This window comes from Malus domestica, chromosome 05 (genome assembly GCF_042453785.1).
Source record: "Malus domestica chromosome 05, GDT2T_hap1".
In the NCBI taxonomy this organism is placed as follows: domain Eukaryota; kingdom Viridiplantae; phylum Streptophyta; class Magnoliopsida; order Rosales; family Rosaceae; genus Malus; species Malus domestica.
The window spans coordinates 8,125,036-8,269,214 of NC_091665.1; the positions used below are offsets into that span (position 1 = coordinate 8,125,036).

At 38.4% G+C, this 144,179-nt stretch overlaps 6 protein-coding genes, 1 long non-coding RNA gene, 1 other non-coding gene and 1 pseudogene across 22 annotated transcripts; 7 read left to right on the forward strand and 2 right to left on the reverse strand.

The window, feature by feature from the left end:
- Positions 1 to 22,155: 22,155 nt before the first annotated feature.
- LOC103436583 (CCA tRNA nucleotidyltransferase, mitochondrial-like) lies at positions 22,156 to 27,674 on the forward strand. 14 transcript variants are annotated; one of them, XM_070822201.1, is made up of 14 exons: positions 22,156 to 22,353; positions 22,642 to 22,691; positions 22,780 to 22,878; positions 23,499 to 23,608; positions 23,767 to 23,894; positions 24,023 to 24,089; positions 24,239 to 24,322; positions 25,109 to 25,170; positions 25,296 to 25,440; positions 26,069 to 26,222; positions 26,560 to 26,620; positions 26,806 to 26,902; positions 26,983 to 27,029; positions 27,217 to 27,674. In XM_070822201.1, exons 3-8 carry the CDS (start codon positions 22,839 to 22,841, stop codon positions 25,118 to 25,120), a joined length of 441 nt encoding a protein of 146 aa, XP_070678302.1. In that variant the 5' UTR covers positions 22,156 to 22,353; positions 22,642 to 22,691; positions 22,780 to 22,838; the 3' UTR covers positions 25,121 to 25,170; positions 25,296 to 25,440; positions 26,069 to 26,222; positions 26,560 to 26,620; positions 26,806 to 26,902; positions 26,983 to 27,029; positions 27,217 to 27,674. The 14 variants fall into 14 exon arrangements, with proteins under 14 accessions (XP_070678302.1, XP_070678301.1, XP_070678298.1 ...); XM_070822200.1 differs by having other exon boundaries at positions 25,109 to 25,440; XM_070822205.1 differs by having other exon boundaries at positions 22,213 to 22,353; positions 23,444 to 23,608; positions 25,109 to 25,226; positions 26,069 to 26,620.
- Positions 27,675 to 38,690: 11,016 nt separating this feature from the next.
- On the reverse strand, positions 38,691 to 38,923 carry MIR11008 (microRNA MIR11008). The gene has a single exon (NR_161631.1). It is a non-coding gene; the product is annotated as a microRNA MIR11008 (primary transcript).
- Positions 38,924 to 50,702: 11,779 nt separating this feature from the next.
- Positions 50,703 to 52,445, forward strand: LOC103436547 (2-oxoglutarate-dependent dioxygenase 19-like). The gene is made up of 2 exons (XM_008374981.4): positions 50,703 to 51,075; positions 51,307 to 52,445. Exons 1-2 carry the CDS (start codon positions 50,827 to 50,829, stop codon positions 52,123 to 52,125), a joined length of 1,068 nt encoding a protein of 355 aa, XP_008373203.1. The 5' UTR covers positions 50,703 to 50,826; the 3' UTR covers positions 52,126 to 52,445.
- A 472-nt stretch (positions 52,446 to 52,917) lies between these two features.
- On the forward strand, positions 52,918 to 72,092 carry LOC139196365 (uncharacterized). Of its 2 annotated transcripts, none has more exons than XR_011581195.1 (5): positions 52,918 to 53,045; positions 53,207 to 53,477; positions 53,581 to 53,642; positions 68,491 to 68,697; positions 70,552 to 72,092. It is a non-coding gene; the product is annotated as an uncharacterized lncRNA (long non-coding RNA). The 2 variants fall into 2 exon arrangements; XR_011581194.1 differs by having other exon boundaries at positions 52,919 to 53,045; positions 70,701 to 72,092.
- On the reverse strand, positions 70,473 to 71,937 carry LOC103436548 (2-oxoglutarate-dependent dioxygenase 19-like). Its single transcript, XM_008374982.4, has 2 exons — positions 71,668 to 71,937; positions 70,473 to 71,498 (listed from the first exon to the last, which is right to left on the reverse strand). The coding sequence occupies exons 1-2, from the start codon at positions 71,935 to 71,937 to the stop codon at positions 70,680 to 70,682; spliced, it is 1,089 nt and encodes a 362-aa protein (XP_008373204.1). The 3' UTR covers positions 70,473 to 70,679.
- Positions 72,093 to 75,692: 3,600 nt separating the features above from the next.
- Positions 75,693 to 78,418, forward strand: LOC103436549 (pentatricopeptide repeat-containing protein At5g09450, mitochondrial-like; annotated as a pseudogene).
- A 4,156-nt stretch (positions 78,419 to 82,574) lies between these two features.
- Positions 82,575 to 87,061, forward strand: LOC139196036 (uncharacterized). Its single transcript, XM_070821697.1, has 5 exons — positions 82,575 to 82,713; positions 82,860 to 83,237; positions 83,687 to 83,824; positions 83,936 to 84,066; positions 86,867 to 87,061. Exons 1-5 carry the CDS (start codon positions 82,575 to 82,577, stop codon positions 87,059 to 87,061), a joined length of 981 nt encoding a protein of 326 aa, XP_070677798.1.
- A 693-nt stretch (positions 87,062 to 87,754) lies between these two features.
- LOC103436584 (ras-related protein RABA2c-like) lies at positions 87,755 to 90,545 on the forward strand. Its single transcript, XM_008375026.2, has 2 exons — positions 87,755 to 87,987; positions 90,305 to 90,545. Exons 1-2 carry the CDS (start codon positions 87,755 to 87,757, stop codon positions 90,543 to 90,545), a joined length of 474 nt encoding a protein of 157 aa, XP_008373248.2.
- A 37,137-nt stretch (positions 90,546 to 127,682) lies between these two features.
- LOC103436585 (uncharacterized) lies at positions 127,683 to 131,814 on the forward strand. Its single transcript, XM_008375027.4, has 2 exons — positions 127,683 to 128,897; positions 131,358 to 131,814. The coding sequence occupies exons 1-2, from the start codon at positions 127,761 to 127,763 to the stop codon at positions 131,742 to 131,744; spliced, it is 1,524 nt and encodes a 507-aa protein (XP_008373249.2). The 5' UTR covers positions 127,683 to 127,760; the 3' UTR covers positions 131,745 to 131,814.
- The last annotated feature ends 12,365 nt before the right edge of the window (positions 131,815 to 144,179 follow it).

Sequence of the window (144,179 nt, forward strand, 5' to 3'; positions counted from 1 at the left end):
GGCGCAAAACAAAATTGAGTGGGTCAGTAAAACAAAGCTTTTTGAAAACATTTCATTTAATAACATTTCTAACCCCTCGCTGTAAAACCTGTATACTTTCCTAGAAAATAACATAATATGCATATAAATCTTCAAATATCTCAATTCACAAATCTTTATAAAAAACCATAAAGTATGTCATGCCATAAACGTCAACACCATAATAAGAATGCAACACTATAACATGTGAAATAAGGAATCAACCGGAGACCCTGCAGTTGGTCATGTACGGTTAATTCTAAAGCTCAATATCCAATCCAACCAGAGTCACCAAAGTGACCTGTACGGCGCTACTCTGCACATAAATCAGAACTACCTGAAGTAGTCTGTACGATAAGAAAGGTGTAAGAATACGCTCTAGTGCTTCTCTCATCAACAACTGTATAATAATCTAAAATCACCTACAAGTCGGAACCACCTCTCATGGTCTGTACGACATGTCGGAACCCTCTAATGGTCTGTATGACATGCACCTACTTGGATCCAAGGTGAGCGTGTGGTGCGGGGTGAATAATATAAGCACTAACACCAAGGGTGCAGGTTTGAGCTTTCAATACAATTCACATCACAATAAATCACATGATTACATAAAACTCACCTGATACTCACTTATGCGTCCACGGCACCAATTCACACATATATATATGCATCAAATACTAATTCACATATTTCATAATATGCATGCATAGCATTTTTTAAAACACACTATCATTTAAATTCAATTTCTGGGAAAAATCAATAGTATATAGGTAAATACAGAAAATACTGCCCACTCACTGGTAAGTCGAAGGGTCGTAACCCCCGTGACGTCCTTGAATGCGCTGGTCCTCGGGATAGGTATCACCTATATGCGAAACAACTATAAAAACATTATTTAAAGCGCATAACCAACAATACGTAATAACTTCTCATACGATGCTCAAATTGAGTATATGAATATACCACAGTGACCTACTCGACGTCACGAACGTCGAGGTATTTTTAAAATAATTTTTGGACTTGCCACGCGCCGGGATAGGCACGGGTCCACGTGCCCCCTCACGCGTCATCCCCTACCTCCAGTCGCCGGAAAAACTCGTCGGCGTCGGAAACTGGGTAAACCAGCAATCGCCCTTTTCTCGCTCAATTCTCAACCATTTTCCATGAAATTTTCACCAAAACTTCACAAATTACAAGAGGAAGAAGGCTATACCTTTAAAAACTTCTAAAACCTTCGAAATCACGTCGGGAAATTTCACCCAAAACCGGCCACCTTTGAACCTTGTGATCCCGACGTCCAAAACCTTCAAACGAACGTCCCCGACCTCCTAAAGTGCATAGTAACCATTACAAAGTTCGTGAACAGTACTTAAATCGGACCTCGGGTTTTCAACGTGAAATCGAAATATTTCTTACCTAAAATGGGTATGGGTGAGTTCGTAGGGTCCCCACGAGTACAATGGTGCCCTTGAAACCTTCGATCCGTGCTTGGATGATCGTGGGTGAATGTGTCCGCACGGTTTGACAGGGAAAAAGAGAGTTCTGAGAGAAGGGAGAGATAGAGCATGTGGAGTACTTGTCCCGTGTGTGTGTGTGGTCCATACAAAACAAACCCAAATCCAAAATCCTTTAATCCCTAACCACACAAAATGCTTACAAAATAAATCCACTTAATTTATTTTCCAAGAAATTAGGAGAGTATGCATTATTCCAAACAATATGTCACACGTACCTTAGTACCCGTCAAGGGCAATTTCGTCTTTTCACATCAACGATAATGTAATTCCGAGATGGGTTGTGACAATCTACCCTCCTTATAGAATTTCGTCCCCGAAATTCATACAACTAAACAATCCATTAATATTCATAAAACAACCTCGGATACATCTATCTCATTCGATCTTTCGTCTCCCAAGTAGCTTATTCCATTGAGTGGTTCCTCTATAATACTTTTACTAAGCTCACTGTCTTATTCCTTATAACCTTGTCTTTCCAATCCAAGATAGTCACTGGTTCCTCATCATACGTCAAATCCGGATTAATCTCCAAAGGTTGAGGAGGAATCACATGTGAATTATCTGAAACATAATGTTGAAGCATCGAGACATGAAACACATTATGTACCTTAGATAACTCCAGAGGCAACTCCAATCTGTAAGCAACTTCACCAATCATTTCAGTGATCTCATAAGGTCCTATGTACCTAGGACTTAGATTTCCTTTCTTTCCAAACCGCACTACACCTCTCCAAGGTGACAATTTCAAGAATACCAAATTACCCACATCATATACTCGATCAGTAACATGTCTATCTGCTAAACTCTTTTGTCGATCCTGGGCTGCTTTCAGGTTAGACTTAATCACCTGAACATTTTGAGTAGTCTCATCCACAATCTCTGGACCCTCTAGCACTCTTTCACAAACTTCTGACCAACACAATGGCATACGACAAGCTCTACCATAAAGTGCCTCAAATGGTGACATACCAATGCTTGAATGAAAACTATTATTGTAGGAAAATTCCATCAAGTCTAGGCGATCATGCCAAGAATCACCAAACTGTAACACTGAAGATCTCAACATATCCTCCAACGTCTTAATAGTCCTCTCTGATTGTCCATTGGTTTGAGGATGATAAGCAGTGCTGTAAAACAATTTCGTACCAAGAGCTTCCTGAAAAGCTACTAAAAACTTAGAAGTAAATCTTGGATCTCGATCATAAATAATATTCACTGGAACTCCATGATACTTCACAATCTTCGTGATGAACAACTTAGCCAATTTATTCAGGGGATACTTTTCCCTCACTGTAATGAAGTGTGCTGACTTGGTAAGCCGATCTACAATTACCCAAACGCCATCAAATCCATTATGTGTACAAGGAAGCTTATACACAAAATCCATAGTTATATTTTCCCATTTCCACTGAGGAACGGGCAGTGGTTGCATCCGTCCAAAAGGCTTCTTTCTTTTTGCTTTGACTTGCTGACAAACAATACACCTACTTACATATTCTGCAATTTCCCTTTTCATACCCGGCCAATAATAAAATGGTCGAATGGTATGGTACATCTTAGTCCCTCCTGGATGCATCGCATAAGCTGAACAATGTGCTTCATCCAAAATTTCCTTCTTTAATTCCTCATTATTCGGCACATACATTCTGTTCTCCTGCATAAGCATGCCATCTGATTCTCGAATCCTGAGGTCTTTCTTTTTCCCTTCATTTCTCAATTGAATCATTTCTTGAATCTCTTCATCAACCATCTGAGCTTCAAATACACGATTGACCAAAACTGGCCTGACTTGGAAACTAGCAAGAAAAGCTTCTCTTCATTCTTCTAACTCCAACTTTACTCCAGTAGCTCTCAAATCTGCAAGAAGAGGAACACGGCAAGCATACAAAGCATTAAGTCGACCTTGAGGTTTCCTACTCAGTGCATCAGCTACCACATTTGCACGACCCGGATGATACTCAATAGTGCAGTCATAATCGCTTAGTAATTCCATTCACCTTAGTTGACGAAGATTAAGATCATGCTGAGTAAAAAGATACTGAAGACTCTTATGATCTGTGAAGATCTTACACTTCTCACCATAGAGATAATGCCTTCAAATCTTTAAAGCAAAGACAATGGCTGCCAACTCAAGATCGTGAGTAGGATAATTTCTTTCATGAATTTTCAATTGTCGAGAAGTATAGGCAATCACTCTATTATGATGCATCAAGACACATCCCAAACCATTCAAGGAAGCATCACTGTAAATCTCAAAGTTATCGCTATCATCAAGAAGTACCAATACTAGAGCATGAGTGAGGCAATATTTCAGCTGTTGGAAACTTTGCTCACAATTCTCGTCCCACTCGAACTTAACATCCTTCCTGGTTAACTTCGTTAGTGGTAACACAATCATAGAAAAATCTTGAACAAACCGTCGATAATAACCTGCTAGACCAAGAAAACTCCGCACCTCAGTGACGGTTCGTGGCTGTTCCTAATTCTCCACTGCTGCAATCTTTTGAGGATCTACTTGAATTCCTTGTGCCGATACTACATGTCCCAAAAATGCCACTTGATTCAACCAAAATTGACATTTGCTAAACTTGGCATACAACTGATGCTCCCTAAATTTCTTTAATACTAAGTTAAGATGTCGAATATGATCTGCTTTCGACTTAGAGTATACCAGAATATCATCGATAAAAACAATGACAAATCTATCAAGATACTGCTGGAATACTTCATTCATTAGCCTCATGAAAGCTGCAGGTACATTAATCAATCCAAATGGCATCACCAAAAACTCATAATGTCCATAACGGGTCCTGAAAGCTGTTTTAGGTACATCTTCATCTTTAATCTTCAACTGATAATAGCTAGATCTCAAATCAATCTTAGAGAACACACATGCACCTTTAAGCTGATCAAACAAATCATCAATACGAGGCAATGGATAACGGTTTTTAATCATTACCCAATTCAATTGCCTGTAATCAATACATAATCTCAAAGTTCCATCTTTCTTCCTTAAAAATAACACCAGAGCTCCCCAAGGTGAAGTACTAGGTTGAATGAAACCTTTATCAGTTAATTCCTGTAATTGAATTTTCAACTCTCTCAGTTCAGCTGGGGCTATTCTATATAGAGTCAAAGATATAAGATCCGTACCTGGAAGCAAATCAATCGAAAACTCCACATCTCTGTCTGGCGGCAATCCAAGCAAATCATCTAGGAATACATCAAGATAGTGCCTGACTACTCCAACTTCCTCCACACTGTTAGGAACAACATCATTTAACACCACATGTGCTAAGTATCCTTGACAACCTTTCGATAACAACTTCTTCGCTCTCATGGCAGAAATAACACCATGTCTCACCCCACTTCTTTCACCCACAAAAGTAACCTCTGGTAGTCCAGGACGATGAAAAGTAACTGATTTCCCGTAACAATCTATATGGGTACGATTATAATGCAACTAATCCGCCCCTAAAATCACATCAAAATTCACAATAGCTAACGGGATAAGATTAGGTGGCATAACTACACCATTTACCATCACTGGACACCCTGGATAAACACTATCAACATAACATTTGTCCCTTCTAGGCATAGCAAACTCTAAATCAAATTCTAGAGGTGTAGGGTGAGGTTGAGTCATTTGAGCAAACGTATGAGAAATCACAGAATGAGTAGCACCATAATCAATCAAAACTCTAGCAAAGTGACCAAGGATATTTAACGTACCCATAATCAAACCCGGATGGTTCTGAGCATCTTGCAGTGAGATGTGATTAACACGTCCTTGGGCTTGCTGTCGTCCACCACGACCTCTGTTACCTTGGTTACCTCGCCCCTGAGAAGTACGTCCTTGTCTTGACTGGCTAGACTGCCTAGACGGTCCTGCACTGTTAGCATCAACCTTTCCCTGTCAGGGCTGACCTCCCTGATACCACTGAGATCCGCTAACTGGTATGGAAGGATATGAAGTATAACCTCCAAGATCTTGGGAATACCCAGTCTGAAAATAAGGATCCTGGGAATACTGATTCTGTTTGGAAGCATAGGGAGCAGCATCACCCTGATAGTGGTAAACACCACCACGACCCGTCTGACCATAACTGCTTGATCCAAAGTTCTGCTGAATCGGCGCTGGAGGTGGCATAGTAGACTGCTGAGATCTCTGCTGACTCTGGGGACACTGAACAGCCCTATGTCTCATCTGTCCACAAGTGTAGCAAGCACCACAACTTCTCCTACACTCTCCATGATGTTTGAAGTTACAACGGCGGCACAACGGAGCACTAGAACCACCAGCACCACCAAAGTCTCTCTGCCTCTAAAACCTGGGTCCACCAGCAAATCTTCCACCTCTCCTCGGGCATGTGACACTAAATCCTCCGCTGGAAGAACTCGAGCTCGCTCCACTTTTCTTGAAATTCTGTGTCTTATGGGGTTCCTGAGTGGAGATACCTTTACCCCTATCATCTTTCTTCTGATTATCATTCTTATCTTCATCTTCCTCACTATTACTAGAAAGGTTGTCGGAATCCTCCATCCGAACCAAATCTCAGAAAACTCATGATAAGTGGTGCAAGGAAGCGTACTAGCAAAAGTCCGCCATTTCCTCTTAGTTTCTAGCTTAAAACGGCGAAGCATCTCTGCCTGATTACCAGCTGTATCAGGATCATAACGAGATAAGTCTGTAAACTTCCTGTAATACTCATGCGTCGACATATTCTTTTGCTTCAATTGAGTGAACTCCTGCTTCTTACGATCAATGTACTCCGGAGGAACAAATCTTTTCTTATTCTCTTTGAATATTTCCCAATCCGATGCCATCTCAGGTGACATAAACTGAGTTTGATTTACCCACCAAGCTGCTGGCTCTCGCCCTAAAAACCAAGTAGTGGTCTCAACCCATCTATTAGCAGGAAGATTCCCTTGACTCTGCATCACCTGAAAAGTCTTCTCAATATGTTCTAACCATTTTTCTGCCCCTTCATGACCCTCGTTACCCATGAAATGGTCTATTTTCATATTATACATAGTTTCCAAGGGTGTCCTCTGAGGAGGAGGATGACATATTGCATTCTGAAAGGCATGGGCCATCGCTTCCCCTAATTGAGTTATGTCAGGGAAATTAGGCTCAGAAGCACGATGTGATTCCCTATGAGGCGGCATAGTTCTGACAGAAGACATCAAAAGATCATTAGACTATTAACAATTTATACAGGACTGCAACCTAGGCTCTGATACCAAACTACCACACCCCGATCCTAAAATCAAGGCTTTCTGGCCGTCACGTGGGAGTGACATAACCAAAAGTGCAACGCGGAAGCAATAGATAAGAGCAATACGAAGAAATAAAAACCAAATACTAACAATAATAAACAAGTAACGTGCTAGAATGAGTTTAGGTGTGAAACACACATATTCAGAGCATAAATACTAGGTGCAGTCAAGTAGGAACATAACTAAATTACAACACCCGAAGGTGAGTCCTACATTTATGTAGTCTGTCAGAGCACCGTGGGAATCCTCGTGACCCACCACACCGCAAACTAGAACCTGGAGGGGCGCAAAACAAAATTGAATGGGTCAGTAAAACAAAGCTTTTTGAAAACATTTCTGTGAACACGGAAAATTCCTAAAGCGAAAGAGACAAGAATAACGTGGACAAACAAATATTTGTATTTGATGATTTTGGGTTACAATCTCTCTCTATTTTGATACTCTGATTCGATCTCCGTAAGGTGTTGATTTGTGGATGTTTCGTTGATCCAAGGGCCGTCGAGGCTTGATTTTGGATGAACTGTTGGAAGTTTCTTCAAGGGGCCGTGGGCTTGATCTTTGAAGATGGATTTGAGCGGATCTTCAAGGAGCCGTTGGGGCTTAATCTTGAAGATGAGTGTTTCTTCAAGGGCCGTTAAGGCTTGATCTTGAATAACGGTGATGAACGGATCTTCAAGGGCTTTTGGGCTTGATCTTGAAGAACGGTGATGAACGGATCTTCAAGGGCTTTTAGGCTTGATCTTGAAGAATGGTTGGATGTGTGCATTTGTCGACGTTGTTAATCCAAAGGGCCGTTGGGGCTTGATCTTGGATGAACGGATGATGAACGATGGTGCTTTCTTCAAGGGCCGTCGGGGCTTGATCTTGAATTGGTGGAAGTTCTTCAAGGGCCTTTGGGGCTTGATCTTGAATTGGTGGATGGTTGATCCAAGGGCCGTCGGGGCTTGATCTTGGAAGAACGATGAACGAGGAACGAAGAACATTTTCTTCAAGGGCCATCGGGGCTTGATCTTGAATTGGTGGATGACTGTTGATCCAAAGGGCCGTTAGGGCTTGATCTTGGAAGAACGATGAACGAATAACGAAGAACACTTTCTTCAAGGGTCGTCGGGGCTTGATCTTGAATTGGTGATTGTTAATCCAAGGGCCGTCGGGGCTTGATCTTGGAAGAACGATGAACGAAGAACAAAGAACGCTTTCTTGATTCTTCGGGAACCTGGATGCTTGAGAGCTTTGGAGTTTCAGAGTTTCAGAGCTTCAAGAATTTTGCCTAATGATTTTGGTTCCCTTAAATGAATGAATTAGCCTTCTATTTATAGAAATTTCCAAGGCCTAATTTTTTGAATATAATATTCCAGATGAAATAAGTCGTTTCTGCCAGGTGTTGACACGTGTCCTGTTTGATGACTTTTCCAACTTATTTTGATTTTTTGTTTAGACACACGCTACGTGTAAAATTTATGTAATACATGAGCGTTGAAACTTTGATTTATCGGTCAACATTTATTTACCGAAATTTCGATGTCTACAAATGCCCTACTTCAAGACGCATTGTATACATGTGCTTGTCGCGTGTAGGAGATGCGTTTTGAAGTCCCTTAATGTAGATGTCGATCCAAGGGCCATCGATGCTTAATCTTGAATTAGGCTGGAGATTTCTTCAAGGGCCGTCAAGGCTTGATCTTGAATTTGTTTGGAATTTCTTCAAGGGCCGTCGAGGCTTGATCTTGAAGGTTGAAATTGGACCACAAGGAGCTTCATGTGGTAGATGATCTTTGGCTTGGGTAGTGAATGAATCGGCACGTATTTGTTTTTTGCGCTTTGTTGACTTTCCACAGCTTTGATCTTGAACTGGGTTGGAGGATTTTCTGGATTCCTCCAATTGTTGATTTTCCACAGCTTATTCTTGAACTAGGTTTTGATTCAAGAGTGGTAGACACTTGATCTTGAATCGGACTTATGATTTCTTCAAGGGTCGTCGAGGCTTGATCTTGAATTTGGCCGGAAACTTCTTCAAGGGCCGTTGAGGCTTGATTCTTAAAGGTTAACTCGAACACATGGCAAGCAGGCACGAGGTGAAGGTGACGGCTTGTTGCTTTGTTCAATCTTTCTAATTCACACCTGAGCAGTTTGGTCAACGGTATGATCTTCAAGATTGATGGGCTCTTCTTCCAATTGGTGACTTGATCTTTAAGGATTTGATTCAAGGGTGGTGAAACGGCACATGCAGCCCACAACGCCTAGTAAGTCGACCCAAGAATTTGAGGGTCAAAACGAGTCCTCCACCAGAGTGATTGCAAACCTGATGATATGAGATACTTTTGATTTTGAAGAAGTAGCGGATGAATCGGCACGTGCTTTGTTGTGCTTGTCTCCACATGCTTCAATGTATCATTTTCCCTTGTCTGATCTATTCTTCTGGCAGAATGTAGCATCTTCTCGAGTTCTTCAGCTCAGACTCCTTCTGCTGAGCTGACCGTGCAGGCTGCATTATTCTCTGCTTGTTTTTTTAGGCAGATGTGGCAGCTTCTTGAGTTCCTCAGCTCGGACTCCTTCTGCTGAGCTGACTGTGAAGACTGCATTCTTCTCTGCTTGTTTCTTCTGCACGTTGTCTCCACATGCTGCAAGGTATCATTTTCACTTGCCTTATCTGTTCTCTAGGCAAATGTGGCATCCGAGTTTGAGTGGAGGTTCCGGCATATTGTTTTCTTTATCCTTGTCTTTGTAGGTAAGAACAAGGACAAATGAAAGGACAGGGATAACGCATGATATGAGATACTCTTGCTTTCTACCCTGGTGATATGAGATACTTTTACTTTGGTGTCATTTGTTTGCAGAGGTACCCCAATGAATAAGAAACACTGAGTGACTCGAGAGGCATCGTTGGGAAGGCATTCTCGGAGATGAAGAAATGTTCTCGGAGATGAAGAAAGTTATGTATGTCTGCCTTGCTATGGAGGGTGAAGGTGGACAGTTATAGGAAATTCTTTAGTACCTGTAGAGGTACTATTCTTTTACTCGTATCGGCAACCAATGCGTGATTGATCAGTATGGCTTCACGTGCTTTCTTCTTTATCAGAAATCTTCGACAAATTGTCCGTAATTTTCGTCAAGCTGAGTGTGCATGTGACAGGTGTTGACGAGGCTGAAAAAGACTGGCGCCTCTTCGATATCTGGGATCGGCGCTTCGACAAATTGCCCGTGATTTCCGCAAAGCTGAGTTTGCGCGTGACGGGTGCTGACGAGGCTGAAAAAGACTGGCGCCTCTTCGATATCTGGGATTGACGCTTTAACAAATTGCCCGTGATTTCCGCAAAGCTGAGTTTGCGCGTGACGGGTGCTAACGCGTCTGGAAAAGCGAGATGCTTCTCCGATTTCTGAGCTTGCCTCCTCGATTTTTTGAATTGGCCTCTTCGAATTCTGAGCTCGCTTCTTCAATCTCTGAAATCCCGTCGAGTGTTGATTTTTATAGAGGCACGCAGTTCGTCTCAAAGCACATTTGAATTTTTTTTTTGCTTGTAGAAAACTCCCTCCGTGCACTTCTAAGATCTTGATTTTGTCCGACTTCTTATTTCTTCAACACTTTTGAAAATGTCTAGACCCTCCGACCGTCGTTTTGATTTGAACCTTGTTGAAGAGGCAGCCCCGCCTTCTCCAGACAACATATGGCGCCCATCCTTCATATCCCCTACTGGTCATCTTACCGTTGGGGATTCGATGGTGAAGAATGATATGACCGCTGCGGTGGTGGCCCGAAACCTTGTCACTCCCAGAGATAACAGACTACTTTCCAAACAGTCTGATGAGTTGGCTGTTAAGGATTCTCTGGCTCTCAGTGTGCAGTGTGCAGGTTCTGTGTCTAATATGGCCCAACGCCTATTTGCTCGAACCCGTCAAGTTGAATCATTGGCGGCTGAGGTGATGAGTCTCAAACAAGAGATTAGAGGGCTCAAGTAGGAGAATAAACAGTTGCATAAGCTTGCACATAGCTATGCGACAAACATGAAGAGGAAGATTAACCAGATGCAGGAATCTGATGGTCATATTTTACTTGATCATCAGAGGTTTGTGGGTTTGTTCCAGCAGCATTTGCCTTCATCTTCTGGGGCTGTACCGCGTAATGAAGCTCCAAATGATCAACCTTTGTCTCCTCTTCTTCCTGGAGTTCCGCCGAGTAGTGTGGCTTTAAACAGTCAACCTCCGGCGCCTCTCATTTCTGGAGCTCTGCCGAGTGGTGAGGCGGCACCTGATCAACCTTCGTGAAGGCTCCCTCCTGTTTTTTTTTTTTTTTTTTTTTTTATTGATGTAAAATGTATATTTCTGTAAATTTTCAAAGAAATTAATAAATGAGCTTTATTTTATTCTTTGTGTGTGTGTGTATATATATAGTGCCAAAAGCATAAAGAATTTATTTATTTATTTATTTTTTAATTTTTTTTTTCTTAATCATGAGGCACCCATTTTTTTCCACATGGTGCCAGACGCACCAAAGATCAAACTTCTTTTTTTATTTTTTATTTTTATATTTATTTTTTATTTTATCATTATATATATATATATATATTGCCTTTAATCATGGTGCCAGATGCACCAAAGATCAAAACATTTTTTTTTTATTATCATATATATTTTTTTGGCCTTTAATCATGGTGTCAGATGCACCAAAGATCAAAACAATTTTTTTATTATTATATATATATATATATATTTAGGGTGGTGGCTGACACCATCATTTTTTTATATATATTTTTTTATTATTACTATGTGCTGGGTGCACAAAATTATTATTTTTTTTTTCATGCACACATGCATATATGCGTACATACACATACATATATGCGTACATACACATACATACATACATACATACATATATATATATATATATAGGGTGCGGGATAGAAGCTTGGAGGAGGAAGAAGGAGGAGAGTGTGCACGGCGAGCATGGCAGGGTCTTGATGAAGCGTCACCGTGCAAGGCAGGCAACAAAGTCCACACTGTTGCAGTTGAAGAAAGAAGCGATGTGTTGCGACCCTATCGGGAAGTTCCTCCCTCCGGCCAGAGATTCCTTTTTTTTTTTTGCACCAGACTTAGCAACCTTGAGGCTTCTGTTCAGACACCTCTTGAATCAACATTGCAGGATGCCCATCCAATGACGCCGTAGCTGGGTCACTTGCCGAGTCGAGATTCAGCGAGTTGTTAAGTGACGAGATGGCCTCAGACACGTTCCGGCTCAGCCTTTGCAATTTTTTTTTACACCGCGGACGACTTCTTAACTTCGGCGTTGGGCGAGGCCGTTACGGCGAAGACAGCAATGATGGTTGCTACTGCAATCGGTGGAGGCGTTAACGGGTAACGCATAAGCTGCTGTAGGAGCTTGGTCTCTATTTGCTCATCCACCACTGAGCCTCTCTGCGTTCTCTGCTCCTTCACCCCAATGGCAGCCATCACCGCAATATGCATCCATCTCCTAATTTTCAAGCACATCCGTTGCAGCAGAAACGGCAAGGACAAACTCGAGGGGAATTTCTAAAGACACCATACTCCCCCTGCACAGGAAAGCCATGGCGAACAAAGACGATGGTCAGGTCGAAGTAGAGAGCAGAGATGATCCTCGTTCAATTTTGATAATGGTCTGGACTGGTGGTGCAGGCAGAAGTTGACGATGAGCAGGAGAGACTGACGGAGATGAAGGCTTGGAGCCGAATGAGGATGGGCTTTGAGATAAGCTTGGGATTAAACTTGTCGTTACTTTTACCGTAACCCTTGCTCCTAAAATCTGAAGACCAGAAATTTCTATCCCCCAATGATTTTACAGGAAACCTACTACCACCATCACTTCCTCGACTACCATATCGATAAAAAACAGCTGAAACTCCTGAATTCGGACCTCGAACAAGAATTTTTTTTTTGACCCGAAACCCACCTCCGAATCCGGAACCTTTTGAGGTTATCTCATATGGGCCACTCAAATTTGGATCAGAATCAGCTAAATACCTGAAACTTTCATCATTTCTGACCCGAAACCCACCTCTATATTCAACAGCGATGCGGTTTTCCGGATCTGGGTTGGACCTGGACGAGTGGAAGCGCGCTCTTTCTCAGTCCGAAAGCACCTCCGGAGCTTCTCCATCTTGTGACGGCACTGTATGGCGGTCTTGGGGGGAGAGACGAGGGGGCATTGGTCGTTGACGGAGGACGCAACGGAGTCTCAGTCGGCAGATTTGAGGTTGGATCGGCCGCGAGCTAACCATCGGTCCTTGTAGAGGGAGATGAGGGCGTGGGACTCGTCATGGGTCCAGCAGGGTGGTGGGAACTTGCGGGGTTTGATGAGGGCTGACGAGAGAAGACGAGAGCAGATCTACCATTTCCTCTGAAGCTTTGCAAATCTATTTAATCCCAGCACCTTTGAACCCCAATCCTGAACCATTGCATCTGAAGGCTTTGTGGAGCTCCGACCGAGAGAAGACGAGAGTAGGCGGCGGAACGGTGGAGAAGGAAGGACGATCGTCGAGACCATCGATTCGCTCGGTTTCACATTCCCCGCAGCTATTTCAGCAGAGAGAGTGAGACTTGTGAAGATGGGCTTTGAGAGCTGGGCCCGGATTTGTAATTGGTGGACAAGGAAGGAGATGGGCCTGGATTTGGTCTATGGTTTTGAAGGGCCTATTGCTGCTAGATAGAGGACATACATACATATATATATATATATATATATATATGTATAAGGAATATGTTCCTTTCTCTCTTTTATTTATTTATTTATTTTTTTTTATGTAAATACATAAAGCATGTATCTCTCTCTCTCTCTTTTTTTCTTTTTTTTTTGTACAAAGAAATTGTAATAGCATCAAAACTTTTAATTAAATCTTTATTCCTTATTTTGGGTGTGACTGGACTCAAATTTTGAATATTCGAGTTGCCTACATACCCTTCCAAAGAAAGAGATCAAGTCAAAACGTAGTTTAAATACATACATATTTTTTTGATATTTTCTTTTTGTGTCGTTTGCAGTTTTAACTCATGCAGGCAATGAGTGTTGGTTTCGTTTGCCGTTTCAGCTCGTGCAGACAATGAGCATTTGGTGCCGTGTTGCAGTTTCAGCTCATGCAGGCAAGGAGTGTTGGTTTCGTTTGCAGTTTCAGCTCGTGCAGACAAGGAGCCTCTTGTCCTACAGTTTAGGCTCGTGCGGATAAGGAGCTTTGGTTCGTGCAGTTTAGGCTCGTGCGAACAATGAGCATTGGTTCGTGCAGTTTAGGCTCGTGCGAACAAGGAGCATTGGTTAATTTGTCAAGCAATTTTGGAAAGGCGTTCCTCACAATCTTCATAGCAAGGAGCCTTGACCGAGTGATTGAAGAAGTCTTCGGGCAAGAAATCGCGCATTGTGATGGGGACGGACGATCTTCGTGTCGAAGTTTCATCATGTTCAACACGTTCACGTTGCTTTGAAGGTTGACAAGAGCTGCTTTGCCCCCTTTCCGATTGGCGGACTTGTGGAGGAGACGTATGCTTCTTGTGCAATTTCTTAGGAGTGACTTGAGTCCATCTTTCAACTTTGCTCGTCTTAGAGGATGCCCCCGGAGGTTGAGGTAAAAACTTTGAGTAGGAAGAGCCAGAAGTGATGGTGGTATAGTTTGACTTCACCACATCGTCAAGATCTAGCTCGATGATTCCTTTCTGGGCCAGCTTCATGATGAGATCTTTCAGCACGAAGCACTTTTCTGTCGGATGACTGATGAAGCGATGGAATTTACAGTACCTAGGACTGTCGGTGCGATTCATCTCTTCTGGCCGTCTGCACTCAGGCAAGCCGATCACCTTCTTTTCCAGCAAGTCTTCTAACATGGCAACCACATCAGAGTCGGGGAATGGATAAGTTTTCTCTTCAAGCTCCTTCAAAGTTTGTCTACGCATCTCTTGATCATGAAAAGCCTCGGTTTGAATCGCCTTGCCTCGTGTAGGGATTTTGACGGGAGCTGTGTTGACTGTCATCGCTTCCTTGGTGGGTTTCCATGCAGCCTTTTCCACCTTTGTCCCAAGAACTTTGTCGTCCTTGTAGTCGGCGATCGGTTCTTTCTTCCCATGATGGGCGATGCTCAACTCCATGTCATGGGCGAGAGTGGCCAATTCCTCGAATGTCCGTGGTTTAATGCCTTGAAGGATGTATTGCAAACCCCATTGCATGCCTTGGATGCACATCTCGATTGAAGAGGTTTCCGAGAGCCTGTCTTTACAGTCGAGGCTTAGAGTGCGCCATCTGTTGATGTAGTCAATGACTGGCTCGTCCTTCCATTGCTTTGTGCTTGTTAGCTCTAGCATGCTCACAGTGCGGCGGGTGCTATAGAAGCGGTTGAGGAATTCCCCCTCTAATTGCTCCCAGCTGTTGATGGACTCAGGCTCTAGGTCCGTGTACCACTCAAAGGCGTTTCCTTTCAGCGAGCGCACAAACTGCTTGGCAAGGTAGTCCCCTTCGGTTCCTGCGTTGTTGCAAGTTTCAACAAAGTGGGCAACGTGCTGTTTCGGGTTTCCTTTTCCATCAAATTGCATGAACTTTGGTGGTTGATAACTCTTTGGCATCTTCAGGGCATCAATCTTCTTGGAGTAGGGCTTCGAGTAGAACAAGGAGGTATGTGAGCTCCATTCGTACTGTGCCTTGATGGTGTTGGTGATCATCTCCTGCAGCTGCTGGATAGAAAGAGATCCCATGAGTGCCGCTGCTTGGTCTGGCTCCGGCTTCACATAGTTTTTCTCCACCTGAGGCTTCTCTTCTTCGTCATCTCTTCTCTTTAGTGGATCATTCTCTGGGTCGGCGTTTTCGTCGTCCTGTGGCTCCAGTCGGCTGACGAGTGCAGCGATTTGCAAGTCTTTTTCTTCAACAATCCGTGTTAGCCTTGCGATCGCTTCATTCATTTGAGCCAGTTGTTCTTCAATGGAGGTAACGCCGATGGTCATGACTTGTGCAACCAATAGACGTGACTTTCCTTTAGACATCCAAGATGCTGACGAAGAACGTCTTTGGCTGTTTTGGGATGTCATCTTGTGTGCCTTAGCAGCATGCTTCGGTGCCCCCAGCGAGGTCAGGTTGATGACAGACTCACACATTTGATGCTCCCCTTGCTCTTTTAGCGGCACCAACTTTGAAGTGGCATGTTGAGAAGCGGTTGTGGTGCCAATGGATTGTCCGTTTGCGGCAAAAGTGCTCAGGCTTCTTCCCTTTATGAGAACGGCTTGTCCTTTGCTTGATGCCATTGATTTTGGAAGTGTGCTTGAATTTCTTGAACGGAGAAATAGATGAGAGGTAGAGATTGTCCCACTGGGCGTGCCAATTTGTGAACACGGAAAATTCCTGAAACGAAAGAGACAAGAACAACGTGCACAGATAAATATTTGTATTTGATGATTTTGGGTTACAATCTCTCTCTATTTTGATCCTCTGATTCGATCTCCGTAAGGTGTTGATTTGTGGATGTTTCGTTGATCCAAGGGCCGTCGAGGCTTGATTTTGGATGAACTGTTGGAAGTTTCTTCAAGGGGCCGTGGGCTTGATCTTTGAAGATGGATTTGAGCGGATCTTCAAGGAGCCGTTGGGGCTTAATCTTGAAGATGAGTGTTTCTTCAAGGGCCGTTAAGGCTTGATCTTGAATAATGGTGATGAACGGATCTTCAAGGGCTTTTGGGCTTGATCTTGAAGAACGGTGATGAACGGATCTTCAAGGGCTTTTGGGCTTGATCTTGAAGAACGGTTGGATGTGTGGATTTGTCGACGTTGTTGATCCAAAGGGCCGTTGGGGCTTGATCTTGGATGAACGGATGATGAACGATGGTGCTTTCTTCAAGGGCCGTCGGGGCTTGATCTTGAATTGGTGGAAGTTCTTCAAGGGCCTTTGGGGCTTGATCTTGAATTGGTGGATGGCTGTTGATCCAAAGGGTCGTTGGGGCTTGATCTTGGAAGAACGATGAACGAAGAACGAAGAACACTTTCTTCAAGGGCCGTCGGGGCTTGATCTTGGAAGAACGATGAACGAAGAACGAAGAACGCTTTCTTGATTCTTCGGGAACCTGGATGCTTGAGAGCTTCGGAGTTTCAGAGTTTCAGAGCTTCAAGAATTTTGCCTAATGATTTTGGTTCCCTTAAATGAATGAATTAGCCTTCTATTTATAGAAATTTCCAAGGCCTAATTTTTTGAATATAATATTCCAGATGAAATAAGTCGTTTCTGCCAGGTGTTGACACGTGTCCTGTTTGATGACTTTTCCAACTTATTTTGATTTTTTGTTTAGACACACGCTACGTGTAAAATTTATGTAATACATGAGCGTTGAAACTTTGATTTATCGATCAACATTTATTTACCGAAATTTCGATGTCTACAATTTCATTTAATAACATTTCTAACCCCTCGCTGTAAAACCTGTATACTTTCCCAGAAAATAACATAATATGCATATAAATCTTCAAATATCTCAATTCACAAATCTTTATCAAAAACCAGAAAGTATGCCATGCCATAAACGTCAACAACAGAATAAGAATGCAACACTATAACAGGTGAAATAAGGAATCAACCGGAGACCCTGTAGTTGGTCATGTACGGTTAATTCTAAAGCTCAATATCCAATCCAACCGGAGTCACCACAGTGACCTGTACGGCGCTACTCTGCACATAAATCGGAACTACCTGAAGTAGTATGTACGATAAGAAAGGTGTAAGAATACGCTCTAGTGCTTCTCTCATCAACAACTGTATAATAATCTAAAATCACCTACAAGTCGGAACCACCTCTCATGGTCTGTACGACATGTCGGAACCCTCTAATGATTTGTACGACATGCACCTACTTGGATCCAAGGTGAGCGTGTGGTGCGGGGTGAATAATATAAGCACTAACACCAAGGGTGCAGGTTTGAGCTTTCAATACAATTCACATCACAATAAATCACATGATTACATAAAACTCACCTGATACTCACCTGTGCGTCAACGGCCCCAATTCACACATATATATATGCATCAAATACTAATTCACATATTTCATAATATGCATGCATGGCATTTTTTAAAACACACTGTCATTTAAATTCAATTTCTGGGAAAAATCAATAGTATATAGGTACATACAGAAAATACTCCCCACTCACTGGTAAGTCGAAGGGTCGTAACCCCCGTGACGTCCTTGAATGCGCTTGTCCTTGGGATATGTATCACCTATATGCGAAACAACTATAAAAACATTATTTAAAGCGCATAACCAACAATACGTAATAACTTCTTATACGATGCTCAAATTGGGTATATGAATATACCACAGTGACCTACTCGACGTCACGAATGTCGAGGTATTTTTCAAATAATTTTTGGACTTGCCACGCGCCCCCACGCGACAGGATAGGCACGGGTCCACGCGCCCCCACGCGTGTCATCCCCTACCTCCAGTCGCCGGAAAAACTCGCCGGCGCCGGAAACTGGGTAAACCTGCAATCGCCCTTTTCTCACTCGATTCTCAACCATTTTCCATGAAATTTTCACCAAAACTTCACAAATTATGAGAGGAAGAAGGCTATACCTTTACAAACTTCCAAAACCTTCAAAATCACGTCGGGAAATTTCACCAAAAACCGGCCACCTTCGAACCTTGTGATCCCGACGTCCAAAACCTTCAAACGAACGTCCCCGAGCTTCGTGAGAACCTCCTAAAGCTCACTATGAGCTTGGATTGTCCTAAAAACCAACCATTATAACGTTCGTGAACAGTACTCAAATCGGACCTCGGGTTTTCAACGTGAAATCGAAATATTTCTTACCTAAAATGAGTATGGGTGAGTTCGTAGGGTCCCCACGAGTACAATGGTGCCCTTGAAACCTTCAATTCGTGCTTGGATGATCGTGGGTGAATGTGTCCGTTTGGTTCGACAGGGAAAGAGAGAGTTCCGAGAGAAGGGAGAGATAGTGCACGGGGAGTACTTGTCCCGTGTGTGTGTGTGGTCCATACAAAACAAACCCAAATCCAAAATCCTTTAATCCCTAACCACATAAAATGCATACAAAATAAATCCCCTTAATTTAGTTTCCAAGAAATTAGGAGAGTATGCATTATTCCAAATAATATGTCACACGTACCTTAGTACCCGTCAAGGGCAATTTCATCTTTTCACATAAATGATAATGTAATTCCGGGACGGGTTGTGACAATTTGGGAGCGAAGTGTGGAACGATTCACTTCGGAACAAGGGTGTTTTACACACCCCCTTTGCCCCCCCTTCTCCTGCTTCCACGATTTTTATACCCACCCCTATCCCTATGCGAGATTGTAAACTCTGAGCTCCAAACTAATTCCTTCATCCCATTGATACCCCAACCAAAGTAAACCACTAGATGTCAACTAATTATACTAGTAAACAAGGTACCTGCAACGAGTTAAGGTCCTCATTTTGAAGATTTTTGAAGACCAAATGCATATGAACTACAAAGTAATATTAATTTAGATTTAAAGACTTAAAATATTTGACAACTTATATTGACCGTTTCAGCCTACAAAATCAGCTTTGCGTTGCCGGTGGATGGGTCCGTGATAAGGTGCGTGCATACCTATTTATGAAATCCCGTTAGTATATATATATATCCACACACACTAGCCTTCATGTGCAGAAGCCTTTTTTGAATATGTGCGACTTACACGTATTAAGGGGGTGTAGTCAACTTAGGATTTGAAAAGATTTTAATAGATTTTGTTAAGTGATAGATTTCATAGAATTATGAGGCTTCTACAAAATCCATATGGATTTTGGAAGACTTGAAAAAATTCATATAACAGATTTCTGTTCATTTTGATAGATTTTAGAAAGTTGAATCTTGACCGTCAAATAAATCAAATGGTGATAAATGTATCTAAGTCATGAATTCACCAAAATGGAGCTAAAATAAAAATTCAAGATTATCATATAAACCCAACTACGTAAAAGTCTCTAGCTGCAACCCTTTCCAATCCTATTTCCTTCCCACTTTGTTAGTTTGCTGGGTTTGAGAGTGCGGCGGTGGTGGAAATGCCGGTTGTGGTGGTGGTGGAATGCCGGTTGTGGTGGTGAAGCTTGAAATTTGAACTTAGGTTTGTGGGAATTGCTGGATTTTTGTGAGAGGGAGGGTTAGGTGAGTTGGGGATTACTGGGGAGCAAAGAAGTCCAAAGAGTTTCCATTTCCAAAACGAAAGAAATGGATAATGAAAGGATAACCCCGCCAAGTAAGAAGAAGAGCGAATGGATCAGGAGGACGAGGACTCAGCAATCGAGCTCTGCGGTGCTCGCAGAGACATAAAGAAGAGGTGGAGTAATGTAAAAAATATTTGGATTTGAAATATAGGATTCTATTTGATCTTATTATATATACTTCTGGCTCTCAAATTTCACAAAATCCATAACTTAATGAAATCCTACAAAATCTTAAATTTTTCAATACACTTAGATTTGGATAGACTTTAAAAATGACTATTAAAATCTTGATTGACTACACTTAGATTTGCATGGGATTCTAAAAATCCTTTTAAAATCCTTTGGTTGACTACACTAGTATTTTAAAATCTTTTAAAATTCTTCCAAATATGAGTTTGACTACACCCCTATAAATATATTTATATGTGTAAATTGATAAAAAGAAAGTCAAATATTTGAAGTAAATAAATAATCTAGATCATGCTAGAAGAAATTCCATATAAATCAATTAAAACAGTTGAATCTATGTAATAAAATCGGTCTCCATAGAATTTACATTAAGAATAGAGAAAATAATATTTAGGGGGTGTATTCAATTGAGATTTTGAGGGATTTTAATTCTTTTAATGAATCTAGGGGTATTCAATCAGGATTTTAAGTGATTATCTGAAATTCAAGGTGTATTCAATTAGAATTTTAAGATAGTTCATTAAAATCTTTAGACATTCGGGTGTATTCAATTAGGATTTTAAAAAAGTTTATAATATTTTAGGTGTATTCAATTAGAAATTGATTTTAAAGAATTTGAGAAAGTTGAGGAATTAGAAGGAATTGAAGAGATTTCGTAGTGTATTTTAAGCATCAACAAATCTCACATCTTCCCATGAGATTTCGAGGGAATTGAATAAAAAATTTATATAGAATCTCTACAAATCAATTAAACTCCTTAAAATTCATGGATTTATAAATCCATTAAAGTCTCTCAAATTCTCAATTGAATACACCCCCTTAATAAACAACTTATTGAATTACATTATTGTTAGTCCATTGTGAGACTAAGTCTACCGCTTTCTTTATAGTGTAGATAATATCATTTGTTAAAAAAAAATCATTTAACAACTAATTTAATCATATTATTATCCGTGTGCTAAATATTTTTTTATAATCGACATTACATGCCTATTAAAATGTTTTGAACATGTTTAAAAATAAAGAAAATAATATTTAATAAATAGATAATTGAATAACATTATTGCTAATGTACTAATTAAAAAAAGCTGTAAAAAAAATTTAATTATTAAAAAAACACTCTTAAAATGACGAAATACTCCTGTTATATTTGACACATTATTTTGGGTTGTTTTTGAAGTTTTTTGTTTGATGGGCATTTTTGTCCAATTACTTTTTGCAAAGCTTGTGACATAGAAAACACTATTCATTGGGCTTGTTGGCTTTATATATAAGATACTAGTAGAGAGCACACATTTTGTGTGTATGAACAATTTCTCTTAATAAGTGCATATTTTTTCTTAATATTGTATAATTACTGTTTTGTCATAGGAAAAATAGGTGTATGATTTCATTTTGTCAAAATGTACAAAATTAAAGCCTTTTCAACCGCCCACTTCCTCCCATGTTCTCCTTAAGCTCAACCGCTTTAGTTCATTCAAATTATCCAAAAAACATCATGATTTCATATAAGTGTATGAAAAAATGATGGTGGGATAATTTCTCTTAATGAGTGCATATTTTTTAGAGAGTTTTAACGAAAAGCCGACGGTACTGTTCACTTTAACGAAAAACCATATTTTTACACTAAAAGGTCAAACCTGGTACTATTTACTTTACCATTTATTTTGTCCTTAGAATTAAAACTCAAAGTTTTCTAACCATTTTCATTAGTTTTTTGATCTTATGTAAATATTTAGATTCAAATTACTATTTTGCCCTCCTTATGTAAATATTGTGTAGCAGCAAAAAAGAGGAAAAAGTTCAAAAGATACAAAATTATTATTTTGCCCTCCTCATGTCAACATTGTGTATTCAAAAGTAAGGGCAAAATTGAAAGAAAATAGGATAAAAAGTTGACAAGCCCTCTTCTCTTAATAAATAGATTAACAGAATAGATAGATATATGTGTATATATGTATGCTATAAATAGATTTTGCGTTTGAAAATCGTGTTTGGGAATTGGGGTTCCTGCAGCTTCTGGGAAAGGAGTGCTATGACACTGATATTTCCTTGGACAAGATGTCGAGGAGTGAATTTGTAGACAAGGTTCAAGACTACTTTGCACGTTGGGGAAGAGGCTCAGGGAATCGCTGTAATTCCATGGTATGTGGCTCTGGCCTTGCCATTTCTTATCTCAGTAGACTCCATTTCAGTGTTTTTTTTTTTCTCTCATAATTTGATGTAAAAATCGTTAATGTTTTAGGAATAACTTTATTATCTTGTTAGTTTTTCCCTTATTAGCTGGACAAACAGTTAGTGAAACTTGTTGAATCAAATTTGAAATCTAGTCTAGCAGCCTGAGGCGATGGCCTGGGCGAGGCTATCCATGGAACGCATTGGCTTTGCCTTTTAAAACATTGGTTCTTAATGGGATTTCCTTTTGTTGGACAGCTTATTCTACAATTCAAATACAAGCTCAATTGAAGATTATACCAAAAGAGGTTTGTTTTCTGCATATGGCGCGTTCTGTACCATTTTGTCCTATTACCTAGAATCGAAGTTATTTTGATGTTCATTTGTATTTTCCAGGAATTGAAGATCTTACATCTGGTGTAATAGTGACTCCTCTACCACCAAAGGCCACATTTATGGATGATCCGCTACTAGTTCTTGGAGCTATCCGTTTCGGTACTTGTTTCTTTATCTTTTTCTAAATTTTCTGCACACTCAGCTCTCCATGGGTGATTTTTCAGATTTGTCATAAATCATTAGTCTTTTGCGCTAACCTTGTTTGGTCTTTTGGTATTTGTTGGTGTTCACTAGTCATAATAGAGCCTGATATGCTACTTTTTCTCGTCTTATCATGCCTATATTAACATCATGGTATAAAACCGAGTTCTAAAAGCTCCTCTACTTTCATGGGGTGGTATTATTGCATTTTGCCTACTCTATTTGTAACATTAGAATGTTTTAGTAATAATAGTTGTTATATATCCTGAAACATTGAAGATCTTAAATTTCACTAGTCTCTCATTGAAGGTTTCTGTTAACTGCTGCATACTAGGCAGAGGATATCTTGTCATATATACTCGCACATTGAGATTCTTATGCATCTTCCAGTAGTCTTAAGTATGTATTTACCCTCTTCTGCCTTCTTGAAGTTCATATTGGCGTGGCTTCTTAACTTATCATGTTTGCTAGCAACAACATCCTGCATGAACTTTTCCGAGTAAACCAAGATTCTCTTTCACAGAACCGATCACTTGGAAACATCTCCAAAAAATTGAAATATCTGGTCTTGAGCTCAGGTGCAAGGTTTGGGTTCATGTTAGATGAAGAACTAAAGGAAGCAGCTGCCTGTGATGAAGTGAAAGCTGCTCTTTCAGTTAAAATTAGCAGAGAGCGCATTGGCACTGAAGTAAATTCCTGTTTTTGCATGCCTCAAGTGGTGATTGTTTGATTATAATTTGATTTATGATAACACTGTTCTAGCTCTTTTACTGGGAAAACTTATCCTGGGTCCCAAAGGTACAGGGGAATTATCTCCTCATTTTCCCCTTGTTTCTCCTTTTTCAGATTGACCTAATGATCTCTGGGAATCAACCTGTCCAAGCTATGGCCTATATTAGTGATTGGAAGTTATTTTGGGTAGTCTTCAGTCTTCATATGAAGCATGAGCCTGAAGTATTAGAAGGATGCGACAGGTATGGTTGCTCAAGGAAAAAGATAGTTTCCAAGCATGGTTATTTCTATAACATCATGCACGGGTGGGTAGGTTGAATAACAAATAAATCTTTCAATGGTAATTCATTATTTATTTCACCCATTGTAGGCTTTGTGTTTCTTACTTGGAGGCAACGTGGAACCTCATTCAATTAATTGGCCAGTCTACCTTTACTGTGAGTGATAAGGACCCAAAATTCAACAATATTCTTGCTTTTCTCCAATATAACTTGCAGTGGTCAGTGTGTTAATTTAAATTCTGCTTGTGTATTTTATTTTCTTGCGTATTGTTTTTAATACCGTCTCGTCTGACATGTGAATTTAGGATAAACAAAGAAGGCTTTCTTTGTATGCTGCTATGTTCCTTCCAGTTAGGAAGACCATGTATAAAGATAACAGAGGAAAAAAGGTATGGTTCCCTTGGTTTGGTATATCATGTGTTTGATGTTTCCTGAGATAATTGTCCATGTTTTGTGTATGAGATTGTAAACATACTAGCATTGAGCCTTTTGCATTGCAGTTGTGCAACTTTGTGTGATTTTTAATTTTTGCATTTTGGTGAAAAACTGATCAAACCGGACAGGATAGCTTGGCGTGATTTTTAATTTTTGCATTTTGGTGAAAAACTCTGCCTGTGTAAGTTTATCTTACATTGCCGGTCCCAAGCCCTGATAAAGGAGGAGGGGGAGGGCGTCAGGTAGTCGACAGCCGGCACTCCTCAGTTACGTTGAATCCTTATGAAAATGAATCCAGAATCAGAGCCGACCCCACTTAGTGGGAAAAGGCTTTGTTGTTGTTGTTGTTGGTGAAAAAATGGACCAAACTGGTGAACGGAATCGCTTCATTTTAAATTTGACTTCTCCATTTGGCGCATTTCTGTTGGCCTGTATATATGTATAATCTTACTGATGTCAAGTTTTAGGGTTAATGATTAGCTGTTTGTCACAAAAAGTTAAGGGTTAATTATAATTAGTGTTTGCAGTAGAAAAATTAAGTTTGAATCGTCACGGGATAAATATGTATGAAAGTTAGCATGACTAGTTTGTTTATTTAATTAGGACCGGAAGATGCTCAGAGTTGATTATTTAATGACCTATTCTTGGAACATGTATATACTTGTAATACCACAGCAAGTCCACATCACTTGTTCGTCAACCTTGAATTCTGATTCTAAATATCTGTTCTCAAATTTCAGATTCCATGGTGAACTACATTTTCCGGGACTCCCTTAAGCGAAAAGCCAATGATGCAGAAACAGTGTGTTTGAGTCCACTTCTCCCCTTTTTTACACATTATGTGGAAACACTAAGCTGGTAATTATATCAAGACTTCTTGAATCTGCACATTTATATAAATGTGTTTGCCGATTTTCATTGTTACAGGTTGTAAATGTACACTATGCGTTGGAAAAGTTTTTGTTTTTGATTCCTTATTTTGCATCAAATGAGGATGCACTCGTTTCTGATGTTAATTGGGCAAGAGAATCTGTTGATGTACCTCGTACTTCAAAACCCCGGGTATTAACAGGTATGAGGTTTCTGTGTCCTTGCTGTGTTTTCTTAGAAAAATAAACTGCACAGTTAAGGTCATTTTTGAATCCTTATTATGCATTGTGATATATCTTGGTGTGGGAGAAGTAATTTAGTGTGTGTGAATATAATCTCTCTAGGTTTATTGACAGTCATAACTGTCCTTTGTTTTGTACTATTTGTGGATTTTCAACTCACAGGGGATCTAACCCCTGAACCCGTTACCCTCCCTCACCGCTTGGGCTAACCCCAAGAGATTCAAAATTTGTTTGTTTTGTTGTACTTTCAGAATTTGTTTTTTAACTACAGATGTTGTTCTACTTTGTGCTTTTTTACAACAAGTTCTCTGAAAGGCTGGTGTGTGCTTAATAGAGGGATTGCATATGCGGCTGACACTGCAATTTCCATAGTTTGATTAATTCTTTGGGAAATCCTACAGGAGATAGACTTGTGTGTCTTGAACCTTATGAATATAAAAGTCAATTAGTTTTTTAATTATAGCTCGACCATCTGTGTATTTCTTTTACGTAGAACTTCTTGCTTTGATTATGGACTAACATGTACTCTGCTTGATTCTTTTGTCATTTAATGTTCTTATTGTTCATTTTGCATTGTCAACCATCCAGGATTTCTTCTACAAAAAATTAGAGATTTTTGGAGAGTTGCCTTGCTAATGTTTACATTGTTATATCCCCACCGAGGATCTTCTAAGTAAGAACTTTGAACTGGAAAGACGAAGAGACTTATTTAAAGCAGCTGAAGATGCCATACTTAAACTAGGTATCGAAAGGCTCTTTTAACCAAACATTTATTTTTGATATGATTATGTTTATTAGTTTTGAAATTAACTTGGACGCTGCCAACTTTCCAATCTATTTTAGTTTACTCAGGTTACCTGATTTTATTGGTCCAGACTTCTGCTGTCGCTAAGGGTTTCACTGTGAAAACAACGCTTTGTGAATAGAGATCTGTCGGTGTCATTAACTGTTAAACATTATCTCTATTCTTTCTATGCCAGAATGTGCTGTCATTGGGAGAGAGTAAATTCAACAGGATGAACTTTAATCATCTCTATTCTTCTCTTACATAGTATAATTCCACTCGTTCTATATTTCAGGTAAAAATGTCAAAAATCACTGGGGAAACTTAAATGGCAATCTCAGGTGGCCTCAAATATGGTATATAAATGTGCTTGACTATGCGTGTGTGTGTTTATGATATTTTGTAGGATATAGTGTAGATCTTTTCCTGGGATTCAATGCCTAACCAGTTTGTTTAGTACCAAGTAGACTGCCTTTAATATTTGCTTAAGCCTTGGGAAACAGCTCGGATGCCATTTCTGATGTTTGTTCTGGTGCAATAGGTCTTGCTGAAGTCTGGGATGTAAAACCACTACTGAACGGGAAGAGATCATGAATGTTTTGCAGCTCAAAACTGGAGGACCACTTGTGCGAGAATGGGTAAGCAATATAATTCTGATTCCAGCACTGAAAAAGGTTGATATGGAACTTCAAATGCTAATGTATCCTTTACTTGGCAGCAACAAAAGATACTTGCATGGCAGCTTGCTCGCCCTCCCATACTAAGGTGGTTTACCCAGTCATGCGCAGTCAGAATAGCAGATGATTTTAGACAAGTTGAACGATCGAGTTTGATCATAACTTTGTCAATGTCTATGATCATGAAATTGTACTGAAAGAAATAGCATGTTTATGGAGTTTTTCTTTTGGATTACTTTCTTTCTTTGGAATTATTCATTGCTTTTTTTTTGCAGTCTTATCGATAACAGGCTCTAGCTGCCGCTCTACTGCTACAAGAGTTTTGTTCGTGTCTCCCAGGTATTGCTTCAATTCTTCCATCTCTCTATATGTTTTTGCAGATGCACCGTCAGAACTTTGGAAGCGTGTTCTACGGTCAAAACAGTTTCTTTTAGTTTGCTATCGTGAGGGAGTTCATATGCCACTTCTTCCGAAAATTGCCACGCTTTCTACAACCTCTGGAAGATTTTCAACCCCTTCCATAACCATTTCTGCCTCTTTTGTTATGACATGAACACCCAATTAATAGTTTGTATCATATTTCATGACTTGGAATAAATTAGATTGCCAATGATCAAATGGTCTAGTAGCACTCTGCCTCTATTTTTGTTGGAAGAGCGCTTGAGTTTCAAATCCTATGTATAAACGTTATATAGAATTTGAATAATAAAGAAATGAATTGGACTTGGCATTACCTTTGATCCTTTGCTGTTTCCCCAAATATAGTTGGAAATTGGTAACAAGGGTGACAATATATATATCGTGCCCATAAACCATTTTATCCTGCACATTTTATATGCCAAGGTATTTTACTATAGATTATAATACCAAGAAAACAGTTTATTATCCTTCCTAAAACTTAAAGGTCTATCTAGAAATGTTTTTAAAATGTCCGAAGGTTTTTATTTTTTTTTGAACAAACGATATTATTTATACTAGGGGAAGGGGGTGGGTTTAACCTCACAATGAGCTAGTAATAATGTGATTCATACTCGCCTTTGGCGAGAATCGTACCTAAGATCTCTCATTTACAAATGAAGAAGAATACTACTAGACCGTAGAACTAAGTGGTAAGTGAATTTTGTTCATATTTTGTAGAAAAAGTTGAAATTATTTTTGGGTTAAAATAACACTTGAAGTGCTTAACGTGATGACACATTTATAGCAAATGCTTTTGCGGAGCATCACTATCAGGACCTAGCTTCTCTGCTCTCCCAGTTCCCATACACTCTCATCCCCTCTTATTTGTGCGGTCACGGTTAAGCTACGTCAACATTTTATATCATTATTGTCTTTTGTCTTATTATCTTTATAAAAAAAAATCAATATAAAATGTTGATGTGATTTAACTATGACCGCACAAAACAGGAGGGATGAGAATGTATGAGAACTGGGAAGGTAGAGAAGCTGGGTCCCACTATCAGGTGTAAACTAAAAAAGTTGTTTTCTTTCTTGTCAAAAGTAAGAGAACCCAGAAAGACAGGTTAGTCCACTAGGGCAGCTATGGTACTTGATTTTAGTCGGTATGAAGTGAGACTTCTGGCTGTTCTGACTTGTACTGATAGACTAATCTGATGAAATATTCTCCACTCCCTCCTAAACAACAACGTAAGAAAAGATAATCTTTCTTTGTTAATGAATGGTGGCGGGCGGTTTCAAAATCTATGCATCTTCCAATAGTAAAATGAAATAATTGTTTCATAAACCCAAGCCGTTGGGAAAGAAAAGTATAAAGTGTAATACAGTTAGAAATACAGTTAGTAATATAGTTAGTAAGATTGTTAGGATTTCTCTTATCAAAATAGTGTGTGTAATTTTCATTTAGTCAATTAATACAAAATCCTATTTCTCTCTCTAAACTCTCTCTCTCTCTGATATCTCTGTGTTCATCATTTCTTCTTGATTTTCCCTTCAATTCCCAAACATTGCAATGTAGTTAACATAGTATCAAAGCCACCAGGCCCACGCTTTTGATTCTGGTGGTTCCATTTCCCATTATTTTTCACTTGTTTATAGTTTAGTTTCTAAGGAGGTCGCACTTGGTGCGATGGCAAGTGCCTTCGTCCATGAGTGGCAGGTCTCGAGTTCGAGACTTGGGAGTAGCCTCTCCATAAATGGGGGTAAGGCTAGCCGACATTCACCTCTCCCAGACCCTGCGTAAAGCGGAAGCCTTGTGCACTGGGTACGACTTTTTAGAGGTCGCACTTGGTGCGATGGCAAGTGCCTTCGCCCATGAGCGGTAGGTCTCGGGTTCGAGACTTGGGAGCAGCCTCTCCATAAATGGGGGTAAGGCTAGCCGACATTCACCTCTCCCAGACCCTGCGTAAAGCGGGAGCCTTGTGCACTGGGTACGACCGTTTATAGTTTAGTTTCTTTTCAAATTTTCATTAGATTTTCGGTGCTTTTGCGATTGTTCTTGGGTTGATTTTTCTGCGATTGTTGGGATAGCAATTGTTGCGTTTGTTCTGGTTGATTGTTCTTGTTGGGTTGATCGCTCTTGGGGCAGTAGTGTTGTGGCCTTGTTGACGACAGCCTTGTCGTCGAGCCACTCGGTTTTGGCGGTGTAGATAAAGAACTGAGATTCGTTGGTTCCAGAACCAGCGTTGGCCATGGACAAGATTCCGGGTCCGGTGTGCTTCTTGATGAAGGTCTTGTAGCCAAAGCCAATTTCTTGGTGGTTTTCGTACGCGGCAGAGTCCAACAAGTACTGGGCAGTCGGTATCGATGTCTAAGCATAAGGAATACAGAACTAAAGTTGGTGCTTGACACAGAAAGAAGTCAGTGTCTAAATGTATATGCAATCAGCTTGTTGTTTTCTGAGTATTTCACATTTGTTGGTTATCTTGGTTGGAGGACGAAGACGAAGAAGTCGCCGTTGGAGACAACAAAGATAAAATCTTGAAGAATGGAAGTGGGGATATCTTCCAACTCTGATGTCTGACAAAGAATTTCAATATCCCTTAATTTTGCAAAATAAAAGTACCTTTCTTTTTCAAAAAAGTCCACAAAAAGCTTGAGATCTGTAATCTCCTTAGACAAAGCCTGAACTTCTGAAGAATTAGCATCACCTGCAGCTGCATAAGGTCTCCCTTGCTTTGGTCCTGAGGTCTTATTAAGACCAACTGTATCTCCAGAGCCAGGGTTATGTAAATTGCTTGATTGTAGAGATTTTGAGATTTTCTGAGCACCTTTGGGATGCCGATCCTTCCCACCCTTACTCTTTCGCTCCATAGGGTTATAGTTTTCATTCATCTTGATGGTGTTTTCAGAGCAGTTTTCCGAATTCTATTTTCTGCGATTATGATTTGTGCTCTATTCTCTGGTGTGGAAGAAAGTTTAGACCTATGTGCAACCTAAGTGTTTGACGAAATGCCCAGCTCAGAATTTTCATGTGAAGGTTAAGTTTTTTAGCCACTTATTCTGAAATTCTTATGATGATTCTTTCAGTATTCTGTGAATCAATTAGTTTGTGGTTGTGGGCATGAAGTCATCCAGTTGATATGTTGAGTATTAAAGAGCTCATAGCCGTCTTTCTTGTTAATTTTTTTCTCGGTTCTTCCAGTTGTTTGTGATATTTGCTTTCAAGATTCTTCATCTTGTGATATTTGGGATATTTGGATCCAAGAATATTGGTCATTGTTGGATTGTGCAATTTGTATGGTGATGTCTAGTTCTTTCTCTGCTTCACTGATATTCTGCAAGTTTATTGGGTTTGATCTTTCTGCAACTCTTGATATATTTTGGAGAAATGGGTGTGAATTCTTGCATTGTGGCATGTACATTTTGTGGTTGTTCGGATTATGGTTTGCGTAGACAGAGCACTTGCATGATCTTGGAGCCTTTGCCACCTCTAATTCTTGAGCTTTCTCAACCTTTGTGTCGAGTTATCCAAGGTATCAATTGTATTGTTGTTTATGTCCTTTGCTCCCTCAGAATCAATCAAAGTGGGCTGGATTTCCTGAATTGTTTGCTTAAAATCCATACCGAGAACCAAGCAGAGAGAGCTTATTATGTTTAAGTGGTCCATTATCAAATTCAAACGGTTTCCCTTCTCATCTTGATATTCAAGCAGCTGTCTACGCAATTCGTCAAGTCTCTTCAAGGACAATATGTTTTCCTATCACAGCTTATAATTTCAGAGTTTAACCAACTCAGTTGTTATCATGAATCTATAGTAAGTCCGGTTATACGATGAAGTTTGAAGAAGTTGTAAATGGTAAATCCCACAAAGGGTAATTTCGTGATGTGAATAGGTAAATCCCACGAAGGGTAGAAGAAGTTGTTAACGGTAAATCCCACGAAGGGTAATCCCATGTTTTGAGTAGGTAAATCCCACGAAGGGTAATCCTACATAGATGTTGATTTTCAATTGTTGAAATTGTGAAGGCTAATGCCATTGTTCAAAGAAGTTGTTTTTTGGTAAAATCCACAAAGGACAATCCCGTGGTGCTATAGTTAAGGCCGATGTCACACTATAGTTTGTTAATTTTCTGTTTTAAAGGCCGATGCCAATGTTAAATGAAGTTGTTGACGGTAAATCCCACGAATTCCGCAAGAAATTGTTATAACCGGTTTGAGGGTGTGTTACAACTTTATAAGAAGTTGTTCTTTGATTGAAGCTCCTGCGAGAGGCAGAGGAATATTAGACTTTTGGTTGTGTGCATTGTAGACATGAGATTTTTCTGCAGCTTTGATACATGGGAATTTTGGTTTTCTGCCATATGAAGAAAAAGTTTTTTGCATCTTTTATTTTACTGTGCCCAAATCCATGGGATGAGAGATGATGTGAAAGTAATAAGGTATTCTCTGCTTCATAGGATCAACTTGCAGTAATCTCAGCAACTTCCAGTCAAGTCATCATTTGTTAATGGTCATTGTTCTTCCAACCTCAAACTGGGTTTCCCTAGTTAAGATTGAGGGGGAATATTAAGGGTACAAGTGTAATACAGTTAGAAAGACAGTTAGTAATATAGTTAGTGCGGTTGTTAGGATTTCACTTATAAAAACGGTGTGTGTAATCTTCATTTAGTCAATTAATACAAAATCCTATCTCTCTAAACTCTCTCTCTAATATCTCTATGTTCATCCCTCTGTTCATCCTTTCTTCTTGATTTTCCCCTCAATTCCCAAACATTGCAATGTAGTTAACAAAAAGCAAAGGAAATCAATCTCTACTGTCGGTCTTTTCCTTCTCGTCACCTCCTCTTAAGTTTGTATGTTTTTCTTTTTTTTGCAAGACTGGCTCGATACCAATGATAGAACCCCGCTTCAACCTTTACTCAAATGCAAGATATACTAACAAGAACACTAATACAATCCAATATTCATTCCCCCTTTGCATCTGCACATATCTCAGCTTATATAGCTGGTTGCAAGCTAAAGAAATCTAACTCAACAATTGACACCTAGCTAACTAAGTGATGCCACTTGGCATCCTAACATCTTAACTCCCAATGGTTGATTGCAGCTAATGTGAGTAATATCCTTATTGTTGTATGTCGAACCACTAGACTAAATGTTTTAGAAAAGTCAACTCCTTGTTCTTGAGAAAACCCTTAAGCCACTAATCTTGCCTTATACTTATAGATTGATCCATCTGGGTTCTTCTTGACTTTATAGACCCACTTGTTACCAATTATGGACCTATTTTCAGGTGGTGGAACCAACTACCATGTGACTTGAGCTCTTAAAGAATCATATTCTTCTTGCATTGCTAATTGCCAATGAGGTACAATTGCTGTTTTTTCCTGAAAGATGATGGTTCTACAACATCATTAATAGAAGCAACAGAGGAATATACACCAACAAGAGGCTATTCTTCTGTAATATGCAAGCTTTGCAGCTCATGCAATGAACTAATGTAACCTTTATATCTTTTCTGTGTTATTGCTCAACTTTTGAGTCTTGTAACCATTGGATGGATAGAAGTAATATTGTCTGAATTAGTACTTTGTGATGATAATGAAGTAGAAAAGACTCTAATTGTGCTTCATTATGGACAGGTAACATTGGTGATGGAAAAGAAGTGAAGGAAGAGAAGTGAAAGAGTGATGGGAATCATTGGTTGATGAAGATACCTATGACCTTGATCCATTCTCTGACATAATACTGTCTTGAGACATAGAAACACACAAATCATTTGCAACTAGAGAAGGATTCTGTACTTGTGAATTTTGATGCCTTGGTAGTCCTGGTATTGGAACTTGAACTACTACTTGTGTATGAGACTGAAATTGAGAACCCTGAATATCTTTATTCTGCAACATCGTTTTCAACTTATATGGAAATTGAGAGTCATCATGGATAATGTGTCTGGAAATGATGAATTTACCAGTTGTAATATTATAGCAAATAACCCCCTTGTATCCCATAGCATATCCCAAGAAAACACATGGAACTGATCTTGGTTGTAACTTGTGATCATTATATGGTCTGAGAAGAGGATACATTGTTGTCCTAAATATTTTCAAGTATTGAATGTCTGGAACATCATTATGTAACTTTTGGTGATTGTATTCCCAAAATCTTACAAGGCATCTTATTTATTAAATATGCTGCATATGAATAAGAGTGATACCAGAATGTAGATGGTAAAGATGCTTATGACATTAAAGTAAGTGCAGTCTTAATTAAATGAATATTCTTCCTCTCAGCTAGGCTATGTTTTTAGGGTGTATAGGGACAAGAAATCATGTGTACAATGCCTCTTGATTCTAGAAAACCAATAAAAAGTTTACTTATATATTCACCCCCTCTATCAGTTTGGAGACACTTAATTGAAGTATTGAACTGAGTTGAAACAAATGCATTAAATTTCACAAAAGTAGTATAGGCATCAGATTTATTAACTAAAGGAAATATCCATAAGAATCTTGAATATTCATCAATGAAACTGATATAATATTTGTATCTTTCTATTGATATCTTTGGAGAAGACTCCTATACATTTGAATGTACTTTTTGAAACATACAACTTGCACTATTTTGTCTAGCATCAAAAGACTATCTACACATTTTACTCTGAACACAAGAAGAACAGATAGATTTAGATGAATCTATACTACCTGAGGTATTAGAAGCTTTTAACATTGTTGACAAAACTTCCTCAGATGGATGTCCAAGCCTCTTGTGCCATATTGATATCTTCACCACTTTTCCAATCAAACCAGCTTGTAGTTCTTTATTCATTCCAGCAACATAAAACTTTCTTGAAAATACTGTCACAGGTATAGTAAACAGATCCCCATCACTATTTCCTTGGTACAATATCACCTTTGTAACCTTGTCCTGTATGAAAAACATAAGATCATCACATATAAACCAACATCCATTATCATGACATAGTTTCTTAACTGATAAGAGATTCACAATTATACTAGGAACATGTAGTACATTATTTAAATGTAAGAAACAATCATGAGTAAATAGAATTGTTGATCAAACATGTTTTACTTCCAGACCTTGACCATTGCCTATAATGATTTTCTCTTCTCCATTATAGGGCCTTGTTTGATTCAGGTTCTCCATATTTGCTATCATGTGGTGTGTTGCACCAGTGTCGAGCACCCATGTGTCTGCACCATTGAAATCATGAACTTGATGTGCATCAGTATTAGGATTAAATTCTTAAGATCCTTGAGCTGTCATTGCAGTTATTGAAGTAGGTGGAGCTGAAGGTTGATAGGAGTAGTTATTTAGATGGTAGCACTCAAGAGTCATGTGCCATTTCTTCCCACATATTTGACAATTCAGAGGTGGAGCATATACATTTTATTCTGAGGATTGGTAGTTCTGAATTGACAATTTGGTGCAGTGTGCCCCATTCGAGAGCAGATTTGGCATTCAGGTGACAACATCGGTTTATAGTTTGTACTACCACTCCAGCTGTGCCAATTACTTCCGTGTTTAGAACCATTAATGAATGTAGACCCATTAGAACCATTAAACCTTGATTGATTGAAGCCATTGTTACCCTTGTATCGATTTCCAGAATATGGTCTTGTAAAATTATTTCCAGAAGCATATCTGTTAGAACTAGAGGACCCTTTGTTCTGAGACGAATAAGGCTTTTGACTTGAACCCCCTTGATAACTGCCAGACCCCATGTTTGAGCTTTCTCCTTGATATCTTCCTTGTTCTCCATTACTCCTTGAATTAGAGCTTTCACCATACATTGCAGGCGTAGAATTAGTTAAGGAAGAAATTCTGGATTCATTTGCCAATTCTGCACTCATCAACTGTGCTCTAAAATCCTTTAACGAAATTGATGTCTCTCTTGCCAAGATAACATTTTTTATCATATCAAACTTTTGTGGCAACCCTATCAAAGCAGCTATAACCCGATCATTATTAGAAACCTTTTCACATGCAGAAAAAAGTTAATCTCGAAAAGATTTCAATCGCAGTAAGAACTTATCAACTGAATATGCTCCTTTCTGTGTTGTGTAAAATTCAGTCTTCAATTGATTAATTCTTACAACAGACACTGAAGCAAATCTATCTTGCAAACAAGTCCAGGCTTCTTGAGATGTTTTACAACCAATAATATGCTCCATTGTATCATCAGATAAAGTTGCTATTAACAAACTAAGCAATGCCATATCCTTTTTAACCCAGCTTTTATATGCATTAGCGATCATATCCATGCAAGACTGCAAACTCCATTTCACAAAGTTGTCATCTTGCAATTTCACAGTCAACATTCCTAGAAGGCCTTTAATTTTCACAGAATCCACTGTATTCCTAGACATTATGATGACTATTACCAAATTCTGCTCCGTTTACAAGCAAGAAATTCAAGTAGAAAACTTTCCAATTACAAAGATTATATGACACAGCAAAATCTTTCCACCTTGACAATCAAGAAACAAATTCACTTCGAGAATCGCCCTTCAACAAACAATATTCAATCAAGAAATAAACCCCTCTTCGGCAATCAGCCTTCAAAGAAGAGAGACGACAAGAAAACAATTCAATGTGGCAATTGGCCTTCATTCAAGATTTCATACTCCAACAATCGGCCTTTAATGGAGTGTTAAGAAAGTATATATCAAGAAGTAACGACTATCAACCTTGTAATTTTTCACAGTTTCAAAGAAATGATGGCAATCGGCCTTGTAATTCATCGAACAAAGAAGGAAATACTCACTGACACAAATCAACAAACAGGTAAAGTGAACAGACCTTTGCTCTGTTGAAACACCATAATTCGAGCACCAAGAACAGCAAATCACCCAAACCGAGCATAGCAACAACAAATCATGCGGTGAAAGAGCAAAAAATCACCAATGACCGACCTCCGGCTCTAATACCATATTAACAGAAATGCAGAAAGAGCATGTATCGAAGAAGAGGGAGAATGCAATGAGAGAGAGAGAGGAAGTAAATTGTATTATGAAAGATTGATCGATACAATTACATTTTGTTAGCCTTTTATTTGTAGGCTATTACATCTTACTCACTACACTTTCAACCACCTTAACTAACTTCCCTTTATCTCTCTAATTTGTGCTGACTTGGCAGCTGAGCTGTCCTGTGTTAACTTGGCAGCTTAGTCTTCATTTCCTTTCAGCCAACATTTGTGTGCTTAATTGTCGTCATTAGACGTCGTAGTCCCTATATGGTCGAAGCCTTTTGGCGTATGTACAAAAAAATAGTCAAGATTGTAAACCTTGAAGGGTAAATTTGAAGTTAAATTTGAAGTCCATATGCAATGTTAGGGGTTTATGGGCGAGAAAATAATAATACTATTCTTAAAGTGTGTTTTGTGCAAGTCATGTGACTTAAACTAACGGAGAATTAGATGTAATAGCTTTTGTTGATGCAAGATCTAATTGTAAATGTAACATCCCACATCGACCAACGAAAAAAAGGTGATGTGCCTTATATGTACATGCCCACCTCCAGACAGCATGAGGCCTTTGAGAGCTCACTGGCTTCGGGTTCTATCGGAACTCCGAAGTTAAGCAAGTTCACTTGAGAGCAATGCCAGGATGGGTGACCCACTGAGAAGTTATCGTGTGAGTTCCTATAAACAAAACGCGAGGACGTGGTCGGGGCCCAAAACGGACAATATCATGCTATGGTGGAGTCGAGCCTGGGATGTAGTGGGGAAAAACATCCCACATCGACCAACGGAGAGGGGGTGATGTGCCTTATATGTACATGCCCGCCTCCATATAGCACGAAGCTTTTTAGGAGCTCATTGGCTTCGGGTTCCATCGGAACTCCGAAGTTAAGCGAGTTCGCGCAAGAGCAATCCTATAATGGATGACCCATTGGGAAGTTCTCGTGTGAGTTCCCAGAAACAAAACCGTGAGGGCGTGGTCGGCCTAAAGCGGACACTATCATGCTACGACGGAGTTGAGCCTAGGATGTGGTAGGGGCCCGGGCTGAGATGTGACAATTTGGTATCATAGCCAATCCATGGCCGGAAGTGTGCCGACGAGGACGTCGAGCCCCTAAGAAGGGTGGATTGTAACATCCCACATCACCCAGGAAAGTGGATCCTGTAAGCCTTATATGTATATTCTCATCTCTACTTAGCACGAGGCATTTTGGGAGCTCATTGGTTTTGGGTTCCGTAGGAACTCTAAAGTTAAGCGAGAAAGGGGCCAGAACATTCCCAAGATGGGTGGCTTACTGGGAAGTTCTCGAGTGAGTTTCCAGAAATAAAACCATGAGGGCATGGCCGGGGCCCAAAGTGGACAATATCGTGCTACGGTGGAGTCGAGACTGAGATGTGACAGTATGGTATCAGAGCCACTCTGCCGTTCTGTGTGAGTGTGTCGACAAGGACGTCGGGCCCCTAGGGGGCGGTGGATTGTAACATCTCACATCGACCAACGAAGAAGGGTTGATGTGCCTTATATATACATGCCCACCTCCATATAGCACGAGGCCTTTTGGAAGCTCACTAGCTTCGAGTTCCATCGGAACTCTAAAGTTAAGTGAGTTCGTGCGAGAGCAATCACATGATGGGTGACCCATTGAGAAGTTGTCGTGTTAGTTCCCAGAAACAAAACTGTGAGGGTGTGATCGGGGCCCAAAACGGATAATATCGTGTTATGGTGGAGTTGAGCCCGGGATGTGGTGCGGGTTTGGGCCGGGATGTGACAATAAATCACATATACACACGCTCAAGAACGCATGGATATATTATTGTTCACCCGAATTGAGGCTATGTCCACGTTGGCGTAGTCTCCAGTTTCCATTATATAATGTAGGTTACAATATAGAAGAATGCTTTTGCCGTTGAGAGAGTAAACTGGCTAGAGTTTGGAATGAGAGGCTCTCCTCTAAGAGGGATTTCTTTTATAGTACTAGGGTTACCCTCGTGGTACCATGATTCTACCAAAATAACGTCCTACTAATCACATACATAACATGCGTGGAAATTACTAATATTTTATTATAATAATACTTACAAAAGTAACATTTAGTATTTTTTGTTTTAGTTTACATTTTTCTTTAAAAAACTAAAACTAATTAACAAATAAGTTTTTAGTTTTCAAATAAAATGAAAACTGGAAATAAAATTTCGTTACCGAACGACTTGAGCATAACGTGTTCGACTAGTCAAATGTTCAGCATAACGAGATCGACAAGTCAAATTTTCATACTTTGACAGTTTCGTTGTAATTGTGAAGGTTGAAAAGGAGAGCGTGTACCTGCTTAAAAATACAGTAACTTGCCTATTGGTCCATAAATTTTGTGGGATCAGGCTTCTCTGCCCTCCCACTTCCCATACACTTCCATTCTCTTCTATTTTGTGCGGTCACAGTTAAGCCACGTTAATATTTTATATTAATTTTTTTTATAGAGATAATAAGACAAAAAACAATAGCAATATAAAATGTTAACATGATTTAACCGTGACCGCACAAATAGGAGAGGATGTGAGTGTGTGAAAAGTGGGAGGGCAGAGAAGCCAAGTCTAATTTGCGCGAGGTGAAAATTAAGTCCTCAAACTTATTAAAATTTGTCAAATTAATCCTTATTATAGGTCCAAAACTAATCCATTCAATTTTACGTGAGATTGCGAACTTAACTACCTAGAGAAATTAACAAATACAATATCCAGTCAATTGTTTTTATATCGATCTTGTTTATGGTTTTCTGCATTCCTATTTGTGTCATAAAATTCCCTCTTTCTAACAAGCTGCTATAAAAATCCAGTCAAAGTGGGTTCTAATGTTTGCCTAAATTCGTAAGAAACCCAGGGAGGGGCTGAACATATGCTCAAACAATTTCTCGTTGCCCTAATTTCAAATCCCGGAAAATACCCCACTGCTGCCTCCCGTAAGAGTCTGGGCAGTGTCTCAGTCCCAATGTCAATGTCGCTGATCATCCTCTTAGACCAGTTACTAATCATGTACCAACAAGAGAGGATGACAGTTTTCGTCAGAAAACCATGCACCGTTGAGTTGATTTGATTTCTAATAGTAACATAGAAATGCTGCAACATTTTAATTTTCTGTTCATATTGCTGCGTTCTTCCTTCTAATTTTATATGGCTTACTTTGTTGCCATCTCTCCTTGACTAATTTGGTTTGAATCTTTCCCTGAGGATAAGCCAACACATTTGACTAATAAATAAAACACCAAATCAACAAATTCTTTGTTTGGATAAAAGCCAAATCCGGCTTAAGATGGAGACTGAAATTAGATTTAGGTTTGAAGCACTTCTCGTTAACTTCAACTGATGCAGGTTTTTCCAAATACTAATTCATATATGAAACATGAGGCAAACTACTCAACTTAACTACCTAATACTATTTGTTAAAAAAAAAAACTACATATTACTAGAGATTAGATTTTTATAACAAAGAACATCAATAATATTAAGTGTAAAATCTCATATACGGTATAAAAGTCTATTCTCCAACTGCAGCTGCCCAATTAAAGAAAAGAACAACATGCATGGAAGGTGACATTTCATTTTTATTATTGCGTACCTCCCAACCTCCTCTTTAATTAGCTAGGGTTGACATGGGCCAATTCTTCTTTAAACATTTCAATCTTATGCCATAAATACGTATAAATATTAGGCAGTTCAATGTTTTTAGATGAAATTTATAAATTAGGTTTTAAAAGATGCTAGACGCTAGTTGGGTGGTGGGTTGAGGCTCAGTCGCCTAGGCAGATTAAGTAAGTTCATTACATATTATATAAACAAGTGTCTATTTACATAGTTGTGTTAGGATACATAAATTACAAAATAAAATGAACATATAGACTACAAAACATTATAACATATTGAAAACATGGGGTGTGTCATCCAAGTATTCAATAAGTCTCTTACATTTGATTGAAAAAATAAAATACAAAATTAAAATCGATTTTCTATTTAAGTGAGATTCAAGACCTATGCAGGTCTAGATGGGTTAGGTGGGCTAGGCGTATTTTCTTAATTTTTAAATGCTTTGGGATTAATCGGGACGGTGTCTAGCCCCTAGCGCCTAGACAGAGCTAGACAGAAATTTTTATAACAGTGATTATATGATATGTTACACTACAAAATAAATACATTAATTAATATTTAATAATAAATTTAATTATTAATAATCACGCAATATGATATACAAAATATAATTTAAATAGAGGATTCTTTAGTATTACTCTATCTTTATAGAGTCAAAGTCATCATAATACGTTCTTGGTACGTTCCATCAACATAGTTCTCCAAGTCCAAATCGTCCTTGAAATTTTGATATTCGAGTTTGAATTAATCTATGACAAATTCCATCAACTAACCAATAACATTTTTCATTTCTTTCGCAGGTCGTTTTCAACTTCATCTCAATTTTGTATTCTTTTTTTTCTTGGCTCCACTTAACAACTAAATCCTCTATGCTATCCTATGTCACGACTCACCAACAAGCAATAACTACATATTTATTATATTAGGAATGTTATCTTATATGACAAATAGTATATACAATACAAAAAAAATTAGAAAGGTCACATATTTGAATTATATTAGTGTATCATTTGATGTGTTAAGTTATGTATACATTTCAGGTCAATTAATAAATTTATCTCACTAAATGTTGGTTGTGTGCATTACTTGCCACATGAGATGTTATACTAATGTTGTATAAATATGTGGTTCCCCTTGCATTACTCATGCAGCTGACATTCAATAAGATAAATTCGTTAATTGAAGTGACATGTACGCATAACTTACCACATTAATGTTACACCTAAATGTAAATTGTGATCTTCCTAACATTTTTCTTTTAGCAAGTGTTTTTTTTTTTTTTTGGAAAGTGAATAAGATAATTTTATTGAAAATAACTCAAGGAGCATTCATATCTTGGTTGAGAAGCACCCTAATAGCATCAAGGGGTTCCTCAAACCAATTAACTAAAACACCTTCTACCAAACTTAATTTAGTGAGGCAATGAGCCACACTATCAATAGCTCCTGTATTCAGTAACTATAAAACCCAATGTTGGATAGGTCCACGAGATGATTCTTGCATGCCTCAACAGCTTCAACAGAATCTGTCTCAACCTACACTCATAGAAAACCAAACTAAGATGCAAGCCTGACCCCTCCCTAACAACAAGCAATTCAACCTGCTTCACTGACAAACAGCTTTCAAAACGCCACGTACCAGCCACCATAAAGCCCTCAACACCAACCCCTTATGTCACCTTCGCAGCCCTATCGACATTTAATTTAAACCACCCATTGATAGGGGCTATCCACTTGAGCAATCTTGGAAGTTGCACATGGCTGGGCTGAAGGTTAGCCTAGCGAAAGTCTTGCAACCAACTAAGAGTGCACTGGGCAACCTCCATGGGATCTGAGAGATGCCCTTCCCACAACTTATTCCTTTCCAACCAAAGAGCCCATAACATCATCAAAACAGCATCAAAATCAACTCATTTATGTTCAAGCAGGTACAATAACTATTCCTTATCAATTTCTGCGGAGGAAACCGACACACCCACTCCCAATGATGCTGCACACCACACTACTCGAGCGAAGCTACAATCTTAGAGCATATGTTGTAGTGATTCTCATGGGGCATCACAACTAGGGCACAAAGCTTCGACCCGTGCTCCTTTTATAGCAAGATTTTTTCGTGTAGGAAGAATATTGTTGTGAACACGCCATCCACAAATCTTAACCTTAGGTGGAATCCGAGCCCTCCAAATAGCATGCCAAAGACCATGATATGCCCCACCATCTTGATGACAACAAAGCCATCAAATACACTGGCGCACACCTCTCTAAAGCCACCTTATATGCACTTTTTACTGAATACAAGCCTTTTATCATAATGCCACATGATCCTATCCGGCGCCCAACGAAAAGTCAATGGAATGGAGCTAATTAAACAGACTTCCTCTTCATCAAACAGCTATTTTAGAAGTTCAAAACTCCAAGCTCTGTCTTCTTGTAAAATCAACTCACTCACCATTAAATCTTCCATAGACGGGGGTGGTGGCATAAAGACCTTAAATGTTCACGGATGAGGAATCCAGTGATCCCACCAAACTGACGCTAAGGCCCTATCGCCAATGGCCCATCGTGTACCATCCTCCAAAACAAATGGGACTTCACAATACTCTTCCAACAATACGAAGCGTAGGGTGCTCCACTGCTTCCCAAAAAGAACAATTCGGGAAATATTTAGCTCTCAATAGTCGTGCGATAAGGAAGTCCAGCTGCTGCACTAAGTGTCACCCTTGCTTAGATAGAAGTGCAAGATGGAAAGCATAAAGATCCCGAAAACCTAACCCCCTCTTCGGACTTCGGCTTACACATTTTATTCCATGATATCCAATGAATTTTGTGAGTGTCAATATCGCCACTCCACCAAAACTTAGCCATTAATTGCTGAAGTTGTTCACCAAAAGTCTTCGAAAGCAAAAAAGTTTGCATAGCATAAGTCGGAAGAGCTTGAGTGACAACTTTAACAAGTAGCTCTCTCCTCGCACTACTTAAGAGTTTTCCTTTCCAATCTTAAGCCTTTTAGTAACCCTTTCCTTGACAAAAGAAAATGTTTGCCTCTTGTTCTTCCCAACAAAGGATTGGACACCCAAGTAACAATCATGTATGTCCACCCTTTGTACCCCTAAGAAGGAAGCTAGTTGTTCTTGTAAAGCCAGCCCAACATTAACACTAAAAGTAATGCTACTTTTATGGAAGTTTATTGCTTGACCCGATGCTTGAGTATAAACATCCAAAATGTGTTGGACAACCGCACAATCCTCTAATGAAGCACAAGAAAAAATAAAACTATCATCTGCAAAGAGAAGATGGTGCAAACATGGGGCCAACTCTACAATACGAATCCTTTGGAACTCCCCTATCCGATCTTTCTACGCAATGACAGCTAATAATCCTTCAACACAAAGTAAAAAAAAAATATGGAGAGAGGGGATTACCTTGTCTCAAGCCCCTAGACGGTACTAAATACCCTTTCGCAACACCATTAACCAAGAAGGAATATGAGACTGAAGAGACACATGCCATAACAAGATGAATCCATGCTTCCCCAAATCCTAGACGACGCAACATCTCTTCCAAGAAACACCACTCAACACGATCATAGGCCTTGCTAAGATCCAATTTAAGAGTTAGGACACCATTTTTCCCACTTCTCTTATTGTGTAAAAAATGCCCCACTTCCGCCACCACCAAAGAGTTATCAGAGATTAATCGTCCAGGGACAAAGCACTTTGAAAGGGCAAAATCAACTTAGACAAAAGGGGTTTCAAACGATTGGCAATTACCTTGGCACAAATCTTGTAGAGAACATTACACAAACTAATCGGCCGTAACTGAGTCATGCCCTGAGGCTCTTTAACCTTCGGAATCAAAATGACATATGTAAAACACACTTCCTTGAGAAGCTTCCTAGTGGAGAAAAACTCACGAACTGCATACACCACATCCTCCCCTACAATATGCCAGAACTTTTGATAAAATAGTGGTGACATACAGTCAAGACCAAGTGATTTCGAAGGATGCATCTGGAAAAGAGCACATCTAACCTCCTCAGCCATGATAGGGGCCAAGAAGCTCTCATTCATCTTGAAAGTAACACTGGGCTCAACCGCGTTGGTCACGAAGTGAAGGGCATTTGGCAACACCCCCTATGAAGTAAAAATGTTGGAAAAATAATGCAACACTGTATCCTCAATACCTTGGGGAGAATCTTGGCAAACCTCAGCCACATCCCTCAACCTTTTAATTCGGTTCTTTTATTTCCTATTAGAAGCCCTCCGGTGAAACAATTTCGTATTTCTGTCTCCCTCCCTCAACCATGTAGCTCAAGAACGTTGCCTCCAATAAATTTCCTCCCTAGAGAGTAGGCTATCCAATTTCTTTATTTTTAAACACGTTCAAAACATCTTAAGAGGTGTGCAATGCCGGTTATAAAAAAGGTTTTTCGCATGCGGATAATAATGTGATTAAATTAGTTGTCAAATGATTATTATTATTTTTTAATAAACGATATTATCTATACTAAGGGGGAGGGGGTGGGCTTAGCTTCACAATTGGCTAGCAATAATGTGATTCAATTAGTTGTTTATTAAATATTATTTTCTCTATTCTTAATATAAATTCAATAGAGACCAATTTTATTATGTGAATTCAGCTGCTTTAATTGGTTTATGAAGGTTTTTTTTTCTAGCATGATCTAAGATTATTCATTTATTTTAAATATTTGACTTTTCTTTTGTTAATTTACACATATAAATACATTTAAAATGTGTGAGTCGGGCATAGCACGCCGTGATTCAAAAAATGTTTTTTGCATGCGCTTATGCATGAAGCCTAATAGTTTATTAAATGTACTGAAATTTCTCTTATATATTATTATAAAGAACAAAAAAATAGTTTATTCATCTTCATTAGTATGTGAAGTTCCAGTTTTGAATATCGTGAATGATGAGTTCGATATTGAATTATTATTTTATTTTATTTTTTAATACAATTATAGCGTTAGTGAGTTAAATAGTTAGTAATTATGTAAGATCCCACATTGCCCAAGGGAGTGATCCTTATATGTATATTCCCATTCCTACCTAGCATGAGGCCTTTTGGGAGCTCACTCGTTTTGGGTTCCATCGGAACTCCGAAGTTAAACGAGTAGTGTGCGAGAGCAATCCCATGATGGATGACCCACTGGGAAGTTCTCGTGTGAGTTCCCAGAAACAAAACCGTGAGGGCGTAGGCAGGGCCCAAAGAGGATAATATCATGCTACGGTGATGGAGCGGACCCGGGATGTGACAAATTATTTCTTCACCCTTTAATTATATAATACCATTGTATACAAAATATCTAAATAAATAAACACTGGAAAGCAAGACTGGTCAGAGAGTCAAATTTGCATCACTAAGTCATTTACCTAGAATCTGCTTGCTACTTAATTATATAATTATTCAGCATGTAAGGGAGACTTTGATTTCTTTTGGTGTTCGTCCTTTATCTCCAAAAGTTGCTCACCACCACTGATTTTGTTTGCCCATTTGAATTTTCTAGGGAAGAAAAGGGCAATGGAGGGAAACTTGAGGTGACTACTCTAGTAGAGAACGCCATAGCTAAGGACATCCCGCTATAGATCCAAAGGAAAGGACAGACCAAGTGATGGTGATATAATATTTAATGAACAACTGATTGAATCACATTATTGCTAGCCTATTATCAGTTATTAGCCTCTTGTCATGTCTTTGTGTGCGTTAATTTTTTTTTAATAAACGATATTATCTACACTAAGAAGAGGGGGTGGGCTTAGCCTCACAATGGGCTAGTAACAATGTGGTTCAAACTCGCCTTTGACAAGAATCGAACCTAAGACCTTTCACTTACAAGTGAAGAGAAATACCACTAGACCGTAGTACTAAGTGGCTTGTGTGTGTTAATTTGAATAAATAAATAAGTAGGAATAATGCAATGGAGATCTCATTTTTGTACCATATTAGTATACCACATAATGTGGCAAATGATTCGCATAATCAACATCCAATAAAATAAATTTATTATTAACTGACATTATATATACACAACACTTACCTGTGGTATATGTAGTATGTACTACAAAAATGTGGTTTTCTTATCATTTTTCAATAAATAATACAAAAATAAAAGGGAATTGTTATTAGCACTCCAAACTTTTTATAGTTAGAAAGAAAAATACACTTGTGAGGAGTGTAGAATGAGATTTTTGGAGTCCTAATAACAATCCCTAAATAAAAAAAGAAAGAAAAATAGGAAGACTACACTTTTATACCACACTGGTGTACCATCTCATGTGGCAAGTAATATGTACAAGTCAAATCAATTTACGAAATTTATCTGATTGGATGTTGATTGTATGCATCACTTACCACGTGAAACTATACACTAAATGTAGTATAAAAGTGTAATCTCCTTAACATTACTCAAAAGAAACAAAAATTGGGGGATCATATTAATAGCAGGAATTTGGAGATACAACACTGTAGGAACATAAAATATCACGGCCGATGGGAACATGTTACATGTATAACTTATCAAATATGATTACTCTGGCCTTGACAGAATATGCAAACCGTTAGTCAAATCCTAACAAGATAACAAGCCTCATTCTTTACGAAGGCCACAATCAATAGGCTCCCGAGCCTAATTCACCGTGTAGACAATCCATGTCTATCATCACACGACCTACATAGATTATCCTGATACGTAATGGGCTTGCATATCAGTCTCTTAGGATGGTAAGACCAACAGTCCCACGAACCTAGATGCTAGGTTTAACTCCTCAGTTCTCTATAAATAGCCAAAGCCATCCACTTTATGCAGTAATAAAAAAATAAAAAATCTCATAACACTCTTATTACTTCCTACAATCTTTATGATTATCAAAGAAGCTTTGGCTAACACCACACCAGTGTTTGTCTAACTCTGCTTGTCTCTTTTCTTTGTATGTGTAGGTTTTCGTCAAATTCAATTCGCGGTAGAAATTTCTTTCATAGTTACCATCTTGAAAGCCAAGCCAACTAAATTGTATTAATGGTTGACTAATTAAATTATCAAAGTTGATTGGGTGTTGTTATTGACATTTCAAAATTTTATTTTGTACTCCAAAATTTTTTATCTTTAGAAAAAAAAAATACACTTGCAATTAGAGGATCGCCTTTGTGGTTATAGTCTTTCTCTTCTACTTCATTCCGAATTTGAACCTACTTCTTTTGTAAATTAATATAGATGATTACTTATAAAAAAAACCACTTATAAAAAGGGCACAAAAATTGAATAAGGACGTTTTCATGGAACGAGATTTAAACTGAATAAGAACGTTTTCACAAAACGAGATTCCAATATTAGGCTTGGCACAAATAATCTATTTACCAGTACCCAAATGACACAAACTTGCAAACATGGATATTTTTGTCTTTTGAACAACGACAGTAACAACATTAAGGGCGTGAGGAAGTAGACTAAACCTTATAATAAGCATGCGATAATAATGTGTTTCAATTTTTACTTTTAGCAAAAATCAAATTTAAAATTTCTTATTTATAAATGAAAAGAATACTATTAAATTGTACTATTAAATGACGCAATAATGATTTAGATTTGGAATCGGTGATACGTGCAGATAAAGGTACGCGATTGTTGATTTTTTGTGCCATATTAAGTACTGTCATATTTTTTAATTGGCTCTGGTGGCAGCCTTGTTTGATCAATTATTGACCTCAAGGAACACGAGGCATGTATTATTAATTGGTTAAAGGGAAGAGGCACGTGACGATGATGTTCTGGCTTCATTGGTTTGCGTCATGTTCCGCCATTGTCAAAGTTTCCAACTGAACACGGTTCTGGTTTTCCTTATCTTACCTCCATCTTAAGAATACAAAACAAAATAAAGCATATTTTCCACATTTCACTAGTTTATATGTATTTACTTAATAGGGACAGATCGTGACATTATTTTTTTTTACACATTTTTGCCTCATATTTTTGTGGCGTCTATTTTTTAATGTATTTTAATAATCCGAATCGTTTATCTTTCATGTCTTCTCTTAAATGTTATGTCTACAAAAATTTATCCAAATCTAAACCAGATGACAGTTGTGTCTTTTTAGTTGAATATCTCACTATTTGATAGTGAATGTATTATATAACATGTTCATAGACAGTCCCTTGTTGAAAATTTTTGGTTTCTCTACGTTCTACTAGTATGTTTTGTACGCTACATCTAGACCATTTCTTCAATAGAAGTGAATCGAACTTATATTGTAGACCATAATATTAATTAAAGAAAAGGTGATACTAGAAATGAGAATGAGGATCCTCCTCGGATTCTCTTTTTGAGGATCTCAGATATCATTTAGTCGTATTTATTCATCATATATTGTGAGGTCATAAATTATTTTAAACTTTTTGTTTAAAATTAAACACAAATAATGTCTGACAAAACATGATCGCACGATTTATAATGAAGGGATAAGATTACAGAATCATCTAAATCCTCACAAAAAGAATCCAAAAAAGATCCTCATTCTAAATCACATCCAAATAATCTTTTGAATGTAAGTAGAGGCACAACAATTTAGACGTGGTCTCACTAATATTAAAAGAATGGATGAAATGTGGTTTATAAAAGTTAGACTTTCTATCATTTTTCTTAAATAAAAACTTAAACAAAACCTGGAATCATAGAATTACCATATTGCATATACATGTAGATTAACTATAAGGAAGCTATTATTGGCACTTCCATAATCTCAATCCACACTCCTTCTATATTTTTAATTTATCTATTTTAATTCTTTTAATGTGATTTATTAATTTTACCCTTATATTACTTTTAAAGTTTGCAATCTTGAAAACCTCATTTAGTATGATGACATAAATATTTATAGGGAGTTGTAAAGACCTTCTGTGCTCTAGAAGCAAGTCGGCTTTACAATCGTTTACTTTGAGATTTTCCAGTAGACCTTATGTGCAAAAGACTCTAAGGCCTACATAAGAATTAGAGTATGATTATGATGAAAATGGAAACATGCTTCAAGCTTATGTGGCTAACACAACCATTCTGACCTTATGTGCAAAAGACTCTAAGGCCTACATAAGAATTAGAGTGTGATTATGATGAAAATGGAAACATGCTTCAGGCTTATATGGCTAAAACAACCATTTTGAACACACACACACACACACACACACACACACACACACACACATATAGCTAAGCTGCTGAAATCCATACAGAGAATTTGGACATGATCGAGAACGATTCAATGGAACTCTCTTTTTTAAGATTGTTTGGATGTTATGTTTAGTTCTTGTGAATTGTTTAATTTTGCCATGGTTAAAATTTCAGAAAGGAAAAAACATGAGATTATTTCTCGTTATGATGTTCAAGATACGAACCATGACACCACAAACTATTATGTTGTATTTTAGAAAGATTATTTGTTGCCTTTGCTTAGCAACAATTTTATTTTGTATAATTTTTTTCGTTTCTGTATCAAATCTACCATAAACAATGAGCCTACTTACACCTTCCCACTCGTTTTTCGTTTTTCATTGTTTTCGCGGGAAATTAAGTTTTGGAGTTTTTTTCCATTGGGTTGCTGACTACTGCTTTGGATTTTACTTACATTGACTGTTATTTGTTATGCGATTTGAAATTCAAATTATATTTTATCATATTTTGTTTCCCTTTGATTTTTTTCATGGATCTTTTTGGGATTCTAGTAATAGTGTTTAGATTTTGGAAATTGTTCTATCTTTTGTGTAGAAATTCAAATATGAGATCATTGTTTCTAGTTTATTTTGTATCAATTTTTTTCATTACTGGAGCAAATCTGGAAAAAATAAATAAATCTACCAGAAATCCCTCCAATTTTTTTTCGTAAGCAAAATCAATTTCAAATGAAAGATTCGAGAGGCTTTCAAGAAAAGAAAAACATGCTCAAAATATCTAAGCATTCCCACCAATTTATTTAAGTCATCAAAATTATACTTAATGAGGTTTTCAAAATTTTGTGCACATTAAAAACAATATAAGGGCAAAATTGGAAATCACATTAAAAGAATTAAAATAGATAAGTTAAAAAATATAGAAGAAGTGTGAATTGAGCTTTTGGAAATGCTCCCTAACTATAATTATATATGTTATGTATTTATATATTTTATTGTTGTTTGACAAGACAACAAATTTGAAACTTAGGTGGTCAGCATTGGCCAGCTTATTGAAAACCCTCCACCTTGTCGGGTCATGAGTGCTTGCGTTGTAAATATTTCCCACGTGTGTGGGAGGGGAGAGAAATTTTTAGTTGTGAAAGGAACATAAGTGGTATACTACATATTTTAATAAGAGTGGAATAAAATTTTATTTTTTAAATTATTAACTTTTTAGCACACATATTTCCCAATTTGTATAATGACACATGATGTACTATCCTGTATACCGGTCTCACTAAAAAATCTCAGGTGTAGAGTCATATGTTAGGACTTGGATTCTCTGCCCTCCCATTTCGGTGCCCTCCTCGTGCCCTCCTGTTTTGTGTGGTCACGGTTAATCCATGCTAACATTTTATATTGTTTTTTATAAAAATAATAAGACAAAAAAAAATAGTAATATAAAATATTGATGTGGCTTAACCGTGACCACACAAACAGAGGGCACGGGGAGGACACCGAATTGGGAGGGCAGAGAATCCAAGTCCCATATGTTAACGTGCCATCTTGCTCTATAAATACCATTTTCCTTTTTCGATATTTCTGCACACCACTAAAAGTCAGTAAACCTTCCTTTCCCTCACTTCCCTTCTTCTGGATATACAAATTAAGACTAGTATTCTCAGCTTCTTCCTCTTTCCCTTCACCAATGGCTTCAGTGGATGCATCTGAACCCAAGGTAGCAAGCATCAAAACCCTAGCCGACTCAGATGCTCTAACTTATGTACCTTCCGAGTACGCCTACACCATGGATCCCAACGACAAGGGAGATGAAAACGACCCAGAACACTCAATCCCCATCATTGATTTCGCTCTTCTCACATCTGCCTCCCCTGATGAACGGGCACAAATGATCCAAAAAATAGGCAAAGCTTGCGAAGAATGGGGCTTCTTTCAGGTATATTCACACTCACAGGTTGCATTTTGCGGTACATCTATATTACTCAACATTTGATTTTTGTAAAACACTCTGGTTAAAATAAAAAACTGAAATAGTTACTAGTAGGTTTTTACCTTTTTAACTTAAAAATATATATATACAAAACTGAAAAGTGAAATAGTTATAAAATGAAATGGTTATTAGTAATGAAACATGAATTAATATTTCCATGCGCTTGATGTCTTTTAGGTGATCAACCACGGTGTACCCGAGAGCTTGATGAAAGAAATGATCGACGCGTGCCGAAGATTTTTTGAGCTGCCGGAGGAGGAGAAGAAGGAGTTCCAAACAAGGAACCTGCTGGACCCAATTAAGTGCGGCACCAGTTTCAACGTCGCAATTGACAAAGTTCGTCTCTGGAGGGATTATCTCAAGGTCATAGCACACCCTGAGTTCAACTCACTCTACAAACCTGCTGGATACAGCGAGGTGTCATTGGAGTTCAGTAAAAGAACCCATGCAGTGGCAACCGAAATATTGAATGGAATATCGGAGAGCTTGGGATTGGAGGCCGATTACATTGCAAAGGCCATGAACTGGGATCGCGGCTTGCAAATTCTGGCCGCGAACTACTACCCGGCTTGCCCACAGCCCGACCTGGCTATCGGTATTCCTCCTCATACCGATCACGGACTGGTGACACTCTTGATTCAGAATGATATGTGTGGCCTTGAAGTCAAGCACAATGATCAGTGGGTCTTGGTGAAAGCTGCTCCCGGCGCCTTTGTTGTTAACGTTGGCGATCAAATGCAGATTCTGACAAACGACAAGTACAAGAGCGTATGGCATCGAGCAACTGTGAACAACACAGCTACGAGGATATCGATCGCAGTACCACATGGACCGGCACTGGACACACCTGCTCTACCGATCCCGGAGTTGCTAGAAAAGGAAGGCGAAAAAGCAAAGTACATTGGAATGACATATGAGAAATTCATGGAACTTCAGGCAAGCCCCGCTGCCTACATGATGCCTTGCTTGGATCACCTACGCGTCAAGGACAATTGAAGTGGATACATGCATGGTGACTGGCCTGCCGGCGTTTCTAGCTCTCTTTTCTTTCTGTAGAATACTTTATGTTCCTGTAAGAGCTTTGATTCTCTATCAGAGTTGTTGTCCAATGTTTCCAGCTATGCGGGTATTTGCCTTGTTTGGTTACAAATTCATATTAACTGATGTCTGATAGCCTAAAGATTCTTAGCTAGGTAATATGTGAATCAATGGGAGCTTCTGATCACACATCGGACTCGTTTACGTACCCCAACGATATACTGGAGTTTAGTAAGATTTTATATATGTTTATAGCTTAACGCTGTCAAACTTTCCCATTTGATGTCTCTTTTACTAATTATTTTCTATTCATTTTATGTGTATATAAATTCTTTGAACTATCGTTTGTGGCTAGCTCAGTGTGAGATCTAGGTTACTCCCTCATTCCTTAATATACATAATATCATTTGTTAAAAAATAAAAAATAAAACTTCTTTGAAATATATAAACCACAATATCTGAACAGTGAAAATTTGGGATCAACAAGTTTATTGCTAATTGAGCACTAGTCCTATAGCGCAGTTTCTAGGAAAATTTCGGAAAGTTAATAGCATATAATTTAAAACGATGGAAAAATACCCAAAAAGGAGCTTTGGTTGGATTCCACCAGTTGGCAACGTTGTAAAAAAATATATTTTAATGACTTTTTTAATGCTAGTGGTGATGCTACATCAGATCTACTTCCAATTTTGAAGCCCCTTTTTGTGCGCCACATGTCTAGTGTAAGAAGGTCTAGCTTTGTTGTTGTTTTCATTTCAGAAAAATTAAGCTGTTGAACTCCTCTCTCTAGGATTGACACCAAGTGACTGAAAAGCCCTCTTTGTGGCTGCATCAGCATTAAGGCTGGAAAAAAATCCCAAACCAAACCGAAAATTTTGGTATGGGATTCGGTTTTGCATTTCATTTTTTCGGTATTCCCATACCGAACCGAAAAAGAAAAAAAAAAAATATATATATATATATAATTTTTTTAATTATAAGAAAATTATTTGAACCGTTCATTGTTTTAGATTTAATCTGTGCCGTTGATTTGTTTTAGGTCATATCCCATTTCTTTCTTTCACAGCTCCGTTCCATTTCCCTGATTCCATCCATCAAACTCCAAGCCCCTGCGCCTCCTCCCTCACCGAGCCCTCATCTCTCATCTGTCTGTGTCGAATTCCGGCCAACCACCGGCCCACCACCACACCACATAGCCTTCCTTCACCACACAGCCACCGCTCTCTCTCACAATCTCTCTCGGGCGATTTTCTCTCGCGATCTCTCTCACCACCACACCGAGTCCAAGTCTCACTCTCACCCCAAATTAGGTAATTAATTTAGTGTTTTGAAATCTAATTTCTGTTGGTAGATTCTGCTTTGAAGTTTTCAAATGGTTTTAAGATTTAATTTTTGGTATGTATTGTTTAGCAGCTCTGTTTTCGTAACCTGAGAAAGAAAAGGAAGCAGCTCTGATTGAGGCTAGGCGTAAGGAGGTACTATTTAGGCTACCATGTTTCCTCCGAAATCTCATTTTCTATTGTTACAGAGGCACACTTAAGAGTCATGGTTTGCTTTTACCATTTGGGATTGTTGGATGCACATCTTCTGTTTTCTTGAAAATACTATTGTTGTTATTGTTACCATTCGTCTTTATAGTTATTACTGTTAGGAACAACTGCTCTGTTCGGGGAAAAGTAAAATAGCAGATAAGGTATAAGTACACACAATAAGTGTCGTTAAGATAATAGTAAATCATTAATAATATATTGTTCCTCTTAGATAATGTGTGTTTGTTCCTCTTAGATAATATTTAATCTTTTTTGTTTTCTTCCTCTGAATCTACATTGTTTTAATTGTGGATCATCCAATGATCTATTAATTGGAGAATAGATAATTGATGTTATTTCCTATAGTTCAATTTTGCAATTTAGCTAATTGCTCTAGCGTAAATGCTTTGTTCAATGATAACTATGGGTGGGCTGAAGGTATTCGTGCAATTTACAATCCAAATTGCAGCTTCGTGTCTAATTGGGTTGTAGTTAAGATTTTTCCTCTAGCTATTTATCAATGGTGGGTCTTGGGGAGTGCAGCTTCGTGCAATTTACACTGATCTCCCATATGTTTCTTACTTCCAGTTTAAAACTGGGTTTTTGGGTGCCGAGGAAGGTAACTGGAGAAAATTAAAATATGGGGTACATTTTTTTTGTCCAAAAGCCCAAAAGCCCAAAACTATTTCAGGATTCCCGATTTGTCCCGAAATCCCGAAACTATTTCGGGATTCCCAAAAATTGGGATTCCTGAAAATTTGGTTTGGGATCGGTATTGAAATTGGGATTCCCGAAAATTTCGGTTTGGGAATCGGGACAAGAGTTTCGGTATGGGATCCCATACCGAACCACCCCTAATCAGCATGCCTCTCTAAGTTTTTGCTCAAAAGCTTTCAAGGAAGCCATAACTTCTTGTGCATCCAGTGTGTCAGTGTCATTAGTTTCCTCTATAACATTCACCATAGAATCATAGGATCTTGTCAAACTGATTAATAATTATGTACAAGTCTCTCCTTATGTAGTTCTTCACCCAAAGTTTTCATTTGATTCACAACATCAAACAACCTAGTAAAATAATCGTTAAGGGATTCATCTTCTCTCATGCATGTGTACTCAAAATCACGTCTAAGAGATTGAAGCTTTACTTGGGTTACCTTCTTGTCACCTCTGTATTTTGTCTGAAGAACTTCCCAAGCAGCTTTGGATGACACTTCATTTGATATTCTGGGTAAAATGGCATCTAAAACTGCTCCTTGTATTATTCCCAGCTCCTTGGCATCTCTCATCACATTATCTTTTAGAATTGTCTTTCGAATCACATAGCTCTTCATCATCATTTGACTCATCATCTGAATTTGGAGCTTCATACCCTTCTTGAACCATTTTCCAGAGATCTTGTGACTTATGGTGGCCATTTTAATCCTCCAAAAGTCATAGTTCTCACCATTAAAAATGGGAGCTCTAAGCTCACTGCTGCTTAATCTAGACATCTCTTCATTCTTGAATCACTTTCTAGGGTTTCAAATACTCGAAATCTCCCCTAAAAGAATGGTTTTCACAACTCCCGGTTGGTTTAATCCAACCTAGGCTCTGATGCCATGTTAATGTTTTGTAGTTTTGTATGTATTTGGTAAGGAATTTTAGTGAGGGTTTTGACATAGAATGAGAATGTAAGAGAGAGCAGTGGCGAAGCCAATAATTTTCAAGGGGAGGGGCAAAATTAAAAGAGTGCAAGGGTAAAAAATGGCAACAACCAAATTCTTTTATATAGTAATGTCGTCCATAATTTACCAATACTAATAATGGGAAGGTGGAATATTCAAAGGAGGACTAGCCGGAATATTTGAAGGAGAATTTAAGCATTGTTTCTTATTGTATCATTTCATTACGTAATTGTATAATGGGAAAAAAAGTCTTAATACTCTTAATCCTAGAGTAAACTATACTATATGACTATTAAGTAATTAAACCAACAATTCAATTAATAAATACCAATAATCATATAAATTATTCCAAAAACAAGAATTCAATCAATATCAATAATTAATTAAGGGTAAATTATATTTTACCACCTCAGGTTTGAGGTCTATTGCAACCTCGTACAACATCTTCAAAACATTTCATTTTCATACCTCAAGTACTATTTTATTTCAATATAATATATCCGTTACATTTTCCATCTATTGGTCCGTTAAGAGCTGAAGTGACTACTAGAGTTGTGCCACATGGCAAAAAAAATATTTTTTTATGCATTTAAAATATTATAATAATTTACCTATTAAAAAAAACCCCATAAATCCTTCCTCTCAACCCAAATCCCCCATCCCTTCCCCCTAATCCTTTCTTCTCCTTCCCCTCCTCCGATGCCCCTCCCTTTGGCTCCAGTGGATTTCCACTCCTCTTCTCCTCCTCAGCCTCCGCTCATTCTAACTCCCTTGCCAATCTCGCTGATGATCTATCCTCCCTCTTCGATGGTGCACCCTCACACTCCTCACCCTTTCAGGACCCCGACGCCTTCAACCCCTTCAATTTGGGTTTTTACGAGCTTGAATCGCAAAGAGAGAAGATTAGGGTTTGAATCGCAAAGAAGGAGAGGGGGAAGCTTCAGGTTTGGGGGTGAAGGTAGGGGGACGGATGGAAGGGGAAGGAATTAGGAAGCAAAAGTGGTTTTGGTGGTGAAGAAGAGAGTGGAGGAGAGGGAGAAGGTGGGATGGGGGGTTGCTGGGGAGATGGGGGTGGGGCATCAAATTTCAATGCCCAGAATATGGTCCAACATGCCAACCATAATTTCCACATTGCCAAAGCTACGAATCTTCCTAAAGTGTTTGCTAATAAGGGCATAAAATTGGTATGAAAAGGAACCCAATTTTCGTTCTATCTTGTTTCCAAAAATCTATAATTTTTCTATGCAATTTGAGACATACTTGCATACAAAATTGAAAGGATTGCTACTAGTACTAAGCCAAAACATATTGAGAGGGAGAGAGAGGTAGCTTACGGAAAGAGAGGTGGTATTGGGAGTCGGTGAGGCGGTGGAAGTTTGAAAGCCGGGAGCTTAAAGCACTGGTCGAGGCCATTGATGGAGGGGGGGAGAGAGAGACGAAGGAGATAGAAGAAGCGAAAAAGTACAAGTTAGGGTGGGGCGGAGGAGAGGGAGTGGGTTGAGGGGAATGGTTTCTGGGCTCGGGTGGGATTTTTGGGCGTGGCGGCGGTCTCCTGGAAGGTGAGGGTGGGGTGGGGTGGGGTGGGGGTTGTAGGGGAGGTGGGATGGGGTGTTTGTGTTGTAAGGAAGGGGGAGGTCATGAGGAAGAAGATGGTTCTTTTATTTTTATTTTATTTTTAAATAGGGTAAATATTATAATATTTTAAATGCATAAAAAAATTATTTTTTTACCACATGGCACAAATTTGGCAGCCACATCAACACAAATTTGATCCCATATTTGCCACATCATCATTTAACGGATGTATGAAATTGAAATAAAATGATAAGTAAATGTATGAAATTGAAATGTTTTAAAGATATTGTAAGGAATTGAAATTGACCTCAAACCTGAAGGGATAAAATGTAATTTATCCATTAATTAATCAATAATCAAGAATTCAGTTTCTACCCTAAACAACAATTTCATTCAGGGCTGGTTTGATATGGGATACCAAACCAAAAATGGCATACCAAATCCCAAATCGAAAATTTTCGGGACAAGAATTTGACGATTGATCCCAAACCAAAACTTCGGGATTCCCGAAATATTTTCAGTATTTTGGGATTTCCCAAAACTGAACCTGCATCAAAATCCAAATCATCTAGATTGAAATTGAAATCATCTGAACCTACATTAAAAACCCAAATTGAAATAAGAAAGAGTGACAGTGAATCAGTGGTCGAGAGAGAGACAAAGTGAAGATATAGTCAGACGGACCTGCGTCCTCCTCCTGACTCGAGCCCCCATTTTGAAACCCTAACCTTAATTCGAAACCCCACACACAGAGACTAGAGATAATCGATGGTGGGGGATGAAGCCGTGAGGTGTGGTGGTGGTTGGAGTAAAGGGAGTTCGTCGGAGTCAAATTGTGAGAGGGTAGGTGGTTGCTGAACTTTGAATTCGAGAAGGAGAGACAGAGAGATATAGATAGTTTGAGACTGAGTGAACTTAAGGCTTGAAGGTTTAAGTCCTTCAAACAAAGCCAAACTCTTGGTGAGGATCGACGATGTTATCACCTGAGCTGCTATCATTCTTGCAAGGTGTTTTTTAGTGAGGGATGAGAAGTCGAGAGAGAGATCAGGGTGAGTTACTTGTGTGATGTGGCCGGATTCGAAGACGGCAAATAAGGAGGAGGAGAGAGATCGAGAGAAATCGGCGAGGATGGGAAAGTAGGGTGAGGTGAGGTCGAGAGAGAGTGATTGAGTGAGGGTTTTATTTGGATTCAACGGTTGAGATTAAATCTCAACCAAATCCGACGGGTGTTAAAATTTCAAATATATATTTAAAATAAAATAATATATATATTTTTTTATTTTGGATTGGTTCGGGATTACCGAATGAATGAAAATGTGAGACCAATTCCTATACCAAAATTTCTGGATCGGTTTGAGATTGGGTACTGAAATTTTTGAGATTTTTGGTTTGAGATTTTTTTGGTTCGGTTTCGGGATTTTTTCGGTTTGGTTTGAAATTTTTGGTATTTTTTTCCACCCCTAATTTCATTCATCAATAATCATTCGTATGATTTATATCTCTAATTAATAATCAATAACTATATTAGTGTATTACTCTATGATTCTATATTAATTAAACAAAATTTCGTATTATTTAATCAATTAGAGTTAGGAATATATAAATTTAGAAATTAAAAATTTGGGAGGTGCAAAACGCACCTCTGTGCTTTCTGATTGGTTTTCAAACGGGGGTGGGATTGAATGGTGTGAATGCAAAGAGGTGATGGGGACCAGTGGCCTCCACTTTAATTTTTTTGTATTCAACTAAATGAAACTTCAGCATTGCCTATGAAATATTTTAAAAATTTTCTAATCACTAACCGAAATGGCTTCATCTAACTTAAGCATTTTCCAAAAAAAAAATTAAAACACTCTGCTACATAGCAGCAACAAAAACCCTAATAGCACGCTGAGCACCATCACTTCCGGCCGGACCAAAGGGGCGGAACCACCGCTCCTAGGCTTGATTTCCGGCGAAGGGAGGGGCAACTTGCCCCTGTGTTGCTTCGCCACTGAGAGAGAGTGATGGCTGCTAACATTGCCGCATCATACTTTCATTTATATATATATCATCAAAGTAGTAGGGTTTTGGTCCCATACTACAGTCATCAATCTTATCTCCATTGAGGATAACATTGTGTAGACATCGAAATTTCGGTAAATAAATGTTGACCGATAAATCAAAGTTTCAACGCTCATGTATTACATAAATTTTACACGTAGCGTGCGACTCAACGAAAATTGAAATGAGTTGGAAAAGTCATCAAATAGGACACGTGTCAACACCTGGCAGAAACAACTTATTTCATCTGGGATATTATATTCAAAATTAGGCCTTGAAAAATTCTATAAATACAAGCCCATTTCATTCATTTGGGGGAACCAAAATCATTAGGCAAAATTCTTGAAGCTCTGAAACTCTGAAACTCCGAAGCTCTCAAGCATCCAGGTTCCCGAAGAATCAAGAAAGCTCTTTTCGTTCTTCGTTCTTCGTTTATCGTTCATCCTAAGATCAAGCCTCAACGGCCATTTGGATCAACAATCATCCACCAATTCAAGATCAAGCCCCGACGGCCCTTGAAGAAAGTGTTCTTTTCGTTCTTCGTTCTTCGTTCATCGTTTATCCTAAGATCAAGCCTCAACGGCCCTTTGGATCAACAATCATCCACCAATTCAAGATCAAGCCCCGACGGCCCTTGAAGAAAGTGTTCTTCGTTCTTCGTTCATCGTTCTTCCAAGATCAAGCCCTGACGGCCCTTGGATAATACATCCACCAATTCAAGATCAAGCCCCAAAGGCCCTTGAAGAACTTCCACCAATTCAAGATCAAGCCCCGACGACCCTTGAAGAAAGCACCATCGTTCATCATCCGTTCGTCCAAGATCAAGCCCCAACGGCCCTTTGGATCAACAACATCAACGAATCCACACAGCCACCGTTCTTCAAGATCAAGCCCAAAAGCCCTTGAAGATTCGTTCATCACCGTTATTCAAGATCAAGCCTCAACGGCCCTTGAAGAAACACTCATCCTCAAGATCAAGCCCCCAACGGCTCCTTGAAGATCCGCTCAAATCCACCTTCAAAGATCAAGCCCACGGCCCATTTCAACAGTTCATCCAAAATCAAGCCTCCACGGCCCTTGGATCAATCAAATATCCATAAATCAAAACCTTACGGAGATCGAATCAGAGGATCAAAATAGAGAGAGATTGTAACCCAAAATCATCAAATACAAATATTTGTTTGTGCACGTTGTTCTTGTCGTTTTCGTTTCAGGAATTTTCCGTGTTCACAAATTGGCACGCCCAGTGGGACAATCTCTACCTCTCATCTTTTTCTCCATTCAAGAAATTCGAGCACACTTCCAAAATTAATGGCATCAAGGAAGGCTCAAACTGTTCCCGCAACTGGCGCAAAGAACAAGAGCGTCCTCGTCGCAAGTGGTGTCACTTTAGGCATCACGACTCGAAGCAAGGCAAGAACTACTTCTGCCGCCTCTTTCACCTCTGCATCAACTCTGCCAAGGGAACAAGAGCACCCAAGGCACGAGCCTTTGATCACCTTAGCCTCACCAAAGGCACCAAGGGGCGAAAGTCCAAGGAAATACTCCGAATCCATGCTCTCCGATGCCGATTCGAGCGGCAGTTCAGCCATGCAAGTCATGACCATTGGAGCAACTTTAATCGATGAGTAGCTGGCTCAAATGAATGAAGCAATCGTAAGGCTAACCCGAACTGTGGAAGAAAAAGACTTGCAAATCGCTGCATTCGTCAGCCGACTGGAGCCACAGGACGGCGATAACCCTAACTCAGAAGAGGAGCCTCCGGTGGAGAATATCGATATGAAGCCGGAGCCAGACCAAGCAGCAGCACTCATGGGATCTCTTTCTATCCAGCAACTGCAGGAGATGATCGCCAGCACCGTCAAGGCATAGTACGAAGGGAGCTCAAATACCTCCGGGTTGTACTCAAAGCCCTATTCAAAGAAGATTGATGCCCTAAAGATGCCGAGGGGATATCAACCACCAAAGTTCATGCAGTTTGATGGAAAAGGAAACCTAAAGCAGCACGTTGCACATTTCGTTGAAACTTGCAACAATGCGGGGACGGATGGAGACTACCTCGCCAAGCAGTTTGTGCGCTCGCTGAAAGGAAACGCCTTTGAGTGGTACACGGACTTAGAGCCTGAGTCCATCAACAGCTGGGAACAGTTGGAAAGGGAATTCCTCAACCGCTTCTACATCACCCGCCGCACTGTGAGCATGCTAGAGCTAACAAACACAAAGCAATGGAAAGATGAGCCAATCATTGACTACATCAACAGATGGCGAACTATAAGCCTCGACTGTAAAGACAGGCTCTCGGAAACCTCTTCAATCGAGATGTGTATCCAAGGCATGCAATGGGGTTTGCAATACATCCTTCAAGGTATCAAACCACGGACCTTCGAAGAGCTAGCCACCCGCGCCCATGACATGGAGTTAAGCATCTCCCATCATGGGAAGAAGGAACCGATCGCCGACTACAAGAACGACAAAGTTCTTGAGACAAAGGTGGAGAAGGCTACGTGGAAATCCACCAAGGAAGCAATGACGGTCAACACATCTCCCGTCAAAATCTTCACACGAGGCAAGGTGATTCAAACCGAAGCTTTTCGTGATCAAGAGATGCGTAGACGCACTTTGAAGGAGCTTGAGGAGAAGACTTATCCATTCCTCGACTCTGATGTGGTTGCCATGTTAGAAGACTTGCTGGAAAAGAAGGTGATCGGCTTGCCTGAGTGCAGACGGCCAGAAGAGATGAATCGCACCGACAGTCCAAGGTACTGTAAATTCCACCGCTTCATCAGTCATCCGACAGAAAAGTGCTTCGTGCTGAAAGATCTCATCATGAAGTTGGCTCAGAAAGGAATCATCGAGCTAGATCTTTACGATGTGGTGAAGTCAAACTATACCACCATCACTTATGGCTCTTTCGACACAAAGTTTTCACCTCAACAGCTGAGGGCATCCTCCAAGACAAGCAAAGTTGAAGGATGGACTCAAGTCACTCCTAAGAAATTGCACAAGAAGCATACGTCCTCCACAAGTCCGCCAATCGGAAAGGGGGCAAAGCAGCTCTTGTCAACCTTCAAAGCAACGTGAACGTGTTGAAGATGATGAAATTTCGACACATAGATCGTCCATCCCCATCACGATGCGTGATTTCTTGCCTGAAGACTTCTTCAATCACGCGGTCAAAGCTCCTTGCTATGAAAATTATGAGGAACGCCTCTCCCGGATTGCTTGACAAAATTCACAAATTCTCCTCGCCCGCACGAGTCTAAACTGCATGGCACAAAGCTCCTGGTCTGTACGAGCATAAAAGGCAACATCAACGCTCCTGGTCTGCACGAGCATAAAAGGCAACACCAAATGCTCCTTGTTCGCATGAGCCTAAACTGCACGAACCAAACGCTCCTGGTTTGCACGAGCATAAAAGGCAACACCAAAACGCTCCTTGCCTGCACGAGCTGAAACTGCAACACAGCACCAAATGCTCCTGGTCTGCACGAGCATAAAAGGCAACATCAACACTCCTGGTGTGCACGAGTTTAAAAGGCGACACAACATGCTCCTGGCCCGCAAGAGCATAAATTGCGTACGGCACCAAAAAAAAAAATGTATTTGAACTACGTTACGACTTGATCTCTTCTTTGGAGGGGTACGTAGACAGCTTGAATATTCAAAATTTCGAGTTCAGTCACATCAAAATATAAATAAATGTTTTATTAAAGAAAGTCAATTTTATTAAAAATAAATGATGAATACATATGTTTATGTATTTACAAAAAAAAAAAAAAAAAAAAAAAAAAAAAAAAGAATCAAAATATCGGCAAGCCCAAATAGTGGGCTGGAATGGATGAAGGCCCATTTTAACCATCGCCATCATTAGCTTCGGCCTCAACACCAAGCCTGATCTCACCATCAAGACTGGGGCTCACCAAAGCCCACTGCTCCATTTTGCCCTTCTCCTCTAGTGAGATCTTCATGCTGCTGCATGGGCAGTTTGTCTCTCTAAAAATTGAGCAGCCTCCTCCATTTTTTAGAGACATCTCTATCCACTCCAAGCTCAAGAAGCGAATCTCGTCTATCCTGAAGCGTGAAAACTGTCGGCGACTTCCTGGTGTCGTTGTCACCTACAAACGGCGAGAGGCTATTCGATCCTAAGAATCTCGGCCTTCTTCCTCCACACCTACCTCCTAGGGCAACCAACTTCTATCCCCCTTGCCGTGCTCCATCTCCTTCGTCTTTAGCTCACCCACGGTAACATCAAGACCACCCAATATTGGTGCAACGGTGCAATGGAAACAGCAGCCAAAGCAAGCCAATACCACAGGCCACGAGTCGACCCAGGACCAGCTGCTCTTGCTCCTTTTGTAGCAGCGCCGTCAGCAGCAGCACCCCACCTACGTTCTGGTTTGAGAAGCTACCCTCTCTACCCTGAACTGTACTTTTCCGCCTTTACACTCACACACCCCAAACCTAATTGCATGTTAGGTCTTCAAACTGGTATCGATTGTCTGCGCTGAAGATTTCTCTTCCTCAATTCTACCGGGAAATCTTCGATTCGATTTTGCTTTTTGCTTGACGGAATCGGAGGTAGGCGGAGCTGAGATTTAAAATATGGCGGCCTCCACGAGCGGTGTCTACGTCAGTGTTATTAAGGATGTCATCAACAAGGTCCGCGAGGAGTTCATGAACAACGACCCTGGGGAAGACGTTCTGAATGAGCTTCAAGGAACTTGGGAGGCGAAGACGGTGCAGGCTGGTGTAGTAAATAATCCTATAGAGAGGTCGGCGGGGCAGTGGGGTTACTCCAATTCACGATCTCAATGTACCGTATGAAGGGACCGAGGAGTATGAAACTCCCACTGCTGAGATGCTCTTCCCTCCAACGCCGTTGCAAACCCCAATTCCTGCAACCCCAATTCCAACACCTCTACCTGGAACTGGTGACAACATGTATAACATCCCTACCGGAGGTAGTGAATATTCTGCAAATGAGTCTGGTAGCAGCAATGGTGGTGTCAATGCAGAGTTGAAAGCTGGAAGATCTGGCCCCTACATGCAACCTCCATCTACTTGGATGAACCACTCGTCACACGCAAACTCAGCTTTGCGGAAATCACGGGCAATTTGTTAAAGCGCCGATCCCAGATATCGAAGAGGCGCCAGTCTTTTTCAGTCTCGTCAGCACCCGTCACGCGCAAACTCAGCTTTGCGGAAATCACGGGCAATTTGTCGAAGCGCCGATCCCAGATATCGAAGAGGCGCCAGTCTTTTTCAGCCTCGTCAACACCTGTCACATGCACACTCAGCTTGACGAAAATTTCGGACAATTTGTCGAAGATTTCTGATAAAGAAGAAAGCACGTGAAGCCATACTGATTAATCACGCGTTGGTTGCCGACACAAGTAAAAGAATAGTACCTCTACAGGTACTAAAGAATTTCCTATAACTGTCCACCTTCACCCTCCATAGCAAGGCAGACATACATAACATTTCTTTATCTCCGAGAACCTTTCTTCATCTCCGAGAATGCTTTCCCAACGAAACCTCTCGAGTCATTCAGTGTTCCTTATTCCTTGGGGTACCTCTGCAAGCCAATGACTCCAAAGCAAAAGTATATCATATCACCAGGGTAGAAAGCAAGAGTATCTCATATCATGCGTTATCCCTGTCCTTTCCTTTGTCCTTGTTCTTACCTACAAAGACAAGGATAAAGAAAACAATATGCCGGAACCTCCACTCAAACTCGGGTAAGGAACCGACTGCTTGGAACCCTTCCCTGATTGCCTACCTAGCACTGCTCTCGAGTACTCGTCTCCCACTGCTGCTGTACTTCCAAAGAAGCTGCTACATCTGCCTGAAAAACAGATAAGGCAAGTGAAAATGATACCTTGCAGCATGTGGAGACAACGTGCAGAAGAAACAAGCAGAGAAGAATGCAGCCTGCACAGTCAACTCAGTAGAAGGAGTCTGAGTTGAAGAACTCGAGAAGATGCTACATTCTGCCAGAAGAATAGATAAGACAAGGGAAAATGATACATTGAAGCATGTGGAGACAAGCACAACAAAGCACGTGCCGATTCATCCGCTACTTCTTCAAAAGCAAAAGTATCTCATATCATCATGTTTGCAATCACTCTGGGTGGAGGACTCGTTTTGACCCTCAAATTCTTGGGTCGACTCGCCAGGCGTTGCGGGCTGCACTTGCCAATTCACCACCCTTGAATCCAAACCTTAAAGATCAAGTCACCCATTGGAAGAAAAGCCCATCAATCTTGAAGATCATACCGCTGACCAAACTGCTCAGGTGTGAATTAGAAAGATTGAACAAAGCAACAAGTCGTCACCTTCACCTCGTGCATGCTTGCCATGTGTTCGAGTCAACCTTCAAGAATCAAGCCTCAACGGCCCTTGAAGAAGCTTCCAGCCAAATTCAAGATCAAGCCTCGATGGCCCTTGAGGAAATCACAAGTCTGATTCAAGATTAAATGTCTACCACCCTTGAATCAAAACCTAGTTCAAGAATAAGCTGTGGAAAATCAACAATTGGAGGAATCCAGAAAATCCTCCAACCCAGTTCAAGATCAAAGTTGTGGAAAGTCAACAAAGCGCAAAAAAACAAATACGTGCCGATTCATCCACTACCAAAGCCAAAGATCATCTACCACATGAAGCTCCTTGTGGTCCAATTTCAACCTTCAAGATCAAGCTTCGACGGCCCTTGAAGAAATTTCAAACAAAAGTTCAAGAACAAGCCTCAAACGGCCCTTGAAGAAATCTCAAACAAAGTCCAAGAACAAGCCTCAACGGCCCTTGAAGAAATCTCCAGCCCAATTCAAGATCAAGCCTCGACGGCCCTTGGATCGACATCTACATTAAGATACTTCAAAACGCATCTCCTACATGTGACAAGCACATGTATATGACGCGCCTTGAAGTGGGGGCATTTGTAGACATCAAAATTTCGGTAAATAAATGTTGACCGATAAATCAAAGTTTCAACGCTCATGTATTACATAAATTTTACACGTAGCGTGCGACTCAACGAAAATTGAAATGAGTTGGAAAAGTCATCAAATAGGACACGTGTCAACACCTGGCAGAAACAACTTATTTCATCTGGGATATTATATTCAAAATTAGGCCTTGAAAAATTCTATAAATACAAGCCCATTTCATTCATTTGGGGGAACCAAAATCATTAGGCAAAATTCTTGAAGCTCTGAAACTCTGAAACTCCGAAGCTCTTAAGCATCCAGGTTCCCGAAGAATCAAGAAAGCTCTTTTCGTTCTTCGTTCTTCGTTCTTCGTTCATCGTTCATCTTAAGATCAAGCCTCAACGGCCATTTGGATCAACAATCATCCACCAATTCAAGATCAAGCCCCGACGGCCCTTGAAGAAAGTGTTCTTTTCGTTCTTCGTTCTTCGTTCATCGTTCATCCTAAGATCAAGCCTCAACGGCCCTTTGGATCAACAATCATCCACCAATTCAAGATCAAGCCCCGATGGCCCTTGAAGAAAGTGTTCTTCGTTCTTCGTTCATCGTTCTTCCAAGATCAAGCCCCGACGGCCCTTGGATCATACATCCACCAATTCAAGATCAAGCCCCAAAGGCCCTTGAAGAACTTCCACCAATTCAAGATCAAGCCCCGACGACCCTTGAAGAAAGCACAATCGTTCATCATCCGTTCGTCCAAGATCAAGCCCCAACGGCCCTTTGGATCAACAACATCAACGAATCCACACAGCCACCGTTCTTCAAGATCAAGCCCAAAAGCCTTTGAAGATTCTTTCATCACCGTTATTCAAGATCAAGCCTCAACGGCCCTTGAAGAAACACTCATCCTCAAGATCAAGCCCCCAACGGCTCCTTGAAGATCCGCTCAAATCCACCTTCAAAGATCAAGCCCACGGCCCCTTTGAAGGAACTTTCAACAGTTCATCCAAAATCAAGCCTCCACGGCCCTTGGATCAACCAAATATCCATAAATCAAAACCTTACGGAGATCGAATCAGAGGATCAAAATAGAGAGAGATTGTAACCCAAAATCATCAAATACAAATATTTGTTTGTGCACGTTGTTCTTGTCTCTTTCTTTCAGGAATTTTCCGTGTTCACACATTGTACTACTCCAATTTTAACCATGCAGCCCAGTTTTAAACTCAGCCCTCCATTTGCCTCTTGGACTTAGCTTGAGAAACTAGCCGTTAACAGAACTAGCTGTTGGCTTCTTGTTTTTCTTGTTCTAGCTGGAGACTATTTGGCTTCCAACATCTAGCCGGTGTTATTCGTTGTGGACATCTTTCACCTCATGTTTTTTTACATGCATAGAACATTGACTTCACATGAATGATTAACTTACGTAGGGCAAAGACAATGCATGTTAGAAGGATTTAGGGATCAGAACTAATGTAGAATTGGTTGCTGTTTCATCTTTGGTTTATGACAGGTAGGAGAAAGCAACCATGTTTGCTATAGTGCAGTTGCCCTGAAATGTTGTAATCCCTGTTGAGAGCTTAGATATGAAAGAATTGATGCCCCAAAAGTCGTTTGTACTGCACCTACTGGAGGATCTTGCATCGAGAAAGGCAACGAAAGATTTGTGATACTATTTAGCTCTCACAACTCTGGAGAGCGTAGGAGAGGGTAAAGTGAGGCAGCACACTGGGACGTGTTGTTTCCAGTTGTTTTAGCACCATCACCGTCAAGTTTTCTGGGGAGAGATTGCAGAGGGGGTCGTTCACAAGTTGTTAAGCATGGAGTTTTTGAGTTTTATTTTTTATTTTTTAAATCTAGAGGCGAATATAAGGGAACTTTAACGAAAAGCACCCGGCACTGTTCACTTTAACGAAAAACCACATTTTCATACTAAAAAGTCAATCATGGTACTATTCACTTTACCCTTTATTTTGTCCTTATCATTAAAACTCAAAGTTTTCAAGCCATTTTCATTAGTTTTCCTTATAATTAAAGGCCAAAAGGCCAAGAAGTAAAGAGACTGATTATACATGGGAAAGACCCTTCTCAAACACAAGGTCATAAACAATGTCTGGGCATTTTTCAAACCAATTACAACGAGAGTTTGTATAAGAATCAGTCGAAGTGAGTTTGGCACTATTGAGTCAGGCGATGTGTGACTTCGTTTGCAGCGGATATGTGCGACTTCTTTGATTGAAAATGAAATCCATGGCCCATTGATAATGCGTCCGGGTAACTTTATTTTTGGGGCATTTTTACTTACAAGGAATGTAAATTGGAATCATTTTCATTATGAGTTTTCTTTCTAACATTTCCTATGCATGTACTAAGACGTAAAGAATGAAAAAAAAACTTTAGGACCTGTTTGGTATTGGATTTGAATCCATAGTTTTTAACTTAAAAATAATTTTTAAGTTTTAAGATAAAAAAAACCTGTTTGGTAAGCCCATTTTACAAAACTGGACTCAAAAAATTTAAGAACAGCCCATTATAATTTGAAAACAACAAAAGTCAGGTTTTAGGGGTTTTTTTTTTTTTTTTCAGGAATTCATATCCTTGCGCCGTGATGGAGGTCCGAGTACCTGCGCCGCGCAGACCGCGAGCAGGCCTTGCGCCTCACCAACGACGAATGACCAAGATATTCCGGCCAATAGGGTGAAGGTTCGGGTGAATAGCTTTAAGCCTCAAATCTCTGAGTGCTTGATTAGGGACGAAACTGGGCCATTCTCTTCACTGCCAAGAACGATCAAGGTAATGGGTCTTTCTATTACTGTTTTGTTTGGTTCCCATGAGGATTGATTTGTGAACTGAATTTGTTGTGTTGTTTAGAGGGGCTAAGGATTGATGTTTAGACTAGCATATTAGCAAGTTAATCTGAAAGCTCTTATATTTCTGGGTTTCAAGAGCTTGTTTTAGCTTTATGAATTTCTGGGTTTTGATGCTTTTTTATTGAAAATTTGTTAACTTTTCTGGGTTAATATCCTTTTTCTGGGTTTAAAGAGCTTCTTTTAGACAGTGAATTTATGGGTTATGTTGCTTTTAGTTTGTTATTACATTATATTTTTTTTTTGGTTTAATTTAAGGACTTGGATTCTCTGCCCTCCCATTTCGGTGCCCTCTCCGTGCCCTCCTGTTTTGTGTGGTCACGGTTAATCCATGCTAACATTTTATATTATTTTTTATAAAAATAATAAGACAAAAAAAAAATAGTAATATAAAATATTGACGTGGCTTAACCGTGACCACACAAACAAGAGGGCACGGGGAGGGCACCGAATTGGGAGGGCAGAGAATCCAAGTCCTTAATTTAAATGTTTGGGAACTTGTGGTTCTGAATGAAAATGTGGGTTTGTGGTATTTTAGTTCAAAGTCTCTACTTTGCAAGCTCTGGTTTCAAATGCAATCTCTGGTTTTTGAAGAGTTACTGGAGAAGAAGAGCTAAAGCTTCTTCCTTTTCATTAATTGTTCTCCTTTAAAATTTTTTGGTCCAGAACATTTATTTTTTCCTATTTTGCTAACCATGAAGCTCTGTTCCCAGATTCTCTCTTTAAGTTATTCATGTTTTAATTTTCTGTAGATCTGTTGTTCGAATCCATTGTTTCGTAAATCTATGGGTTTCATTAATATATTGGTTCTGTAATTTACTATAATTTAAGAACACTTCTAATTTCATTTGTTTGCATTGCTGCTTTTTAAGGATATTATGTCCTAGTTTTTAATTTGCAAAAAAAGTTAATCAATAAATATTAGGTTTTTCATCAAACAAACAGAAATGGGGTTCATCTGTGCTCTGCTGGGTCCAGTATGCCCATAGTTAATCAGCTATTAACACAAAGACCCTCCTTTAATCATTGGCAATTTGGCATTGATGCAAAGTAAAAATTAACAAGCGGCAATCAGACGTGGCTAATTCTTGCTGGCCCCTTGTGTCTTAAATCATTTGTTTGGAACATAGTATAAAGGTGGGCAAAGGAGAAGGGCAATTGAAAGGGTTGTGACATAGCTTACTTAATGATACTCAATGAATCTTGCAGCTGCAACTTTCTTTCTCACACACACACACACACACACACACACACACACATATATCTATTAAAATTGGTGTGATGTTTAGAGAGGCTAAGGATTGATTTGTGAACTGAATTTGTTGTGATGTTTAGAGAGGCTAAGTATACATTATATATTTCTATTAAAATTGGTTATGTGGAGCTATTAGAGCATTAGGTGTTTGTGAAAATTCCCCATCAAGTTAGAAACAAGGATATGATGCAAATCTGAACGTGGTGTGAAAATTCCCCATTAAGGTTTAATTTCATATGTTTTGTATATCTTAAAACAAATACATAAATTAAAAAAAAAAAAAACTGTTTTCAAGAGTTAAATCAAACAAGTTTTCAAATTTTTAGATTCAAAAATAGTTTTTAAGTTCAATGCCAAACACGTTTTTGAAACCTAAAAAAAACTGTTTCTAAGAGATGTTCTTAAAAGTTAGTTTTAAGAACAATTCAAGTTTTAAGAACAAATCATTAAAATCGATATCTATTTTATTGGTCAATATTTCATAAGAATACAATAATGATTTACAAATAAAATCGGAGTCTTCAGGCCAAGAATAAAAGAAGAAATGTAGAATGAAATCAAGACAACGACCAACATGGGAAAAATGGGACGACCATGCTGCTCTGAATCTCTCATAGAAAGTAGATCAAATCTCTTATAGGAGATTGACTACTTCAATTGTCCTTGACGCGCAGGTGATCCAAGCAAGGCACCATGTAGGCAGCGGGGCTTGCCTGAAGTTCCATGAATTTCTCATATGTCATTCCAATGTACTTTGCTGTTTCACCTTCCTTTTCTAGCAACTCCGGGATCGGTAGAGTGGGCGTGTCCAGTGCCGGTCCATGTGGCACGGCGATCGATATCCTCGTCGCTGTGTTGTTCACAGTTGCTCGATGCCATATGCTCTTGTACTTGTCGTTTGTCAGAATCTGCATTTGATCACCAACGTTAACAATAAAAGAGCCCGGAGCGGAATTCACCAAGACCCACTTATCATTGTGCTTGACTTCAAGGCCACACATATCATTCTGAATCAAGAGCGTCACCAGCCCGTGATCTGTATGAGGAGGAATACCGATTGCCAGGTCGGGCTGCGGGCAAGCCGGGTAGTAATTCGCTGCCAGAATTTGCAAGCCGCGATCCCAATTCATGGCCTTCGCAATGTAATCGGCCTCCAATCCCAAGCTCTCTGATATTCCACTCAATATTTCGGTTGCCACTGCTCGGGTTCTTTTGCTGAACTCCAACGAAACCTCACCGTATCCAGCCGGTTTGTAGAGGGAGTTGAACTCGGGGTGTGCGATGACCTTGAGATAATCCCTCCAGAGGCGAACTTTGTCGATTGCGACGTTGAAGCTGGTGCCGCACTTGATTGGGTCCAGCAGGTTCCTTGTTTGGAACTCCTTCTTCTCCTCCTCCGGCAGCTCAAAAAATCTCTGGCACGCGTCGACCATTGCTTCCATCAAGCTCTCTGGTACCCCGTGGTTGATCACCTAAAAGACATCATGCGCATGAAAATAATTATTTCATGTTTCATTATTACTAGCATTCTTCAATTAATTTGCCACATGTTCAAGCATATATTAATAACTAGTAAGTGTATATTACAAAAGTCAAATATTGAGTTTGTATCGTAGAATGACAAACTGTGAGTGTGAATACCTGAAAGAAGCCCCATTCTTGGCAAGCTCTGCCTAGCTTCTGGATCATTTGTGCCCTTTGATCAGGGTAGGCAGAGGTGAGAAGAGCAAAATCAATGATGGGGATTGAATGTTCTGGGTCGTTTGCATCTCCCATGTCGTTGGGATTTTTGGTGTAGGTGTACTCGGAAGGTACAAAAGTGAGAGCAGCTGAGTCAGCTAGGGTTTTGATGCTTGCTGCTTTGGATTGATTACCATTGGATGCCTCCGTTGAAGTCATTGAAGGTGCCATTGTGAGAGAGAGAGAGAGAGAGAGAGAGAGAGAGAGAGAGAGAGTATGTTTGTCTTGAGAATTAGGGAATTAATCAGTGGTGTTTGAGTAGGGCTGGACGGCTAATATACAGAATGGTTTATTTTTATAGGCAAGAAATCTTTATTTTTTTCCCACGTGAAACCAATGTTTATATCTAAATTTAGTTTAAATTCGTAGGGCAAGTGACTCGATGAGGTCTCCAAACTCGACCAAGGCTTCCAGGCTGCCAAATAATAAATCTGGTTTTCAATTTGTAGGGCAAGAGACTCGATAAGGTCCCCAAGCTTGACCAAATCTTCCAGACAGTCAACCACTTGCTCGGTCTCCCTTTCACTAAGCTCTTCAGCAAGTCTTCCAGTAAACTCACGACTGGAGTCTGGCCTTTTCTTTTCTTGACCTATGCATTCTCCAACTCCTTCTTGAACATCAAAATTTAAAGACAGGTTATCTCTCTGAATCAGTCTTCCAGACTGTCAAATAACAGTAAAACGATTCGTAAAACAAATTTTCATTTTACAGATACGGAAACTAATGCGTTTGGCGGCTTGTTTACTTAAACGAACTCAAGGTAAAACCATTTGTGAATGGCAATGAATTATGCCGAGAATATTTGAGATAGTTGACTTGGTAATCAAGTTAATGAAATTTTTATGATTCTCAGAGCCTTAAAGGAATAAACATATTGGAGTCCTAATTACATGCAATCAATCATGTGCCTTTTATTAAGAGAATACAAGGTATAAGAATCATGATGAGACTCTAATTGATTAGAAAAGATTAGGGTGGATATCCTTTCCGTTAATAGGGTGGAATTGGTTGAAACCCTAACTATATAACCAAGAAGCAATCCCTACTTCCATACCAACTGAATGTCACAAAACAACAAACCTATTTCGCTAGCTAGTAGAGTTCATAAAAGAGGTATTGGAAGTAGAAGACTACTTCAATCTTGCACCAGAAGCACTCATGGCGACAGGTAATTACTTCAGGATCATATGCATGCTTGTCATTAATGCCATTCTACGTGCACATGCGAGTATAGTCTGCATATTGTTTTCTTTTGTGATCCTAATACTATACTGTGATATTCTTACACTCAGACCATGAGAAATTCAAAAAACAATATTTAATTTATAAAAATTAAGTCAAAAATGCAGAAAACAATATTAGTTTATGTTTTGCAGAACATCAAAATAATGTTGACTATGTACTAAAAAACAAATTCCAAACTAATAGAAAATAAGGGTTTGTTTGGTAACGTTTAACAAAAATGAATTTTGAAGAATAATGAAGGAAAACGAAAATCACAAATAGGATTTCTCATTTCTATGATTTAAGAATGCGTTTGGTAATTTAATCCATGATTGTTGAGAACAAAAACATTGAAACATGTATGTTATCAAAATCCAAAGTGTCAAAAAATAAGAAATTCGAGTTTGGTAGTAACATTCTTGTAATATAGATTTTAAGATAGTGGTGAGAATCGATGCTCCATAAGTAGTTTGTAGTCCCCCTACTGGAGGATCTTGCATCGAGAAAGGCAACGAAAGATCTGTGATTAGGGATGGGCAAAAACTCATCGGTTATGAGTAATCACAGTTACCCGCTTACTTAAATTTCACGGTTATGGTTATGGGTAGCCGTTTAAATAATTAAATGGTTATGGGTATAACCGTTTACCCGTGAAATTTAAATGGGCGGTTATGGGTATTAACAACAGTTATAAATGGGTACCCGTTTATTTTAATATATGTGAAATTAAAAAATTAAAAAATTAAAACCCTAAACCGTTTATTTTAATAAAAGCACTTTTATTAAAAGTGATTATGAACATAAGTGCATTTTGGATGAGTTGTGGAAACTTAATTATAATCATTTGTGTTTTTAAATTTTCCCAAAAGTTCAAGAAGTGCATGTGTACACGGGAGGGACAGAGACATGTGTGTTTTGATCCAAAACTTTCCCGAGAAAGTGGGAGACAGGTACGAGGCAATCTACAACTTCTACTTCGGAGACTATGGCCATATTTCAGTTCAGAGAGCTTATTTGACATACGAGGACACTTATATGGCCGTGACTGGAGAAGATAGACTCCAATCAATCTCACTTGCTACACTCTTGTGCTTTATGTATAGATACAGAATATATGCATATATATACACTATGGTCCCTTAACAATACCTTCAAATTAACTTTACCAACTAATAAATCGGTAAACGGTAAAAAAGAAGAAGGGGTAAATGGGTAAAAAATGGCTCAATGGATAAACAGGTAAACGGTTACGATTAAATGGGTACGTGGTCATGAGTATGGTTAACCGTTTATAAACGGTTATGGGTATTGGTATAACTGTTTAGGTAATTACCCAACGGGTAAACGGTTATGCGGGTATGAGCATAAACGGTTATGGGTAAATAATCGCGGTTACCCGCCTGCCATAACCATTGCCCATCTCTATAAGTGATACTATCTTGTACTCACAACTCTGGTGAGCGTAGGAGAGTGTAAAGTGAGGAAACGGACTGGGGATGTGTTGTTTCCAGTTGTTTTAGCACCATCACCTTCAAGCTTTTCAGGGGAGAGATTGTAGAGGGGGTTGTTCACAAAGTTGTTAAACATTGAGTTTTTTGAGTTGTGGTCCAGTTGAAAACATGTACGTCTCTAAGGTGAAAGGTGCCGGATTATGACTATGTGCCTGGGGAGAACCCTGTTTTCATGAACAGCAAGATGTCTAAACTTGAGAAGGGCACCGTGGCACACTAACAATTTTGGTTGTTGTTCACTCTTTGGTATGTTAATATCCATTGAAACTAACTTTTGATATCTTTTTAACTATATCCTTAGAGAAATATATAAGATGTTGTGAAATTTAGTGCGAATGCCACATATGTAATTATATGAGGAAGCAAACCAAATTAGACTTTGGTGGCAACTTTTAAAAGTCTTAGGTGAAAAGTTTTGGGGAAGTAAGAATTTTCTTCATGCATGTAAGGTTGTGTCGGATCAAAACACCTATATACAGAGGTATGTCTACAACATTATTAAAGCCAAATAAACATAAACTAAAGAACTATGGGTTAGCCAAGAACCAAGGACCATAAGCAATAAGATCTGCACAGCCCCCAACCACATCATTGTTCCCAACTTCATTGTCGTACCCACCACCAACAAAAATTGCTGCCAACAATGAAGGTACCATTAAAAGCCATGGGTACAGGACTGTGGGAGCAATCACTCTTTTTCTCCAACTGTCTTCATCCTTGGCTCAACCATATGGCAATACAGGATCCATATTTGTTCAATGAATTGGCCAGAAAAAAGGCCCAACGCTTTCGAAGCGGTGTCTCGAGCAACTGAGCTTCAACACTAGTAGCAATAATAGGGATCGATCTTGTGGCATGAGGTAAGAGTAAGAAGATGAAACACATTGTGCCCAGGTCCAACGATATCTATCTCAAGCTTCTCGCCCAGTTGTACCTTTTTTTTGTTCGGAGGACTAGAAGCAAGTTGAATGCAATCATTCTTAAATGTTTGTTCATGAGCAAAGTCAACAAGGCACCACTTTCTCTCTCGAGGTTGATTAAGTATATGCAAGGAAATGACAACAAGATTGATGTGGTTGAGGGGACTGTCACTGACGGCATTAGGGTTTATGAAGTTCCACAGTTGAAGGTTACAATATTGAGGTCCTAAGAATTCTCGGGAAGCAGTGAAGCACTTCTACGAAGATGGTTTTGGATTTTGAGGGTATTTAGATCTATTCATGTGAGTTTTCTGCTATATTTGAAAGTTTTTATAAAAAGTGATATTCATGAAATTGGATGTTAAGTTTTGGTTATTAATAATAAATACTCTTTAGATGTCAACATGCATTAATGACAGCTCGTGTGACAAAACAGAAATTCACTCAAATGGACCTCATACATAAGTGAAGGTAGTACCAGTTTAATGTGAGGCCCAGCCCGGGAAGGCCCAAATATTCGGCAGAGCCGAGCTGAGCTGACCGAGGAGGCCGAAAAGCGAAAGTTTGTCAAACTGTCAATCAGTTGTGTGCCCAAGTTTGAGAGCTTCATGAGCACAAACTAGAAAGTTGAGTGTCAATGGCGTCTCGGTCACTATTGCTCTCTCTCAGACGGAGCAGCGGCGTCAGCAATGTTAGCGTTGGTGTTGGTGTTGGAAGGTTTCTGTCGTCAGGAGGAGCAGGTGCTGTGAATACTGAGTTTGACCAAGATTGTGAGGGAAGTGACGACCTCAAGAGCAGAGTGTTGAGGCTCAGGCAGCCCAAGCGAAGCGCCACCAACGTCCTTCAGAGATGGGTCTCCGAAGGCAACCAAATTTCCATCTCGGGCCTCCGCCAGATCTCTAAAGACCTCAGCAAGTCTCACCGTTACAAGCACGCCCTCGAGGTTGGATTCTCTTCTTGTTAGCATGTCGTGATTGCTGTTTAATCGATATGTTGTCAATATTTGATTCAGTTCAGCAATTGGGGTTTGATTTCTGATTAACGTAGACCTTTTGATGAGAACTTTATTGTGTTTGGTTGGCAAGAAAACGATGGAAAGTTGAAAGCTTGGATTGGGGCTCCCTAGTGTTGTTATCTCTTTGGAGTAGTTGCATAATCTAAGGGCTAATTAACTTTTTTCATTGCCACCTTGTTCATCTGCAGCAGAATACATGCTTTCTAGAATAGAATAGAACAGGACCAAGGAATGGTTAAATGAATAAGATTGCGCTGTAATCGATTGAATAAAATACGAAAATTTGGCGGAAATGAGGATTTGCAAATTCCAATTGCAGAAATGAGTCAAACAAGGACCACATATCTATTGATAAAATCCCAAAATGTGATCATTTAAGGAATTAGGATTTGTATTTTCATCATTTCAGTCAATTCCCAATAAATATTACATTTACAATAGAAAGGGTTTAAATGATTTGGTGTAAATTTCTTAATCCAAGTATTATGTTAAGTCACAGGGTAAGCATGAGCATTGAAAAACGGATAGTAACTCTCCCGTTTAAATTCCTACAAGTTTTTCCAATGTAATCTTCATATGCCACTTTCAGTTCTCTGTTTCTATCATAATTTCTGAGTGTTCATTGGATTCTGTTTTGTGATTTGTACAAGCTTGCAGATATCCGAGTGGATGGTCAGCCATAATGAATTTGAGTTATCAGATTCTGACCATGCAGTCCGCATTGTCTTGATGACCAAAGTTTTTGGCATCGATGCAGCAGAGCGCTACTTTGAAGGTCTACGTCTTGCAAAAACAAATGAGACATGTACTGCTCTCCTCCACTCTTAGTCTGGGGCAAAATTGACGGAAAAGGCTGAGAACCTCTATGAGAGAATAAAAGGATCTAACCTGTCCCTGAGTGCCCTTACATACAATGGGATGATGACTATGTACATGTCAGTGGGGCAAGTTGAGAAGGTCTCTTTAGTTGTGGAAGATCTGAAACGGCACAAGGTTGAACCGGATATCTTCACTTACAATCTTTGGATTGGTTCATGTGCTGCAACTCTAAAGATTGATCAGCTTCGACAGATTTTAATTGAAATGAGACATGATCCTGGTTTTGGTGAAGGCTGGGAGAGATATATTAACCTGACATATATGTATGTTAGCGTTGGGCATCTTGTGAATGCAGAATCCGACACTCTAGTAGTTGAAGCTGAGAAGGGAATCACACAAAGAGAATGGATTACGTACGACTTTCTCATTATTCAGCATGCTGGTTTAGGAAATAAGGAAAAGATTGATCAGATATGGAAATCCTTGATAATGACTGGACAAAAGATGACAAGTAGAAATTATATTTGCATTCTTTCTTCATATCTAATGCTTGGGCAGTTAAAAGAAGTCGGAGAAGTTAGGGTGCGTTTGGTACGCAGACGGGACGGGACGGGACGGGATGGGACGGAACGGGACTGGACGGGACGGGACGGGACGGAACGAAGGTGTAATTTTTGAAAAAGACATGGGGTATATTTGTCTTAAAATGGTAAAACATTGTGTTCCACAGACGTGGAACAAACCCGTTCCAGGGGGGGAGGTGGAACGCAAAAACATCCAAAATCTGTCCCGTGGAACAGCCCGTTCCACCCATTTTTGGCGCACCAAACGCGGGACGGAACGCCTCGTCCCGTTCCGTCCCGTCCTGTCCCACGTACCAAACGCACCTTATTGATTGGTGGAAGCAATCAACTACTACAGAATTTTGTGTTACTGCCTGCAGTAGGGTTTTGCATGCTTTCACAGACATTGGGTTGACTGAAAGGCCCACAACTTCAAGACGATTCTGATTCAGAAGAATTGTGATCCTTCAAATTCGTTAGAGTAGAACTGAAAATCAGTTTTGGTGTAGGTAATGGACATATATGTGACAATTTTATGATGTCTGGATTGTTTTGAAGAGGGAATAATTAAGAGTTCTTACAGGCGTTCCATATATCAAATGACTGAATAATATGCCAGCATTCAGTGGGTTGACATTTCTGCTGTGTTGTTTCTATGTTTAAGTCTCAAGTACTGTCTTATGGAAAATTAACGTCTCTGTTTATCCTTCCCGTCATTTGTCCCATTGCAAGTGCAGTGTACTCCGAGCTCGTCATACATCATTGCAAGTCAGGTAAGATCGATCTGTTTATCCATATGATGATTTTAATACTCATGTATACCTTAGAGATGTAAGCATTGTGTTATAAATTCTGGCAATTATCTGGACCACGAAATTAAATATGCCCGATGTTTATAGAACATGTAATAACAGCGGTTGAAAATTGTTTTTCATAGTAGTTACGAGTGAATTGATTGGAAAAGTTAACCTACAAAAGTGAGTTAGTAGCACTTGAAGCATTCTAGTGTCGAAGTAAACTTTTCCCATTTGAAACTACAAAAGTGAGTTAGTACCTACGAGTGAATTGTCGAAGTAAACTACGATTGTTGAAATTCTGTTCCCCCGTTTGTATTTTTACTTTTTAATTCATTCTATGATGGCATAGGAAGTAGAAGACTTTGCATCTAATACTTTCGGAACTTATGAAAATAGTGTTTGGTACGCATCAACATATCATTCGTAGGTAACTCAAGGATCAAAAATGATGAATGTACTCGTAAGTACTTGTCTTGCTTAAGATTTTGTACTCGTTACTTCTTATAACAACTTCTCTTATTGAAGCACGTGTGATCGCATCGTTTGTAACCATATTCGTTTGGCAGCTGTTGTTTACTTCGACAACATCTTTTGTATGTCACTCTACATCCGGGAACTCAATACTCATTCAACTTTGGTGAGATTTATGTCTATTATGTCAGAGGTGTTAAGTTGCCTCACACTACTCTAATTCCCCCTAACGAATTTCTCACTTCTCGTCCATCGGTCTTATAGCCTCCCCACCGATTTTTTTACTTTAATTTGCAAGAATTCGACACGGTCCCTCTACCATTTTTGAAATATCAACATCCATGAGTTGGGGAAGAGTTGAGATGTAAAAGTAGTGAGGATTTGCACCAATTTGAAGCAAAATCCCGTCCTTTTTTTTGTTGATGCGCGAAATTTGTGCCAGTAAATGACCTTTGGGAAGAATTTTGTGGACTTCTATAAGAAGGAATGCATACCCATTCTCTTATTGCCCACATAGATGCCACATTGTATCTTTAACTTTTAACCAAAATACAAAGAGTATTTAGTTCCAGGGAATAAACTAGCGACTTTTGAACTTCAGAAAAAATTGAGAACAAAATTAAGTTAAAGCTACTAGTTTGAGAGACGGTGACACACTCCATGCGTTCATCGATGTTTACGTTTTCTGTTTTTACCTTTCTCTGCGGTGCTAGTGTGAGAATCAGCGCCATGCTCTTGCAGCGCTCGTAGCCGTCCGCTTTCCTTTGTTTTTCCGTCTCCCATCGGAGAGTTGGACCCAATTTCGACATAAGATCCATTGCTCAGTGCCCACTATTAACTGCCATGCCCGAAAATTTTGGTAAAATGTGCTACAATTCGTGTCGTAGCAAGGTGTTTTATACACACTCTTAAACCTCCCCCTCATTTTACCTTCACTGCTCACTACAGTATTTATATATTAAGTAAAAGCCAACTTAGTCACTCTGAGTTGGAGGATGAAAAGAGCTTTAAGGGTTTGGACTGAATTTTACATAATTTAAGTTGAGAAAAGTTTGTTTTATGTAAGGATAGATTTTTTTTTAAAAATTTGTTAACAAGATAGACTTTTAAATATTACTAATTTCATTAGTAACAATAGAAATTAATAATTTGGTCTACAGAAAGATGATAAAAATTAACAATTCAGAAGATTCCACTAAATATTGGCATGGAGATTTTAGTGGAATCTACATAAAGATGATAAAAATTAACAATTCAGAAAGATAGACCCTTAGGGGCCGTTATTTTACTTTCAGTTTTTTTTTTTTTTTTCTAAATTGAAAACTGAAATCTAATTTAGTAACTACTTTCAGCTTTTAGTTTTATAAAAAAGGAAAATTGAAAATAAAAAAGTAAGGCTAAATTATGAAAACTGAAGAAAATAGTTTTCAGTTTTTTGTTTTCAATTTTTAGTCTTAAAGTTTCATGAAATTTAGATAAATTTTGGAAAAATATGACAAAGATGAATGTCCCTTGTTTAGTGTTTACAGTGCACCTGTGCCGTTTGAATAGTAGCCTTGTAGTCTTAAAATAGTTTGTTATTACTATCTTCGTAGTGTATTTTAATTTTTTTTTTGGTTTGTTTTTTTGGTGAAGCTTCGTAGTGTATTTTTAACAATTGGCTTGATTTTTGTCGCTAATGTTTCTACTCTCAATTGGGAAACATTGAGATTCGAGTGTTGATTTTTTGAAAATATCAAAACTTCTTCCTTAGGCTTGGAAAAAGGGTTCGGTATGATCCCAAAGCAATAAAGTAGCATAGAAGTTCGTAGCATGCAATTTGTATAGAATTAATTAACATAGCATTCGTAAGTAACTTCATGTTTCAGCTAGTATTTGCTTTTTATCTTCTTATTTTCCAGTGCATCCATGTGATCCTTGACCAAAAAACAATGTACATAGATTGTTGAGGAATATAATCTCATATTAGATATACGATAATAAAATAATTAATATATGGAAGATTTTACTTCTAATATTATCGAGCATTTTCTGATGAAATTTTACATTTAGTAATAAGTGATTAAGTTAGAGAAATGTAGGTGATATTTGGGCGGGTCATGCTGAGCCTAAAAGTTTGCCACATGCTATTATTGAATGAATACTTGGTTTTAGGTATGATAATTAGTTTCTATAAGGAATTAGGAACTTTAATTTTTAGAACCGCTTCCTGGATTATTTGAGAATGTGTTGATAAAAGTTATAAACCCTATGTGGCGCGTAGGTCGAGTAACTATTTCAGCATCCAAATGCTCAAACCACCATCATGGCTTCCCTCTAATGAAGGATGAAGGCTGGATGTAATGGATAAATGAGCTCGAGCCTATCTTTAAAAGGAAATGGATGAACAACAGCATCTATGAGTTGATAATGCTCTCTAAGACCACAGTGATCGCTAAGCCCGAGCTGCTCACTACGGCCCTCCTCTTCTGGAATTCGGGGACAAACACCTTTGACTTCAGGATGGGTCCCATGTCCCTGACCATTCTCGACATGGCACAGGTCTTCGGGCTAAGGCCCTAAGGTAGAGTTGTGGATGTTACCCATGACTGGTCACTCATTTCTTGCCCGACCGTTGGGAGCTTGAGCACCTTTGGTCCCATAACTCAGTTGGAGTACAATTTTGCTACTTTCAAGAGTTATGGGACTTCTTTCACATGTTTTATTTCGTTTGCCAAGAAGGAATTTGGCCCCTTCTCCTCCAACGCCAACAGAGACCAAGATCACATGTATTTTTTACTATACTGGCTCAACAAACATGTCTTCCCCAACAAGTCCAAGGTAGTAAACATTGAGTGAATCCCTCTGGTGGAAGCTTTACATAATTTTGACGACATTGCAACATACTCTTTCCGCCTCGCTCATCTTTATCACCTTCTTGATGAAATAACCCAAGGCATCCCTTTCGAGACCAACCTTAATAGGCTCACTTGGATGATCCAATTATGGCTACAATGGTATTTCCCCGAGCTTCAGGCTCTCAATCTTGAATTCCATGAGGGTGTTGCCCCTGCCCAAATTTTAATTGATGCCTCCCCTACCAACCACTCTACCTTCTGTTGCCTGTACTTCTTCATAGTTTGTAAGACTTGAGCATACTTGGAATGGGGAGCTTTGATGGTTAGGAGATACCCTTGGTTCTTTGACCAAGCTTTCTAAGACGCATTTGGAGAAGATGCCAGCCCCTTATGCAAAGAGAAATTCATCAGCTGCATCCAGTCAAGGGACCTAGCATAGGGAATACGCAGTGATCGTTACGAGCGCGGGCTAGAAGTTTACCACCCCAACTTTTGCGCTAGGTAGTAGGGGTTTAAACAAGCCATCCCTGTACCCTTCTTCGACTCTATTCATTGCATCACTTCATATCGCCTTCGTTCTCCACTAGAAACCACTTTTTAAGCTGTTCAACGAAGCCTCGAAGTTATGAGCAAAAATTGCCCAAAAAGCCCATGGCTCTGAACTTCGATTGTACTTCAAGCTTCTCTTCTTGGTGGGAAGTAAAGTGGACCAAGAAGTATGGAGGAGATCTGCGGGAAGCTCACGACCGCCTCTTCCAGCAACTCTTCATTAAGTCCTATCCTAGCTCGGGCGAGCTCGAGAATTGGAAGAAGATGATTCACTAGAAGAACCAGCTTCTTTTAATATGTATCCATTATCTTTTTTGACTTTTTTTTTATAATATTTACGAATCTGCCTTCTTCTGATCCTTCATTTGCTTTTTCCCAAACTTGTAGCTCAAGGCAACACTAAAGCAGTGGAGGTCGGGCTAGAGGAAGAAGCTGTATGTGCATTTGTCTTCCAAGAGGTTGCGGTCGAGGCAGAGAGACAAGGCGCGGAAGAGGGTAAAGATGTATCTAAGGTGCTTAGAGACTCGGAGGGCGAGGTTGAGCTCGTGGTGGAGACTCAGGCAACATGGAGGACAAGGGCGATGGTAGTAGAATCTTCAGAGTCTGGGCCCGAACAGCGACCTCGAGCTCAACTCTCCATACCTGGTCTGCAAGCAACTCCTACCAAAAAGAGGACTAAAGCTCAGACTTCTAAAGCCTCAAAATCTTCTAAGTCTTCCACCGCTCCTCCAATCGAAATGGGCAGAGCGAAACAGAAGGCTTCCAGTGAGTGAATTTTGTTCCAACCTTCATTTCTTAATTGCACTTTTATATTGCGGGCTAAAAACTCTATTTTCTTCAAAACTAGGGCCTCAAGCAACCAAGAAGCCCATTTTTGTGCTGAGGGAAAAGCCATTAGGTGCAGAAATACATTAGAAGGCCAAGGATCTTCTTGATACCACTCCTGAAGAACTGGAGGTATGATCTGTGTCTTAAGTCACTTCTTTGAAGTCTTCCCTTCTCTCATTTTTTTTATTAATTCTCTGCCCGACTACCTGAAACATGTCATAAGGGAAGAAAGGATCTCTCCGCCCAAGGCTTCTTCACCTCCAGCCCGAACGACGCATGCTTTTCCTTCTCGGGCTAGATCTTCAAAGGTATATCTCTTCTTCACTCTTTTAACCTTGTATTTTTATCACTTTTAGAGCTTTAATACCTGACTTTCAGTTTTTTAGCTAAGGTTGGAGCAGTTGCACCCTTAGTCGGGCAAAGTTCTACTTCTATTCCATCAACTTCTCCTCCTTTGATGGTGGCTCTTACATCCCAGTTTGACCCAAGAACTGGGGAAATGCTTCATTTTGTGGAAGACAACAGTAACTCAGTGAGCATTTTCCCTTAACACTTTTATGTTTGAAATCCTCCTCATTCTATACTCATTTTCTCTTGTTTTTTTCCCAGTCTTGCACAAGAGTTTCATCTATTAGCAACATCTGTATTTGGGGAGCCTATAGTCCCTGAGATCCCTGTGGTCTCAGAGGTAACTAGCCCGCAGGCTTCCCCTCAAACAACAGCAACTATAGAGGAGCTTCCTCTTCCCATTCAAGATCCTGCTCAGGTATAGAAGTAACTTTACCTCTATTTTCCTTTCTCCATAACTTAGTTACTAACATTTGCCCTTTATCCTTGATATTTATAGGCCTTTGGTGAGGGTTTGGGCACAATTCCTCCTTCTCCAATAAGTGGGAATGATCCCCCCTAAGCTATTAAGGGAAACAACTCCTCCTCCACCTCCTTCCAAGGCTTCAGGCTCCAGGCTCCACTAAGGTATATTATCTTCTCTAATCTTGTCTTCTTTCTTTTTAAAATGTAGTCTTTTTCTTAAGATTTTGTACTTGTTACTTCTTATAACAACTTCTCTTATTTCAGCTTTGTAAACTACTCTTTACTTCTTTGAGTTAGTATCTGACTTATGCGTTTGAGGATTTATATACCATTTCAGATGTCACTTTGTTTATGTTATAAACTAAAATAGAAATGAACGAAGTTACCCGAAAAATGTAGAAGCCTTGAGTGGTGAATGATTCTTGGGATGAGTCGCGGACTAAGTTGCTATCTTTAAGACGTTTCACGGCTCTGCCCAAAGTGTGCAAGCAGTTCACAAACACCACGTTGTCCCCAGGATAAAACAGCCCAGAACCTCTTCTTCTGATAAAGTTCTTCCTTGCACAGTGGAAGAACCTTCGAACTTACACCCTCTCAATATGTTGCTTTTAAATCAATATATGTAAAACTTTTTTTTCTTGTTTTTACTTCTAATCCGCATGACCCAAAATTACACATATATATATATATATATATATATATGTTGGTGGATACCAGTATATATATATATATGTTGGTGTATATACTGATATCCGTTGAGATGGCGATTTTTATAAAAATCATGATTGCAAGTGTGTACGTATGTATATATTATAATAATGAAAGATATGTTGAGATCGCAAACTGTAGGAATCAATGCAATTGAAAGCCAAAATGCCAGGAATCATGGTAATCAAAACGGACAAAAAATCATAACGAGACAAAACGTAGTCAATTCAAACTGAAAAAGAAAACAAAACAGTTTGAAAATTAACATTGGTAATAAAGAAAAATATTATGTATATAATATTGGTAATAAAACAAAATATAAATATATTTAAATATTTAAATAAAAACGTAACTGCTCCAACAATTTACTACAAGAAAAGCACCCTTTAACATCACGAGATGGGTGTTGTCAAAACATGTAGTAGGAAATAGTTTTTAACAACATGAGCAAGATGTCGTTACAAAAGTGACAACATGGAGTCGAAGTAAAAAGAGACTGCATGCTGTGTATGTTGTAAAACTGAGAAAATTTGAAGCATGTGTGATCGCATTGTTTGTAACCATATTCGTTTGGCAGCTGATGTTTACTTTGACAACATCTTTTGTATGTCACTCTACACCGGGGAACTCAATACTCGTTCAACTTTGGTGAGATTTATATCTATTATGTCAGAGGTGTTAATGTAGACATCGAAATTTCGGTGAAATAAATGTTGACCAATAGTTACAATTTCAACGCTCACGTGTTACATAAATTTTACACATAGCGTGTGACTAAACGAAAAATCAAAATAAATCGGAAAAGTCATCAAATAGGACACATGTCAACACCTGGCAGAAACGATTTATTCCATCTGCATATTATATTCAAAATTAGGCCTTGGAAAATTCTATAAATAGGAAGCCAATGCATTCATTTGGGGGGAATTCATAACCAATTCATAACCAATTCGGGACAAATTCATAACCAATTCACATTACACCAAAACCCTGAAGCTCTGAAACTCTAAAACTCCCAAGCAAATCCCGAAGGATCAAGAAAGCTCTCTTCGTTCTTCGTCAACTCAACCTTCAAGATCAAGCCCCAACGGCCCTTCGAAGGAACTTCCACCAATTCAAGATCAAGCCCCAACGGTCCTTGAAGAAAGTGTTCATCGTTCATCATCCGTACATCCTAAGATCAAGCCCCAACGGCCCTTTGGATCAACAACATTAACAAATCCACACATCCAACCGTTCTTCAAGATAAAGCCCAAAAGCCCTTAAAAATCCATTCATCAACTGTTCATCAAGATCAAGCCTCAAAGGCTCCTTGAAGATCGGTTCATCAACAGTTCTTCAAGATCAAGCCCAAAAGCCCTTGAAAGATCCGTTCATCCATCAACCTTCAAGATCAAGCCTAAAAAGCCCATTTGAAGAAACTTCCAACCATTCATTCGAGATCAAGCCTCGACGGCCCTTGGATCAGCATCACAATCCACAAATTAACACCTTACGGAGATCAAATCAGAGGATCAAATTTGAGAGAGATTGAACCCAAAATCATTAATACAAATATTATTTTGTACACGTGTTCTTGTCTCGTTTGTTTACAAATTTGGCACGCCCGGTGGGATCATCTCTACCTCTCATCTCTTTGTCCGTTTAAGGAATCCAAACACACCTCAAAGTCAATGGCATCAAGCAAGGGACAAGCCATTCCAACCACCAAGGGAAGGATCCTGAGCACTTCTGCCGTGAACGGACAATCCATTGGCGCCACAATCGCTCCTCAACATGCCACTTTAAAGTTGGTGCTACTAAAGGAGCAAGGGGAGCATCAAAAGCGTGAGTCTGTCATCAACCTGACCTCCCTGGAGGCACCGAAGCATACTGCTAAGGCACACAAGATGACATCCCAAAGCAGCCAACGACGTTCTTCGTCAGCATCCTGGATGTCTAAAGGAAAGTCACGTATATTGGTTGCACAAGTCATGACCATCGGCGTTACTTCTGTTGAAGAACAACTGGCTCAAATGAATGAAGCGATCGCAAGGTTAACACAGATTGTGGAAGAAAAAGACTTGCAAATCGCTGCACTCGTCAGCCGACTGGAGCCACAGGATGGCGAGAACCCTGACCCAGAGGATGATCCACTAAAGAAAGGAGTTGGCGAAGAAGAGGAGCCTCCGGTGGATAAAGTCGATGTGAAGCCGAAGCCAGACCAAACAGCGGCACTCATGGGATCTCTTTCTATCTAGCAGCTGCAAGAGATGATCACCAACACCATCAAGGCACAGTACGAAGGGAGCTCACATACCTCATTGTTCTACTCGAAGCCATACTCCAAGAAGATTGATGCCCTGAAGATGCCAATGGGTTATCAACCACCAAAGTTCATGCAGTTTGATGGAAAAGGAAACCCAAAGCAACACGTTGCACATTTCGTCGAAACTTGCAACAACGCGGGAACGGAGGGAGACTACCTCGCCAAGCAGTTTGTGCGCTCGCTAAAAGGAAACGCCTTTGAGTGGTACACAGACCTAGAGCCTGAGTTCATCAACAACTAGGAGCAATTAGAAAGAGAATTCCTTAACTACTTCTACAACACCCGCCGCACTGTAAGCATGCTGGAGTTGACAAGTACGAAGCAATGGAAAGATGAGCCAGTCGTAGACTACATCAAACGATGGCGCACTCTAAGTCTTGATTGCAAAGACATACTTTCGGAGACCTCATCGATCGAGATGTGTGTTCAAGGCATGCAGTGGGGATTACACTACATCCTTCAAGGCATCAAACCACGGACCTTTGAGGAGTTAGCCACCCCCGCCCATGACATGGAGTTGAGCATCGCCCATCATGGGAAGAAATAACCGATTGCCGACTACAAGAACGACAAAGCTCTTGGGATAAAGGTGAAAAATGCTGCGTGGAAATCCACCAAGGAAGCAATGTCGGTCAACACAGCTCCCGTCAAAATCTCTACACGAGGCAAGGCGATTCAAGCCGAAGCTTTTCGTAATCAAGAGATGCATAGACGTACTTTGAAGGAGCTCGAGGAAAAGACTTATCCATTCCTCGACTCTGATGTGGTTGCCATGTTGAAAGACTTGCTTGACAAAAAGGTGATCGACCTACCTGAGTGCAGATGGCCGAAAGAGATGAATCGTACTGATAGTCCAAGGTACTGTAAATTTCACTGTTTCATTAGTCATCCAACGGAAAAGTGCTTCGTACTAAAAGATCTCATCCTGAAGTTAGCACAACAAGGGAAAATCGAGCTTGACCTCGAAGACACGGTTGCGGCACACACTACTACTATCGTATTTGGATCACTCGATCCTGTGCATCTCCGAAGAATGCATGACCATTCCCGTCAATGTTCAAGTCACATGGCACCTCCTACACAACCATCACCGAGGGCAACCAACCAAGATGCATCTACTGGTGATAAGGAATGGTGGACATTGGCGACTTATAAAAAAACGAGGAAGCTAAGACCACAAGCCACAAGGCCAAAAGATGAGCCTAAACCCGCCCCTCGAACTTCAGTCTTCGACAGGCTGAATCATTCAAAACCTAGAATTTCGGCATCAAAAGGCTTAAGACGCTAACATTGCAAAGATCTGTCTTTGAAAGGTTATCAAAACCCAAGAAACAAAGCAGCACAGCTAGATCTCCTCCGCAACGGTCGGCTGCAGACAGACTTGAAGAAACTAAGAAGCCTTCTAGAAACAGAAAGACAACGCCAAAGGAAGAAAAGCTCGACAGTCTAGCAGGAAAAGACGATGTTCAAAGCTTGATTCCTTCAAGGATGAAGCGCCAAGCAACTTTGGAAGTAGACACAAAAGGACCACTAAAGGTAGGAAGGCGCACCATCATCTACACCGGCTAATCTTCACGCCAATAAACCCAAGAGGACCGCATTGAAGAGGAGGCCCAAGAAGACAAAGAAGACGAAATCCTGGAAGAAGACGTCACTTCCGGCTCTGTCAACTTAAAATCTTCATCTCAATCGCTAGGGGCATGCTCCAAAACCATGCCAATCAAGCCGAGTGAAGTTGAAGGATGGACTCATGTCACTCCGAAGAAATTGCACAAGAAGCATATGTTTTCTCCACAAGTGCACCAATCGGAAAGGGGGCAAAGCAGCTTTCGCCAACCTCCAAAGCAATGTGAAAGTGTTGAAGATGAGGAAATTTCGACACAAAGATCGACCATGTGCGATCTCTCATTCCTCAGAAAATTATTCAGCTACTCGGTTAAGGCTCATTGCTATAAAGATTGCGAGGAATGCTTTTCTAGGCAGCAACCATCTCTTCCACAAGTTCACCAATGGGAAAGGGGGCAAAGTAGCTCCTGTCAACCTCCAGAACAATGTGAAAAGTGGTGGAGATAATGAAACTTTGACACGAAGATCATCCATCCCCATCACGATGCATGACATCTTCCCAGAAGACTTCTTCAACTACTCAGTCAAGGCTCCTTGCTATGAAGATTGCTAGGAACGAATCTCCCGGATCACTTGACGAACCAACAAAGCTTCTCGACTGCACGACGCCACGCTCCTGGTATGCATGAGCATAAAAGGCAACACCAACACTCATTGCCTGCATGAGTTAAAACTGCAAATGGCACAAAAAGAAAATACCAAAAAAATATGTATGTATTCGAACTACGTTTTGACTTGATCTCTTTCTTTGGAAGGGTATATAGGCAGCTTAAACATTCAACTTCAAGTTCAGTCACATAAAAAAAAAAGAAAAAAAAAGAGAGGTTTTATTAAATGTTTGACTATTAAGAGTCAATTTTATTATAAATATTCTTTGTATATATATAAACATACATACATATATATGTATGTATATAATATGTAAACAGCCTTCATTGAGTGGTCGACATCAAGTTTGGCTCTATCTCAATGAGCCCAGCGAGCACACAACTACAACCCTCCTCGGCAATTACCAACTGGGCCAGCTGTTGGGTCGAGGCAACTTCGCTAAGATCTACAAAGCCCAATCCGTCATCACACTCACATGGCCGTCATTCCCCTTGGGACTGCTATGCCCTCCACCTCATCCGCTTCACCCTTAAGTACCTGTTCACCTCTCCACCTTAAACCCGTCTCTGCCATATGCTCCACGACCTCGCCTCGCACACTTAGATCAATATTCACTCTCGGCCAGCGATCATATCCATTTTCTCTTGGTCAACAATTCATGTCGTCTCCACACCAGCTCTGCATCCTCTTCGTCTCCACCGATGGAGATATTTGCAAGTAGCAACCGTCGATCAATGCTAACGTCAAAAAGCCCAGCCACGAACAGCAGACGATGTCGTCTTCTCCGCCATCCTTAACGCCTCCATTCTTTTCAACTCTGGTGGCACCTGCTCCGTTTTGGACCATTTTCATCTCCAAGCTCTCCTTGTCTACGACATAATTAAGTAACCAACTTTTGAGAATGACCAAAGGTGACTCTATGAGTTAAGGGACCATGCAGATTCGACATGGTTATCATGATGACAGGAAACAAGTTTGACTTGAATCATCTAAGAACTAGTTCAGAGGACGATGGTCAGCCATTGATCGAGAGGGAAGGTCTTTCATTTCTCGAGACATCTGCACTGGAAGCAACCAACATCAACGAGCTTAAGTTGAAGTTGCAAACGGTAAAGATGGATAAAAGAGAAGTTGCAGAAGCAATTGGAGTCGATGAACCAGGACCTGCAAGCTGGGAATAAGACAGGTAGAGGCTTCATCAAGGCAGTGCCTCTCTCGGTGCTCACTGAAATGACCTGCAGTTTCATAGCTCCAGAGCCCTCACAGCGTCATTGCTTCTTCGTTTCACCTCTGTCTTCCTCCTCCGCCATGGCTACTGCCTAAAGCTCTCCTCCGAGCTCAGCGACAACACCAAGAAGGTTGTACTCCTCTGGATGCATGACTCTTTTTCCATTCTGAAAAATAATAATTAAAAAAAAAAGGGGCCAAAGTTTCTGGAGGTGCATGTGCACCATTCTGAAAAGAAAAAAAAATAATATAAAAAAAAAGAAGGTGGAATCTTGGTGGATCAGCACCACCAAAAGAATATATATATATATATATATATATATATAATATAATATAAAGTGTTTTGGGTGGTGGATCAACACCATTTTGAAAAGAAAAAAAATATATATAATAAAAAATATTTGATCTTTGGTACGTCTAGCACCATGATTAAAGGCAATATATATATATATATATATAATAAAAAAATGTTTGATCTTTGGTGCGTTGGCACCATGATTAAAGGCAAAAAAAAAAATGTTTGATCTTTGGTGCTGAAACCATGTGGAAAAAATGGGTGCACCATGATTAAAGGCAAAATATATGTATGTATCTATATATATATATATATAATGGATGGTGCATCTGACACCATGTGCAAGAAAAGAAAAGAATATATATATAGAATGAAAAAAGCCTCATTTATTGATTTCTCTGAAAATTTACAGAAATGTACATTTTACATCAGTCAAAAAAAAAAAAAAAAAAAAAGAGCAAACAGGAGGGAGCCTTCACGAAGGTTGCTCGTGTGAAGCCTCATCACTCGGCGGAACTCCAGGCAGAAGAGGAGTCGGAGGTTGATCATTTGGAGCTTCATTACGCGGTACAGCCCCAGAAGACGAAGACAATTGTTACCTTCACTGCCCACTACAGTACTTATATATTAAGTAAAAGCCAACTTAGTCACTCTCAGTTTGAGGATGAAAAGAGCTTTAAAATCATTCAATTACATTCCAAAAATGGGTTTGGACTGAATTTTACGTAATTTAAGTTGAGAAAAGTTTGTTTTATGTAAGGCCAGATTTTTATTTTTTAATTTGTTAACAAGTTAGACATTTAAATATTACTAATTTCATCAGTAACAATATAAATTAATAATTTGGTATACAAAAAGATGATAAAAATTAAGAATTCAGAAGATTCCACTAAATATTGGCATGGAGATTTTCCATATGTTTGAATGAATAATTTAGGAGTTGTTTGATAACCATTTTACTTTCTGTTTTAAGTTCTTTTTTTTTTTGTGTAAATTGAAAACCGAAAACTGAAATCTGATTTGGTAACTACTTTCAACTTTTTTAGTTTTATAAAAAAGGAAATTAAAAATCAAAAAGTGAAAACTCAAGGTTAAATTTTGAAAACTCAAGAAAATAGTTTTCAGTTTTTTTATTTCAATTTTCAGTTTTCAAAAAACTGAAAATTGAAAAGAGTTACCAAACAAAATTCAAGTGATAAAAGGTGAAAATAAAAATTGAAAACCGAAAACGAGTGATTATCAACAGGCTCTTAAAGTTTCATGAAATTTAGATAGATTTGGGAAAAATATGACATAGATGAATGTCCCTTGTTTAGTGTTTACAGTGCATTTGTGCCGTTCGAATAGTAGCTTTGTAGTCTTAAAATAGTGTGTTATTACTATCTTCGTAGTGGATTTTATTTTTTTATATTTTTATTTTTTTGGGTGAAGCTTCGTAGTGTATTCTTAACGATTGGATCATTAAGATGGGTACAGCCCATGTTAGCTCTTGCTGTTCTTCTGGAACGGTCTTTTCTCCCTCCTAACGATGGGAAGACTGTCTCATCAAAGTGATAATCCGCAAAACGAACTATAAACATATCACCTGTCAAGGGTTCCAAATATCTAATGATAGATGGTGAATCAAAACCCACATAAATTCCCAATCTGCGCTGAGGTCTCATTGTTTGTTAGTTGTTTCAGGCAATTTAAGTCCTTTTGGACCTTCATATGTATGACAATATCTAATTCTCCATATAGATACGCAGTGATGACATCCATAAGTCGCATGTCAAGTTTTTCTGAAACCACCAAACCTATTAAGTAACGAAATGTAATTACGTCCATTACAGGAGAGTATGTCTCTTCATAATCAATTCCAGGTCTTTGTGAAAAACCTTGTGCAATAAGTCGTGCTTTATATCTTGTAATCCCATTTGTCTCATTATGCTTTCTTGTGAATACCCATTTGTAACCCACGGGGTTTACACCAGGCAGGGTTTAGACTACCGGTCCAAAAACACTTCACCTAAGGAATTTAATTCTGCCTAGATTGCATCTTTGCACTTAGGCCATTCTTGTCTCTGCTTTCATTCATCAACAGAGCGGGGCTCAATATCATTGCTTAATATGATTTCAGTGATTATTGCGAATGCGAACAAGTTGTCGATGATTATTTCATTTTGATCCCACAATTCATTAATACATGCATAATTTATGGAGATTTCTTTGCTTTTATGTATTTCTGTCCCTTTAGGAACATGTGTCTCATCAAGGACATTTTTTTTTTCTGGAAGTGCAGGATCATGAATTGTAGATTTGTCATTCATTTTCTTTTCTTGAATGATTTCATTTGGATTCAACTGTGCCTTCATCTTTCTCTTTCGAGAGGCTGGATTTTTTGAACCTGGGGGTCTATCATGCTTCAGGCGTGCACCGGATGAATCATTCACTGCCATTTTATTTTGTCCAATAGGGATATCAATTCTTGCAGGCACATTTGGAGCTGATTATGTGATTTTGTCACTTTTGTATCATCATTAAATGCATCTGCCATTTGATTAGCAATTCTTTGAAGATGAACGATCATTTTCACTTCATTTTCACATTGAGTGCTTCATGGATCAAAATGAGATAAGATGGGTACAACCCATGTTAGCTCTTGCCGTTCTTCTGGAACGGTCTTTTCTCCCCCCTAACGATGGGAAGACTGTTTCATCAAAGTGATAATCCGCAAAACGAACTATAAACATATCACCTGTCAAGGGTTCCAAATATCTAATGATAGATGGTGAATCAAAACCCATATAAATTCCCAATCTGCGCTGAGGTCCTATTTTAGTGCACTGTGATGGTGCAATAGACACATAAACAACATAACCAAAAACTCGTAAATGTGAAATGTTTGGCTGATGCCCAAACATGAGTTGTATTGAGTAGTATTAGTGGTTGGGTATAGGTCTCAATTGAACCAATGATGCAGCATGTAAAAATGGCACGTCTCCATGCAGAAACTGGCAATTTTGTTTTCATGAGCAAAGTGTTAGTTATTAATTGAAGTCGCTTGATAAATTCTTCTTCTAAACCATTTTAAGTATGGACATGAGGAACAGGGTGTTCTGAAGGGAAATAATGAGATTTATGTGGGATTTCTAGTGACTATCATGCATATACAATTCAAGATTTATATACATTTGCAACGGAAGCATGGTATCACATAATATCAAAGCTTTAGTGATGCAAATCCCCTTCAAGAAGCATAGGTTCATATATGATGCATCTAAGAAAATATTGAAGAACAAAGTGAAGGTATAGTTTTATACCTCTTGATCTAGACTTGAGACCAAGGATGGCCACCTCCAAGCTCTTTGTTCTTGGAACTCCTTGAGTCTAGCCTCTTTCCTAGCTTCCTCCACCTTGAAAGATTTAGAGCTCCTTTCTCCTTTAGTCTCCAAAGTAGAAGACCTCTAAAGATCCACACCCACTAGTGTAGTGAGATGGATAATGGAATAACCAAAAGGAGAAGAGATGATTAGCTTTCCCTCCTCTTGGTGGCCGGCTATATGTGTGTAGAGAGAGAGACTTGGTTTTCTCTTTTGTGAAAAGAACACACAAAAACCCTAATGAAACTTTTTCACTAAACTTCCTTTTTAAATGTCAAAGAAGTGAGTCAACCACTTGACTCCCTCTCTCTCCTTTCACTTGTATTGGCCGGCCCCTTAGTGTGGGTTTGGACTTTGGGCTTTCATCATTTCAAGTCATTCTATGCTTGAATAAAAGAACCCAATTTGTTTGGGCCCAATGGGCCCGAATGAACCCGAGCTTTTCTTTAAGTCCTAAACGATCTTTTATTGTTTATATGATTTCTTTAGACTTTCTAATTAATCATAACACTTAATTAATCCAATTAATTAATTCCATCATCCATTAGTTGTCTCACCACAAGAGTGTATCGGTGTACAATCGTTTTAGGTTCTAATTAGCAAGGCAGTAAGGTGATTGGTACCAATCCAAATGATTAGTATTTATCCAATCACTTAGTGAATTAAAACTTACTTTTAATTCTCCTTCTTCTTTGATGACTACTTATTTAATCATCTAGAAGAACCCACAAGCCATGAGTGACATCTAATCATATATCATGGCTACCCAAGCTAATGTAGAATTTGTTCGGAGAACCTATTCAGTTGGAATTACAATGTAATTCGATCTTTCTCTAATACAATACTCACAATCACATTATTAGGGTATGGATATTTAATGTCAAACCCCTAATGTGATTATATCAAGTTATATGATTCTATTGAGTTGTATAGGAACGCTTTCCATCATTATGCTCGATACTTCGGTCGAAGATTCCTGAATCATATCTTAGAGTATTCATCCTCTCATAACGAGGATTAGAGATCCCTTGTTGATCATTCACATGCCTCTGAGAATAAATCATTGACCCCAACAATGCATAGAACACATCCAAGATGAGATGTGGTCACATGTCATTATCAAATGATAAGCAATGTATCCCCAAGACAACTATGATGTCTCAAGTCAAAGGATTACTTACATTATTCCAACCAGTAGAGTTACTTGCTTGACATGTGAGTAGACCTCCATGCAAGTACTCTTGTTTGATTGTGTTCAGTGAACTCATTCCCATAATGAGCACCTACATACTTGTCTTAGTGTCACTACACGAATGGCATGAGACTTTCCATCCTTCCCATTGGAAGGGGACATAGTATGTACTGGTCTATGTATTGTCAGTGTCCCTCTGACAATCCTATGACCAGGAACCTTTTTGGACATCATGGTTATGTGAAAAAGGTCTCTGCAGTCTAACATCATTAGATTACTTCTTCCATTGATCCATTGTCCATGGATTCACCATTTAGGATGTATATCGTTTATTGAGATAGTCCTAATGAATGACTTTGCCTTTTGATGTATTAGAATTTTCCATACATAAAGACATTGTTCTGAAAGGTTTCTTCCAAAGATTGACTTTCAGGGCATATCTCCAACATGTTCAACATCAATGCCTAGTGTCATGCAGTAATCATCAAAGGTTTGAGACGTAAATTCACTGACGTTATCAAGTCGGATTGATTTAATAAGGTAATTTGGGAACTATGCTCGCAACTTAATTATTTGAGCAAGAAGTCTCACAAAAGCTACATTTCGAGTAGACAAGAGGCAAACATGTGACCATCGGGTATATGCATCAACCAAAACCATAAAATATCGAAATGGTCCACAAGGTGGTTGAATAGGCCCACAAATTTCCTCTTGAATTCTTTGAAAAAAATTATGGGGATTTAACATCAATCTTTAATTGTGATGGTATAATTACCAACTTCCCTTGAGAGCAAGCCTTGCAAGGGTTATCATTTGAGATAGCAATGTGTCTGCTCAATAATGGATGTCCATTGGAGTTGGTAATGATTCTACGCATCATGCTAGATCCTGGATGACCTAGACGGTCATGCCAAATCATGTAAATTTTTGGATCAATGAACTTCTGGTTCATGACAGTATGTGCTTCAATTATCTTTTTGTATGTATAATACAATTCACTCGATAAACCATTCAACTTCCCCAATGTATGCTTCTGGTATCATTGGATGTAATGCATAGATCTTCCACATTTTCTGCACTTTTTGTTTCAATGTGGTATCCATTTAAATGTATATCTTCAAAACTCAACAAATTTCGAGTAGATCGAGCAGCGTACAACGCATTTTGTATAGACAATATTGTTCCATTTGGTAACATGATTTGGGCTTTTCCTTAGCCTTCAATTACATTTGATTGGCCTTACATTGTTGTTACCTTTACTTTTGTAAGTATCAAGCTTGAGAAATATTTTCGATCTCGAAGCATTCTATGCGTGGTTGCGCTATCTACAAGATAAATATCTCCGCCATTGCTCTTGTTTTGAGAATAACCATAGTTTTTCTCCATGCTCCCTGAGTAAGGGAATCATATTTAAAAACAATTTATTCATAATAAAAGGAAATTGAAATGCCACTTTTATTGAATTGAAATACGAGCTTTAAACTACAAATTCAGATAATAAGAGTACATCAAACATAAATGATTCAATCGGACTTATACGTTTCATTCCCTCTTTCCACAATGAAGTCTGAGACATCTATGTGGGTTATGTTCAATTGCCTTGATAAATCGAATACTGGATCAGGTATATCTATTGGTTTAGCCTAGTCGAGGAAATTGGTTTCGACACCCTTTTCTTTTAGGTAGGCTTGATACAGGTCCACCAAATGTTTTAGGGTATGACAAGTACTCGCCCAATGTCCATTACCACTACACCTATGGCAAACTCCTTCAAGATTTTTAGAAGTGTTATTCATATGAGCCTTACCCTTGTGGCAATTTACATTTTTGAAGTTAGAGCCTGAATTATGCCTTGGACCTTGGTTGTAAAATTAGACACCATGATTCTTGCCTTTCTCATTCCACTGGCCTTGCTTTTGGTCATATCCTTGTTTGTAATTATTGCCACGAGAGGATGTGGTGTTCACTTTAAGGGAAGCAACATTCACTTATGGGAATGATGCGATCCAGTAAGTCGGGACTGATGATTTTTCATCAGGAGCTCATTGTTTTGTTTAGCCATAAGGAACACCGATATCAGTTGGTTGTAATCAGTAAAGCCTAGCTCTTTATATTGCTGCTACATGAGCACGTTGGAGGTATAAAAAGTGCTTAAAGTCTTTTCCAACATATCTTTCTCAGTGATGGTTTCCCCACAAAGCTTAATCTGGGAGTTAATTCTGAACATTGCAGAGTTGTACCAAGCAACCGACTTGAAATCTTGGATCCTTAGGTGTGTCCACTCATAACGAGTCCTTGGAAGAATCACCATTTTTTATGATTGTATCTATTTCTCAATGTCTTCCAGAGGGCTATTGGATCTTCAACTGTCTCGCTCTTCAATCCTTCATCAAGGTGGCGACAGATAAAGATCATTGCCTTCGCTCGATCTTAAGAGGATGCATTGTTTCCCTCCTTGATGGTTTCTCTAAGATTTCATGCCTCCAGATGGATCTTGATATCTACTACCCAGGTATGGTAGTTCTTCACAGTAATATCCAGGGCAACAAAATCAAGCATTGCCAAGTTTGCTGTTTTCTTTTTTGAAAGATGTGTAAGAACTTGCAATAATATGTATACTGGGGGAATATAGTGTTAGAACTTATGGTTCTTACAATTTATCATTTTGATCTTCAGGCCAAAATGATAAGCACTCGAAACTTCATACTCGAGAGATTTACATGATTAATGAGGAAGACGATTGTACCACACCACTCTCATTGAAACAATATAGCATATGATGGGTGATTATACCACACCACTCAAGCAGCAGGAAAATTTATATATGCAGAGTAGGGTGGGCGATTATACCACACCACCTAAAATTGCAGTAAAATTAAATCTGCAGTTCAAGATGGGCGATGATACTGCACCATCTTTGATTGCAGTAAAGTTAACATAATAAACAATGGGTTAATAATCACGAGCTACACCAAACAAGAAATAAAAAATATAAGTAATTGTTATATTGAGAACTAGGAGTAGGCATGGTGTTAGCAAATCTTCGTGAGGGTACATCAAGCAAGTGAGGTAAGGGAGGAAGAAGAACAGTAAAATCCTTGGAGGAAGCATTTTTCGGTGAAGTGAGATGAGAACTGGTTAAGGTTAGAGGGTCGTGCTGATAATGTGTTATAAATAGGTAAAAGTTAGAAAGATAACCTGTGCTAGGGACAAGAGCAAAGCGGGTGCAAAATATCACACTATTTAGTTTTGTAACTATAACACAAAAGGATTGCAGGTAAAAAAGAAGAAGGGAGGGATACTGTTATTATTGCTTTCACTTCTTTTCTTTGTTGTATATTGTGATTTGTGGATCAAATTAAAACCCAGTAATCAATTAAAAACCAGAAATTCCAAAAATAAATCAGAATGTAGAAATCCCAGAAGTAAATCAAAACCCATAATCGATTAAACCAGAAATCGTTCAAAACCCACTAATAATTTCACGAATCTTCAAAACAAAATCGAAGAAAATGAAGAAGAGGAAGTGGAAGAGGAAGCCTTGAGAGACTTATGAGGATGCGGTGTTGGTCAAGGAATGGTTCGGCAAGGTTATGAAGCAGAGTGGGACGACGAGAGAGATGACGATCTTACTAGTTCGCTGGTATTCGGGGGATCTCAGTAAGACGATCTAGCTAGCCCCTTAGTCGAGGTGAGTGAAGGGTAATCTCGCTAAAGCTTGTCCGCTTGTGTAACAAACATAGGACTGCCCTAATTTCTAATCTAGTCTAGTCCAATGAAACCTAGTGAAGGTAAACCAACACACCCTCGGTTTATGTACCAGACCTACCAAGGTGCTTAATGTCGATGGAGAAGTTAACTTGAAATGCACAAAAAATAAGTGCATTACTTTAAAGAATACATTAAATTAGTACAAGTAATAAAAATAATAAATTAAAAAATTTCACACTTGTCGAGATCTGTCTCATCATCTTTTCCCCTGCCTAAGGGGAAAGCTTCTGCCATGAAAGGGCAAGATGGGGCACTTCATGCGTATGATGGCACCCATGTCGTGAATCAACAAACAATTGACTTTCAGGCTTGCTCGCTAATGTAGTGGGCTGTAATCAAACTTGTACTTCTTCTCGACTAAGAGTTCTCATTTTCCCTTCGCGTGTATAGCGGCCATATCAGCATCAGTCTCAGCAGCGCCAACAAGAACGGTTGAGGCTAGCATAGCCTTGTGCCGCATCTAGCCTTGCACACAACTAGTAGATCGAGGCTCCTGGCTTGATGAAGCAGATATAATGGTGATGGTTATTGACTCGGAAATCACTGTCTGTGTGTTGCTGGGTATCTCTGACGCCAGGTCATTCTGACCCGAACTAAAGGCAGAGTAGTGGCCATTAATGGTTAATTGAGATGACATCTGTGGATAAAAAAAACATTATAATTTCTAAATTTCCTAGAAAATTTTAATATTTCTAAAAAAAATTAAACTTGTGTACAATTTCACAAATTTCCTTATTTTCTTACAAATTTCACAATTTTCCTAATTTTCCTACAAATTTCAGACATTTCACATATTGCCTAAAAATTTCACATATTTTCGACATTTTTCAAAATATTTCACAATATTCACAATATTCACAATATTTCACAATAAAGTGAAATATTGTGAAGCAGCGCGAGGAAGAAGAAGAAGAAGAATGCTCTCAGTGTTATAAAATGTCAGACCTTTGTCGGAATGACCAGTTCGTCTAGCAAAGGGTCTTAAAATTGTGCCACTTGTAGACTGACCTAAAAAATTTGTCGAGCAAGGGAATGTAGTTTGTCAGGCAAAGGTTGTATAGAAATGCCTCAAAGTTAAATTTTTTGCCAAAAAAATGGTTGCAAAAACATGTTTGCCCATGAATGTTACAAATTTCATTGGGCAAACATTTAATATGGGGGAAATTTTATTTTCTAGAATAAAAAATGGGTGAAATTTTAAAGTTTGCACGACGAAATATACCAATTTCCTGGGGCAAACACAAGAAATTTCATTTTTCTCATTTTTTAAATAAATCATTGAATTTGATGATCAGGTCAATTAAGTGTGTGGTTTTATCCTCAATTAGTGTCTTGGCAACAAACCATCAATCAAAGCTAAAGTAACTGTTAAATTGTGAAGATACATTCAAACCGTCAAAGGATTTCGTTCCGTTACCGAACCCCGGAAGTTAGTTTTTGGTGACTTCGGCGTATGGGGTCTTGAAGTATATATTTAATTGTCTAAGTTAGTTCTGTAGACTGCGTATCCTGTCAAAATAATAGATTCAACAAATACTTGGAGTTTATGTAACGATCCGTCCTTAATTTTCCATGTAATTTCCTTCCCGAGTGTGTAAAATGACGATTATGCCCTTATTGGCAAAGTGGAATCCGACGTGGACGTTGTTGTTCGGCTTTTAAATTATTTTTCCTATTATCGAACTTAAATAGTACTCATTGTTATGAACGCGTGAACGCAAGTGAAACTCAAATCGGATTTGTAACAAAGAACTTACGCTAAGTTAAAGTACGTTAACAACAGGTAAAATTGTACGCGTGTGCGCGAATTAATCATGGTACTAGAACACTGTTTTTGATAAGGTGAGCTAGATTTTGGTGTACTTTTAAATTGTACAAAATTTGGACCCTTTCCTACTTTAAAATCGGTCCCTCACTTACCATACCAACCAACCACCTTTCTCCATATTTTCTAGCACCCAATTAGAAACCCTCTCTTTTGTCCAATCAAAAACTCTCTCTCTCTCTCTCTCTCTCTCTCTCTCTCTCTCTCTCTCTCTCTCTCTCTCTCTCTTCTTCTTCTTCTTCTTCTTCTTCTTCTTCTTCTTCTTCTTCTTCTTATTCTTCTTCTTCTTCTTCTTCTTCTTCTTCTTCTTCTTCTTCCATTCTCTCTCACCGTCTCTTTTCTCTCTACAACAACAACGAACCATCATATATAACCTCACGGATCGGACTTTAAACCATCACCATTGTGTTCCTCTCATCCCCATAAGTTTATTTGTATGATCTGATTAAAAAATGAACGAGTTTTGAGTTTCCAAGTTGGAGCTTCGACTCGGATCATGGTTCTCCAGCGACTTTTTGTTCGAGTTACAAGGTTTTGGAAGGTTTAGAAGCAACTGCATAACTTCCTGAGGTCCCTAGCCTAAGTTTGAAGTGAAGCCAACGTGTAGACATTCGGCTTTAGGACGTTGGAATTAGGGCCTGGACTTTCAAAAGGTACAAACTTGTTCTTCTCTTCCCAAGCTTCATTTCCATATAAAGTACGTCAAAAATGGTTGAGAAATGAGAAAGTTTTTAAGTTTTTAAGTTTTTACAAAAATCCAACCAAAATTTTCCAAATTCCAGCAACCAGGTGGCGGAGGATGGCGACGATGGTGACCGAAGAGTTGGGGAAGAGAATATTCCGTTAAAGTTAATAGAATATTCTCACACCGTTACTAATGTTGTTAGGTATGTTCGTTAGAGTTAACAGAATATTTCGTCAGTCTGACAAAATATTCTCCTGGAGTCTGTTAACGCATACAGGCATATGACCTGTGCGTAGCCACATGTGTGGCCGCAAGCTAGCTGCTTCATGGCGATGCATGGTCGACATGTACGTGTTTGTGATGTCGCGTCATTTGTTTTCGTACAAGCCCTTTAACAAGAAGCATCCCTATTTTAAAAAAAAAATGGGGCCACCCTTTTTACCGTTGGATTGGTTTTAATGAAATTGTGTGGTTGAGATTAAATCACAAGCCACACAATCTCAACCACACAATTTCATTAAAGTCAAATCCAACGGTCAAGAGGGTGTCCCCATTTTTTTTAGAAAAATGGGAATCCCTCTTGTTAAAGGATTCCTATTTTCGTATATTTAAACCCATCATTTAAGCAAACTATGGGGGATTTTCCTAGGCTTTTTGTGTATGTTTTAATTAATTAATTAATTACTATAGCTGTTTCACATACAGGAGAGAATTAACCCGAATAGGTACTAGGTTAAGCAAGGCTAGGAGGCTACGATCCGACTATGTATCAGTGAGTGGGCATTTGATATATATATATATATATATATATATATATATATATATATATATATAATGCTTTATGGTTTCCACAAATGCTTTGGATTAATATTATGTCTATCATGCCATGTTTTATTTCATTTTAAAAGTGCTATTATATTGTTGAGATTTATAAATTGTCATGGCATGTTCATTTACAGTTTACCTGCTCATCATGCATGCTTATACCAATGTAGTACTCACCCCGGGCCAGGGCCAGGCTTCACGTGTATGTTCACGTCACACCACACTCTCACTTTGGATCCATTGTAAGTGTCAGTCCTATCCTAGGTTGCATTAGGCAACCAAGACTCGTAAGTGATGTGCCTAGTGCCAGTCTTCACGTGATTGTAGTAATAGAGCATATATTATGATTACACCTAGTTATGTTCATGTCAAAATTTCTTTGCAAGAACTCGTGTGTTAACATAGATTGATGAGCACTTGATTTTCTTATGCCACGGTTGAGATATTATGATCTGTGTCTTTCTTGAATTATTGTTGAATTACCTTTGATTTCATACTTATACGTAGTATGACTTTCCAGAAACTATACTTGTTTTACAACAAGAGGTTAGTATGTTTAGAAAAATAAATGTGTTTCATAAACCTTTGTTTTTGCCCACTCACACCTCTGTTTTTTGCCCTTCCAGGACTTAATTAGCTGAATCCTCTATGGCGTAAGAGGGATCTTTGGCAACTCTGACATTCTCCCAATAAATGTAGAAGCCTATTTTCAGTTGTGTAATAAGTACCCTAACTAGATTCGACTACTCTACTTATGTCGTACTGTCATCTTTGCTCTGACTACTTATGTTTTATGGGTTCTTCCCTCTATTGCGCACTCTCTATATTAGCTTAAATAAATTCTAGCTTCGGTTTAAATTTATTCATATCTTGTATAGCAGTTTCCTTTTGGCTACATCACCTTCTGGTGTCGGCCAGCATGCCTCGACTCCGGTCAGGGTGTGTCAGTTTATTTTATACTTCTATAAAGTAGAATGCAAAATTTTGCGGCAACCACTAGCGTAAATATTTTAATTGATGATCGGGTCCATTCATTGTATTCTTCTAGGTTGAGGAGCATACTTGAAAAAAAATCATCAAAGTCGGGGCAAAAATAATTATTACTAAATCCAAAAAGTTTTTTTTTTGGTTGATTTTTGGCGTATACGGTCTTAGAGTATATACAAATTGTCACATCCCAGACCAGCTCCACCGTAGCACAATATTGTCCGCTTTGGGCCCCAGCCACGCCCTTTTGGTTTTGTTTCTGGGAACTCACACGAGAACTTCCCAGTGGGTCACCCATCCTGGGAATGCTCTTGTGTGAGTTCCCAAAAACAAAACCGTGAGGGCATGGCTGGGGCCCAAAGCGGACAATATCGTGCTACGGCAGAGCCAGCCTGGGATGTGGTTCGTCGAGCAAATGGTAATTTCTGATAGTGAGAGAATTTGAACCCGAGACTCAGTGAAGAAAATTGAGGTTCCACCATATAACTAATTGATAGTATATAGGATAGTCCAATTACTAATAAATACATACAAGGTTCATCCTTTCTCCGATGTAGGATTCAAACTCTCATCAAGACAAACTCAGTCAAAATTTCCATCAAAATGAAACATGTGAAACACATATAGCCCTTTTTATAAACTAAATACTTTAGTGGTGAAGTTTTGGACCATAAGGATTCATATTCATCTTACAATACTTTTGATACAACAATATATTTACTCTAAGGAGAGAGAGATAAATTGGTTGCAAAGTTACCATTCATGAGTTTCAAATCTAAAACTTTTTACTTACAAATGAAGAAGAATATTACTAGATCATACTACTAAATGAGAATCTTACAATACTTTAGTTAGGAAACTTTTGGAAGCTAAAATCCACTACGCACTCATAACTTCATGAATACTAAATTCATATCCTCCATTAGTTGCTATATATCATTTTTCAAATTAATTATCAAAAATATTAAAACAAGACCAGAATCACGGTTAAGACAAGGCTTAATTAACGCGGGAAGCAAGTCACAACACAAAAAACTAGCTGTGCTAATAGTCGCTTTTACGATATTTCATATTTATCTTTGTGGAAGTCAATGGCTTGTGATGTTATATATATATATATATATATATATATATATATATATCTTTATTTTCTTTGTTCTTGGTGCTTCTCACGGAGTAGGATTCTCTCCTCTCTTTTTTTCCCCTCCCTTCACTCCCTTCATATCTGAATGGTCACGGTTAAGCCATGTCAACATCTTATATTATTTTTTTTTATAGAAAGATAAAGACAAAGTAGAGAATGTGAAAGGAGGGGATGGAAGGGGATATAAAGAGAATGGGAGAGAATTCTAGTCCACTTCTCGCTTAGTTCTGCGTCAAACTTGTCTGAATCAATGTGATTGCATTGAACAATGACATTGTATTGACATGGGAAAATATTAAGGAAAATATCTTAAAATGGTACTTTTTATAAATTATTTGCCACTTTAAAGTTTAACGTTAATTTTTGTGACATTATAAAATATTATACTAAAAATATGAGGTGGTAGAAAGTCCATAGAGAGTCACTTTTGAGATAATCTCCTTATTATTTCTCTTTGACATAAGAAATAAATGAAACACCACGTAATTCTTAGTTTTCAAGCAACTTTGTAATAAAAAAGCAGAGTTGCCATGAACATATAGCAATCAATGACTAATGAAATTAGATGCGTGTACAATATATTGATATTTACATGCAAAGCTAGCAATTCGACGAGAGTTAGGGCTGGTTTGGTATTGTTGTGCTTTGAAAAAAAACTGCTTATGCTGTGCTGTGAGAATAAGTTCATTTTTGCTGCTTTATGTTTTCAGTTTTTTTTTTCACCTAAAACTGTGAATATAAATTGTTTTTAAATGTTTACTAAATACATTTTTGAGCTCAACTTTTTTTTTGTACCCACTTTTTATGAAAACACATCAGTACCAAACCAGTCCTTAATTGAAGTTGCATCCGTCATCCTCTAGCCTCATGCATATTATCGAAAAAGATCTCCAAAATCCCATCTGTAAATATATATTGCCGTACAACAAAAGATTTATATTATTGACGTGGTTGGTTTACAATTTGATAAAAACTTACATGAAATAAATTTACTATCACTTGAAGTTTCAATTTAGAATAATATTATACTATTAAGTTGCTTTACACATAATATTATTTTTTTGACTTAAACATTACGTGACAGGAAATCTGATTCATACAAATTACTATACTAAAACCTTTCCCGTGTTGTTACCGAAAGATGGCTTGAAAAGTACAAAAAGGATGCTATTTTCGAGACCCTTTCTTCAATCCCGAGGGCAAAGGCAGCTAAAGTTTTGCTAGAAATACATAAGACCATATTTTATGTATACTGACGGATTAGAATCCTCTCCTCTCCTGAGCTTAGGAGGCTGAGTCTTCTGTACAAATCACATGAGTTGTTGGATCAAAATTCAACAATTATAATTATTAGAATTTTTAGAGTGATCCTCTGTTTGTAACCGAAATCCAATGACCCGTATAATTTGCTCAGGAGGCACAGCCTCCTAAGCTCTGGAGAAGATCCTTATCCTATACTGACCACAAGAATGATATATATCTTAATAATTGTACACATGTATTCCATAGCATAGCATGTGGTTACTAAAATTTTGAAAATATAAATGATTTTGTCAACAGTTTTTAGTCGCTCAAAAAGTGAGTGGTTCTGGACACTATTTCGTTACTAAACTTATATTGGGAGAAAAAGAACTGTAAGATTATTGTGTTTGATTTACTATATTGCCCATAACTTTTAATTGGCTAATTTTCTTTACTTGTTCTTATATGGTTAGAATTAATTTTTCATCATCTTTTGACTGACAAAGAGATTTCTATTAAATAGTAGAAATATAGAGGTACATGTTAAAACTAAAAGGTAAAAAGTAAAAAAGCAAATATTGGCAAAGTTATACACTTCAATTCTCAAATTCATAACCTCAAAATTGAGTTAGACTAACTGTATGAAAAACTACATGAGATAATAACCAAAATAAATCAAGTTGCTTTCCCACAAGCTAGAGTACAACAATCTGTTTGGACCTAAATTCATATTTTCGACCAAATTAAAGTCAACCTAAAAAGGGGGCTATGAGTCTCGGCCTAATGGTCCGGTGCTGATGAAGTAGCCAAGTCCCTAATAAGCTAGAATTGTTATGGATATGGATGCTTTCTAATGAGGAACAAAATATTCCAAGGATCAAAGATTTTGTTTAAGATAAAGAGTGAATTGAACGAATAAGGAGACTAAGTTTAGAGTCTTAGTTCAGGTGGAAGAGGTTGAGAAAGGGTGGTGATAGAGTTTCAGCCGAGAGTATAATAAGAAAATATGCCAAATAATTGGAATATTATCAAAAATTTATCCCTATAAATATAAAAGGATTTGCTACGTGGAAAGCCCATATTCAACTCAACAAACAACTCAAAATGCTCTACATGAAAACCCTCACTCTACGCAAAAACATTCTCACAACCTTGAGAAAATACTAACTATCCTAACAATCATGTCAAAACATCTTCAGTTTGGAGAAATAAACAGCATTGTGTTGACAACTAAAGACATTTAAATATTACTAATTTCATCAGTAACAATATAAATTAATAATTTGGTATACAAAAAGATGATAAAAATTAACAATTCAGAAGATTCCACTAAATATTGGCATGGAGATTTTCCATATGTTTGAATGAATAATTTAGGAGTCGTTTGATAACCATTTTACTTTCTGTTTTAAGTTCTTTTTTTTTTTTTGTGTAAATTGAAAACTGAAAACTGAAATCTGATTTGGTAACTACTTTCAACTTTTTTAGTTTTATAAAAAAGGAAAATTAAAAATCAAAAAGTGAAAACTAAAGGTTAAATTTTGAAAACCCAAGAAAATAGTTTTCATTTTTTTTTATTTCAATTTTCAGTTTTCAAAAAACTGAAAATTGAAAAGAGTTACCAAACAAAATTCAAGTGATAAAAGGTGAAAATAAAAATTGAAAACCGAAAACGAGTGATTATCAATAGGCTCTTAAAGTTTCATGAAATTTAGATAAATTTGGGAAAAATATGACATAGATGAATGTCCCTTGTTTAGTGTTTACGGTGCATTTGTGCCGTTCGAATAGTAGCTTTGTAGTCTTAAAATAGTGTGTTATTACTATCTTCGTAGTATATTTTATTTTTTTATATTTTTATTTTTTTTGGTGAAGCTTCGTAGTGTATTCTTAACGATTGGATTGATTTTTGTAGTCTCAATTGGGAAACATTGAGATTCGAGTGCTGATTTTTTGAAAATATCAAAACTTCTTCTTTGGGCTTGGAAAAGGGTTAGGTTTGCTCCCAAAGTGGTAAAGTAGCATTGAAGTTCGTTGCATGTAGTTTGTACAGAATTAATTAACAAAGCATTCATAAGTAACTTCATGTTTCAGCTAGTAGTTACGTTTTATATTCTTATTATCCTATGCATCCATGTGCTCGTTGACCAAAATACAATATGTGTAGATTGTTGAGGAATATAATCTCATATCAGATATACGACAATAAAACAACTAATATATGAGAGATTTACCCCTAATATCATCGAGCATTTTCTGATAAGATTTTACATTTAGTAATAAATGGTTAAGTTAGAGAAATATGGGTGATATTTGGGTGGGTCATGCCCTAAAAGTTTGCCATATGCTACTATTGAATTAATACTTGGTTTTAGGTATGATAATTAGTTTCTACAAGGAATTAGGAACTTTAATTTTTAGAATCACTTCCTGAATTATTTGAGATTGTGTTGATGATAAAAGTTATAAACCTTACGTGGCCCGTAGACCGAGTAACTATTGAGCTAATTACGTTCTTCTGGTGAATACAAGCGTGCCATCTTGCGACCGAGCTCGGTTGGGCAAGTAGAATAGTTGTTGTGGTAGAGGTGTCGAATGCGTTGCTGACTTCTACACTTGAGTGACTACCGGCCAAGGAACGAACACCTCTATGGCTAAGGTTCTAGAACCTAAAGATAAGGTTACTTAATTCATTGAGAATTTCAAGACTTGTGAACCAGTTTCGATTGCTTCAACTTTACTCGTGAGAAATAAGTATGCCGAATCAGTATCAGGATATAAGGAAAAGGTACTCAAAGGAGATGAGTAACTTTATAACGAACGTGGTTCGATCATATGAATGCCGAACTATAAAGTGCACCAAAGAGTAACCGATCATATAACACCTCATTTTGCCGGGGCTAATTGAGTGACCCCTTTAGGCGATAGAATTAAGAACTCTTCGATGGCCGAGATTTGGATAGATAATCAACCGACCAGAAAATGTCTTTAGTTGTCAACACAGTGCTGTTTATTTCTCCAAACTGAAGATGTTTTGACATGATGGTTAGGATAGTTAGTATTTTCTCAAGGTTCTGAGAACGTTTTTGCGTAGAGTGAGGGTTTTCATGTAAAGCATTTTGAGTTGTTTGTTGAGTTGAATATGGGCTTTCCACGTAGCAAATCCTCTTATATTTATAGGGATAAAATTTTGATAATATTCCAATTATTCGGCATATTTTCTTATTATACTCTCGTCTGAAACTCTATCACCACCCTTTCTCAACCTCTTCCACCTGAACTAAGACTCTAAACTTAGTCTCCTTATTCGTTCAATTCACACTTTATCTTAAACAAAATCTTTGATCCTTGGAATATTTTGTTCCTCATTAGAAAACATCCATATCCTTAACAATTCTAGCTCATTAGGGACTCGGCTACTTCATCAGCACCGGACCATTAGGCCGAGACTCATAGCCCCCTTTTTAGGTTGACTTTAATTTGGTCGAAAATATGAATTTAGGTCCAAAAAGATTGTTGTACTCTAGCTTGTGGGAAAGCAACTTGATTTATTTTGGTTATTATCTCATGTAGTTTTTCATACAGTTAGTCTAACTCAATTTTGAGGTTATGAATTTGAGAATTGAAGTGTATAACTTTGCCAATATTTGCTTTTTTACTTTTTACCTTTTAGTTTTAACATGTACCTCTATATTTCTACTATTTAATAGAAATCTCTTTGTCAATCAAAAGATGATGAAAAATTAATTCTAACCATATAAGAACAAGTAAAGAAAATTAGCCAATTAAAAGTTATGGGCAATATAGTAAATCAAACACAATAATCTTACAGTTCTTTTTCTCCCAATATAAGTTTAGTAATGAAATAGTGTCTAGAACCACTCGCTTTTTGAGCGACTAAAAATTGTTGACAAAATCATTTATATTTTCAAAATTTTAGTAACCACATGCTATGCTATGGAATACATGTGTACAATTATTAAGATATATCTCATTCTTGTGGTCAGTATAGGATAAAGATCTTCTCCTGAGCTTAGGACGCTGTGCCTCTTGAGTAAATTATACGGGTCATTAGATTTCGGTTACAAACAGAGGGTCTCTCTAAAAATTATAATAATTATAATTGTTGAATTTTGATCCAACGACTCATGTGATTTGTTCAGAAGACTCAGCCTCCTAAGCTCAGGAGAGGAAAGGATTCTAATCCGTCAGTATACATAAAATATGGTCTTATGTATTTCTAGCAAAACTTTAGCTGCCTTTGCCCTCGGGATTGAAGAAAGGGTCTCGAAAATAGCATCCTTTTTGTACTTTTCAAGCTATCTTTCGGTAACAACACGGGAAAGGTTTTAGTATAGTAATTTGTATGAATCAGATTTCCTGTCACGTATTGTTTGAGTCAAAAAAATAATATTATGTGTAAAGCAACTTAATAGTATAATATTATTCTAAATTGAAACTTCAAGTGATAGTAAATTTATTTCATGTAAGTTTTTATCAAATTGTAAACCAACCACGTCAATAATATAAATCTTTTGTTGTACGGCAATATATATTTACAGATGGGATTTTGGAGATCTTTTTCGATAATATGCATGAGGCTAGAGGATGACGGATGCAACTTCAATTAAGTACTGGTTTGGTACTAATGTGTTTTCATAAAAAGTGGGTACAAAAAAAAGTTGAGCTCAAAAATGTATTTAGTAAACATTTAAAAACAACTTATTTTCACAGTTTTAGGTGAAAAAAAAAACTGAAAACATAAAGCAGCAAAAATGAACTTATTCTCACAGCACAGCATAAGCAGTTTTTTTTCAAAGCACAACAATACCAAACCAGCCCTAACTCTCGTCGAATTGCTAGCTTTGCATGTAAATATCAATATATTGTACACGCATCTAATTTCATTAGTCATTGATTGCTATATGTTCATGGCAACTCTGCTTTTTTATTACAAAGTTGCTTGAAAACTAAGAATTAAGTGGTGTTTCATTTATTTCTTATGTCAAAGAGAAATAATAAGGAGATTATCTCAAAAGTGACTCTCTATGGACTTTCTACCACCTCATATTTTTAGTATAATATTTTATAATGTCACAAAAATTAACGTTAAACTTTAAAGTGGCAAATAATTTATAAAAAGTACCATTTTAAGAGTCTTTCCTTAATATTTTCCCATGTCAATACAATGTCATTGTTCAATGCAATCACATTGATTCAGACAAGTTTGACGCAGAACTCAGCGAGAAGTGGACTAGAATTCTCTCCCATTCTCTTTATATCCCCTTCCATCCCCTCCTTTCACATTCTCTATTTTGTCTTTATCTTTCTATAAAAAAATAATAATATAAGATGTTGACGTGGCTTAACCGTGACCATTCAGATATGAAGGGAGTGAAGGGAGGGGAAAAAAAAAGAGGAGAGAATCCTACTCCGTGAGAAGCACCAAGAACAAAGAAAATAAAGATATATATATATATATATATATATATATATAACATCACAAGCCATTGACTTCCACAAAGATAAATATGAAATATCGTAAAAGCGATTATTAGCACAGCTAGTTTTTTGTGGTGTGACTTGCTTCCCGCGTTAATTAAGCTTTGTCTTAACCGTGATTCTGGTCTTGTTTTAATATTTTTGATAATTAATTTGAAAAATGATATATAGCAACTAATGGAGGATATGAATTTAGTATTCATGAAGTTATGAGTGCGTAGTGGATTTGAGCTTCCAAAAGTTTCCTAACTAAAGTATTGTAAGATTCTCATTTAGTAGTATGATCTAGTAATATTCTTCTTCATTTGTAAGTAAAAAGTTTTAGATTTGAATCTCATAAATTGTAACTTTGCAACCAATTTATCTCTCTCTCCTTAGATTAAATATATTGCTATATCAAAAGTATTGTAAGATGAATATGAATCCTTATGGTCCAAAACTTCACCACTAAAGTATTTAGTTTATAAAAAGGGTTATATGTGTTTCACATGTTTAATTTTGATGGAAATTTTGACTGAGTTTGTGTTGATGAGAGTTTGAATCCTACATCGGAGAAAGGATGAACCTTGTATGTATTTATTAGTAATTGGACTATCCTATATACTATCAATTAGTTATATGGTGGAACCTTAATTTTCTTCACTGAGTCTCGGGTTCAAATTCTCTCACTATTAGAAATTACCATTTGCTCGACGAACCACATTTCGTCAAACAAAGTAACTTTACCGACTAAATAAAACAGTTTTGTCATGCAAAAGTGGTCAATGTTTTAGTTCATTTAGAGCCTTTAGCCCGACAAACATAGTTCAACAACCAAACCTTTCTTCGTCGAGCAAAGATTTCACGCTAAGGGAAAAATTTTGTGTGTACTAGGCCACTATTTGCGCAACAAACCCTTTAAATTTCGTAGCGCAATGGTATATTTTATGATTTAGGATTTAGGGTTTAATGTTCGTTGGGCAAAATTAAATTTTTCGTAAGCCAAAAGGTGAGGGACATTTGGCATATTCAATTTTCCTTCGATGCTCTTAGTAGTCTGCAAAATTAATTTGAACAATCCAACCGTCAATATAGTTGGTATATACTCCGAGATGGCATATGCCAAAAATCACCCAAATGATAGTTTATGGGATTAGGTAATGAGATAAAATCCCTCGATCCTAGAAGAATACAATGAATGAATCTAATCAACAATTTAATTTATTTACACTAGTGGTTACCACAAGACCTTATGTTCTACTTAATAAAAGTATAGAATAAACTCTAAGTGTTTTAAATCTATTATTTTGACGGGATATGCAGTCTATAGAACTAATTTAAACGATACAATTGTCAAACTTATTTGTATATACTCCAAGATCATGTACGCCAACAAACTTTCGGATTAAGTAACGGGATGAAATCCTTCGACGGTTATAAACACATCATCATGATTTAACAGTTATTTTGCCCTGATTTTTATGATTTTTTGCTAGGACGCTTCTCAACCCTAGAAGAATACAAGGAATGGACTCAGCATCAATTTCAAATATTTGTACTAGTGATTACAACAAAATCTCAACTTAATAGAAATATAGAATAAACTCTAAGTGTTTGTTGAATTTACTGTTTTGATGGGATACACAATTTACATAACTAATTTGAACGACGCAACCATCAAACATGTTTGTGTCACATCCCAGCTCGACTCAGCCATAGCACGATATTGTCCGCTCTGGGCTTACCATTCTTCCACAGATTTGTTTCTAGGGAACTCATACGAGAACTTCCAAGTGGGTCACCCATCCTAGGATTGCTCTCGTCCGAATTCGCTTAACTTCGAAGTTTCAATGGAATCCGAAGCCAATGAGTTCCCAAAATGCCTCGTGCTATAGGGGGTGGGCATGTACATATAAGGCACATCGTCCTCTCTCTGTTGGTCAATGTGGGATGTTACAATCCACCCCCCTTAGGGGCTCGATTTCCTTGTCGGCACACTCGTACCGAATGGCAGAGTTGCTCTGATACCATTTTGTCACAACCCGGGCTCGACTCCGCCATAACACGATATTGTTCGCTTTGGGCTTACCATTCCCTCACGGTTTTTTTTTAGGTTTCGGCACGAGAACTTCCTAGAAGGTCACCCATCCTAGGACTGCTCTCGACCAAACTCACTTAACTTCGGAGTTCTTATAGGATCCAGAGCCAGTGAGTTTCCAAAAGGCCTTGTGCTATAGGAAAGGGAACATGTACATATAAGGCACATCACCCCCTTTTCGTTAGTCAATGTGGGATCTTAAAATCCACCCTACTTAAGGGGAACCTGGCGTCATTGCCGGCACATCCGTATCGAACGGCAGGGTGGCTCTGATACCAAATTGTCACATCCCAGCTCAACTCTAGCATAGCATGAAATTGTCCACTCTGGGCTTACTATTCCCTCATTGATTTGTTTATGGGAACTCAGACGAGAACTTCCCAATGGGTCATCCATCCTAGGATTACTCTCGCCTGAACTTGCTTAACTTCAAAGTTCCGATGGAATCCAAAGACAGTGAGTTCCCAAAAGGCCTTGTGCTATAGGTGGTGGGCATGTACATATAAGACACATCACCCCCTCTCCATTGGTTGATGTGGGATGTTACAATCCACACCCCTTAGGGGCCCAACATCTTCGTCGGTACACTCGCACCGAACAGCAGAGTGGCTCTGATACCATTCTGTCACATCCCAGGCTGGCTCTACCGTAACACGATATTATCCACTTTGGGCCCCGGCCATGCCCTCACGGTTTTGTTTTTGGGAACTCACACAAGAGCATTCCCAGGATGGGTGACCCACTGGGAAGTTCTCGTGTGAGTTCCCAGAAACAAAACCAAAAGGGCGTGGCTGGGGCCCAAAGTGGACAATATCGTGCTACGGTGGAGCTGGTCTGGGATGTGACAATTTGTATATACTCTAAGACCGTATACGCCAAAAATCACCAAAAAAAAAAACTTTTTGGATTTGGTAATAATTATTTTTGCCCCGACTTTGATGATTTTTTTTCAAGTATGCTCCTCAACCTAGAAGAATACAATGAATGGACCCGATCATCAATTAAAATATTTACGCTAGTGGTTGCCGCAAAATTTTGCATTCTACTTTATAGAAGTATAAAATAAACTGACACACCCTGACCGGAGTCGAGGCATGCTGGCCGACACCAGAAGGTGACGTAGCCAAAAGGAAACTGCTATACAAGATATGAATAAATTTAAACCGAAGCTAGAATTTATTTAAGCTAATATAGAGAGTGCGCAATAGAGGGAAGAACCCATAAAACATAAGTAGTCAGAGCAGAGATGATAGTACGACATAAGTAGAGTAGTCGAATCTAGTTAAGGTACTTATTACACAACTGAAAATAAGCTTCTACATTTATTGGGAGAATGTCAGAGTTGCCAAAGATCCCTCTTATGCCATAGAGGATTCAGCTAATTAAGTCCTGGAAGGGCAAAAAACAGAGGTGTGAGTGGGCAAAAACAAAGGTTTATGAAACACATTTATTTTTCTAAACATACTAACCACTTGTTGTGAAACAAGTATAGTTTCCGGAAAGTCATACTACGTATAAGTATGAAATCAAAGGTAATTCAACAATAATTCAAGAAAGACACAGATCATAATATCTCAATCGTGGCATAAGAAAATCAAGTGCTCATCAATCTATGTTAACACACGAGTTCTTACAAAGAAATTTTGACATGAACATAACTAGGTGTAATCATAATATATGCTCTATTACTACAATCACGTGAAGACTGGCACTAGGCACATCACTTACGAGTCCTGGTTGCCTAATGCAACCTAGGATAGGACTGACACCTACAATGGATCCAAAGTGAGAGTGCGGTGCGATGTGAACATACATGTGAAGCCTGGCCCTGGCCCGGAGCGAGTACTACATTGGTATAAGCATGCATGATGAGCAGGTAAACTGTAAATGAACATGCCATGACAATTTATAAATCTCAACAATATAATAGCACTTTTAAAATGAAATAAAACATGGCATGATAGACATAATATTAATCCAAAGCATTTGTGGAAACCATAAAACATTATATATATATATATATCAAATGCCCACTCACTGATACATAGTCGGATCGTAGCCTCCTAGCCTTGCTTAACCTAGTACCTCTTCGGGTTAATTCTCTCCTATATGTGAAACATCTATAGTAATTAATTAATTAATTAAAACATACACAAAAAGCCTAGGAAAATCCCCCATAGTTTGCTTAAATGAAGGGTTTAAATATACGAAAATATGAATCCTTTAACAAGAGGGATCCCCATTTTTCTAAAAAAATGGGGACACCCTCTTAACTGTTGGATTTGACTTTAATGAAATTGTGTGGTTGAGATTGTGTGGCTTGTGATTTAATCTCAACCACACAATTTCATTAAAACCAATCCAACGGTAAAAAGGGTGGCCCCATTTTTAAAAAAAAATGGGGATCATTCTTGTTAAAGGGCTTGTACGAAAACAAATGACGTGACATCACAAACATGTACACGTCGACCATACACCGCCATAAAGCGGCTAGCTTGCGGCCACACACGTGGCTACGCACAAGTCATATGCCTGTATGCGTTAACAGACTCCAGGAGAATATTTTGTCAGACTGACGAAATGTTTAGTTAACTCTAACGAACATACCTAACAACATTAGTAATGGTGTGAGAATATTCTATTAACTTTAACAGAATATTCTCTTCCCCAACTTTTCGGTCACCATCGTCGCCATCCTCCACCACCTGGTTCGCTGGAATTTGGAAGTTTTTTGTAAAAACTTAAAAACTTAAAAACTTTCTCATTTCTCAACCATTTTTGACGTACTTTATATGGAAATGAAGCTTGGGAAGAGAAGAACAAGTTTGTACCTTTTGAAAGTCCAGGTCCTAATTCCAACGTCCTAAAGCCGAGTGTTTACACGTTGGCTTCACTTCAAACTTAGGCTAGGGACCTCAGGAAGTTATGCAGTTGCTTCTAAACCTTCCAAAACATTGTAACTCGAACAAAAAGTCGCTGGAGAACCATGATCCGAGTCGAAGCGCCAACTTGGAAACTCAAAACTCGTTCATTTTTTAATCAGCTCATACAGATAGACTCATGGGGATGAGAGGAACACGATGGTGATGGTTTAAAGTCCGATCCGTGAGGTTATATATGATGGTTCGTTGTTGTTGTAGAGAGAAAAGAGACGGTGAGAGAGAATGGAAGAAGAAGAAAAAGAAGAAGAAGAAGAAGAAGAAGAGAGAGAGAGAGAGATAGAGAGAGAGAGAGAGAGAGAGAGAGAGTTTTTGATTGGACAAAAGAGAGGGTTTCTAATTGGGTGCTAGAAAATATGGAGAAAGGTGGTTGGTTGGTCTGGTAAGTGAGGGACCGATTTTAAAGTAGGAAAGGGTCCAAATTTTGTACAATTTAAAAGTACACCAAAATCTAGCTCACCTTATCAAAAACAGTGTTCTAGTACCATGATTAATTCGCGCACACGTGTACAATTTTACCCATTGTTAACGTACTTTAACTAAGCGTAAGTTCTTTGTTACAAATCCGATTTGAGTTTCACTTGCGTTCACGCGTTCATAACAATGAGTACTATTTAATTACGATAATAGGAAAAATAATTTAAAAGCCGAACAACAACGTCCACGTCGGATTCCACTTTGCCAATAAGGGCATAATCGTCATTTTACACACTCGGGAAGGAAATTACATGGAAAATTAGGGACGGATCGTTACATAAACTCCAAGTATTTGTTGAATCTATTATTTTGATAGGATACGCAATCTACAGAACTAACTTAGACAATTAAATATATACTTCAAGACCGCATACGCCGAAGTCACCAAAAACTAACTTCCGGGGTTAGGTAACGGAACGAAATCCTTTGACGGTTTGAATGTATCATCACAATTTAATAGTTACTTTAGCTTTGATTGATGGTTTTTTGCCAAGACACTAATTGAGGATAAAACCACACACTTAATTGACCTAATCATCAAATTCGATGATTTATTTAAAAAATGAGAAAAATGAAATTTCTTGTGTTTGCCCCAGGAAATTGGTATATTTCGTCGTGCAAACTTTAAAATTTCACCCATTTTTTATTCTAGAAAATAAAATTTCCCCCATATTAAATGTTTGCCCAATGAAATTTGTAACATTCATGGGCAAACATGTTTTTGCAACCATTTTTTTGGCAAAAAATTTAACTTTGAGGCATTTCTATACAACCTTTGCCTGACAAACTACATTCCCTTGCCTGACAAATTTTTTAGGTCAGGCTACACGTGGCACAATTTTAAGACCCTTTGCTAGACGAACTGGTCATTCCGACAAAGGTCTGACATTTTATAACACTGAGAGCATTCTTCTTCTTCTTCTTCCTCGCGCTGCTTCACAATATTTCACTTTATTGTGAAATATTGTGAATATTGTGAAATATTGTGAAAAATGTCGAAAATATGTGAAATTTGTAGGCAATATGCGAACTGTCTGAAATTTGTAGGAAAATTAGGAAAATTGTGAAATTTGTAAGAAAATAAGGAAATTTGTGAAACTGTACACAAGTTTAATTTTTTTTAGAAATATTAAAATTTTCTAGGAAATTTAGAAATTATAATGTTTTTTTATCCACTGATGTCATCTCATTTAACCATTAGTGGCCACTACTCTGCCTCTAGTTCGAGTCAGAATGACCTGACGTCAGAGATACCCAGCAACACACAGACAATCATTTTTGAGTCAATAACCATTACCATTATATCTGCTTCATCAAGCCAGGAGCCTCGATCTACTAGTTGTGTGCAAGGCTAGATGCGGCACAAGGCTATGCTAGCCTCAACTGTTCTTGTTGGCACTGCTAAGACTGATGCTGATATGGCCGCTATACGCGCGAAGGGAAAATGAGAACTCTTAGTCGGGAAGAAGTACAAGTTCGATTATAGCCCACTACATTAGCGAGCAAGCCTGAAAGTCAATTGTTTGTTGACTCACGACATGGGTGCCATTATACGCATGAAGTGCCCCATCTTGCCCTTTCATGGCAGAAGCTTTCCCCTTAGGCAGGGGAAAAGATGATGAGACAGATCTCGACAAGTGTGAAATTTTTTAATTTATTATTTTTATTACTTGTACTAATTTAATGTATTCTTTAAAGTAATGCACTTATTTTTTGTGCATTTCAAGTCAACTTCTCCATCGACATTAAGCACCTTGGTAGGTCTGGTACATAAACCGAGGGTGTGTTTGTTTACCTTCACTAGGTTTCATTGGACTAGACTAGATTAGAAATTGGGGCAGTCCCATGTTTGTTACACAAGCGGACTAGCTTTAGTGGGATTACCCTTCACTCACCTCGACTAAGGGCTAGCTAGATCGTCTTACTGAGATCCCCCGAATACCAGCGAACTAGTAAGATCGTCATCTCTCTCGTCGTCCCACTCTGCTTCATAACCTTGCCGAACCATTCCTTGACCAACACCGCATCCTTATAAGTCTCTCAAGGCTTCCTCTTCCACTTCCTCTTCTTCATTTTCTTCGATTTTGTTTTGAAGATTCGTGAAATTATTAGTGGGTTTTGAACGATTTCTGGTTTAGTCGATTATGGGTTTTGATTTACTTCTGGGATTTCTACATTCTGATTTATTTTTGGAATTTCTGGGTTTTAATTTGATCCACAAATCACAATATACAACAAAGAAAAGAAGTGAAAGCAATAATAACAGTATCCCTCCCTTCTTTTTTTTTTACCTGCAATCCTTTTATGTTATAGTTACAAAACTAAATAGTGTGATATTTTGCACCCGCTTCGCTCTTGTCCCTAGCACAGGTTATCTTTCTAACTTTTACCTATTTATAACACATTATCAGCACAACGCTCTAACCTTAACCAGTTCTCATCTCACTTCACCGAAAAATGCTTCCTCCAGGGATTTTACTGTTCTTCTTCCTCCCTTACCTCACTTGCTTGATGTACCCTCACGAAGATTTGCTAACACCATGCCTACTCCTAGTTCTCATTATAACAATTACTTATATTTTTTTATTTCTTGTTTGGTGTAGTTCGTGATTATTAACCCATTGTTTATTATGTTAACTTTACTGCAATCAAAGATGGTGCAGTATCATCGCCCATCTTGAACTGCAGATTTAATTTTACTGCAATTTTAGGTGGTGTGGTATAATCGCCCACCCTACTCTGCATATATAAATTTTCCTGCTGCTTGAGTGGTGTGGTATAATCACCCATCCTATGCTATATTGTTTCAATGAGAGTGGTGTGGTACAATCATCTTCCTCATTAATCATGTAAATCTCTCGAGCATGAAGTTTCGAGTGCTTATCATTTTGGCATGAAGATCAAAATGATAAATTGTAAGAACCATAATTTCTAACACTATATTCCCCCAGTATACATATTATTGCAAGTTCTTACACATCTTTCAAAAAAGAAAACAGCGAACTTGGCAATGCTTGATTTTGTTGCCCTGGATATTACTGTGAAGAACTCCATACCTGGGTAGTGGATACCAAGATCCATCTGGAGGCATGAAATCTTAGAGAAACCATCAAGGAGGGAAACAATGCATCCTCTTAAGATCGGGCGAAGACAATGATCTTTATCTGTCGCCATCTTGATGAAGGATTGAAGAGCAAGACAGTTGAAGATCCAATAGCCCTCTGGAAGACATTGAGAAATAGATACAATCATAAAAAATGGTGATTCTTCCAAGGACTCGTTATGAGTGGACACACCTAAGGATCCAAGATTTCAAGTCGGTTGCTTGGTACAACTCTGCAATGTTCAGAATTAGCTCCCAGATTAAGCTTTGTGGGGAAACCATCACTGAGAAAGATATGCTGGAAAATACTTTAAGCACTTTTTATACCTCCAACGTGCTCATGTAGCAGCAATATAAAGAGCTAGGCTTTACTGAGTACAACCAACTGATATCGGTGTTCCTTATGGCTAAACAAAACAATGAGATCCTGATGAAAAATCATCAGTCCTGACTTACTGGATCGCACCATTCCCATAAGTGAATGTTGCTTCCCTTAAAGTGAACACTACATCCTCTCGTGGCAATAATTACAAACAAGGATGTGACCACAAGCAAGGCTAGTGGAATGAGAAAGGCAAGAATCATGGTGTCTAATTTTACAACCAAGGTCCAAGGCATAATTCAGGCTCTAACTTCAAAAATGTAAATTGCCATAAGGGTAAGGCTCATATGAATAACACTTCTAAAAATCCTGAAGGAGTTTGCCATAGGTGTGGTGGTAATGGACATTGGGCGAGTACCTGTCGTACCCTAAAACATCTGGTGGACCTGTATCAAGCCTACCTAAAAGAAAAGGGTGTCGAAACCAATTTCCTCGATCAGGCTAAACCAATAGATATACCTGATCCAGTGTTCGATTTATCAGGGCAATTGAACATAACCCACATAGATGTCTCGGACTTCATTGTGGAAAGAATGAATGAAATGTATAAGTCCGATTGAATCATTTATGTTTGATGTACTCTTATTATCTGGATTTGTAGTTTAAAGCTCGCATTTCAATTCAATAAAAGTGGCATTTCAATTTCCTTTTATTATGAATAAATTGTTTTTAACTATGATTCCCTTACTCAGGGAGCATGGAGAAAAACTATGGTTATTCTCAAAACAAGAGCAGTGGCGGAGATATTTATCTTGTAGACAGCGCAACCACGCATAGAATGCTTCGAGATCGAAAATATTTCTCAAGCTTGATACTTACAAAAGTAAAGGTAACAACAATGTAAGGCCAATCAAATGTAATTGAAGGCTAAGGAAAAGCCCAAATCATGTTACCAAATGGAACAATATTGTCTATACAAAATGCGTTGTACGCTACTCGATGTACTCGAAATTTGTTGAGTTTTGAAGATATACATTTAAATGGATACCACATTGAAACAAAAAGTGCATAAAATGTGGAAGATCTATGCATTACATCCAATGATACCAGAAGCATACATTGGGGAAGTTGAATGGTTTATCGAGTGAATTGTATTATACATACAAAAAGATAATTGAAGCACATACTGTCATGAACCAGAAGTACATTGATCCAAAAATTTACATGATTTGGCATGACCGTCTAGGTCATCCAGGATCCAGCATGATGCGTAGAATCATTACCAACTCCAATGGACATCCATTATTGAGCAGACACATTGCTATCTCAAATGATAACCCTTGCAAGGCTTGCTCTCAAGGGAAGTTGGTAATTAGACCATCACAATTAAAGATTGATGCTAAATCCCCATAATTTTTTTTCAAAGAATTCAAGAGGAAATTTGTGGGCCTATTCAACCACCTTGTGGACCATTTCGATATTTTATGGTTTTGGTTGATGCATATACCCGATGGTCACATGTTTGCCTATTGTTTACTCGAAATGTAGCTTTTGTGAGACTTCTTGCTCAAATAATTAAGTTGCGAGCATAGTTCCCAAATTACCTTATTAAGTCAATCCGACTTGATAACGTCGGTGAATTTACGTCTCAAACCTTTGATGATTACTGCATGACACTAGGCATTGATGTTGAACATGTTGAAGATATGCCCTGAAAGTCAATCTTTGGAAGAAACCTTTCAGAACAATGTCTATATGTATGGAAAATTCTAATACATCAAAAGGCAAAGTCATTCATTAGGACTATCTCAATAAACGATATACGTCCTAAATGGTGAATCCATGGACAATGGATCATTGGAAGAAGTAATCTAATGATGTTAGACTGCAGAGACCTTCTTCACATAACCATGATGTCCAAAAAGGTTCCTGGTCATAGGATTGTCAGAGGGACACTGACAATACATAGACCAGTACATACTATGTCCCCTTCCAATGGGAAGGATGGAAAGTCTCATGCCATTCGTGTAGTGACACTAAGATAAGTATGTAGGTGCTCATTATGGGAATGAGTTCACTGAACACAATCAAACGAGAGTACTTGCATGAAGGTCTATTCACATGTCAAGCAAGTAACTCTACTAGTTGGAATAATGCAAGTAATCCTTTGACCTGAGACATCATAGTTGTCTTGGGGATACATTGCTTATCATTTGATAATGAGATGTGACCACATCTCATCTTGGATGTGTTCTATGCATTGTTGGGGTCAATGATTTATTCTCAGAGGCATGTGAATGATCAACAAGGGATCTCTAATCCTCGTTATGAGAGGATGAATACTCTAAGATATGATTCAGGAATCTTCGACTGAAGTATCGAGCATAATGATGGAAAGCGTTCCTATACGACTCAATAGAATCATATAACTTGATATAATCACATTAGGGGTTTGACATTAAATATCCATACCCTAGTAATGTGATTGTGAGTATTGTATTAGAGAAAGATCGAATTACATTGTAATTCCAACTGAATAGGTTCTCCGAACAAATTCTACATTAGCTTGGGTAGCCATGATATATGATTAGATGTCACTCATGGCTTGTGGGTTCTTCTAGATGATTAAATAAGTAGTCATCAAAGAAGAAGGAGAATTAAAAGTAAGTTTTAATTCACTAAGTGATTGGATAAATACTAATCATTTGGATTGGTACCAATCACCTCACTGTCTTGCTAATTAGAACCTAAAACGATTGTACACCGATACACTCTTGTGGTGAGACAACTAATGGATGATGGAATTAATTATTGGATTAATTAAGTGTTATGATTAATTAGAAAGTCTAAAGAAATCATATAAACAATAAAAGATCGTTTAGGACTTAAAGAAAAGCTCGGGTTCATTCGGACCCATTGGGCCCAAACAAATTGGGTTCTTTTATTCAAGCATAGAATGACTTGAAATGATGAAAGCCCAAAGTCCAAACCCACACTAAGGGGCCGGCCAATACAAGTGAAAGGAAAGAGAGGGAGTCAAGTGGTTGACTCACTTCTTTGACATTTAAAAATGAAGTTTAGTGAAAAAGTTTCATTAGAGTTTTTGTGTGTTCTTTTCACAAAAGAGAAAACCAAGTCTCTATCTCTACACACATATAGCCAGCCACCAAGAGGAGGGAAAGCTAATCATCTCTTCTCCTTTTGGTTATTCCATTATCCATCTCACTACACTAGTGGGTGTGGATCTTTAGAGATCTTCTACTTTGGAGACTAAAGGAGAAATGAGCTCTAAATCTTTCAAGGTGGAGGAAGCTAGGAAAGAGGCTAGACTCAAGGAGTTCCAAGAACAAAGAGCTTGGAGGTGGTCCATCCTTGGTCTCAAGTCTAGATCAAGAGGTATAAAACTATACCTTCACTTTGTTCTTCAATATTTTCTTAGATGCATCATATATGAACCTATGCTTCTTGAAGGGGATTTGCATGACTATAGCTTTGATATTATGTGATAACGTGCTTCCGTTGCAAATGTATATAAATCTTGAATTGTATATGCATGCTAGTCACTAGAAATCCCACATAAATCTCATTATTTCCCTTTAGAACACCCTGTTCCTCATGTCCATACTTAAAATGGTTTAGAAGAAGAATTTATCGAGCGACTTCAATTAATAACTAACACTTTGCTCATGAAAACAAAATTGCCTGTTTCTGCATGGGGACATGCTATTTTTACATGCTGCATCATTGGTTCGATTGAGACCTATACCCAACCACTAATACTACTCAATACAACTCATGTTTGGGCATCAGCCAAACATTTCACATTTACGAGTTTTTGGTTATGTTGTTTATGTGTCTATTGCACCATCACAGTGCACTAAAATAGGACCTCAGCGCAGATTGGGAATTTATGTGGGTTTTGATTCACCATCTATCATTAGATATTTGGAACCATTGACAGGTGATATGTTTATAGTTCGTTTTGCGGATTATCACTTTGATGAAACAGTCTTCCCATCGTTAGGGGGGAGAAAAGACCGTTCCAGAAGAACGGCAAGAGCTAACATGGGTTGTACCCATCTTATCTCATTTTGATCCATGAAGCACTCAATGTGAAAATGAAGTGAAAATGATCGTTCATCTTCAAAGAATTGCTAATCAAATGGCAGATGCATTTAATGATGATACAAAAGTGACAAAATCACATAATCAGCTCCAAATGTGCCTGCAAGAATTGATATCCCTATTGGACAAAATAAAATGGCAGTGAATGATTCATCCGGTGCAGGCCTGAAGCATGATAGACCCCCAGGTTCAAAAAATTCAGCCTCTCGAAAGAGAAAGATGAAGGCACAGTTGAATCCAAATGAAATCATTCAAGAAAAGAAAATGAATGACAAATCCACAATTCATGATCCTGCACTTCCAGAAGAAAAAAAATGTCATTGATGAGACACATGTTCCTAAAGGGACATAAATACATAAAAGCAAAGAAATCTCCATAAATTATGCATGTATTAATGAATTGTGGGATCAAAATGAAATAATCATCGACAACTTGTTCGCATTCGCAATAATCACTGAAATCATATTAAGCAATGATATTGAGCCCCGCTCTGTTGATGAATGAAAGCAGAGACAAGAATGGCCTAAGTGCAAAGATGCAATCTAGGCAGAATTAAATTCCTTAGGTGAAGTGTTTTTGGACCAGTAGTCTAAACCCTGCCTGGTGTAAACCCCGTGGGTTACAAATGGGTATTCACAAGAAAGCATAATGAGACAAATGGGATTACAAGATATAAAGCACGACTTATTGCACAAGGTTTTTCACAAAGACCTGGAATTGATTATGAAGAGACATACTCTCCTGTAATGGACGTAATTACATTTCGTTACTTAATAGGTTTGGTGGTTTCAGAAAAACTTGACATGCGACTTATGGATGTCATCACTGCGTAGCTATATGGAGAATTAAATATTGTCATACATATGAAGGTCCAGAAGGACTTAAATTGCCTAAAAACAACTAACAAACAATGAGGTATGCTTTCAATCAAATTAAGGCGATCATTATATGGGCAGAAACAATCTGGACAAATGTGGTATTATTGTCTCAGTGAGTATTTGATCAAAGAAGGATATACCAACAATGTCATTTTCCCTTGTGTGTTCATTAAGAAATCAAATTCTGGATTAGCTATAGTGGTAGTATATGTTGACTATATGAACTTAGTTGGAACCCCTGAAGAGCTCTGTTGATGCACAAAATCAGTGAGGACTTTGGTACAACAGAAAGTGTTAAGTTTGTAACCTTCGCTAGATTGCTCTTGTCACTAGTGTGGATAAATATGTAAATGGATAGAGACAGGGAAGCAAACACAAGATGTACGTGGTTCACCCAGATTGGATACATCCACGGAGTAGAGGAGTTCTCATTAATTGTGAAGGGTTTACACAAGTACATAGGTTCAAGCTCTCCTTTAGTGAGTACTAGTGAATGATTTAGTACAAATGACATTAGGAAATATTGTGAGAGAATGATCTCTATTTATAGAAGAGAGTTTCTAGTTTCATTCTGACATTGACACGTGTCGTGTTGTGATTGGCTTCTGATGTTGACACATGACGCGCTATGATTGGCTTCTGATGTCGACACGTGTCATGCTGTGGTTGGCCTCCTGGTTGGAGGGAAACTTTTTTGGGTCCTTGACGGTATAACGTTGATCGGTGCTCAGTAGTTTCGGGATTGGTCAAGTATGGTACAAACAAGCTAAAAAAACTGCTGAATATTTGAAAAACGAATTTGAAATGAAAGACCTTGGAAAAAAAAAATATTATCTTGGCCTGTAGATTGAGCATTGTGCTAATGGAATTTTGGTCCATCAATCAGCTTACATTGAAAAGATCCTAAAGCGATTTGGCATATACAAGGGTTATCCACTCAGCACACCAATGGTTGTTCGTTCTCGGGACATTAAGAAAGATCCATTCCGTCTAAAAGAAGATGATGAAATGGTCCTTGGTCCAGAAGTACCATATCTGAGTGCAATAGGTGCTTTATTGTATTTAGCACAATGTACTAGACTAGATATAGCTTTTTCAGTCAACTTGTTAGCAAGGTATAACTTTGCTCCAACAATTCATCATTAGAAGGGAGTCAAAGATGTTTTATGATACCTTTATGGGACAATAGACATGGGTCTCTTCTACTCAGAAAAATACACAAATGACTAGATCCTTGTTGGATATGTAGATGCTGGTTTTCTCTTTGATCCGTATAAAGCCTGCTCACAAATTGGATATGTGTTCATTAATGGAGATACAACGATCTCATGGCGCTCAACAAAGCAAACATTAGTTGCTACATCTTCCAATCACTCAGAAATACTTGCTTTACAAGCAAGTCGTGAATGTTCTTGGTTAAGATCAATGATCCATCGTATCCGGAATTCATGTGGTCTACCTTCAAAGACAGACATTCCAACTGTCATTCATGAAGATAATGCAGCATGTGTTGCCCAAATGAAGGAAGGATTCATCAAGGGTGATAAGACTAAACACATATCTTTAAAGTTTTTCAGTGCACATGAGCTTCAGAAGCCTAAAGTTATTGAAGTTAGACAAATCCGTTCCAATGAAAATCTGGCAGACCTATTCACCAAATCTCTGCCAAAGTGCACATTTCAGAAGCTAGTGCAGGGTATCAGATTACGTCGACTTACCAATCAGTTAAATTTGAAGAATGCGAAATCAGGGGGAGATACAATTCAGGGGAAGCATCCATGATACATACATGTTGTACTCTTTTTCCTTCAACTAGGATTTTTCCCACTGGGTTTTTCCTATCAAGGTTTTAATGAGGCAACTGATGATGATATGTGGGCATCCAAGGGGGAGTGTTGTAAAAATTATGGGAATGTATGCTCACATGCTTTAGCTAATAGTGAGGAAGACTTAAGAATAGTTGTGCTGTTGTTGATATGTGAGGATTTTCAAGGGACAATCATTTCATATTTTGTAAACATTTAGGGATGTGGCTCTATATAAAGAGCACTCCATGTGTGATCACAATACATAGTAAAGAAAAGAAGTGAAAGCAATAATATTAGTATCCCTCACTTCCTCCTTTTTTACCTGCAATCCTTTTGTGTTATAGTTACGAAACTAAATAGTGTGATATTTTACACCCGTTTCGCTCCTGTCTTTAGCAAAGGTTATCTCTCTAACTTTTGCTTATTTATAACATCTCCCGAATTATTAAAACCTAACAATTTTCAATTCTGCGTCACAACATATGTGCGTTCTCTTCTCAAGAAACGCCAATACAAGCCAAATATAGAGAGAGAGAGAGAGAGAGAGAGAGAGAGAGAGAGAGATCAGAACTACATATATATCCAGCTGAAAGTTCTTTCCCTCTTGTTATGGCCATGACAAAAGCAACCCCAGAAGTAGAAGAAATGTCTCCATCCAAGTCCAACCCTAATTACAAACCGCCCCATCTGAAACCTCACCGCCCTACCCTCTCACCCATCGTTTGCTATTCCCCAAAGCTCTCCCTCTATATCCTCTCAGCTTGCGTCACTCTCTTCATTATTCTCCACATCCAATCCCTCCAAACCCAAGATCCCACGTCATCATCATGGTCCATGCACCAATGGCAAAGAGACACCAACACCACCACTAGCAGCGCCGCCGCGGAAATGACCGACAAACTTCGCCATGCGGTCACATTCCTCCCGCTCAAAGACCTGCGTTACGCGGGCCCCGCAGCCCTCCAGGGCCACACGTGGTTCATGAGTTCCATGTACGACCACCAGGACGAAGAAGGAGGGGTCCAATACCAGGGATTCCCCTCGCCATTCTCCCACGGGCGCCTCCTCTGCCTCAAAGGCTGCGACAACCATGACGGCTCCTGGAACTCATACGCCCTTGCGTACCCCGAAGTCCTCCCCCACAACGCGACGCTGATGAAAGGACTGACGTTCGTGTCGTACAACCACTACAACTACGACAACATCTGGCACGGCCTGTCGGCGTTGGTGCCGTTCGTGGCGTGGCATATAAAAAGCTCGTGTAAGATCCCAAAGCGGTGGGTTTTGTACCACTGGGGGGAGATGAGGGGGAGGATGGGGGTGTGGCTGGGGAATTTGATGGAGGCTACTTTCGGTGGGGCCCAACATGTGGAGGTGTTCGAGGAGGTGGAGGAAGGGAGGGCAGTTTGTTTCGAGGAGGCGGTGGTGATGAGGCATAACGAGGGCGGGATGTCGAGAGAGAAGAGGATGGAGGTTTACGATTTGATGAGGTGTAAAGCCAGACTGTACTGTAATGTGAGCAGCAACAGCTTCAGCTTGGATCATTTGGAACAAGGACAACAACGACATGAACTTGAACGTCGTGATGTAATTCCTCCAATTGGAATCACATTATTCATGAGAACGGGGCCGAGATCCTTCAAAAACGACACTGCGGTGATTGAAATCTTTGAGAGGGAGTGTGCTAAGGTGGACGGATGTCGCTTGATGGTGGCTTACTCTAACAACCTCACCTTTTGTGACCAGGTGCGCATTTCATGCATTCTTAATTTTTCAAAAACCTTTACACACTTAAAAATGCTCCACTTACAATATTTTGTATACCACAATTGTATCACGTCTCTAAAATAAGACCTACTTGTATTGGTGCATGAATTCTACCTCTATTAAAAAAGGTGGTACAAATTGTGGTATACCATGTGGTAGCATTACTCAACATATGATCAACAATTTGCAAATTAGTTGTTGAAGTCAATAGGTCTTCTAGTTGTTCATTTCGAAACCACTCTTTCTATTGCTAATAGATCTTAGGGTATAGAACTTCAACATTAATTCTTTATCAGATCAGAGTAAGTTCATATGCTGAGCTCAACAGCTCTGTACTTCAACATCACCCCATATGTGATGTACATGTGTTGGACTTGATCACACACCTAAATTAGCGGGTTAAGAATATGAATCTCACAAGTAAAAATTATAAAACCTTATAAAGTTGATCAAGGCTGTCTCTGAGATTTTGTGGGTCCTGTGCGAAATTTATAAAAGTTCCCCTCCTTAAGATAAGTCTTTAAAAATGTAGGACAATGTATTGATGCTAGAAAACAATCACTTAAATCAAAACAAAGTTTATCACCCATTGATTGAAAGTTCAAAAATGTCATTAATAATAAGTAAAAAGAGCTACAAACATAACGTTCACTAAATAATCAAAAGATGTTCGATCGTAAACAACCAAAAAAGAAAATAAACTTCAAAAACTTTAAAAAGAGCTACAAACATAACGTTCATTGAATATGTAACATTATTATATAATAATATTGAAAAAAAAATACCTTCTTTTATGGTGTATTATTGGCACTCAAAATATCTTATTGTACTCTAAATTTTTGTATTTAGAAAGAAAAAAAAATTACGCTTATAAGGAGTGTAAGATGAGATTTTAAAGTGTTAACAAAATCAATTTTTGAATGTAGAACACTATCATATTATTACATTTAAATATTAGGAAACAAAATTTTTTAGGGCCCCTTGAAATTTGGAGCCCTATGCAACTGCACCTTTTCCACCCCTTCAACGCCCCGTCTGAAGTTGATAGTAGATGATTAATAATTCGACTCATTTTATATTGTACATATTTGACCCCTTTTTTGTTGGATAAGATACTATAAGTAGTAAACGTTTGATACATATGTTGGATAAATATCAACAATTATTGATAAATTTATATATGCTAATAAATAATAAATGCGAATAAACAATTTAACAAAATATGAACAAAACGAAAAAATATTAAACAGACATATTGAAGATTAAGGCTTGCGTATCGCAATGTCCTTGAAACAGAAATTTTCATCCCTATTAAGTGCTTGTAGTTCTATGGACGTCTACTTCACTAGAATTCAATGATTTAAGTTAGAATTCCAGCACCGGAAAACTTGACTTTTGGGGAATTTCTTTGTGGTTCTCTCACTAAGAATGTTTGGGATTGTAGAGGAAAAAAAATTTCTGTGTTCTAAATGCCATGTAGATGAATGTATATGTAATAGGTTTATGCATGTTCGCAACAAGTATGAGAATGGGATGCGTCTGTTGGGAGACATCTTCTCAGATGGGTGCTTTGCTCTTTGGCGTTCTTTCATCTGAAAAGATAAGTACGTTGATATAAAAAATAATTAATTAATTAAACCCAAAATTAATTAAAAATAATTAATTATTAGAGCCTGAACCCAAGCCCATCATTAATTATCTATTAATTATCAATTAATTAGTACATCCCAAAGCCCAACCCCAAGGTTGAGCTCATTTTGATTCTTCATGGTTCATCACTTCAATCACTTTCTATAAGGGACAAAATGTTATAAAGTGAGATAACCTTTTGGTAGTGACCAATATGAAACAATAAAAATTCCAACAACATATACATGCGTGGCAGCTAGGGGCAATTATTTAATGAATGAAAGTTGAGTGGCAGAGTAAGGACACCTGAAAAACATTAGACAATATGAAACGGATAATACAGTGATTGAAACGCATATCGTATATATATAATGGAAGTTTTAGATCCACCTTTTGAGATTCCGTAAACAATAAGAACATCGACATTGAGAAGATATTGAGGTAAAGAAAGAGGATTTTGCTCGTGAAACCAATTTAAATATACTCGATCGTTTAACATCACCATGTAAGGAATTTGTGAGTGGGAATCTTGAGAGGAGTGAAAAATGACTTATATGAAACGACTTACCATCATTGTTGTGTTACGATTCAATAATAGAATCACATAATCGTATATTATTGCACTAATATATTCAAAATGTCATGTGATATTAAAAGTTAGTGATGAGGTCCAATTGTAGTTTGTTTGAAAGTGTTGACCATTGTTGACCGGCTCTCAAAATGATGCAATGTACATAAATTTGATTAAATCATGCTTAAATATTGTTTATATTAACATAATTAAGTATATATATGATTGGGTGAACTCAGGTGAAGATAATGAGTAGGACAGACGTTCTGGTATCTCCGCATGGTGCGCAGTTAACCAATATGTTCCTAATGAACAGAAACAGCAGTGTGATGGAATTCTTCCCCAAAGGTTGGCTGAAGCTAGCCGGGGTGGGACAGTACGTGTTCCATTGGATCGCTAGCTGGTCGGGCATGAGACACAAAGGTGCATGGCGGGATCCCGTTGGGGACCCATGCGAGTTTGGAGAAGATGATCGTCGATGCATGTCCATCTACAAGAGTGGCAAAATAGGACACAACGAGACCTACCTTTCCCAATGGACTAGAGATGTTCTCAATGAGGTCAAGGCAACTAAGATGGAACAAGCAGCAATACCAAGTTCTAATGATGCATGTTTATGTAGTTGACTTTCTTTTATTTGTTCGCATATTTTGTGACTATATATATAAGACTACATCAACGTCATGTATGTAAAAAATTAAATTTCACCAGGTTGTTTGCATAAGATATTTCTTATTTACATAAGCAAATGTCATGTACAATTTGTGACTTCAGATTTTTCAAAACTAAGAAACGAAATGAATTTTTTTTTGTGATTTTTAAAGTTTTTGAGAGTATTAAATTACATCGTGTGACTAAAATAAAGCGCTTATTTTATAATTGCTCCTAGAACTGGTGGAAGCTTCCTCTCTATTGAAGGTCACTTTTAGGCAGCTCTTGTTGTTATAAGCTAGAAAATCTGGTTTTGAATGAATAATTGAAGAACAGAAATGTGAGATGGATAACAATGGAGAGAATTTTTCAGAAGGTTGTATCTCTGATGCGAAAATTAACTTAACACATAAATTTAACCCTCTTTTGACAATTGTAGTACAAGTATAAGTAGGGATCGTTCTGGACCGGGGATTAGGAGGGCTTTGCTAATAACCTCTAAACAGACTCAAAAACATAAAACTAAACTTAAAAACACTTAACAAGACTCACAAGACTCAAAGCAAACTTAAAATACTCAAAACAGCTTAAAACAACCAAATAAACTTAAACTAGACACTAGGAATGACTTCGGACGAAAATTGACTTTTACTTGAATCAAAACACTTAAAAATACAAACTAAAACAGATTTGAAACACTTTGAAACAAGAAACTAAAAAGGAGGGTTTTGATTTGGATGAAGTTGAAACAAACAAACAAGTATGAAAAACTAGACAGATTGTGAAACAAATTTGAGAAATAAGATGATGGATGAGATAGCTAGAGGCTTTTTCTCCACACATGACATGTATGCAAACAACTCGATTTCCAGTTACTACTTCATTGAATTATGAACGACAATGCCCCAAATTAACTGTGACATCACTAGTTAACCCTCAGATTTTCCTTGTTTTATTGGATTGGATGACATCATTCGACAACCCAAAACATTCTTCAAAAGTTCCCTACATGGCATCATAATAAAGATACAATCATTCGGCAAACAACTCGATTTCCAGTTACTACTTCATTGAACTATGAACGACAATGCCCCAAATTAACTGTGACATCACTAGTTAACCCTCAGATTTTCCTTGTTTTATTGGATTGGATGACATCATTCGACAACCCAAAACATTCTTCAAAAGTTCCCTACATGGCATCATAATAAAGATACAATCAAAGATCATTACGTTTAATGAAAATCATAAGCATTGACAAAGCACTTGCAACTATGACATCATGTCACTCATGCTAGAATTAAACTTAACGCGATCGTTTATAAGCGACCTCCACTACTTATGAATATAAGTTTGTAACGATTATGTGAAACTTTCTTATATTCCAGCATCGGATTTATGCATGCCAATTAAGTGTCGACCCTTAATCAACAAATACAAATAAGTTATCAATCAAATAGTTAAGCCAATTGCATTCACGATTCAAGAGTTCATAACTGGAATTTATCAAATCATATTACACACATAATCATGGCTTTGAAATCACCCCTAGCTAAGAGGGGTTTAGCCACTCATGTTCACAACAAAACGAAAGATAATGAATTTAAACATAGTAAACAAAAGAAAGAAAACACCTAAACGCTCCAACGATCCAAGTTGGACAGCAAGCACGTCAAGCACTTTCCTTCCCTTCCTTTGCTACGGCACAAGGTGTTGGTGAGTGTTTGAAGGTTTGTTTGGATGGAGGAATGGATGTGAAGATGAATGAATGTGTTTGGATGAAGGTTGTATTGAAATGGGGATCAATAATCAAGCAAAAACTAAACTATATGGCTGCCACACACACTTCCTTTTATAGAGGAAGTGCACGGCAAGGAGGGGAAAATGGTGGTGTGTGCAATGATTCAATGGTGAAAATGAAGTAATGATGCAAAGCATGGGGGGTAAAATGGAGTGGTGTTGCAGCAATGAGTGCATGGAGTGGTGTTGAAATGATTCAAAGGTGAAAGTGAAGTGCTGATGCAAAGCATGGGGGGTAAAATGGAGTGGTGTTGCAACTATGAATGCAAGTGGGGAACATGAATGATTGTGCACATGGTAGAGAAAGGAAAGGAAGGTGGAATGGTGTAGAAATGAGTCAAAGGTGCAGGTTGAGTCATGATGCATGGCATGGGATTCCAAAAGTGGTGGATGGTGCATGAAATGAGTGCATGTAGTGGAGGTAAAAGTTGTATGAAATCTGATGGGTGAAGGGGACAAGGAATGTGCAGCAATTGAGTGCAATGATTCAATGTTTTGGTGCATGAAATCAGAAATAATGAAAGAGACAAGGATGGTGCACGGCAAGAAGGGATAATGAGTGTAATGATGCATGAAATGAGTGCAAGAAATCTGGTGCATGAAGGGGACAAGGATGATTATGCATGGCATGGGTGGAAAGGTGAGTAAGTGGTGAATCAATGAGTGCAAGGAGGTGAAAGAATATTGTGCACATGGTAGACAAAGGAAATGAAGTGGAATGGTGCAGCAAATGAGTGCAAGGAGGGAACATGGATGAATGTGCACGGCATGGGTGGTAAAATGAAGTGATTTATGGCAGAAATTAGGAAAGGAATGGCTCCCTTGCACAGCAAGGAAGAGAAATGGTGAAGGATGGTATGGCTTGGACTTTTAGGGCAGGTTTAGGACTTGTAGAATATGTAATGAAATGTCCCAAAGTATTTAAGAACCCTTCGTGTGACTAAATCTTTGGTAATTTAGGATTAGGAAAGGTAACGACAAGATAAGGTAAGTTTGACTAGTCTTTCCTCATTCTTAATGGTTTTCTTGTCTTCCTTGGTCCTCAATTTATTTTCTTCCTTTCCTTGGCACATTCCTAGCTTCTTTAGATCTTTAATTTCGTCCAACCACTTTGCTCCATGCATGTGATATCCATTCCATGACCAAAACTGCTCCAAAAGGCACCAAAATGCACTTCTTTGCCTCTTTAACCCTTTGTACCTACAACCACACGAAATGGCTTGAAATACTAAATCAACTAAGAAATAACAACATAAATGCACAAGAACAAGCTAACTAAGTCGCATAAATATAATCATATCAATCTCGCCTTTGCAAATCTAGCTGAGCATATTCATCTCATCTATTCCAATTCTCACACTCTTAGTGCTTTACATAATCGTTAGAATCCAAGGTGGATTCTCTCTCTTCACAAAACAATCTCAGCCTTACATCTTATTGAAACAAACAGAATACTAGTGCTAGTTGCTTGTATCTGTCACACGTATGGTTGTAAAGCAAATGTCACAAGTATGGTTGTAAACATCACTCTAGCTAAGTATGGGTTAAAGTGATTTTCTCAACCATACTCTAGTCTTCCATACCTCATCACTCACTTAAGTCTTTTGTGAATCTTTCTTCCTTGTTTCTAGGAACCACTTTACTTGTTATTAATATTCGTCTTGTCCACTTGTTAGGACTGATTTGGTAGAGGTATGGTTGTTAGCCTTCCTCTTGTAGTCTTCTTTTCAACTCTCTATAAGAGTTGCATTTCACTCTTGGAATGATCATGAGAAATACAATACAAAATTTAAAACCAAACTCAACATGGTATCAGAGTAGGAACCATAGGGTCCTGACTCTATTCGTTTTTTTTTTTTTTTTTTTTTGCTCATCATCAAAATAGATGGCAGAAGAAAATGTTTCTAGTGTTGATAGTTCATCATCTTCACCCTCCAACTTAACCCAAGGGGGTGAGAACAACCCAAATCAACGACTGTGCTCGGTGCCACTGAACAAGTTCAACTATCTACCTTGGTCAAAAGATATGTCGCTTGCTCTAGGAGGAAGATCAAAACTAGGGTTTATCAATGGCTCTGAGTCTCCAGAATCCACTTCATCAACCTATGATGCATGGCACACTACTGACCAGCTGGTCATGTCCTGGATACTTAACTCCATTGAGCCAAAGTTGTCTGAGCTCTTCAGCTACTCAGAATCTTCCCTTCTTCTATAGGAGTCTGTTAAAGACATGTATGGTAGCTAAAACAACTCAGTTCACATCTTGCAACTAAAAAATAATGTTGCTAGTCTAAAGCAAGGTGACCACTCCTTTGTTCAACATCTTGGAAGCTTGAAATCCATGTGGAATGAACTCGATATGTACCATCCACACACTATTGATTCCGATGTGCTTCTGAAGAGGGCTGATGAAGACAAGGTGTTTCAACTCTTGGTAAGCTTGGAAGTTGAGTATGAAGACCTGCGTAGTCATTTGTTAATGACTCTAGAGCTACCCTCATTTACCAGTGTGTGTCATGCAGTTGAGATAAAATAAACTCGATGAAGAGTGATGAATGTTGAGCCTAATCCCATTTTGAGGCTAGAGATTTCATAACAAATCACAAGACAACTGGTGATAAAGTGCTTGGGAAGAAAGTAGACTGGAAATGTTCTTATTGCAACATGAATGGACATTTGAGAGAAAAATGTTGGATTCTACACCCGAAGTTAAGACCTAAGTTTGATAGGGAAGGCCGAATGATCAAAGATGTGAAGGGAGTCACTCCAAAAGCCTATCACTCAACTTGTTCCTCGGCTGATGAGATGTCAAATTTCTCAAAAAACTCCATTTCCTTGATCAATGAGTTTGTAGTTTTTCTTCAAAAGAAGCAAGGAAACATTGAGCATGAGGAAGTAATGACTGAAAACCCTACTGCAATGCTAGGGAAATTTGCTGGTTTCTTGGATGACTCGAGAACATATCGAGAGGCAATATTCCAGGTATAATCAATGTCATTTCCACTGCTTAATACTAATGTTAGACATGATTTTTGGATTATTAACTCAGGTGCCACTGATTATATAACTAATAAATCCTCTAGTCTATATGAATTTCAAAAAACTAGTGATCCAATTCATGTGTCTGTTGCAAATGGGAAAAGGGAACCTATTCTAGGGAAAGGGAAAGTGAGATTGTTGAGTGAGCATACTATTCCACTGCCCTTTATGTACCTTCCTTTCCTTTTCAGCTCTTGTCCATAGGAAGAATCACTAAAACTTTAGACTGTCTTGCCATTTTTTCGCCTCATAATGTTGTGTTTCAGGATCGAGTTACATATAAGAAGATTGGTGAAAGGTTCTTCTTAAATGGACTCTACTACCTCTCAAATGAGTCCAAATTTGTCAAAAAACTCAATGTCAACCTAAGTCAAGCTCAGGAACATCAACTCTGGCACCAACGTCTTGCCCATCTTTCTGAACCTGTGATGACCAAGTTGTTTCCTTTGTTTTGTAAAAACACACTTAAGTGTGAAACTTGTCAAATGTCAAAAGCCACTAGGCTTCCTTTTGTTTCCTCTAATTCTAGAACCAATAGACTTTTTGAGGTTGTTCACTCAGATATCTGGGGTCTTTTTCGTGTAGAATCCTTTGATGGCTATAGATATTATGTTACATTTATTGATGAGTATTATAGAGTGACCTGGTTGTATCTTTTAAAGTTTAAAAGTGAGTTGTTTGATGCTCTCACTTTTAAAGACTTTCACAACCTAATCACAAATCATTTCTCATCTAAGTTATATATATTAAGATCAGATAATGGCACCGAGTACACTTCCAATAACATGAGTAGTTACATGAGCATTCATGGCATTTTGCATCAAACTAGCTATGTTGGTACTCCACAACAAAATGGTATAGTAGAGAGAAAGAATCAAGACTTATTGGAAAAGACTCGATCACTTATGATCCAAATGAATGTTCCCAATAAATTTTAGTCTCAAGCCTTACTCACTGCCACTTACATTATTAACAGACTGCCAACTCATGTTTTTAATACTAAATCTCCCTTCAAAGTCATGAAGGGCAGGTCTATAAACTTGTCTCACCTCAGGGCTTTTGGTTGCACCTGTTATGTGCATATTCAAGCTTCCCATCATGACAAACTTGACCCTCGAGCTATCAAATGTGTGTTTATAGGATACTTCAGTTCTTAAAAGGGTTACAAAGTGTACAATCCTAATACTTGGAAGCTAGCAGTCTCTAGAGATATTCGTTTTGATGAATATTCACCTTATTTTCACAAGGGTTTGGAGAATCATCACGATAGGGAAGATCTTATGGATTTATTTCCACTGTCTACTTCAACAGAAGTTAATGAAGTCACTCATGCTCATACCAACACTGAGAATTTTCACCCACTGAGAGTGTAAGTGAGGGCATACCTAGCTCCTCAGGACCATCAGAACCTGAACCAACTTAGCAAGATATAAGTGCACCAAGGAGAAATCATGCACGAGATAGACATCCACCAATAAGGTTGCAAGAGTACATTACTTACACTGCAAGGCATCCTATCTTTTCAACCATTTCTTATCATATATTCTCACCATCTCATGCTTCTTTTCTTAACAAATTATCCAACATTTTTGAACTATGGAATTTTCATGAAACCTCATGCATGCCTGAATGGCAAGATGATATGACTCAAGAGCTCCAAGTCTGAATGACAACCAGACATGGAGTGTGGTAGATCTTCCAAATAGCAAGAAGGCAGTGGGAAATAGGTGGATATATAAGACCAAGTTCAACTCCAATGGAAGCATTGAGAGACACAAGGCACAATTAGTAGCTCAAGGTTTTACACAAACCTATGGCATTGATTACAAGGAGACCTTTGCTCCAATTGCCAAAATGAACACTGTGATGGTATTATTATATGTGGCAGTCAATAATGCATGGCCCTTATTCCAAATGGATGTGAATAATGCATTTCTTCATGAAGAGCTTGAAGAATAAGTGTACATGAAGATGCCTCTAGGTCATCCAAGAGAAAAGGAATCCAACAAGGTCTGCAAACTTCTCAAAGCCATATATGGTCTCAAACAATCCCCTAGAGCTTGGTATTCGAAGCTCAGTTCAATTCTTGAAGCTTCAGGGTTCCAAATGAGTCATGTTGACTCTTCCTTGTTTGTTCGAAGTGGTAATACTGGGAAATTAGCGGTACTTATATATGTTGATGATCTTATTATTATAGGTGATAATGTGAGTGAAATCACAGCTCTTAATCAATCACTTCATCAAAAAAATTCCATTAAAGACTTGGGGAACTTGAAATACTTTCTTGGCATTGAGGTGGCCACCTCTTCAAAAGGGTTATTCTTGAATCAAAGAAAGTATGTTCTAGATCTTATGGATAAAGCTAACATGATGAAGTGCAAGCCATCTCGAACACCCCTAGCTTGCAATTAAACTCATAATTCCACCAATAATGGCAGGTCCCTATTCTCCAAATGGGGTTGGCCACTTCCTTATAAATAGACCAATTTCTCCCACTAAAATGCTAAGTCATTCTATCCTCAAAAATTCCCAAACACATTCTATTTCAAATTCTGACTTTGGCATCGAAGATTTTTCAGCCAAAGCCCCCTATTCATCGTGGGCACGTGAAGCTTTTGGCCTTAATCTTAGGTGCTATTACTTTGCAAGTGCATTTTCGTCAAAGGTAGTAAAACTCACAAAACCTCGTTATGGCAAAACCCAAGATGGGACAAAAGCCCATAGTCAAAGGAGAAAAGTGAGAAGTGGCATTAAGTCAAAACTAGACGTCTTCGGGACATAAGTAGAATGTATACAAGGGTATAACCAACCAAAGATGGGTGCCTCATCAAAACCTAGTCAGGTAGCAAAAACCCAGTGGGAAAAATACTCCTAAGCGTAGGGAAAAAAGTACATTAAGGTCAAGTGAGTATACTTCTGGATACTCCCCCTAAGTTTGACAGAACTTCCAAATGAAACTATAATCATCGTAAATGAGAAAGTTATGCATACCAATTCCTCAAACAAGCTTCTGGAAGGTGGACTTCGGCATTAACTCCATGTAGAGGTCAGCAAGGTTGTTTGGGATCGGACTGCTTGACTTCAATCTTCTGATGCTCATATTGATGTAGACACAATATGCTTGGCGTTGACTTGTTGGATGTATTATGATCTGGTCGATACATACGACATTGTCTTCATGGATCGTTGTTGGGACTCAACGATGGATGAAAATCACAAGGAGTTTGAATATGCTCAACAAGAGTTCTCAACCATATCTCTCATGTGATGAGATACAATGAGTCTTGGAACGATTCAAAGGTTTTGCAACTAAAGGTCTATATCACAGACCTCCAAGATATTGCTATGTTCTTTAATGGTAAAGACATAACCATTCGAAAACATACGTTGTGCAATTAGATAGATAGTCTGATTCAGCGAATCCCACAAGGTAGGCATCATTCCGAAAATCAAGGATGTGTGATTTATTCTGAGATGCATAGGGATAGATAAGCCTAAATCCGTAGTAATGGAAAAACGTCTTTAACACCAAATTTGATGGTGGCGTGTAAGCGTAGTGCTGCTTTATGCCAAAAGACTATCAGCACATAAGATGTCTGATTCTATTGCATTGAGCTAAGTGCAACAAACGCCAATTGTACTTAGATATGGTTGCCTCATGTTCCAATATTGAACCTTATGCTCCATATCCTCCGCAAATGTCTCATTTACCTATAGCGTACAGACTATTAGGGTATACTCGAACATAACACCTTATAGGTCTAGTTCGAGTGGTAGACCTATATACCATCCGAACCAGTTTGAAACTTTAGGTCGAGGTAATGTTTTTTCAAGATCATTCATCTTAAAGTCTAACTTTAGGCTCGAGTCAGTTTTCTCAACTCCTGCAATTTCAGATTTTGTACACCCAGAGGCTTATATGCTTAACTGATCAAATATTCACTTAAACAGGTATACCACATCCATCCGAATAGTTCTGCATCCATAAAGTGAAGGCTTCATTAGAACCAAGAGGGTGTTCTTAAGGTCTGGAACTATTTGAATAAGTACATGTAAGTCTTTGGAAACTCCATGTAGATTTCGTATCAGGATCCTAGAAATACTACAACCACGTTTGTAATGCTGCAACAATCATAGGGCATATGAGAGAAGCCTTGCACCACAAGGTGTCATTCACACTTATTCATCATAGATTGCTTCTTCTAGTTGACCAATCAGTTCTACGTTGACACTAATCAATGGAACGCGGTTCATTATCGTCACTTTTCATTTATGTCGGCAGTTACCATATAAATGAAACATCATATATGATAATCTCATTCCAATTTCATATTTCATCCAAACTAGTATACTGGACCAAGAACTTCAAGTCTCAGGAGTAATCCAGATTTAATTTCATGAGATGGAAATGATTGAGACAGTGATCTGAGGGCATATTTGTTCATGCCATGTTATTTTGGGGAAGTGAATCCTCGAACCGAGTGATTTGCCACACTTCTGGAGCAAAACAAATTGATTGGCTAGCCACCAATGTACAAAGTCTATTAGAAAAGATCTTTTAAATCCCAAAGGATTCCTAATTTAGATCCCCGCAGAATAGATTGATTGGTTAGCCGCCAGTGTACATACTTAGCATTTATATAATCACAATATGTATTAGAACATATGCCACAACAAAGTTAACAAAAAAAAATCCATTATGAATTAACATTTATATTATTAATTTAAACTAAAATATAACACCTTATTTAAATTTTGAAAATGAGAGGATTAAGTGGTGGAGCAGAAAAGATACAAAATTAGAATTGATAAAGTGAATAATTAATTAAGGAATTATAATTAGAAAGGTATAGAGTATATCGTATGTCAAAGCACACCAAGTGGACTTGATAACAAAAAAAAAAAAGCACCAAGTGGCTTTTTTTTATTTATTTTTAATAGAAAATGGTGAGGCTTTCAGCCTCCCACGTGCCTTAAGAGAGTTTTTTCAAACCTATGTCAAATCACACCATGTTACATAAATGGTTGGCTTCTCTCCTTTTTCTCATCCGCCATATACCTAGACTTGGGTGGTCAATGGAGGTCTAGCAACTACTGATCCTGGGTTTTAGGTGGTCCCAGCACTATTTAGGTCCCTTAATATGTCCCAGCATGTAGGTTGATTTTATCTATATTAGAATATGCCCACACACAAAGTCTGTGAATTGTTTTATTTTGGTTGTTAAAATTGAAGGAGAGAGGAAACAAGTGAGAAAGAACGTGGGAGTGAGGAGAGAGAGAGAGGTTGTTTTTTATTTTATTTTTAAAATTAGAAATGATAAATTTACATGTAGGTGAGGTTTAAAAAAAAAGCAAAATTTTGTTTTGTGAAATTACGTTACTGTCCTTAACTTTTTTTTTTTGGTGATATAATACAAGGATGTCCTTTCACCCTTTTTTTATTGACAAAGAAGATTTCATTAATGTAGTTTTTGTTGTGGCTTATATTTAACTGATAGGAAGAAGGGGCTGGCGGCATAGAGAAAAAATAGAGAGAGATGTGTTTGTAGGGTTGTGTAGAAGATGTGTTATTCTCCCTACGCAATGCCTTTATTTGTAGTAATAAGGGAGAGAAGAAATTTTTCTCCTCCAAGGAATACAAGTCCTAATAGGGAAGAATAACTAGAACAAATCTAATATAGGATTTACACAATCACACTTAAATAAGTAGTTTATAACCCTCCCCCTTGAGTGTGTAAACACTTAAGTAGATTCAGCATCATGTAGTAGTTGAGGAAGTCGACTCGTCGGTACTGATTCTGGGAACACGCTAGTCTTAATAAGGTAGGAACTTGCATAATAAACTAAGTCTCACAAAAAAACCCTATGGTTATGGTAAATCCTATGGTAAACCCTATGGTAAACAAAATCCTTAGTCTAAGGAAAAATAAGTGAGTAATGCAAAGTCAAATGAACGTCCATGGGACATTATCAGGGATATGATCAACCCAAGGTGGGTGCCTCGCCAAAACCTCATTAGGTAGTAAAAATCCAGTGGGAAAAAGAGTACATTAAGATCAAGAAAGTATACTTCGGGATACTTCCCCTGAGTGTGACATAATTCTAAAGAGAACTAACAATGTTACAACTCAGAAAGTTTACGCATACCAATTCCTTGAACAAGCTTTTGAAACGTCGTCTTCTATAGTGATTTGGTGAATAGGTTGGCCATATTGTCTTTTGAACGGATTTACGTGACTTCAATCTTCTGATGCTCTTGTTGTTGATGTGAGAAGAAGAACTTCGACACAATGTGCTTAGTGTTATCTCCTTTGATGTAACCCTTCTTGAGTTGTTCGATGCATGTTGTGTTGTCTTCATAGATCATCATCGAAACGTCAACGATAGGGTAAAGATTGCAGGAGCTTCGAATATGGCCCACAATTACTATCAGCTAGAAGCATTCTCGAGTTGCTTTGTGTACGGCGAGAATTTCAGCATGGTTAGATGAAATGGCAACTAAGGTCTATTTAGTTGACCTTCAAGAGATTGCGGTGCCTCAAACGGTAAAGACATAACCCGTTTAAGAACACACCTTATGCGATTAGATAAGTATCCTGCTTCGTCATAACCAACAAGGTGAGAATCGACTAGAGATAAAGGGGTGCGACATCACCTGAGGATCCGTAGGGATAGAACAAACCCAAATCTGTGGTACCCTTAAAATAGTGGAAGGTGTCTTTAACACCAGTCCAGTGTCTCTGTGTAGGTGCATTATTGTATCTTGCCAAAAGATTAATAGCGAAGTAAATGTTAGGTCTAGTGCACTGAGCTAAGTACAATAAAGTGTCTATCGCACTTAGATTAGGAACTTCAGGCTCCAAAATCTCTTCATCATCCTCCTTTAGATGGAAGGGATCTCGTTTTGCATCTAGCGATCGAATGACCATATGAGTACTCGAAGACTTCGTTTTATCCTCGTTAAAGTGGCGCAACACCTTCTAGGTGTAGTTCGACTAATGTACTAAGATTCCATCTGAATGGTGCTCTATCTCAAGACCAAGACAGTATCGAGTCTTTTTTAGATCTTTTATCTCAAATTTTGACTTTAGGTGATCGGCAATTCTCTAGAGCTCTTCAGGAGTTCCAATGAGATTCATATCATCAACATATAATGCAACAATCACAAAATCGAAATGTGACTTCTTAATGAACACATAAGCGCATAGTTCATTATTGACATATCCCTGACTTGTCAAGTACTCACTCGATGGTTATACCACATTCTTTCGTATTGCTTTAAACCGTAGAGTGAACGCCTCAGCCAAATTGAGAGTGTGTTCCGGGATTTGTAACTGCGTATCTTTACGGGGATCTTGATCTAGTCAATGTAAGCCCTTTGAGAACTTTCAAATAAATTTTCGTATCAAGATCCCTATAAAGATACGCAATTACTACGTCCATTAGCTCCATACTCAATTTTTCGGAAACTACCAAACTAATAAGGTAGCGAAAAGTAATCACATCCAAAACGAGTGAATAATTTTTGTCATAGTCAATCCTAAGGTGTTTATGAGAAGCCTTGCACAACA

Bases quoted from the DNA above. Each gene is read 5' to 3' on its own strand.
- LOC103436584 (XM_008375026.2), top strand. From the start codon at position 87,755: ATGTCGGTCAACACAGCTCCCGTCAAAATCTCTACACGAGGCAAGGCG. The intron at 87,988-90,304 runs GTACTGTAAATT...GGGACCATGCAG, and splicing joins AATCGTACTGATAGTCCAAG to ATTCGACATGGTTATCATGA.
- LOC103436547 (XM_008374981.4), top strand. From the start codon at position 50,827: ATGGCTTCAGTGGATGCATCTGAACCCAAGGTAGCAAGCATCAAAACC. The intron at 51,076-51,306 runs GTATATTCACAC...GATGTCTTTTAG, and splicing joins AAGAATGGGGCTTCTTTCAG to GTGATCAACCACGGTGTACC.
- LOC103436585 (XM_008375027.4), top strand. From the start codon at position 127,761: ATGGCCATGACAAAAGCAACCCCAGAAGTAGAAGAAATGTCTCCATCC. The intron at 128,898-131,357 runs GTGCGCATTTCA...GGGTGAACTCAG, and splicing joins ACCTCACCTTTTGTGACCAG to GTGAAGATAATGAGTAGGAC.
- LOC103436583 (XM_070822190.1), top strand. From the start codon at position 22,839: ATGGATGATCCGCTACTAGTTCTTGGAGCTATCCGTTTCG. The intron at 22,879-23,498 runs GTACTTGTTTCT...TCTTGAGCTCAG, and splicing joins TCTTGGAGCTATCCGTTTCG to GTGCAAGGTTTGGGTTCATG. The intron at 24,152-24,238 runs GTCAGTGTGTTA...ATGTGAATTTAG, and splicing joins CTCCAATATAACTTGCAGTG to GATAAACAAAGAAGGCTTTC.
- LOC139196036 (XM_070821697.1), top strand. From the start codon at position 82,575: ATGGCTCTGAACTTCGATTGTACTTCAAGCTTCTCTTCTTGGTGGGAA. The intron at 82,714-82,859 runs GCGAGCTCGAGA...CCAAACTTGTAG, and splicing joins TAAGTCCTATCCTAGCTCGG to CTCAAGGCAACACTAAAGCA. The intron at 83,825-83,935 runs GTAACTCAGTGA...TTCATCTATTAG, and splicing joins TCATTTTGTGGAAGACAACA to CAACATCTGTATTTGGGGAG.
- LOC103436548 (XM_008374982.4), bottom strand. From the start codon at position 71,937: ATGGCACCTTCAATGACTTCAACGGAGGCATCCAATGGTAATCAATCC. The intron at 71,499-71,667 runs GTATTCACACTC...GATGTCTTTTAG, and splicing joins AAGAATGGGGCTTCTTTCAG to GTGATCAACCACGGGGTACC.